Source organism: Pinus tabuliformis, chromosome Q (assembly GCF_031772625.1).
Source record: "Pinus tabuliformis cultivar Carrire ecotype Pingquan chromosome Q, CPIR1, whole genome shotgun sequence".
NCBI classification, from domain to species: Eukaryota; Viridiplantae; Streptophyta; class Pinopsida; order Pinales; family Pinaceae; genus Pinus; species Pinus tabuliformis.
Window position 1 is genome coordinate 25,792,070 of NC_142296.1, and position 141,058 is coordinate 25,933,127.

The 141,058-nt window shown below is 37.5% G+C and overlaps 2 protein-coding genes across 3 annotated transcripts; both read left to right on the plus strand.

Moving 5' to 3' along the window:
* Positions 1 to 28,959: 28,959 nt before the first annotated feature.
* LOC149218098 (ubinuclein-1-like) lies at positions 28,960 to 116,854 on the plus strand. Of its 2 annotated transcripts, none has more exons than XM_089383810.1 (14): positions 28,960 to 29,065; positions 29,343 to 29,567; positions 46,332 to 46,427; positions 46,768 to 46,860; positions 47,989 to 48,065; positions 65,646 to 66,261; positions 69,180 to 69,279; positions 69,379 to 69,488; positions 69,805 to 69,891; positions 97,545 to 97,670; positions 97,899 to 98,036; positions 98,184 to 98,231; positions 111,664 to 111,765; positions 115,908 to 116,854. In XM_089383810.1, the coding sequence occupies exons 2-14, from the start codon at positions 29,355 to 29,357 to the stop codon at positions 116,406 to 116,408; spliced, it is 2,307 nt and encodes a 768-aa protein (XP_089239936.1). In that variant the 5' UTR covers positions 28,960 to 29,065; positions 29,343 to 29,354; the 3' UTR covers positions 116,409 to 116,854. The 2 variants fall into 2 exon arrangements, with proteins under 2 accessions (XP_089239936.1, XP_089239937.1); XM_089383811.1 differs by having other exon boundaries at positions 69,808 to 69,891.
* Positions 73,772 to 75,717, plus strand: LOC149218099 (uncharacterized). The gene is made up of 3 exons (XM_089383809.1): positions 73,772 to 74,642; positions 74,757 to 74,898; positions 75,023 to 75,717. Exons 1-3 carry the CDS (start codon positions 73,835 to 73,837, stop codon positions 75,525 to 75,527), a joined length of 1,455 nt encoding a protein of 484 aa, XP_089239935.1. The 5' UTR covers positions 73,772 to 73,834; the 3' UTR covers positions 75,528 to 75,717.
* Positions 116,855 to 141,058: the final 24,204 nt, after the last annotated feature.

The following is a 141,058-nucleotide window of genomic DNA, read 5'->3' on the forward strand; positions in this document are numbered from 1 at the left end:
TTCAATCCCATCCTCTCCTCACAACAAGAAAGACACTTTGACATCATTACAACACTTGCAATCAACTCAAAACTCATACCAACAACATCTCTCTACAATTTTCAGCCCCCCAGATCACTTAGATGAGTGGCCTTTTTATAGGTGAATGAAGGAGGTTATGCCATCAATGGTGATAATGAATGCCTTTCTAAATTTAGAAATCAGTTCCATGGAAGAAGGGATAGGGGATTGATGTTCCTTAACTCCCTTCCTCATCCAAATGCGAACTCAAAGGAGTAGGTGGCATTGAGAAACTTCTAGAGGCTTCCAATGGATAAGGAATCTTCAAACCCTCACGGAAGTTCGCTCAAATTCACCCTAGCGCAGGCCAAAGAGGGACCAAGTGCACTGCATAGCACCCTATCAGTGTATGGTTTGCATTGTAGCGCACCCTAATGAAGGCCTACCTGCGTTGATCTTCTTAGAGGTAGTTTTTGGATGTTTTCAGTGATGGAACTTCTTGGGAAGTGAGGCATTCTGATGACTAACTTATTTAGGGCATGTAACAACTACACTAGGGGTTGATGGGCCCCAATAGTATCGATCTGTAAGTTGGGGTTGATGTGCCCAAATGGATCTATAACAGTTGCCCCCTAAAGCATGAAGTCATAAATATATATGTCGAGTGAAATGCTTTATCACGAGGAGAGGAGGTTTCGAAATGGAAGGTGACCTGCATCAATTACAATACATATATCATGATAATTTGATTTTTCTCATGAACTAGCTGAGGGAAGGCATAACCATGCTCAACTTATAAACTTTCATTACATGTACAAATATAGTCGTCTACAAATATAGACCCATGAATGGTTGACCATGAATGTAAGGCCATTGTACATTTGATTTAGTACTCCTGAAAATATCGCATCCCAGATGGATGGAACTAGTTCCGAGGTCTTCAATCTCGTTCAATCTTTTTCTCAAGTACAAGTCTAACCATGTGAATAGATGTTTTGAAGTCGAACATGGAAATACATCATCTGATTACCAGCTAATGGTGTAAGTCGTTAACAGACGCGAGAGGAATCGCCGATAATGATAATGACCCTAAAGGTACTATAGTACATTTCGCATGGTGTGAATAAATGATTTGATGTCGAACACCATACAACGTCTTTTGGTCAAAGGCCATTGATGTCAACATATCGCCGGAAGCGAGAAACCTGCCATTGATGTATGCAAGCTTCAAGGTACTAAAGGGGTGTTTCTGAGTCAACTTCTTGTATGATGTGCTGATGTCGACAAAAAGTGACTCGTAACAGGAGGGCCTTGATGTATCCCACATCTACGACACGAAAGGAGGTAAATGATTTTGGAGATGCAAAATCAACTGACGACAAAAAAGGTTCAGGAATGGCGGTCATGAAAATGAAGGTTTACGGTATTGCAAAGGATGAAGTTTGAACTGAATGACTTCTCTTGAACATGTCGGCGACACTAAGATGAATTGGTAGCATTGACCCAAAACAAAGCAATGGATGGTATGATAGACCAACGGTGTGATAACCATCAAGTTGAATGACCCAACTCACATAGTCACGGTGATGAGATGAAAGTGTCATGTTCAAGAGCGACTTGCTACCATAGAGTTTTCTCGGCTTTTTCCATTTTCCCCGGTCATTTCTGACCAATATCTCTTTATTTTTTATCAAGCTTGAGGAGGATAACATATGCTTGTTGTATAATTTCACCCTTCGGGCGAATCCATCGCTAGTTGATGCTTTAACGAGTCTACGAAGGTGAAACTCGGCCTTGTCTTGATGGACAAGTTTGTCACTATTTGATGTTTTTAACGAGTTTAACGACAAAGACAACTCGGTCCTTTTCATGTTTAGAGAGTTTGAAAAGGGACGAAAAGGAAACTCCATAAGTTCTTTTTCGTAAAATAATCTCTCAAGTCCGAAAAAGCGTAAAATAATACAAGAGAGATATCGTTTCCAATCCTTTAACGAGATGGAATAGACAAGCGCTCGACAATCTTTTCATATTGAGAGAGTCTAAAAAGAGCTTAAAGAGGACTCCACTTAGAGGAACGAGTGGTATCTAGGGTGGCAACTGGTTCCGGTGATGTTGGAACTTCTCAAAACATGTTGATTTATGTGAAGAGGCTGGCTAAAAGACCACTCATTGCAACTGTTCCTCAAAAAGGGTAAAACAACCAAGTGAAAGTGTATGAGCGGCCAAAGAGATGGTGATGAGGGAATGAAACAACTAAGGCTCAAAACGCTGATAGAATGGCAATCACAAGGGTTAAAATGGAAATGGGTTCATTTTTACACAAGCTTGAACCATAGGGAACTATGCTTTGATTCAGTTTCATGTTTACACAAGCTCGAAACGAACAAAAACTATGCTTGGATTCAGTTTCATTTTTACACAAGCTTGAAACAAAAACTATGCTTGAATTGGTTTACATGCCCCCAACATGATGAAAAGGAGAGTCTCCTGTAACCAGATGGAAGTCACTGCGGTGAAGTAGGACGGTTATCCAACACCTTTTCGGCTTCGTCCAGATACGGACAAAGGTGAATGGGGTGATTCCCTTCACATAACCTACAGGGAAACTTAACTTTACCACTAGGTGCATGCCCCCCAAGCTTCATTAAATTCATCTAAGTAGACTACTCATGGCTTAGATCAGTTGGATGGAATGAAGGTTCTTTTACGAGATCAAGCGAAAGACTCGACTGGGATTTTACGAGATCTAATCAAAGACTCGACTTGGAACTTGGGACCTCGTTTCAATTTTTAATGAGCTTGACACAAGACAAGGAACTCTGCTCATATTCCTTGTTTCATTTTTAAAAAAGCTTGACACAAGACAAGGAACTCTGCTCTGGGAGCTGTTTCATTTTTTAATGAGGTTGACACAGTAAAAGAACTATCCTCATTTCCTTAGTTTCATTTTTTAACGAGGTATCACGCACGGGATGTGTTGCAGACAAGTTAGTGACAGCTGCTTTGTTTTACGACATCGGAACACATCTCTAGCCTAGACCTCTAAATGTTTTTCGTTAGGTGACAATGCTCCATTAGGTAAATTCAGATAAATTTTAAGTTGATCTTCTTTAGAATTTGCCTTTCAAGGTTCACCACGTGATGTATGTTTGCAATTCCTAAAATGCAACTAATATGATAAGCATTCTTTCCATTCAATTTAACAATGAAAATCCTAGCTACTAGGGATAGAGCAAACAAGTAATTTTTTATCAATCAACAAAGAGCACAAACTAGATGCAATTCCCTAAACCATTCCTTTCAAGCATTCACAAACTTTAATATGCACAATGCAAGTTTTTCTTTTCAAATCCCTTAATGTTATGATGAACAAAAAAGAAATATGCACAATCGATCAAAAATCTCTTTTCATAAAAATGACGATTTTGCGACAATTTCTTTTCAAGGAAAGGAAGAATTTACGACACTTTCGATTTCAAAGAAATGAGGAATTACGACACTTTCGACGAAAAGACAAACCATATGCACATATAAATCAATTGATATTTTGTGAATGAAGACTTTACGATAATTCAGTTTCCGAAGGAAAAGACGACTTTACAACACTTACTTTCAAATAAAGATTAATCATATGCACACATCAGTCAATCAATCTTTTATGAATGAAGAATTTATAACAATTCAATTATCTAAGGAAAAAACGACTTTACGACACTTTCTTTCGACAAAATGAAAAGACTGTTTTCAGAGATAAGACATCATTGATATTCAGCAAGCAAGCAATCATAAGAATTTTGGCAAAAACTCAATCCAAAGGTGATCTGATAATGAGATCCAAGACATTTATTAAGGTATTATAGACTCATGTGCATGGATTTGCCTATGTTATTTTATGCAATGGATCGATCAGATTGCAAAATACACAGACAATGAAGCAGTAAAGAAGCATAATAGACAACACACATAAACACAGGAAATTTAATAAGGAGTTCACTCAATACTCTTGGGCTACATCTCCTGGTCCAGCCTTCAGTGGTGACCTCTCTATTATGTCTTTAAAACAAAGTTTTACAACAGTGAGCTCAACTTGAACCTCACACAACAGATATAAAACAATAAGGCTTTACTTGGATCCCCCAAGTCTCTTATGAGTACACAAACTCCCCTCACTGGCTCTCTGCCTCTGTTGCTCTGTCTCAGCACTGCCTTCAATACTGCTATGCCCAAGTTTTCTCTTTGTCCGTGGCTTTAAAGCCAATCTAAGCTGCCTGTTCATTTCTCCTTCTCGGCTTTCTGTCTCTCGGCCTCTGTCCGCTCGAATCCCTCTTCTAGCGTTACACAATCATTGCATAACGCATTAAGGGGAGGTGGCCACCTATTCTGCAACGTAAGAGTGCCTCGGGCCTTTTGAACCCTTGAAACAACCGCTTTTTGTTAACACAGAGAAACACAGGAAAAGTCCGCCAAACATTGGCTATCAGATTTCAAATATCCATCAATCTGCCTTATAATCCTATCGAATCCACCTGTAAGTCAATATAGCATCTCCACCGTTGATATGGGAGATCCAGATCCAACAGTCGTGGTTCATTTCAGGTGGCTCTTTCATATGAGGGTTAACCGCCCGATGAGGATAGTTTTCTCTCTCCTCAGCCTGGACACATGGTAGTCGTTGTATGGGATCGAGCAAAGCCCGGCCCAAACCACTTACCCTTAACCCACCCGAAATCCCACTCATATCATGATTTCTCTTATATTGGAAATACATTAAAAAACATTGAAATTTCCCGCTTTATCGGACTTGAAATAATGTTCAACAACATTAATAAACCCTTTCGGGTTCGTGACATCGTATCGGTGCTTTCCTTTGTATTTCGTTTAATAAACGAAATACACTAAATACACAGAAATTCGTCGTTTGACGGATCTCAAATCATTTCACATAGCGTTTATATTTTTTATCGGGTCCCTCTGATCGCATCGCATATATATATATATATATATATATATATATATATATATATATATATATATATATATATATATATATATATATATATATATATATTTGTGTGTGTGTGTGTGTGTGTGTGTGTGTGAGTGAATATAGCCCGCTCCTTTGTGTAGCCTTGATTGCTATATCGCGATGCAACGTGGGCCGTCGATCTACGCACTTAATCAACGGTCCTTGTTGACCCCGCTCATCGCAGTCACATATGTCATGGGTTCTCCGTCGATAGCCTCCCTTCGCCACTGCCGATTGAGATTCGTCGATCAGATCTGGACCACTGATCAGCCAGATCCAATGACTTCTGTGCATTCACTGTTGCCACTGCCGATAGCTTTGTTTTTCACTGTTTTCTTGTGTTTTTGCCTCCCGATAGTGTAATCTGACTCTTCCATAGGTTTTCCTTATGTGATAGTTTTGATCTTTTAAGTGATTTTGAAGACTTAGAGAGTATTCTAGGATCCATTTGGATCACACCTTCCCACTGAAAAGGATTTTAGACCACCAAAAGTTGGTTTTTAAGCATCAATCAAGTGAGGATACAACTCCCTCACTTGCCCAATTTCCATCCATTTTGCACTGCTGGGTTTTGAACCTTTGAGTCTAATTCTTAGGTACTCAACATCCCCTCTGCGCGTAGTCCTCACCTTCCTGTCCAGAACTGTATCTTCCTGCAACTCATTAAGATATTCAGGCAACAGATCATCAATGGAAGGCAACTGAATTTGTTCTTTGGGATCCTCAATTAATGAAGGTTCAAATAGTCTTAAATTTTCTGCATTTACCACTGAATAGATGTGCATGTAAGCTGGAAAATCAAGGCAGAAAGCATTCTCACCAATTTTCTCAAGTATCTTGAAAGGCCCATACCTTATTGGCTTCAACTTCTTTCCTTCACCTTGCATTCTGTCTTTGCTGGTATACAACAGACTTGATCACCAACTTGAAAGCTATGCTCCATCTGATTCTTATCATGCTTTGCCTTGTACTTGGCTTGGCTCTTTTCCAACTGTTCCTACACTGCCTGATGAATTTCTTGGATTTGTTCAATGAACCTGGTTGCTTTGTCCACATCACTGTGTCCATCAACTGCTATGTCTTTTTCAGACAAAATCCAAGGAAGACCTTGGTATAAAACCAAAACAAATCTCAAAAGGAGATCTTTGTGTAGAAGAATGTTTGGCACGGTTGTAAGCATGTTGCACATAACATAAATGTTCATCCCAAAGCTTGGGACGCTTGCTACAATAGCCCCTGAGCAACTGGATCACTATCCTGTTGACCACCTCTGTTTGGCCATCTATTTGTGGATGAAAGGTTGTGCTCTTCTTCAATCTGGTGTCCATTAGTTCCCACAGACTTGACCAAAACTTCCCAACAAATCGGGAATCTCAATCAGATACAATGGAAGTGGGTAACCCAAAATGCACCCAGACATGCTGTAAAAACAATTTCGTTGTTTGTTCAGCTGTAATCTACTTGTTACAAGGTATTAAAATACACATTTTGTTGAACCTGTCCACAATAACATATAAATAGTTATGACCTTTTCTAGATTTTGGCAATCCCCCAACAAAGTCCATGGAAACACTTTCCCAAGGACGAGAAGGAACTGGAAGTGGAGTGTACAAGCATAGTTTTCTATCGCTGGGCTTGCTTTTAGCACACATGGTACACCCTTTTATATATCTTGAAACTTTTTCATGCATTTTTGGCCAATAGCAGTATCTTTGCAGTTGTGCAACTATTTTACTTACACCAAAATGACCTGATATAGAGAAGTATGTGCTTCCCTAATTATGTTAACTCTTTCAGTTTATGGAATACATAGCTTTCCCAAATGATACAAGAGTTGGTCCTTAACATGATAATCCAATTCTTCTACTTGTTTGCCATGACTTAAAGTTGCGTATACATCTTTAAAATCTACATCTTGAGCATATTGTTCAATGTAGCTTTCATGCAATATTGAGTTATGCTTAAGTATAGTAGATGCATTTATGATTGGTCTGTGTTGACACCTAATCCGAAACGGATGAGGTGAAGTTGGACAGTCATCTAGAAGATGAACTGATCCGTTTTTGTATATGTATAAATATTAATAGTCTAATGAATAAACTCACTCAGTTGTTTTGCGCTCATTAATTTCTGAGCTAACCTGGCCTGACATGGTATCAGAGCCCAGGTCCCAGGTTCCAGAAATAGCGTAACTCCTCTGCTGCCTCATGAAACCTCTGCTCCCTGGCGCACCAGCGCTGCATACGCTCTCTGCTCTTCTGACATCCCTTCTGACATCGCTGCATACGCCCTCCCTTTCGCTGCGTTGAGGTCCGTTGCTGTATGTGGAAGTCGTGGAAGAGAACAAAGGTCTCCGCCCGGTTACCATACTATCAAGGAAACGGTAACGTTTTATTGTAAGAAGAACTGCGTTAATGTATTGACTGTATTGAAGCTGCATTAATATATTAAGAGCTGGTTTAAACGTATTGAAGACTGCTTTGAGAAACTTTAATGGTTGAGTGCGTATATTGAAGACTGCTTTGAGATATTTTAATGGTTGAGTGCGTATATTGAAGACTGCTTTGAGATATTTTAATGGTTGAGTGCGTATATTGAAGACTGCTTTGAGATATTTTAATGGTTGAGTGCGTATATTGAAGACTGCTTTGAGATATTTTAATGGTTGAGTGCGTATATTGAAGACTGATACATGGTATCTGCTGTTGAAACGTTAATGGTATCGCTGCGTTTTTAATGTTGGCTGCTGCGTCCTTATTTTTAAATAACCAATGACCACTGCGTTAATAATGCCCTCCTCATGACTGCGTTTCTGGTGCGGTGAGCGTGGATCGAACACGCGAAGCTTTCTTAAACTCAAGCTGAGTCTTGTTATTACTGGCTTGACTGGCACCATGCTTGTTGATGCTGCTGCTGAAGCTTCCTACTACTGATGCGCTTGATGATTTGTTTTGAAGGTGTCCAAGGGAATGCCTTTTGATGGCAATGTGTTGTAAGACCGAAAACACATTTTATTGTGTAGATTAGCAAGCAAGATCATTACTTCTTCTAAGAGACTGAATGAACGTGTTCAAACATGTGCCTTGACTACATCTATTCCGGATTGTGTACCTGTAAATATGCAGTTTTAACTGATTTATATTGATAGACTGTGCATTTTAGGGTCTTGAATGAACATGTGATAGAAGTTTCTCAATAAATTCAGCAGTGATATATGTAAGCAGTCATATATAAGTGAGCGCCCTCATTTTTGTTAAACTGTGATATATATTGATATATGGAAAAGCAGTGAGCGCCCTCATTTTTGTTAAACAGTGATATATATTGATATATGGAAAAGCAGTGAGCGCCCTCATTTTTTAAACAATGATATTGTGATATATGTGAGCAGTATTTGAGCGCGCCCTTTGATTTTTGAACAATGATATATATATGTGAGCAGTGATATATATAATGCATAAGGCAATCATATAAGGATATTTTTACAGAAGTTTTTGGCAGAGATATTTTTTTCAGAAGGATTTTGTTTACAGAAGTTTTTGGCAGAGATATTTTGTTACAGTATGCATTCAAGAGAAAGAAGAAGATACTTCAGAGGCAGGGGGGGCAGACACCCTCAAGAAGAAAAGGCAGACTTACATTGCATTCGCTGCAAACAAAAAGGATATCATGATGCTTCTACATGCAAACTACCATGGGAAAAGATTGAGCAGAGAAGAAATCAGCAGAAAGGTAAAACTGATGACTCAGACAAAGGTAAAGCACCTGAATCCGCTCACTATATTGAGGCACAATGTAACATTGGAGTAAATGAAGATCTGTTTAATGCTTCACTTACTTCTTCGAAAAATGACTGGTTGCTTGATTCAGGAGCAACCTGTCATATGACTTATAGGAGAGATTTCTTTGAAGATTTCACTGACAATGTTGATGGAGCAGTATACTTTGCAGATCAGTCAAAAATCAAGCCATCAGGGCTTGGCACAATCAGGCTTAAACTGCCTGGTCTTCCAGACTTTCTTCTGGATCATGTTCTATATCTCCCACAGCTGAAGAGAAACTTGCTGTCCCTGGTCCACATCCGCCAGCAAGGTCACTCCATTCACATGTTTGATGGCAAGCTTGAGGTAAGAAAGGCATCTGACCACTCACTTGTCATGAGGGGTATAGAAGAAGAAAGACTCCTTAAACTGCAAGGAACCTCTGCTCATGCACAGCATTTTTCATATATTTCTCATCATGATGAAGGTACACTTCCATCAAGTTTATTATGGCATGCTAGATTTGGACATTTAAACTATGATAGTCTCCGCTTGTTGAAGAAAAATGGTGTTGTTGGTTTGCCTACAATTCCTAGAAAACATAAACAATGTGATGCTTGCATTCTAGGAAAGCATAGCAAACAGTCTTTTCATGATTCACATTCAAGAGCACATAGGAAGCTTGAACTTATTCATTCAGATTTATGTGGTCCAATGCCTGTTCCTTCTGCAAATGGAAATAAGTATATCATGACATTTATTGATGATTACACCAGAATGTGTTGGGTTTACTTATTGAAGAACAAATCTGATGCTTTTCAAACATTCAAGAATTTTCATAAATGGATTGAAAATGATGCACAATCTCATATTGGGTCTATTCGCACTGATAATGGAAAAGAATATACATCAAATGAATTTGAACACTATCTTCGCCAACATGGGATTAAACATCAAACAACTGTGCCTTATAATCCTCAACAAAATGGTGTAGCCGAAAGAATGAACAGAACAATTTTGAATATGGTACGATCCATGCTTTTCTTCAAAAATGTAAAGACAATGTTTTGGGCTGATGCTGTTCTATGTGCTGCATATATAAAGAATAGATGTCCATCTAGTGCTATAAGAAACAAGACTCCTTATGAATTGTGGTATGGACATGTTCCTTCGGTAAAACATCTCAGAATTTTTGGTTCCACCTGTTATGCTTTAATACCAAAGGTACATAGAAACAAACTTGGTGCTAGAAGTCGTAAGTGCATCTTCCTGGGGTATTCAAACACATCTAAAGCATACCGCCTTTATGATGAAGTAAATAAAAAGTTTGTTTTATCTAGAGATGTCATTTTTCTTGAATCATCCAAATCTGACAGTGTTGTTGAGCGGCAACTTGATCGCTTGGATAGATTCACAAAACCGAAATCATTCCAAGAGTTTGATAATCAGATTCCACATCTTGAAGGGGGGATTCCTATACTAGATCAACATGTGGAATCTCCTTCTGAAGAACAATCTCCCCTGCATGACACTCCAACAACGGATGATACTTTAAGTGATGTAATTGATAGAATTGGGAGACTCAATCTTGATTCAGACCCAACTCAATCAACAGAACAGCCTGGACCATCTCAGAAAGGTCCCCCAAAGTGGCTGACAAAGACACTTGAAAGTGTTCATCCTGATGAAATTGGAAAAACAGGAACCAGAAATTCAAACCGACAAGATGGAGGTGATGTAGATAACTCTAATTCACCTATTGATATGGATGTTACTTATGATTGTGAATTGAACTTGTCTACAGATTTTGAACCAACTTCCTTCAAAGAAGCTGCTTCTCATGATGAATGGAAAGAAGCGATGCAGAAGGAGTATGATGCCCTCATAAAGAATGGCACTTGGAAGCTGGTTGATCCTCCATTTGGAACCAAACCAATTGGCTGCAAGTGGGTCTACAAGAACAAGTACAAAGCTGATGGCTCACTTGACAAGCACAAAGCTAGGCTTGTGGCAAAAGGTTTTGCACAGAAAGAAGGGGTCGATTATGAGGAAACTTTTGCTCCCACAGCAAAATGGGCCACCATCCGGACACTCTTTGCACTAGCTGCTCAGAACGGTTGGAAAGTCCATCAAATGGATGTAAAAACTGCATTCTTGAATGGAGATCTAAAAGAGAATGTTTTTATGTCCCAGCCTGAAGGATTTGCTGTGAAAGGACATGAACACAAAGTATGCAAACTTGTGAAGTCCTTGTATGGCCTCAAACAAGCACCACGAGCCTGGTATGAAAAACTAACTGAGCATCTTCTGAAACTCAACTTCAATCATTTTGATCTTGATGATGCAACTTTATTTGTCAAGAAAGTTGGCAAAACAGTTGTATATCTTGTGGTATATGTAGACGATCTTTTAATGACAGGGAATAATGAAAGCTATATTGCATCCATAAAGAAAGAATTAGGAAAAATTTTTGAAATCACTGATTTGGGCTATGTTCATTACTATCTTGGCATTGAAGTAACCCAACACCCAAAGTCCATATTTCTTTCTCAAAAGAAATACATTGGAGATTTGTTATACAGATTTGGCATGACAGAGTGCAATCCCCTTTCTACTCCAATGGAACAAAACTTGAAGCTCACATCTACTGAAGGAAAGGAATTTGAGGATGCAACTAAGTATAGACAGCTTGTAGGAAGTCTCATCTACCTCACTACTACCAGACCAGACATTTCATTTGCTGTCGGAATCCTCTCCAGGTTTATGGAAAGGCCTTGTGAGGGACATTGGTCTGCTGCAAAAAGAGTCCTAAGGTACTTGAAGGGAACTCAAGACCTTGGAATCAAGTATACACAGGTGGACGACTTCAACTTGATTGGATACTCTGATTCATACTTTGATGGAGACAAAGAAACTGGGGTATCTACTTCAGGATATGCTATGAGTCTTGGATCAGGAGCTGTCTCCTGGAGATCACGCAAACAATCAGTACCAGCAGATTCCACAACAGAAGCAGAATACGTGGCAGCAGCTGAAGCAACGAAAGAAATTGTGTGGCTCAGGAAAATTCTTGAAGATTTGCAGGTAAAACAAATACAATCAACTCCACTCATGATTGATAACACATCTGCAATAAAGTTGGCCAAGAACCCAAAGTTCCATGATCGTACTAAGCACATCAATACTAAATATCATCTGATCCGACATCATGTTGAGGCCAAAACAATCCATCTCCGTCATTGTTCCACAAACGAGCAAATTGCAGACATCTTCACCAAAGCGCTTGGAAGAGAAAAGCTTGAAAGATTCAGAACGATGCTTGGACTCACCAACATCCCTTCAGATTAAGGGGGGGAATGTTGACACCTAATCCGAAACGGATGAGGTGAAGTTGGACAGTCATCTAGAAGATGAACTGATCCGTTTTTGTATATGTATAAATATTAATAGTCTAATGAATAAACTCACTCAGTTGTTTTGCGCTCATTAATTTCTGAGCTAACCTGGCCTGACAGTCTGGACAACATATCTGCAACTTTATTGTGTATGTCTTTCTTATATCTGATGATTAGATGAAACTGTTGTAGAAAACCCATCCACCTATAGTGTCTTGATTGCTGCAATTTAGTTTGTGAGTGCAAATATTGAAGTGGTTGATGATCAATATGTATAACTGTTTCTTTTCCCATTAAGTAATGTTTCCACTTCTTTACACTCTGTACTAATGCATGCAATTCTTTATCATATGTGGGATATATAACTACTGCAGAATTAAATGTCTCAGAATAGTAGCATATGGGTTTACCATGTTGCATCAACACTGCTCCCATGGCATAGTCATTGGTATCTGTTTTGATTTCAAATGGTCTTTGAAGATCTGGAAATGCTAGTACTGGTGCTGTACTAATTTTTTCTTTCAAGGTGTCAAAGGCTTTCTGCTGTTTGCCTCCCCACTGAAACACATTGTTCAATCCTGTCAAAGCATGTAAGGGAGCTGCAATTAAGGAAAAGTTGGCAATAAACTTTCTCCAATACTGTGCTGCTCCTAGGAAGCTTCTAACTTCTATAGCAGATTTGGGTTTAGGCCAGTTTACAATGACTTCAACCTTAGAGGGATCTATCTTCAATTCACCACCCCCTACAATATGACCCAAATAATTTAAAGATGTTTTTCCAAATTCACACTTCGATAGCTTAACATAGAGATTTTCTTTTTTCAAAACATCTAGAGTCTGCTTTTCATGCTTCAAATCTTCTTCCCATGTTTTACTGAAAACAAGAATGTCATCTAGATATACAATTACAAAATCATCAATAAAAGGCCCGAGTACATCATTCATAACTCTCATGAAAGTGGTAGGAGCATTAGTTAAGCCAAAAGGCATAACTAGCCATTCATACAACCCTTGCTTTGTTTTGAAAGCAATCTTCCATGCATCTTGCTCTGCTACTCTGACCTGATGGTAGCCACTACACAAGTCCAACTTGGAAAAGTAAACAGCTTCTTTCAGCTGATCCAATAGATCATCAATGCAAGGAAGGGGATAACGATTCTTGATCATTATTTTATTCAGTGCTCTGTAATTAATGCACATCCTCCACAAACCATCTTTCTTTCTCACCAACACGATTGGAGATCCACATGGTGATGTGCTTGGTCTTATGAACCCTTTGTCGAGCAGTTCCTGTACCTGCTTCTTGATTCCTGCATTCTCTAAAGCGAATAACCTGTACATTCCGATGTTAAGCAATGGAGCATCTTGCTGCAAATGAATATCATGTACAATTTCCCTTTTGGGTGGCAGACCTTTAGGTTCTTGAAATAGGATATCATATTCTGAAACAATTTTTTCTAAATCAACTTTATGTTTAGCATCACAGCCCTCAAATGCATTGGTTTTATCAGGTTTCTTTTCCTTTACAACCATCAGTAAAAATTGCTTGCATGAATTTACAATTCTTTTCATCTGCCCTAAGTTTATGAGAGTATAATTATTCTCGAGTTTATGAGCTCTTATAATATATTCTATTCCATATTTAACGAGTTGATACTTATTTTCATCTCTATAGAAAATGGCTTTTCTATCATACAAGTAAGGACTTCCGAAAACAATTCCACATATATCCAAGGGAACGATATCTAACTCAACCTCATCTACAAATGCTGACCCAAAAGAAAACCTAAGTTTACATTGTAGAGTCACTTGTAGCTTTGCTTTATTACATACCCAACCTAATGGATATGGCTTCTTGTGAGGTGTGGTTAGTAATCCCACCTTCTTTACAATTGCTTCAAAAATCAAGTTTACTTGTGAGCCACTATCAAATAAGGTATCAATCTTTTGATGCTTGGAAATAACTCTAATATGAAAAAGCTCATGCCTTTTCCTCTCATTTTCTTCACTATCAACAGTCTGTGCAGAATTACTAGTAGATGCTTCATAATTTTTACCTTTTATACGTGTGGCTATGATGGTTATTTCATCACCTGAGTTTGATCCCAAATCCTTCTGTATAGCAGCAACAACCTTCTTCTTCTTGCCATCGAACTTTTTGGGTTTCAGCTCCGGATGCAAAGACCAGCAATGTTCATCATCATGCCCATCCTTCTTGCAATGAGTGCATGAAGGTTTGGCTTTCTGCACAACATTTGTCTTCCTCTCTTTCTATTTCTGCTTCCTCTTTTCCTTGTTCTTGCTTGTTGTGGGTTTTGATGATCACCCAATCTCTGGGCTCACATTCTTGCCTCTAGCCTCTAGATGTGTAGCTTGAACAGATACCTCATCTATGCTAGTAGGGTTAAACATGAGAATGGTGTGCCTCAAATAGCTGTGTAGACCACCTATATACTTTAGCAAAGTTTCAGGTGAGTCTAAAGAAATGCCTAGAATTAAAGCTCTTTTTCTAAATTCTTGGGTGTAGCTTTGTACACTTTGCCCCTTTAATTGGCGAAGAGTTTGCCAGCTCATCATAGCTTGCTGCATATAAGCTAGTGGATAGAACTGTTTTTTAATGGCAGAAACAAATTCACTCTAGACAGAAAGAATTTTACCATGCTTCTTCAAATCAGCTTGGGTCCTGCCTTCCCACCATACTAAGGCAGTTCCTCCAAGGCGTAGGCTGGCCAGCTAAATTTTACTCCTGTCTGAATCAATGTTCTGCACCCTACAATACACATCAATCTGTCTAATCCAGTTATCTAGCTTTTCTGCATTTAATTCTCCATCATACATTGGCAAATCAAATTTTACATCTAACTTAATCAAATATGTTTTCTTCTTTTTATTTTCAGGGCTAGAAGGAAGTGTGGATAAAGGAGGCTCTTTTCCTTTCCCTTTGCCTTCAAAATGGCCATCTAGAAGAGGTTCCTCTATTCCTTTGTCTTGTTTGGAGGTTGAAGTATCTTCACCTTGACCTTTCTTAAATTATCGATACATCTCTTCTACCATGGCTCTCACGGTCATGAAACTGTCCATGAACTGAGGGTCTCATTCCAAGGGAATTTCTTTTGTCATTTTCCTCCTATGATAGACTCTTCCTATTTCTGGGTCAGCCTCAACTAGTTCTCCTTTTCCTAATTTGAGCTTTGACCTAGTTAGCATTCAACAGTCCAGCACAAGCTTATCTAACCTTAGCAACCTAAAGCTCTGATACCACTTGATCTGATAATGAGATCTAAGACATTTATTAAGGTATTACAGACTCATGTGCATGGATTTGCCTATGTTATTTTATGCAATGGATCGATAAGATTGCGAAATACATAGACAATGAAGCAGTAAAGAAGCATAATAGACAACACACATAAACACAACAAATTTAATAAGGAGTTCACCCAATACTCCTGGGCTACATCTCCTGGTCCAGCCTTCAGTGGTGACCTCTCTATTATGTCTTTAAAACAGAGTTTTACAACAGTGAGCTGAACTTGAGCCTCACACAACAGATACAAAACAATAAGGCTTTATCTGGATCCCCCAAGTCTCTTTTGAGTACACAGACTCCCCTCATTGGCTCTCTGTCTCTGTTGCTCCGTCTCAGCATTGCCTTCAATACTGCTTGCCCTTGTTTGCTCTTTGTCTATGGCTTTAAAGCCAATCTGGGCTGCCTGTTCGTTTCTCCTTCTCGGCTTTTTGTCTCCCAGCCTCTGTCCACTCAAATCCCTCTTCTAGCGTTACACAATCATTGCATAACACATTAAGGGGAGGTGGCCACCTATTCTGCAATGTAAGAGTGCCTCAGGCCTTTGGAACCCCTGAAACAACAGCTTTCTGTTAACATAGAGAAACACAGTCAAACACAGGAAAAGTCTGCCAAACATTACCTATCGGACTTCAAATATCCATCAATCTACCTTATACTCCTATCGAATCCACCTGTAAGTCAATATAGCATCTCCACCAATGATTTGGTAGATCCAGATCCAACAGTCGTGGTTCATTTTGGGCGGCTCTTTCATACAAGGGTTAACCGGTCGATGAGGGTGGTTTTCTCTCTCCTCAGCTTGGACATGTGGCAACTGTTGTATGGGATCATGCGGAGCTCGGCCCAAACCACTTACCGCCCTTGGCTCGCCCGAAATCCTACTCATATCATGATTTCTCTTGTATTGGAAATACATTAAAAAAACATTGAAATTTCCCACTTTATCAGACTTGAAATGATGTTCAACAGCGTTAATAAACCCTTTCGGGTTTGTGACATCGCATCGGCGCTTTCCTTTGTATTTCATTTAATAAACGAAATACACTAAATACATAGAAATCTGTCATTTGACAGATCTCAAATCATATCACATAGCATTTATATTTGTTATTGGGTCCGACCGATCACATCACATATATATGTGAATATAGCATGCTCCTTTGTGTAGCCCCGATTGCGATATCGCGATGCAACGTGGGCCGTCGATCTGTGCACTTGATCAATGGTCCTCGTTGACCCCGCTCATCGCAGTCGCATATGTCATGTGGTCTTCGCCGATAGCCTCCCTTCGCCACTGCCGATTGCGATTCGCCGATCGGATCTGGACCGTTGATCGGCCAGATCCGATGGCTTCTCTGTATTCACTGTCGCCACTGCCAATAGCTCTGTTTTTCACTGTTTTCTTATGTTTTTGCCTCCCGATAGTGTAATCCAACTCTTCCACAGGTTTTCCTTATGCGATATTTTTGATCTTTTAAGTGATTTTGAAGACTTAGAGAGTATTCTAGGATCCATTTGGATCAAAAGGTGGGAATTTAACCTAAGGTTGATCAGTGCAGGTCAAAGAGGGGCTAACTGCACTGCAGAGCACTGTCTCTCACTAAAGCCTGCGCTGATTTCAATGATTTCAAGATTGATCAGCACAGGTCAAAGAGGGCCTATCTGCACTGATCAACGCAGGCCAAAGAGGGCCAAACTGCGCTGATTAAAATATTCCAAGGTTAATCAACGTAGGTCAAAGAAGGCCTAACTACGCTGCAGAGCACTGTCTCTAAGGCTAGCCTGTGCTGATTCCTGTGAGGCCACTCAAGAGTCATCTAACCTCAAATTTTGACCAAAATTCAATGCAAAAGGCTGAATTACAACAAGTAAAGTATGTCAAGGTGTTGAGAATCGTCATTAGGAAAGAAAGGTTGCCCTTCGTGCTCCACAGTCTCATATAAAATAGGTCTAAAGAGGCTAATAAGCTACTAAGATGGATGATTGAATCCCCAACGGAGTTGCCAATTTGTTTTTGGGAAAATTTAGTGTTTTTGGATAAATGCCTAACCCTCTAGACTAGTAGCTCAATCTAGAAACAATAATACAAAGCATTCTCTACCTTTTCTATAAACAATAAATAACATAAGAGAACATAGAATCTACTTGTAGCTTCCGCTTGTTCCTTATCTCCCTTGACCGATTCTGTTGCTCCTTCCCGTACTTAAGCCACTTGAGAAGTACCTACACACAGATAGAAACATGAACCCATCAAAGCATATGATAATGATCTATTGATTAAAAATAGCATGGAATTAGATACATGATAAGCATATGAAAGCATCAAAAGACAATACAAGCATGTGGAAAAAGCTTTGAATACTTTATTAGTAAAAGGAAGAATTACAACCCAATTTGCCTAATTCAGCATCATTCTTCCAGTTCAATCCCATCCTCTCCGCACAACAAGCAAGACACTTTGACATCATTACAATACTTGCAATCAACTCAAAACTCATACCAACAACATCTCTCTACAATTTTCAACCCCCCAAATCATTTAGATGAGTGGTCTTTTTATAGGTGAATGAATGAGGTTATGCCATAAATGGTGATAATGAATGCCTTTCTAAATTTAGAAATCAGTTCCATGGAAGAAGGGATAGGGGATTGATGTTCCTTAACTCCCTTCCTCATCCAAATGCGAACTCAAAGGAGTAGGTGGAATTGAGAAACTTCTAGAGGCTTCTAATGGATAAGGAATCTTCAAACCCTCACGGAAGTTCGCTCAAATTCGCCCAACACAGGCCAAAGAGGGACCAAGTGCGTTGCATAACACCCTGTTAGTGTATGGTTTGCATTGTAGTGCACCCTAATGAAGGCCTACCTGCGTTGATCTTCTTAGAGGTAGTTTTTGGATGTTTTCAGTGATGGAACTTCTTGGGAAGTGAGGCATTCTGATGACTAACTTCTTTAGGGCATGTAACAACTGCACTAAGGGTTGATGGGCCCTAATAGTATCGATCTGTAAGTTGGGATTGATGTGCCCAAATGGATCTGTAACACCCGCCCTTCCCCTGGTCCTAGCTTGACTAGTAATAAAAGACGATGCAGAGGTCGGAAGACTAGTAATCGTGGTAATAGGGGTTCTTCATCAGTTCGGCCACCGAAGTGAAGTGGGCGTAGGTCGGATGCTCAGATTATATAGGAAGCGGTTCAGGCTTATAATATTGGAACTCCAGCTCAGGTGAAACAATTGATATCGTCATGGGAAGCTGATCTCAATCAACGAGCAGAAGTTGAAGTGCAGGTGGAGGATTGGCGAGTTCTTGCTCCAGATCCTAGTCATACTCGTGGGTGCACCACACAGTACAAACAAACAATGCACCTCTATTGGCTTATGAAGAGTCTCGTGGCTAAAGCCATCATGTCATCATTAGTTGACTCTAGCAAAACTGACCTAGGCCTTCAGGAAATCCAGAAGGAATTGCAGCTTATTCAATTCCAAATCCAACAGCAGAATGTTCGCCTTGGCCATATCGAAAAGCACATTCCATGCCTCCCCCATTTAGAATTACCCAGATCCAGTGCTAAGGACCCTGCCCCTATGGAGTCCTCTGATGATGATTAGTTTTTAGTTCTGTTATAGTTGTTTTTTTGTTGAACTTTTTGATGTATATGTCAGATAATATCATATATTACAACTATGTAGATGAACAATGGTTTTTAGACATTCATGCCTACAAGGCCTTGTTTGACAGACTAAAATTACTGAGATTTTGGATGGCTTATAATGAATTTCAGTGGTCAACAAACCTAGTTTCCCAATGGGCAAGTTAAGACCATTGAACATCTTTAAAAAATATAACCTACTTTTGAAAATAAATAAATAAAAAAGATCTACCAAACTTACCAAAAAAATCTTCAACAACAATTAATAAAACTACAATTTAATAATTTTTAAAACCATTTTTTATTTAAATTATTTTATTAATTTTAATAAAAAAATATCATATAATAAATAATCTTAACCCTAAAAAAAAATCCTTCAACCATATCAAAACAATCCCACTCCTCCTCCACCGCACCTATTTCTATCAACCTATGACTAACCATATCCCTACCTCCATGCAAATTATTGGTTGACATGTTAGGAAATATTGTGTAGATGAACGAAATGCACAATGTAAAGTTGATTAGCACTATTTTACACAAATAGCTGTGCTAATCAAAAGTGATTTTTGACTCATCTTCCATAATTTACACGGTTTGAATATATAAACAATAATTATGAAACGGGTTCCCTTTCTTAATTACATAATAATAATAAGCAGCCCCCACAGAACTTAAAAATTGGCACGCGATGATTCGTTATCTCTCGCCATTTTATAATCAGAAAACTTGGGTTGGCCCATTGGCCCATTTAGTTGGACATTATCTATAACTTTTCTCGAATACCCGAACTTCTAGAATGCTACGTTTTTGGAGTTTCAGGCCCATTTTAATAATGGCACATTATTTAATTTATACTTTTATCAATATTAATGGCGATATACATATAAAAAGGGTGAGTGAAGTTAGTGAATATGGTTGGTTGTTTTTCAAATCTAGGTTTATCTTTTAAAAATAGGGCAATATTTTAAATAGATTAAAATAATTTATTTATTTTTTTTTAAATAATTTTAATTGGAAAATGATTATAAATTTAATTCATTTTTGAAGATTTATTATTTATAAATTGATTTTTTTAATTAATATTTAATTTTTTATTTGTGTAATATAGGTAGATTTTAATGTCTAGATTAAACTTTGGTCTATTGGACCTAAAGAAACGAATTATTTAGTTTTATTTAAGATTTTATTCTTATCTTCAAAAAGCTTGGAGAGAAGCCTCCAGAGCTCACTGTAATTTTGACAACGTAAAAGACTAGGAAGGTTAGTATTGCAACAAAGATTTTGAAACTGAGATCTAATGTGGTTGTACGCGGGGCACTCTAAGAGGAAGTGATTTTCATCCTCGACGTTCGTATTCTCACAAAGATGGCAGAACTTTTCCATCCATGGTGTTTTAGGAACTGCCCAACTACCGGTTTCACTATGGAGCTCATGAGAGTTTGTTCCAATCTTGGCTATGTTAATTTTCTTCTTTGAGCTAGTTAAAACACCGAGATACTTTTGATCTTCTAGGGTGGGGTTGATGACCTCCCTATAATATCTTAATTTTCTTTTAGCTGCTAAATCTTTCTCACACCACATTTTTTCTTTGAACTTAGAAGTAACAATATTTTTAATGTTATTAATGTTTTGCAATGCAACATTCTGGTCGATCTCCCAATTGTTTAACCAGGCCCTGATGTCTTTATACCAACCTCGTTTGAGCCTTAGGTGATTTTGGTTGGAATTTAAAGCTAGCTTATGAAGTCTATGGTCTCCTATGTTATAATTATTTTATTTATTTATTTTTATGAATTTTTTTATTTGTTTGTTAGATAGTCTTGAAATAAATGGCACATTCAATCTGTAGTTTAGATTAAGACATTTAAGTGGTTAAAATCACTAAAGTATTATACTAATGTCCACACAAACTATTAACATGACTATTTTATCCCAAAAAAATTCGAATCAATAATCTTTTCATCATAAAATACCTTAACAAAACACTTTATCACTATATATTCTAAACCTTGTAAACTATAATTTTCTTTTTATACTTTCTTTATTATTTTACTTATCACTTTTAATCTTCTTTTACTATATTTCACCTAACTGTATTATTTTATAATTAATAACCTTTATTTTCACACTATTTTTTTATATTTTAATATTTTATTTATTTATACAACTGCTTCTCATTATTTTTTATTTTTTAAGTTTTATTAATTTTAAACAACAACTTCAGTATTTTTCGTATTGGTTATTAAATTTTATTTTATAAATTTAAATTCTTATTTTCAAAAAAATATTATTTAAATTTTAATTAAGTGGAAATTAAATTTTAGATGTCCTTCATAATAAGTGGAAAAATACTTTCATCTTTGTTAAGTTTAAATCTTATTTATAACACTTTTTTTTTTTATATGAATTTGTAAAGGTTATAATAAATCTAAATTATTTGAAATCAAAATTATTTATATATATATATATATTTTGAGAGTTATTTTCAGTCCAATATAAAAAAGTTTTCGTAATATTATATTTGGTTATATTATGTAGGTGTTTGGTAGATCCAGAGTTAAGATGGATCTAGTCTGGTTTAATTTTCTCATTTAAATAAAGTATATTTTACATGAATACCATGGGTTGTCATAAATCCGAGCTCAAAAACCACTAGTAACTTGACCAAGTCAAGTTTACCTTCACTACCCAACAAAAATCAATAAAAAATAATAATGTAAAATTTTTATTTTTATTTTAAATTTACCTTAAATACCCAATAAAAATTGTTTAAAAAATACAATAACTTAGAAAATTTATTTTAACATAGAGTTTATTTTATTTTATTTTATTTGATGAAGTCAAAATGTATACGTGACAACATCTATTGGGTACTGGTTGGAAAGCTTACTATGAGCTTGACAAACAATTGTAAGTCGAATGATCTTTGGGTTTGGAGTAAAAAACAGTTCCTCTTAAAGACTCTCGTCAACCCTGTTCTTTTATATGGCTGTGAGGTGCGGGGCTGCAGTGTATCTAGAGAGTCATGGAGAAATATTAAAATGATCCAAAAGCAATTTATAACCTACAACCCCAAGATTAAAGGTAATACACTCTACCCCATTCTCTTGATTGAAACTAGCATTTCTTCCATTGAAAACATGGCTATGTTTAGGTATATGATGTATAAGAAGAATTTGTCTAACATAAATCCAAGAGGCTCGTCAAAAGTCTAACATGGAAGCCAAGAGGCTCCCCAAAATGGCTTCTAACTCTAGTCAAAACCCCCACTTCGGCTCAAGCGAGGTTGGCATAAGGATGCCAAGTCTTGGCTCGACCATTTGGGAGATAAAGGAGAAGATCGTCTTGGAGAATAAGGATAGTATTAAAAACACCATTACTTCCAAATATAAGGATAAGTTGTGGAGTGATAAGGAGTTAGAGGGGAAAAGGAAGCTAAGGTATTACAAGGAGGTGATCAACCCCCCTCTTGCTAACCACAATGACTTTTTGGTCTTAACAAGTGCTAAGAAGAAAATGAACATTGCAAAGATAAGAACTAATTCACATGAACTTCAAAGTGAAACTAAGTGTTGGTCTATTCCCAAAACACCTTGGGACGAAAGAATCTGCCTCCTCTATGATACTAAGAGAGTTGAAGATGAAAACACTTTGTCTGATTGTCCGACCTTTACTCAGATTCATTCCCCTTTTCAAAACATTTGCCACACTACCAACCTTCTTGTCGTTAAGTCAACAAAACTACATTGACCTCGAAAAGTTTCTCTCCATTTTTTTTTATCACAGAAATAAAATATTAAATAATCTCAATTAATTGCCCATTTCTTAAGGTTCGGTAGACTATGTTGGTCTTAATGGATGTTAATCTTCTTCTTCTTCATCATCATATATATATATATATATATATATATATATATATATATATATATATATATACACACACATACACGCTTTCCAATCTAATATAAAAATTGTCTAATATAAAAAATGATGTTTTAATGTCATGTCATGTCATGTTATTCTATATAAATATTTTGGCTCCATCAAATTACAATAAAATAAAATAAAATAATTATTAATTAAAATATTTTAATTTGGTCAAATAACATAAATATAAAAATTTAATAATTAGACTAGTCTTATTTTAAATTTGAATTTATCAAATTTTAATAGTATAAATTTTTTGAAGTGTAAATCTTTTTATAAATTAAAAAAAAAAATTGATTTCTCTAAACATCAAATAAATTTATATCAAAATAAATCTAAATTAATAAAAATAAATAATTATTTTTTTAATAAAATATTTTAAAAATAAATAAATAATTTTTGAAAATTTAAAAGAATAATTTTTGAAAATTTATTTTCTTTTAAAATTTTATTAGTTTAATAATTTTTCCATATATAAATAATTTGAAAAGAATCTTTATAATAATTAAAAATATAATAAAATTATTGATTTGGTCCTTCGATCACACGATTTTATGATGGAAAAAAAAAAAAAAATACTAAGATTATATATATATGTATGTTAGCATTATATTTAGAGTTAATTAAAGTTAAAAAAGTAGTGTAAAGATATACATGGAAGCGGTTACATGTTTAATTGATAATTTTTTTCGGGGATTTGCAAGGTGGAATGATCTATTATTCTCTTTTTTGAGATACGGAGAAGTTAAGTATATTATATTTATTTCTCTTTAAAAAAGAAAAATTAAGTATATTGTATAATATGTAAATACGTTTTAATAATGATAAATGAGTGGGTGAATAACACAAAAAAATTAAAATGAAAATGATTAAAAATAAATATTTAACAGGAAAATAATAAAAAACAAAATTTTACAAGTTTAACCATTTTAATAAGATTTGATCATATTTAAATTTTTTAACATTTTATTAAATAAAAATTTAATAGAAATATTTTTTTACAAGTTTAATAATAATAATGAAGATGATTAACATTTACTGAAATTAATATAATTTATTGAATTTTAAGAGATAAAAATTAACAATCTTAATAAAATTTAACATTTTTAATAATTTAACATTTTATCAAATGAAAATTAATAGAATAAATAGTTTTTTTTTTTAAGATTATTATCATTTATTTTAAAAATATATGTTAAATTATTTAATAATTTATTTAAAAATAATTTTTATAATTACTAATGAAAAGATATATGACATTTTTTAAAGTATTTTTTTTGGTTAATTTTAATCAAAATCTAATAGAGATTTTTTAAAACCTAAGTTTAAGTTGTTTAATCTATAGAATTCAAGTGCCCCGTGGGTTTTGGAGGGTGTTGAATCCATTTATGCATTCAAAAATATGTTTTAAACAATAAAAAATCACAATATTGCTTCAAATTGTATTGCCCTAGTGAAAAAAGTCATTTCATATATAATCCTATAATTAAAAAATTAATTTAATTATATGTACTTAACCAACTAATATATATATATATATATATTTCAATGGAACAAATATTTGAATTTATGGAGACACTATCCAGATTGAAGGCGGAAACCTTTTACAAGAAAATTCAATTGTTGCTTCTCTTATTCCTAGACAAATTACAACACATTTTTCCTTCTTGCCTTTCTACTAAGCTGCAAAATTATGCTTTTTATAATTGTAAATCCTCCAAAAGACACTACCCAAAACTGCATATTTGCAATGCATTTAGTTGCTTAAAATTAGAATTAGGTTGTCACCTGCTTCCTTTTGCTTTGTTGAACTCTTCTCCACACTCTTTGTTGGGTTGCCCTCTATATCCATTATTGAATTTCTTTCACCTTGATAGAATCCCACCCGAGGAATCCTAGGAAGATCCCATGCTTTTAACTTTGCTAAGATCTCATCTATAGCCATGAGAGTTTCCAATTTCACTTTAAGTATATCCACTTGAAGGAAAACAATTTCTTCCATAATCATGGTATGGGAAGATTATGGGAAGACTGCCCCTGAGTTTGCCATTGGTCAAAAGGTTTCCTTAGGCCAGCGCTGCACCCAAATTAGCCATTTCATCTGCATTTTTATTATGTGCCCTTAAAATGTGAAATAACTCCACTTCTTCAAATGCCTCAAGTTGATGGTTGATTCAGCTTTGTAATGAGTCTATAGGAGAATCCTTGCCATTCTTTGCCTTATTCATTTGTTGAATAGCCAAGAGAAAGTCGTCAATGACTATCAATCTTTTGATTTCTCTTTCCCTGGCCAATCTTAGTCCTTGATAAAGGGCAAGGAACTCAACTTGATTATTTGTGGATAGCCCTAGCCACCATGCATACTTTATTTCTTCATCTTCATCAGGATCTAAAAGCACCCCTCCTCCTCCTGCCTATCTTGAATTTCCTTTCAATGCCCCATTGAAGTACAGGAAGAACCTGTGCTTTCCCCTTCTCCATTCTTTTAATTCATTTCCCTCCATTCGAAGCTTCTAATTGGGACTGAAAATAGGCTTCATACAACAGCCAACATGAGAGTTAGGATGATCTATAATGCACCACTTCCTTTTTGCTTCCAAGATTATAATAAGATCAGTTGGATCGAATCCTCTAGCTGTTATTGCCTCTGCTGAAATATGTTTGACTTTGGTAGCTGTAATGATACTTTAGACTTCTTTGTTCTGGAAGATTGCATGGTTACGCACTATCTAGATTAGCCAGCAAATGTATTTGGGGAGGGCTCTCCAATACCAAGAGACTATAGTTGTTGTTGGACACTTACATGGGATTTTTTGGATCCAAATTACAAACATCGCTTCGAAAGAGTCAGGGATAGCATCTAGCTCCATTACTTCTCTGAAAGTTGCCTACCAAACAGATTTAGCATAGTTGCAATTCTTGAACATATGTTCAATAGTTTCTTCCTCCTCTTTGCACAGGATGCATCTGGACGATCCTTGAATTTTTCTTTTTCTTAGATTTTCCGCTGTGAGGATTTTCCCCAGTACAAGCTCCCAACAAAAAATATTTACCTTGGGCAATTCATCAGCATTCCAAACACACTTCCACATTCCTCCAGTTGACAAAGTCCCACACTTGTGAAGTAGCACTTTGTACCCCATTTTGACTGAGTGTGATAGATTTTTATTGATAGTCTAGACTCTTTCATCTACGAGGTTTGTACTAATGGGAGCACACCCTTTTAAAGACTGAATCATCAAGCTCCATTAAGATAATAGGTGTCCTGGAACTTTTGGGTAGATCCAACCTCTCCAATGTCCACTGTCATCCCAAGATGAAAGATCAACAATAAAAACTAACTGTTGGGCTTTCATCCAATATGCCAGTTCTAGCATTTTGGGATTCTCATTTAGAAGCTCCTTCATAGGAGGATGATCCTTCCATAGCTGTATTCTTTTCCCATTTCCAGCTTTCCAACCTAGATGGTCGATTATTAGGGGAGCGACCACCTTGCAAAGCTTCCATATCTTAGATCCCTTCTCTATCCATTCTTCACTTTTTGGTCTCAAAAGTTAGCTTTGTGAAAATACTTTCGAAGGAGGGAAGTCTTCCACCATTTGGAGTAGGAGAGATCATCCTCCAGACTATCTTGGCACCCATAGCTATGTTCATTAATTCAAGATCCTTTACACCTAGGCCCCCGCAACAATTGGGAAGCCTAACTGTTTGCCAATTCATGAGATGGAATATGCTTTCATTTGACTTACCACCTTGCCACAAAAACTTTATGATAAGCCCCCTAATCTTGGACATAATTCCCTTTGGAGCTAATAGCGCCATCCATGAATAGAGAGGAAGGGCGGACATCAGAAATTTAATTTGAACAGATTTCCTAGCAACATTAAGCCATTGTTTTCCCCAACTCAATATTCTTTTCTTGATTTTCCGAATCACCCCTTCCTGATCATCATTATTTGTTGCACTTGTGGATATTGGCAGTGCAAGATATTTAAAAGATTTCCAATCTTTGCAGATTGAGAAGGAAAGATCCCTTACAATTTCGTTCAAGATTTCTTCGCTGCTATTCTAGCCATATATGTGACACTTCTCATTGTTTAGCTTTCCCACAGATAACTCATGGCAACTACACATTATCTTGTGAAAGCAACCTACAACTATTTTATAGGCTCCTCCCAATAATAAGGTGTAATCTGCAAAGAGTGAGTGATTAATATTTTTTACATTTTGAGCAATGTGTAGCCCCACTAATTTTCCTTCCAACCTGACCCTTTCTAGATTCTTGCTAAAAGGCTCTGCCATTATAATATATATCAAGGGAGACATGGGACATCATTGCCTCAACCCTCTCGTTGCTTTAAAAAAACCCACAAGTCTTCCATTCACCAATGGTGCTATCTAGGGGGAACTAATACAAGTTGCAATCCATTAAATTATATTCTTATTAAAGCCCATTTTCTTCATAGTTTTGAATAGAAAGATGTGCCTCACCCTATCAAAAGTGTTCACCATGTCCAACTTTATAACCATACTTGCTTCTCCTGATTCTTTGCTAGTGTGAATAACCTCTTGCACTAATATTATGTTGTCTACTATCCGTCTCTTCTCCACAAACCCCCCTTGGTTTTCAGAGATCAAAGAGGGAAGAAATTTTTTGAGCCTTGTCGCTATTATTTTCGAGATTATCTTATATGAAGAATTGCATAAAGAAATAGGACGATATCTAGCAAAGCTTACCAGATTGGATTCTTTTGGGATGAGGGCTAGGAAGGAGGAATATGTTCCACCTCCGAATCTTTCCTTTGATCCAGAGTTGTTTACCAAGCGGAGGAGATCCTTTTTAATCAGACTCCACAAAGCGAGGCTCCACAAAGCCTCGAAGAAGTAGATTAAGAAGCCATATGGACCAAACGCTTTATTTGGTGCCAAATCCCAAACCGCCTTAGCCAACTCTTATTCACTTACCTCTCTTACCAGCCAATGATTGTCCTCCATCGTAAAAAATGCTTCAGTTGAGTTCAAGAATTCAACAACCTTATCCTCATCAAAACCAACTTCTTCATGAAACAAGTTGTAAAATATAATTTTGAAATAATAATATATATAAAATTATTAATTATAATAAAAATAAAATATATTTTAATTTTAATTAAAAATAAAATATCTTTTAATTTTAATTAAAAATAAAATATAATCTCCTTAAATATTAAAGAATATTAATAAGATTAATTATAAAGTTTTGAATTTTAAAAAAAATTACTTTTAACAATTTGGTCAAATATGATCAATGAGTAAAATTAAAATTTATTCATAATTCTAATTAAATAAAAAATTAATTTACCGTTGAACTGTTTGGTCAAATATGATCAATAAGTAAAATTAAAATTTATTCATAACGCTAATTAAATAAAATTTTAGTTTACAATTGAATTTAACTTTAAGGAATAATTTTTATTTTAGCGAAAGTTTATTTTATGTAATGAATCAGGTGGGGGTAATGGATGGAGTTTAATTGAAACTTAATTCCGATGGTTACGGTTAGTGGTTCACATTAAAATCCCTTAAATGTTTTGCGGGAGTTTCGGTCACAGTCGAGCTGAGTCAAAATTGGGGATTTTTGCGATACGAAAATATAAAAAATTAATATTTTTCCACAGTTTTGAAGGGTGGCTTAATTAGTATGTACCTTTACAAAAGGGAAAAAGGCCATGTAGATTGTTGACGTGTTCAGTTGCGCACCCTTTAACGCACCTGCGGGGCTCCGCATAACGATAATGATAGACCACATTAGATGCTGACGTCAGCGGGGGTGGTGGGGACAGAGTACGCCCAGCAGTCCGACGGGGAACGGTCGGCCCAAATACAACGAAATTAAGCGAAATTCAACCACACGATGGCGGAGACGATGCCCGAAATGATGGCCGTGAATTTTCCCGGCGGCAATTAATGGCGTTTAACCCCGGCCGAGGGCGAGGGCGAGATCCAATTTCAGGTCTCCGATTCTTTGATTGTTAAATTCATCAATGTTCAATTCTTACGACCGGATCTTGCGTGTATTTTATTCGATCCGGTGACCATTGGATTGCCCCGATTTTTTAAGTAATCTTCCAATTGAGAAAGGATATAATATAATGAGTATAGGACAGTCGTAATAATTCTGTGAGTGAGGAAAGTTTTGATCTTCTTCTTCGGTGGACAGAAATCCGGAAGCTGGTGGAGCTTGGTTATATGGTGAGATCATAACAGGGATTGATTTATTGTTCTGGCAGTACAAAGAAACAATGGTGGAAGAAACCTCGTCGTCATCTCCTGGGGTAGTCGGCTTTTCGGTTCCACCGGGAAGACAGCGATTCCATATAGAACTGAAGACGGACGAGACCACATTTGTTTCATGGAAGAAATTGATTAAAGATTCTCAGAAGGCCGTTCAGTCTCGTCCTGTTGAACCACCCGTCGGAGCTCACCCTGCTTTGGAGGCTCGGATTGCTCCAGAGGTAGGCTTGAACCCTCTGTAGCTCCCCAATTTTGCTAGGGTTATTTTTCGGTTCCTCAATTTCCTTTGAATTTTGTAGGAAAAAGTAATGTACATACTCAGTTTTTTTCCCCTAATTCTGATTGGAAAAAATGTCTTAAAGACTTTTAACCTTAGAGATTGAAAGAAAGTGCATGCATGTTTTTGTTCCGTGCAATGAATGCAACTTCTCTACCAATTTTTGGGACTCAAGTATCTCTCCGGCCTGGATTGCCCTTTATTCTTTGCAAGCTACTTATTGATTTTTTTTTTTATTCACAATGCTTAGGGGCGAGGGTTTGTAGATGGGCCTTGCATTATGGAGGCCCATTGAATGCTTTAATCTTCCTTAATCACAGTGCTAGAAATCGTGACATTTTTTCTTCATTCCAGAAGCGTTTCCTGTTGGCAATGCCCGTCAATTAGGAATTGTGCAGCTGTAATATTTCTTTGAATTCTATATTATGTCAATCTAAACAATCATATTTCCTTGACGACGTGCTTTGTTATATATTATTTTTACAAAATGTTTGGGCAGTAGCCCTCTAATAGATACCTCATTTTAACTTGCCATGCCCATGGGTTGCAAAGGTCAGCAGGACTTTGACCTGGTCTCAAATGCAGCCTTTCTATATGGCTGGTATTTGAACCTCGTCCATCGGAACAACAGGCACTCAAACTTGCGGCTACATTGCGGCCAACACACAGGCAATGCTGGTTTTGTGTTTTATTATTAGACCACGGAATCATACGCCGTTTAATTTCTGAACAATAGCTAGCAATGTCCTCATTATTCTTCATGTCAGTGACATAATATTCATGATAGGTAAGCCTCTTTTTTAGATGTCTTTGTCAGGCTTTTTCGAACACTATTGAATGAGAAATTTTATGTTTTTAGATCTTGGTAAGTTGACTCCACCAGCGGTATGTTTTTACCTCAAGTTCATTGCTACACGAGTCTAGAGAGTTCACAGATTGTGTCCGTTGCGGAGCACTGTCAAAGAGTAACCTGTTAAGAAATAAGTTTCTCTCTTGGTCTGTATCCTAAGGGTTGCCTCTAGATATAGCAACTGTATTACTGGAAACAGCAGTCCCAGGTGCTGGAAATGTTTTTTCATGCTTTAGAAAGAAGTATTTGTAAGAAATGCCTCTGAAATGCAGCTGGAACGTTTCAGTGGCGTTTCAGATTTTTGAAACGCATATCGGCCATTTCAGCTGGTGTTTTGGTCACAAAAAAACCCATAAAAAATAAAAAAATGAATACTAAACCAATTCTTACAAATCAAGTTATGAATAGAGGGGTTGGGGCTCCTTTAATGATAACTCACTTTTTGGCTTTATTTCAAAATTTGAAATTCATGAATGGTATTCTGAATTTTTTACATCTCATGCATTTGGCCCTGTATCCATTTCCCTGCAACTTAGGTTAGCAAGGTTTTCTTTATGCTTGTGTTCATAACTCAAGTATTCTTGGAGCATTTTATGTACGATTACCTCAACTTGTACCTTGTTAGGATACAAGGGCACATTCTCAGCCTTTCAATAGTTTACGATTAAAAGTTCTTGAAACATACGATGACAGCACAAAATTTACCAAACTCTAGGGAGTAACAAAGGGTAAAGCTCACAGTTAGTGCCTATTCTAAAATTTCCTTCTTTGAACTGAGTTTATGACTTTGGATTTCTTCCTTGATATATTTTCACTTCCAAGAACAATACTAAAATGTATCAATGGTTGTCATGGTATAGTTATATGGTCCTGTTATGAGTTTTAACTTAGAACAACATTTAAAGTATACTTTGTAGATTTCCATATAGTTAGTGATTCTTGTTGGTTGTCATTATTCATTGTTTCATAACAATGGAAGATCATGTCGAATCCATGGGTCAAAAGAATGTCACATATTTAAACTAAACTATATTGCAACTTTACTGTGATCTACCTTGAGGTTATCTAGACTCCTATTTATGCGGTTCTAAAACATCCTTAATGTAATGGTCTAGTTGTTTGGAAGCCAAGCTCAATTGTTTTTGTATAATTGTCGACACCTATTGGTTAATTGAGTGTTTCAATATTGCTTGCTTATACATAGGATAGTATAATAGTACAACATGACATGATTCTCATCCTCAATTTCACCTTGAATATGTAACGCATAGGGGCATTATTCACTATATATGCTTGTCTACCTCTTGTTGTGATTGCTATGTGATGTCAACTTGCCTTGATCAATTTTTGTTTTTTCTTGGTAAAAAAATCATCATCCTATTAGATAATAAAAATGCACATAGATTTTAATGTTGCTTGAATGGATAGAGCAAAGAGATATATTAGCCTTGTATCAGACTAGGCCATAAGCAAAAATACCATTATAGTGTAACAAGGAGTGATCCAACCAAATATGTCCTTAAATGTTTTTGCTTAGAGTCCTTAAGTTGGAAGATGTAGTGTGAATCACAATAGATGATGTCATCCAAATCGAAGAAACAATCTTACATGTGAAATCTGAGGTTAGTTCATGGGTGTTGGTACCCTTATCATCTATTCTTTAGCAATAGCGGACTTCATGAATGGAGATTGATCATCCTTGTTAGGTCCTTGCATCAACTTACAAAATATTTGGAGATCGACAACAAAGTCATCTTCGAATAGCCAAACACGCCATAGATCGAGTCTCTATACTTCTTCTAAGCGTCAATTCTTGAAGTTGCAAAGGAATGAGTGTGCCGCATCATCTCCAAAATGTTCTAAATTTTATGTCAGACCTTTGAGGTGTATGGGATCCTTAATAGGTATGCTAGAAAGGGAGCCCTTTGCAAGATCCTTCTCCTTTCTCATTGATCAAGCTTCCCGCTCCAATATTGCTACCTCAAGTTATGGCTTATCAAAGTAATGGTTGTAGAAGTAAGCATGCATCCTCTTGTTCTTTACATTGAAGGAGGGGTGAATCCCCATTTCAAAGATTGAATCAAAGCTTTTATTGTCTCTTTGAAACACAAGGTATATTTACATAGGTCAAACACTTTAAGACAAACTTTTGCACATAGATCAAAGGTTAGTACACCATTGTTTAAATTGTTAAAACTCTCAAAGAGGGAAACAATCTACAACCTCAGTGAAATGGCTAGAGGCAATTGGTTAGTGCAAAATATTTTACATCAACATCTCTCAATTTGATCATCAACAAATGACCCTCCATGTTTATATGGTGATCATGGACCAATTAGGTGCTAAGCCACTAATCTAGAGGAGATGTTTGAAATGTTAGCTCATACGTGTATGATATGATGTGATCGTTAGATTGGTATTAAAAACACAATAAAAAAACATGCATTGTGTTGACCTTAAGTAACTCGTAGTGTTGAAACTTGAAATATCCTAACATTGTTAAGGGAAGGAGTGGTAGACCTACTTTTCTTTGGTAGTTGCTCCACTGGCCTTTTTCCTACTTGATGCTTTTTAATAGGGCTAGTTTCTAGAGGAGGCATGGGAGGGTGATTTTCTTTATCTTTGTTACCAAGGTTCTGCTAGGCTAGAGTTGGGCTTCCCTCCATTCTACTAGCAAGGGGAGCTCTCGTAGCGGGAGGGGGGAAAATAAATTGTAGAGCAGGGCCTATTTTGATATCAATAATTGCATAAATGGGGTAGGAAATCTTTTTTCTTTATAAGGATTTGTTGCTAGATGGTTCAATAGATGTGATTTCCTTGATGTCTTCCATCCATGATCAACCTACTTTTTTGTCTCTCCCAATGCATGTGAAGAAGGGTTAATCTATTACGTGGTAGAAGGAGGTTTGAGCCTTTGCTCCTCTTCTAATAATACTTCCTTTGGCATGATGCATTTATGAAACATGTCTCTTGTTACCCCTCAATCCATCATCATGGCTACTATCACCTTATTTGGGGCTTACCTTGTTGATCAATTAATGCCTCTTTTGTGGAGATTTTCTCTTCGAGGATCATTGGATTGTTTTAATGCTGATATACTTTTATTTTTTTCTCCATGTTCCTTTTGAGACTTTTAACTATCGTCCTTTTCATCAAGTCTCGGATGGCTAGCAATTCTCATGTAAATGAACTTCTTTAATTCCCTATATCTTGGCGCACTTAACTTGTAATATGATATCACCCCATCTTGTGGGTCAGAATTAGTGCTTCTTGTGCTAATTCACTCATTTTCATGTGCCTTGTTTCGACTAAATATATTAAAAGTTGGCATAGTGCTCCTACTTCAGAGGATGCATACTCATTCCAATTAACATTAATGCACACAATTTGTTACCTTTGTTGTGAGTTGTTCCAACAAGAACATTTTTGCACTCTTTCAGCTTTCTTCCAAGAATCTTTTAATTGGGCAATCATATAAAATTGTTGTTTGGAATTTTCATTTTATGTGTGTGTTTCTTTATATAAAAGGATTTGGGAGATGGCCTTGGGATTAGAAGTGAGACCATAGGTTTTTATATTAGTAATACCATTTCACAAGCTATGTTGACCAGCCAAACTTTGATTTGACTTTGTTGCTTAAGCGATTTCAATACTAGATTAAGAAGGAAGAATTATGACTGAGCAATTGGGTGCTCTATTAGTAGATTATATACCATCCTTTTGTTAGAGATTTTATTATCATTTTGCATGGTGTTCTTTGTATGAAGAATTGAGCACGAGATTATGTCTGATCACTTTGTCATTGTAATAGGATTTGAAATTAAATGCTGAATTGATTATTCATTCATAAAAGGTGGGAGTGATGGCTTATAGTGTAGGGAAGTGATTTGTGAACTTGTATGAATAATTTTGGTGGATTTTGGAACATCAGGGAAAGAAGGTCAAATGGAATGTATCCTAGATGGTAGCTATATTTAGAACAACCTTTCTTGATGGGTGAAGTAATGCACCTAAAAAAAATAGATTAATAACAATGCCCACCTGCCTTGATCCTTACTAAGGTTAGACTTTAGTGTTATACAATAATGGGAGTTTCTCATGGCCAATGATTATTTTAATTAATGGTTTTAAAAATGCATTTCCCATTATTACATTCCATTAATGTTGATATCATATTGAAATTCATTTGGCTTTATTGGAATGACTGTTTTACAATGAAGCAAGTTTTGAATACATGGAATTTTTTTCCAATACTAGATGGAAGTGGATTTTATTCCTCTTGACATGCTTTTTTATTGCAGAGTTATCCATGTTTTGATTCCATGAATAATTCTTTGTGAAATATTTATAGAGTTTACTCTAGGCACTCCCTTATTGCTGTTGTTAATTGTTGTGCTGTGAGTTCCATTAACCTACTTTTGTCACATGTGGATATTAAGATAATTTCATTTGCTTAGTACACAATTTTTTTATCACATACATGTTAACCTAAAATATGTATTATAAATGAGCAATGTTCATGCCCTATTTGATTGTTTAAAATATTAGGCGGTTTAACCAACATAGATGACACTGCAATATGTTTTGTGAATAACTAGCATTGGTGAAGATATTTGATGCTTAATCTTGTGTACCACAATAAATCAACTCTTTTTTTTTTTAACTCACTGCTTGATGAGGTGACAATGAACTTGAATGTGCTTTTTTCTTGTGTGTAAGACATGTTTATTTTTTTGCTAGGCTAATCATATTATGATTGTTACAAATTAAGGGGGTCGTATCTTCTTACTTTATATTGAAATCTTCAAGCATTCTTCTTAGCCAAGCTATTTTGCAAGCTTCATTGACTCTTGTTTTGCATTTAATCGTATACACCAATCACATATTTCCCACTTGCCTGCATGTACTAGAACCCATTTTTTTATTGATTGAGTTTCATCTCACCTTTCATTGCTCTTTTTAATTTAGACATTCCATTAGATTCTTCAAATGTGTAAGGTTATTTTGAATTAATAATTTAGGCATTAGAGAAGTGCATCCCTAATTTATCTTTGAAGTCAATCCTTATTGGAATTTGCTTGAACTCCCTAGAGCTTTCTCATCTTTATCTTTTTGAGGCATCTTGTTTAGATTAACATTCATATTTGTTGTTATCACTTTGGCTTCTTTTATGGTGCTTTGCTTGATCCTTCTTCTTCTTCTCAATTCTTATCTATAGACTAGGGAATTTGATATCTTCATTTGTATGTAGATATTCATCAAATACTACACCATGACTTGTTAAATGCATTTCATTTCAAAGTCAAGAAGCTTTTATTCCTTGTATTGGTCATTGTAGCCTATGATAATAAGATTTTTGCCTCCTTTTGTTAGATACATGCATTGAAGAGTTATGACCAAAAGTTCTCTAGCAACTAGCTAGAGGATTTGAACAATATCAAGTTGGAGAGAGCAAGGATTGTCAAGTGCATTTATATTCTAGTGTTAAGCTATGAAGAGGCAATGTTTTAAAATTTTCTATCAAAATCGAAGGAAGGAATAAGAAGTGAGGGTAAAGCATAATTAAGGAATTTTGGTTAATAAATGATCAAAAAGAAAGAGCATAATTACAATGATCAAGGAATAGAGTTGATGATACTAAAAGAAGAGCTGTTTGATTGGCAACATATGATATGATTTCAAATAATGGTAGAACAACATTGGAATGATGTGCTCAAGTGACTCATTTGATATGTAAGATGAAATATTCAATGAGGAGACTGACAATTAAGCTCACTATTTTTAACCCAAAACAATGAATTTCATTGATGCTTTGAAACATGGTAAAGTGGGTTTAATCCAACATCTACTTTGGGAGGGTATGGCAAAAAGAGTGAATTAAGAAACACATTTTTAGATAATCTATTACAAAATATTAAACACTTACTAGCAAAAGGGAGATTCATAATTGCTCTACCTTGAGATCATGAAACTCTGTTGGCATTGATGGAACTCCTTCTAGCCAATAAATACATGAGAGGTTTCCCCTTTTTTATGCTCAAGCTGGTACAAGTCTTGGACCTATATTTTTTCCACTTAAAAGAAGTGCCTCCCATCTACAAGAAAGCAAGCTTCTTTCACCTTGCCATCCAATTCTTTGAGGTGAAGAAACATAGGGATGGGTGAAAGGCCTTTAAAGGAAGATATGGGATCATAGCATTCTCTTACCTTCTAGAGAGAAAGGGAGTGAAAGGGGTTGTTACATGTGGAATCGATCAATGAATAAGACGTGGAGTTTCCCATAAATGAGTATGGGCATGAGTGGGAAAGATTGCTCATTGTTGCGTACTATCCTTTTTGTCTCAAATATTATGGATATGGAGTTTAATGATCTATAATGCACCATAAAATATTGCCACCAAGTACTTCCTTATTTTTTGCCCAGAGTCGTCTACCAAGCAAGCCTTTATAGCTCCTTTACATAACTACAAAACATAAGGTCTTATTGTCAAATAATGGCAAGCTATGCGAGTTGTGGCACAAATACCTTGGTCACTCTCTTTGGAGCTTCTCCTCTCTTGATACATGGTGTTGGGTTTGCAGAAAAGGTGGAATGCAAGAGAAGCATATGAAATTTTCATTAAGTGGTGATCAACATTTTTCCATGAAGATTATGAGAAAAGTGTAATATTCAACTTTAGTGATGACTTCGGATTATTTCCAAAATTTTCTTCCTAAAATATTGATTAAAATGCACAACTAGAAGGACAATAAAGTGACAATTGTAAATATATAGTGTGATTTGGGCAAATGAAAAATCTTTGGTTGTTTTAAGATAAGTCCATCTATCATTGTTGATGTCATATTATATTTTTTATAGACTCATTGAACTAAGGTGACACCTTAGGATTAAAGCAACGATATTACTTATACAAAATGTGACAATTACTTGGCACTCACCTAAGAGATCATAGAGATTCACAACTATTAGAAAGAAAATCTAATGTAATTGAAAGGAACCCAAATTGTGTAATGAAGAAAGAGATAGAAAAACATTAGGACAACTGTGAGGGGTACAACCCTACAGAGAGGAATAAACCTAGCACAAGTGCTAGAGAGAAATAACTTAAGCACAAGATAGAGCAAAAGAGCACAATCTGTATGATCTACGCCAGAGATGCATATGGTTGTGGCCGAAGGAAGAGACTAAGGGATGCCACTTCCATGATCTATATTTCTCTATTCAATCCAGAATGGGAGGATGGTTGTTAGAAATTATTAAATTTACAAGAAGATGCAATTTGTAGTGATGGGGAAGCTCATACAAAGAGATCCAAGTGCATAGAGGATCGATGTAGTGGTGAAGTCACATGCAAAGAATAGTTGTGGGAGGACCTGCAAAAGTGACATTTAGTCTTTCTAGACTTTTAATTACAATTTTGGCAAACGAAGGTCAACTTTAATGAGAGAACATTGACTAATTTGCATGCTTCATATACAATGGCAATTCTAGATTTGGTGACAATTGCTTGGAAATTGATGAAACCAATCATGAGATTTAGATTAATTTGCATATATATGGAAAGTAGGGCTTAAAAATGAGATCCAAGGTGCTAGACTAGTCTAAAGAATACAATAGATCTGCATATATTTGATCCCAAATAAAAATTCAATACAAAGATTTCTATTCAAGGAATTAGATCTAGGTAACATGCTCTGATACCAGGAAAGACCAAGAATATATGCAAAAACATATAACCAAAAATCTAACCTATATAAACTCCCATTGAACACATCAAAAAAACAAATCAAATCAAACACAAGACAAAGGAGACAAGATATTTATGTGGTAAAACCCCAAGGTGGGGAAACATCCACAGAAGTAAGGCCTTCTATTCTTTAGAACTCCTAATTACAATAGCTAGAGTGCATTCAAGTATGGAATTCACGTGGAATCCATACATATCCCAAGCACCATCACATTAAAATCGAGTCTCCTTCATCTCTATTATATAGGTTGGAGGGATAGGAGATCATATCCCATGATGAACGTGGGATAAATGAAGAGTAATATGCCCAATAGTCTAATAATAGCTTATTATGTATACAAAATACATTATCATAATGATAGGATGTACAGCAATTAATGTGTCTACTAGACCAACATTAAACACATTATTATGATGGGCATGGCATTGATCATGGAAGTAAAGACCCATGTTGGATGAGGCTCTTGATGGTGCTCCAAGGGGCCTTCAAGAAATTGACAACATCTAAAAGTGTGTATATGGCCCACATAGGCCTTGATCTAGTTGAAGGAACAGCCGATGGAGCAAATGGTGCACTTAAGAAGTCTTCATCATCATCTTGCAAAGGAGTGCTATTATTGAACAACTCATTTAGTGGAGTAGTACTAGAAGGAACACCCTATATAAGACATGGTAAGATAATAATGTTAATATCCAACTCGATGATCACAAACAAGAGAAGAGACTTTCATGGGGTTGGGGCCAGACAAGTTATCACTAAGGTTTACATTTGCCCCAATTGTTTGTCTAGTTGCTATAGTCAAAATGCTAGAGGAAGCACTCATAGAGATAGAGAGAGAACAAATATCTTAATGTAAAGGAGATAGATTGACTAAAACGTAGAAGAGACTCATTTAAAGAATCATATGTATCAAGTAGAGGAAAAGATCTTGACAAACCATGAATTGGAACGTCATCAAAGACAACATCTCTACGTTCAACCATTAGGTGAGTGGAGGGATCATAGAGGTGATATCCTTGGAAAGTTTCATTGTATCATACTTGATTGTCGCATGGTTTTGCCAGTTTTTATATGTTTCACCCTTCATTAGGATTATGGGGACATGCGCTTGATCTGAAAATTTTGAAATTTGAAATTAAAGGTTTGTTTCCTATGGGGAGTCGTATTGTGAACAACAATAATAGGTGTTTGATTGATGATGTGGGATGCACATATAGTTGCTTCCTCCTAGAATGTAAGCTTCATTTTCTTGGAATGAAGCATACATTGAGCCATTTCCATAATTGTCCCTATTTTTTTGTTTAGCCACTCCATTTTGCAATGATGGGTAGTGAACAATCTAATGCTAAGAAATAACATAATAAAGAGTAATTGATTGGAAAGATTTGCTAGTATGCTCTTCTCCACCATTAGTTTTGATACACTAACTTTCTCTTGCTTTTGATTTTACACTAAAGATCAAATTCTTTGAATTTCCTAAATGCTTCATCTTTGGATTTAAAGGAAGCATGAAAAGTCACCGTTAAAGGCGTGGAAGCATGAAAAGTCATTGTTAAAGGCGTGGAAGCACTTAGTTCACTCCAAGAGAACAAGTCCTCATAGGTCGAAAAATATCACTCCGAATCAATGGAAGACCCAAAGAAGCTTGCCTCATTTTGTACTTGGATGATGTTTCCCCAACACACACCTTACATTACAACATTAGGTTATTTAATTCGTGGAAGGTCATCAAGAATATCGAGATAACTCATATGCTGAAAGTATTTGAAATATGATATTAAAGCTAATGGCATTGACATTCGCTACCCCCTTTCTATTACAGGGAAGTACTTGTCACTAGTTTATACATATGATAGGATTCATCACAATGTCTTGTGGCAACCACTGTAATCATCACCCATATCCTTTGTTTTAGCAATAAGACTTTCTTGTACTTGCACCTTCTTTTATATTTGCTTTTATTAGATTTTTAACTTTTAGCTAGACACTTAATTCTTTACTTTTTCCACTTTCAATATCGGTCTAGGGGTAGCTTTCACACTTTGACATTGTATTTGCATTGGATGTGTTATTTTAGTCCCATTGACCTAATTGTTGTAATTTGTTGGGCATTATTAAAGTGATCCTATCTTATCTTTTCAAATGTAGCCCTTTTGTTGCATGATTTTCTCTTTATTAGCTGTGGCCTTTTTGGCCTTGTCTATCCTACTTGGCTCTTATATGTGGCTAGTGCATTACCATGTGGGTTCATCCCGTGATTATGCCCTATGTTATGTTGCTTGTGTGATCTTGATGCACCAACGCTTTGTCTGTGCCTATGAGTGCTTGTACATGAGTGCAATTGCTGTGATGCCTTGGAACATTGTTGATAATTGAGACACTTATATGGATGTGCATGTGACTTGTTTGGACTTTGTGACTATAGCTCCCTCGGTACAAATCACGTTGGCCTTTCATTTGTACATGTTGTGGATCAGAGTGCACTATTGTGCTCTATTGTTGTGCCAAACTTTGGGTTAGTTTTACCTTTTAAGTTGCTGATTTGGGTTTGTACCCATACTTTAGGCATGTATGATTTGTGCATGGGTTACGTTAGCTTGTAATGCTTCTGTATGCCTACTATACACAGTGAATAAGTTTACATTGTCTATGTGCCAATGTGTGCCTAATACTTGCCAAAGTAGAAAATTGCTTTTGATGATGATGCATTCAAATGCTATTAATTAAATAATGTTTCCAACCTTAGTAGATTAGTAGTACTAGGCCTATTTGAAGCATGAGTTGGCCGAGCTGCACGACTATTGCTTGCATATGCCATGCTTGGTGCTTTGCTTTCTTAAGCTCCTAGATTGACTATTGGATCTGCATTGGGATAAACCTCCCTCAACTCTTTGGCATCAATATCAAAATCAACATCAAATTTTGTTGGTTGAGACTTCTCTACCCCTTCTCTAAAGTTGGATCAATCTCATCCACAATGGCATTTACATCAGGACTTTTGTTATGAAATTGGTGGCATCTTAGTTGGAGGTTGTATTGCACAAAGACGAGATTATTTAACAATTATTATTCCAAATGTTTTATTTTCTTCATGTGAATTTGCTAAAAAACGAATCAATTGCACTTACACCTAGAAGAACTACAAGTTTGGTTGAGGACTCCAATTGCAAACTTTTGCAATTGAGGACATCGACTGCCAAATGAATCCCACCAATGTGCTACAGTGACAAAGGCTAAAGTTAGTTCAACATTTAGATGGTGAGTTTGGCTAAAAGATTATGTATTTATAATCTGCATTTAAAGCAATTGAACTTCAAAGAAACTTTGGAATTGCTTACTTGGCTGGTCCACATATCTTGTAATATTTTCTAGATTTTTCACCAAAGGTACCTGTGGCCCTAGTGAAAGCGTTGATTTGCTGATATATTTCAAATTGCTTAGACTATCAGGAACCACGTGCTCCAAGCACTTGCACAACCCATCTTTTACCTCCCTAGTTTGATCTTCTTAGGATCGAGCTTTGTAATGATACCTTGAGTTAAGGAAATGTCTAGTTGCATGTATATGTCGATGGAGTTGACCGTACCATATACTATCAACGTTCTCCCTAATAGCCCCATACTTACCTCCTTTATCTTTGCAGGATCCCCATATCTGCTCCTTTGTTTGATCCATTAGCCTTGTATCTAGGCCTAGTCTGTGCCTAGTCTGTCTGTACCAAGTTGAGCCCCCAAATCTCAGAGCTATAGAGGACCGTGGGTTTAATAATCATGACCATGAGGTAGAGTTTAGACGAGATGTCCTGAAACTGACTATGGAAGCACTATCTCTTGATAAGGGCCAGGGAACCATACCCTTTGCTAAGTGGAGGCTGGAGGGTGTGCCTCATACCAAAATGAGGTCCTATGAATGTATGATGTGGTGACCTTGATCTCCTCCCCCTTGAAAGTAGAATTACATGTTTGTAAGTGTGTTCTTTGAAGCATTGAAAACCTTGGTTTTACCTAGGTTGGCTGTCAACTGTCAAAGGTCACAAATGTTGGCCAGGGCATCTATCTGTCTTTATAGACCCTTGGGAGTAGAGGCCAACAGGATCAAGTCATCTATAAAAAGGAGCAGGGAGATTAGCACTGGCTGTAGAAGGCAACCACCCCCCTTCTAGGTTTGCTCATGGTCGAAGGATTCTAGCTCATTGATGTAAATCCCAAAGAGGGTCAGCAAGAGGGGGCAACATTGTTTTACCACAATGGTACTCTGGATAAAGTCAGAAAGGCCATGTGCCATCGTGAGGTGACCCAAAACTAACTCATATAGTCTTATGATAGCGGCTAGAAGGATCTTAGATATCCCAATATCTCGAAGTCTTTGGAATACTGCCTCCCCAGGCACAGTATCAAATGCTTTCTGAAAGTCTACAAAACAACAATAGACATTCAAAGAGTGGTGACAAGCCTCCTCAATAATGGCTCGAATGTTGAAGATGTGGTCAGTTATGGTAACCGAGGTGGAAGCCTGCTCATCCTTAAAATTTGAGATGCCGTCTCTCTAGCTCCTTGGAAAGCCACTTATGTAAGACCGTGGCATAGAGCTTAGAGAAGGTGTTGCCCACCATGATAGACTTGTAGTTGTTTGAATCAAAATTGCTCCATGATTTGTGGATTAGATGGATAATGTGTTTTTCCCAAGTCGGGGGGAAGCTGAAACAAACCACATGGTTGAAGCGATAAAAAATTTAGGGCCCAAGGGTTTGGATGCCATGCTTCAAGAATTCTACCTGAAAGCCTTCCTTATCTGCTGCTTTGTTGGTGCTCGTAGCTTTGATTGCTCTCTTGATATCCCACTTAGCGAAAAGATGACATGAGGAGTGGGGAGAGGGAATATGTGTTGGGGGTTGTCGTAAAGGGAGGTGGTATGGGAGAACTTAGCCTAGGGGTCAAGGTCGGATAGGGTCTCATGGTGTCTAGGAAATAGGGCATGTCAAAATGCTTTTGGAGAGTGGCGGAGGGTTGCACAAAGTTAAGTCTTCGTTGGGAAAGGAATGCACATTTTTTATGCGAAGAAGATGATAATAGGTAGCGCGGAGATGAGGAAAGGATGGGGGGTCATGTGTGAAAGTAAAGCATAGCCTATGGTGGAAGGATTTGCATTCATCATCAAACCAGCGGGTCATGGGGTAGGATCTCGGGGTAGGTTTATGGACATATTGATGTGTCGAATGGGGGTAGGAATCGAGGGCAACCTCTTTAAGGATTGTGGAGAGGGCCTCATAATTGGCTATGGGCATGTCCATTGAGTTGAATTGGGAGATGGGTGGAAGCAATTCCTTAAGGCGGGTGGTGTAGGAGACCGCATAATCGGTCAAAAAGGAAGGTATATGGGGGGGGGGTGGAGGGAGGAGGTGGGGGATGTACAAAGGGAGATGGTGAGGAGGGCATGTTCTGCCAAGGGAAGGCAGGATATGGAGAAGTGGTTGGATGGAGGAAATCTTGGCTGGTCAACACATAATGCACCACACTGCCCCCCCCACTGTGGGGGAAACAAGAGAAGTCACCTGAACTTGGGAAGCAAGGGAGCCCGTTTAGAATCAATAAATTGTGGGATTCCCCTAGCTGTATAAGATGCCTCCCATAAATTTTAAGGTGCCCATTCTTGTCCTGCAAGCACTTATGAAGACCCATGGACTTCGACTCTTTCTCTTAGAGATAGATTTTATCCTCATCAGGATAATGGAGGGATCCTTGAGGGATTCTGGTGCGCGGGTGTTGAAGTTGCCTAGAAGGATGATCTCCCAAGAGTGGAATAATGGGAGATGTTTACATAAAGATCAAGAAAAGGCCCCCCCTCGGACTCCCTATGAAGAGCAAAGTGTGACGAGTCAAAGGGGGAAGTAGCAAACTACAATGTAGATGTCTCGAAGCAGGGAAGTCTTTTGGTGGAATCGGACCCACAGATATCTAGTGTGCCCATTTGATGACATCATAGTAACTCGACTCTTGAGGGAGTCTTGTACAAGACAAGCAACCCCCCCAAACCTCTCACACTGTTGGACTATGTCTCTTGTCTACACGACCATATCCAGTGGTACCCTTGTATTAGGGTGGTGTTTGCATCGGACTGGCATGTGTCTTGGTGAGGAAAAGAAGGTCATGGGACTTGATAGCATCATAAATTACACTTGTTGAAGAACAAAACATGCCATTACAGTTCTAGCCGCCCATGGAGATGGTGGGGTAGTTCCCCCTAAAGTGCCCCCCATTTGAATGACACTGTCATTTGGCCCACAGTTGAGAGTATCTCGGGGGCACTGAATAATGGCTGAAAGCTTTGAAATCTCAAATCATTGCCTACTTCCCCTCTTTCACTACCAACACGATCTCTATTTTTTTTTGAGTTCCACCTATTGGTTTTTGGTGTGTTCGACATCTGGGAAGATCCTTTGTGCGGATGGGAATGAAGTCAACCTTCTCTTATCTCAAAGTGCTCTGAGCCAGTTCTCTAGTTTTCAAAAACGGAGGAAGAGTGTGGAGTTGGGCCCCATCCAAGCACACTCAATTGTAAGGCCCTTCAGATCCAAGGTGTCGTGGATGACTATTTGAAGGGGGTCCAAAGGGGTAACCGGAGTTGGGAGTCCACATACTCGTAGATTGAGTTTGCGAGATCTATGGAGGCATTCTTCATTCAACTTTGCTTGTACCACTCCTTCGACTACAGTGAGCATGGGTGGTTGTTCCTTTTTCCTGAGCACCTTAACTTAGGAATTAAATGTTTATTGTTGTGTTTCTGTTTCTTGTTTAGTGAAGGCATGTTGCAGTCTCATTTCTTATTGCAGAGTTTTAAGGTTCAAGAGTTCTGTTTGGACTTTGGAGAGCAAGGGAATCAATCACTGGTTGCGGTAAATGTATGCTTTCATGTTGTTTCATTTCAGAGACCAACTGTTTGAAGTTAGTTACTTTTATGTGGAGCTATTTGTTTTTTTTGTCTCAAGGGTTTCCACCGTCTGAACAAGCAGTTGACCTAGGCTGCCCAAAATGAGGAGTTTCATTCTAAAACAATATCATTGGGGATGTATATTTCTTGTCTGTTGTTGCAGTTATGGGGGGAATTGGTTCTTCTTCGTTTTTGTTGCCATTCCCTTAGGCATAGTTGAAGGTGGGGATTGCTCCATTTACAAAAAACCTCGTGGATTTCCTTAGCAATTTCCAAATTCCACCCGCGAACCTTACCATATTCTTGTGCTAAATTATTGCATAGCATCCACCTGCGAACCCCACCAAATTCTTGCAAAATTCCTCGGCCAAATTTCATTCGCAATTTTCCTCGACCAAATACAACCTGTGATTTACCTCGGCCAAATTCTGCTCTTGGATTTTCCTCGGCCAAGTTCTGCCTCTACACTCCCGGAAAGGCATAGGGGGTTTTTCAGGCGTTGCTGAGTGTAAAGGGAAGTTTTCCCTCATCTTCGTATTTTTATGAATAGAGCAAATCACTGAAGAAGAAATAAGAACACACATTGCAGGTTTTCCCCGTCGGGGATTCCTGGGTATTTCTGGTGTCATTGTGATTTTTTATGGTGTTATTGTCTTCAAAGTTTATTTTCTGCTGTGCCTACTAGGTTAGAATACTCAGTATGTTTGGTGAATGTATTTGAAAGTTTCAGTTTCAGTTTCTTTCATTACTGCAAATTCACTAAATTAGTTGCTGGGTATTTAAAAACTATATCAGGGATCATAGGGTGTATGGTTATTGAAAACAATGTTGCGAACATCGGCATTGGGATAAAGTTGGCAAGGGCCTGGAAAACCAAAAAATCGTAAAAATCGGGAAAATGTCAGTAAAAATTGACAAACATTGGTAAAATCAAGATACCATCAAAATATCAGTAAAAATCGGCAAACATCGGCTAGGCCAAAAAATCGTGATTTCGAGATAAAATCAGGATGTTATCGAGATGTTCGCAACACTGATTGAAAATAGATGAAATGGAAAGATTATTCGAAACCATATTTGTTACAATTTATATATGTGCTGGTAATAGTAGTACAGTGGCTGAAGGCAATCTGGATTATCATTTTTTCAGACTTCTCATTGGATGTGGTTGGAATGTTTTAGGCCACAACTGGGGATTCTGTTGTGCAGACGGATCCGGTTTCAGCTCCTTCACATCGATTTAGTGCAGTTATTGAGAGGATCGAACGTTTGTACAAGGTAAGTTATTTTTCTATTTTACATATGTTTTAATTGATTCTCATTTAACACTTGTCTTTATCTCTTCTTCTGTTTGGCTTAAAGAGGAAAAATTACATTTCAAGCGTGAAAACACAACATGATTAGCAGTGTATTCTTATTGGGTAGTGTTTATGCATTGGGAAAGTGACATGAATTTCTTTTGTGGTTCCTGTGATTGGGAAACCTTTTTCCTGGACCCTTTATGAGAGCCGTCTGCATTCTCCTTCGGAACAGATATATGATAATTTTTAATGAGTGTTGTTTGAATTTTAGTCAGGTTCTTCTGAAAGATAAGTACTGCTTTCTGTCATTTTTGCAGGGAACTGGAAGTAGTGATGAAGAAGAGCTAGATAAAATTCCAGACGACGACCAGTATGATACTGAAGACTCATTTATAGATGATACAGAACTGGTACATCTTAATTTTACCCATATGAAAGTTAGAAAATTTGTTGTTTCTTGTCTGCAGTAATAGCAAGAGAGTTATCTCGCCTTTTATTGTTTTACTACTTTCTGATTATATTACAGATAAAATTGTTCTTCTAAGCAGCTGTGATATTAGCTCCCTCTCTCAACCTACTCAAGAAATTATAACATATTTGATTTATCCCCGAACTTGAGAAAATCTTTATCTTTTCGACGACTATGCTTATTCTGTGTATTATTTATGTAGCTAAATGACTTTTCAATGTGGTCAACTCTCCAGGGAAAAGGCTATCTAAGTCATCTCTAAAAGTTGTCTTACATCTTCATCTCCATAGAGTGGCAGTCCCTCTTAGTTTGTATTGAAAGTCATTTTCTTGTTATGTTGTCTGACTGTCCATTAGTCTCCTAGAGTATCTTCCTTCAAGCTGAGAGGGCCAACCAAGCGAATTACTATTTTCAATGAGACCTATCCTTGCACAACTCAAGCAAATCTACAGTGCTTTAAAATACATTCAATTGGTTTCTTCTTTTGGCATTTATATGCCTCATTAGATAACCATGATTGACCAAGTCTAGCTTTGATCGCAAAGCTTTTGTTGGTTATCATCCAACCTAGAATTCAAGCTATTCCTGGTTTTAGATACGTATTACGGATTGACACCTTTTCATCCATCTTTGATTTGTATAAAAAAGCCCCCAACCATTCATCAAGTCTGGACTCCTTTTGTTATCTCATACAACTTTGTCTTGTAACAGTAGAGCAGCTTACATAATTCTATTTCCCATTGTTTGCAAAGTTCCAGAAAAGTAGATTTGTCTTTAGCTGCAAGTGGTTAAGAGTGGTTACAATTTTACAATCCAACAATGCATATTTTTCTTTTTTCGACAGATTACTGAACTCCAGAATCCTCTTCAGGAGAACCCTTTCTTTGTAGAGCTAATAAAGAGCCCGAAAATTGCGACTTTTATATTTTTTTTCTCATCTTTTATCATTACTTGTCTTCTTGTACCTTATTTGCAGATATACATGCTATGTCATGCATTACTTTTTTTTATTTCTTCACTTATTGCAATTTTGAAGCTATTTTGTAATACAGATTTGCACTTTTTGTAGGATGAGTACTTCTCAGTTGATGGGGGAAAGACAAAGCACACAGGATTTTTCATCAACAGAGGGAAATTAGAACACTCGTAAGTAAATCACAATGCAAATAACCATTTTTAAATGTTCATTCATTATTGCCAAATGTTTGACTATCAGGGAGCAATCGAGTGTTCATTTTTACCATATATATCCAATTAGGAAGTACTGCATGTTTGGCTGTTCTCCGGGGCATATATTTGTAAACAGTGTCACGAGGCATGTTGAGAAGATATATATTTTACTTTTAGGGAACACTTGGTGTTAGTATAAGTAATATTTATGGTCATTCAGTAAGTAATTTCTAGATTAGAATTTGTTTTACACAAATATGGTACATTACATGCTTTAGAATTAATAATAAATTAACGGTAAAAGTTACATAACATCTTTCCTTCTTCACTTGTATAAATGTAAGAAGACATGCTCCAATTTTGATGAAATAAAAAAACTTGTCGGTTCTCTTGTAAAGTCTACGGTTCCCTCTGTTCATTTTTTGATATGGTATTAGAATTTAGAACCAAGGTGTGTAGAAACCTATCCTAAAAATGGGTGAGGCCTAGGGGCTGGCCTGTCCAGTGATCATACTAGGAGCTGCATTTCAAAGCAGAGAGATTCGAAACTGTCATACAAATTGTACAAAGGAGAATAGAGCCGTTGTACAAGCTGTATGAGTTTGGAGGATAGAGCCACTGTACAAGCTGTATGAATTTGGAGATTAGAGCCATTGTACAATGTGTACGAAATTAAAGAATAATAGTTGTCATTCGATTTTAATCAGCATTAGCAACCTTACCATGTGGATTTGAGTGAACTAGAAATGCTGAATGTGTTAGCTTTCTAATACCCAGCTGGTAATTTTAAAAGTATTCTGAGATGCAAGAACTGAGAACTGAACTGCAAATTTCACTTAATAAATATGCTGAGTATTCTAACAAATAATAGCAGTGGAAAACAAAATTACAAAGACACAAGCACTCAATAAACATTACACCATAAATACCCAGGAAACACACCAATCTGTGCACCTTTGATCTACTCGGCCTCTCTCATGAGCAGCTGTACGGACTGTACAGGCTAAGACTGCCTCCTGCGCAAGCCAACTCGGGCCTGAAGTGATACGCTCTGGCTCTAGAAATCTCTTGAGGCTATTTGGCCTCTCTCTGCCTTCACACGCTGATCTGGAAACTCCTTGCTGAGCTCACACACACAAATCTCTCTAGTGCATAATCACGTGATTTACCAAGTCTGCACCCTTCTTTTTTATAGATTCGAAATAACTCAACTCAAGCGAACTGGCTTCTTGAACTCAAGTGAAATTGGCTGCTTGAACTCAAGTCGAACTGGCTTCTTGATCTCAATTTAAACTGTCTCCTTGAACTCAAGTCGAACTGCCTTATTGAACTCAAGTCGAACTGAGAATAAATCTCCATGCATGGCTGAGTTTGGTTTACTATTTTTGACTATAGGAAAATTAGAGAATTTTCGTAGTTAAAACTAATAGAAAGTATAACTATGCCTTAGCTTCACTCGTGGGCTAAGTCACCGTGTTCGTGTTCGTGTTCGAGTTTGGCAACTTTGAAATTCTAATCAAGTTCGGCACTTAAAATTTTGGTGATAAAGTTCGGCTTAAAATTCAGCATATAGGAATTTTGCCGATAAAGTTTGGCTGAAAATTCATTTAAAGTTTTAGCAAGCTGAAAAAGACATACATAAACCACTGTTACAGCCTTTGCTTATATAAAATAATAAAAATGAATAAGCTCTAATTAACTGTAATTTTAATTATTCATATGCCAACCTTAATATTTGGAATGCTTTTAAAAAACTCCGGTTGATGTTTTGAGTTGAATTCTTGGATGGTTTGATAAATTTTGGAAGTTCACTATGAAATGGTTCGCTCACTGGATAGTTATCTGGAACTTATGGCAGAACTTCAGTTTCTGCATCCAGGAGCGAAAATAATATTCTGGTATGTACCAAGGTAGCAACGAGTGAATGAAGAACAGCTTTATGCCTTCATTTCAAAAGGAAAATGCAGCATACATGTTCATTCCTCGCATGTTGTTTATATAGTTTGCAATTTTTATTATATACTACCCAAATGCAAACCCTGCACAAAGTGTATACCTCCATGAACTGAACCTGGCTATTTGCTAAACTGGGAAATTTCACTCATGAAATTCAGAAGTGCACATTTTTAACAGATAACAATCATACTTGGATTATTCGTACCATCTTTTAGAATCATTATCTCAAATATTGGAAATTTAATTGCATTAAGGCCCCAAGGACTCGAACACTGCCAATAATAACTAACCTTTTATTAAAAACACATTAAATTTGCAAAAAAATCAAATGAAAAGTCATGCTAAGAACCTGGAGCATAGAAATATATTAACAAAAGATGCCACACTAAAAACAACTAAACAATAGATTTTATTGGTTGTATATACCATGAATGTAAATTGCCAAAATCTCATAAGCATGTACAACAAGAGAGGGGCTGTAGACTTGCAACATTCAGATGTCAGACACGACAGTTCCAAATCCAATATTCTAGTGTCCATATGACATGCAGGAGTTTTAGCCTCGTTGGGATTACAATTTTTTTTTGGGTTAAATTATAAACATTGAAAAAATGCTGAACAACAAAAACACTAACACGAATTCCATCGATTTTTAACGATTTTATTTTATTTTGTTTGGGTTCGTATACGGGTTCGGGTTCATCTACGGCATAGGTTTGATTTCGGCTTGAAATTCGGCAAACACAAACGAATTTGTTCAGATTGCCTTGGGGTTTGGTGATTTTCGAATCCGAAGGATTTTATTTGCCGAACTTGGTGACTTTGCTCATGAGTTCCATTGCCAAATTTAACGCACTTCTAAATTTAGCAGAACCCTTCCATCTCTAACTTCAATTAACACTCCCTCTTAGAGAGGAAGGTGTTCTTTACTCTCCCAATTTATCTTTGAAGTAGATGAATCTGCCTCTTACCAATGCCTTAGTCAAGATATCTTCTCTCTGCTCCTCTGCAAGTATGTACTGAAGTCTGACTTTACTCCTTTGAACACAATCTTTGATATGGTGGTACCTAATCTCGTTGTGCTTGGAGCGGTAATGAAACATTGGATTTTCAGAGAGCTTGATGCAACTTTGATTATCACAATTTATGACGTTGGGCGCCAACCTCTGACTGAACAACCCAACAACTAGCTTCCTCAACTAAATAGCTTCACAAGTTGCCAAGTTGGTAGCCATGTACTCGGCCTTAGCTGAGCTCAGTGCCATTGATCTCTGCTTCCTGCTAAACTAGGAAACAACTGCTGACCCAATATTGAAAGCACAACCTAAAGTGCTCTTCTTGTCTGTTGAACCCCTTGCCCAATATGCATCTGTGAATCCTTGAAGACATTCCATCAACCTGTTTGTACAACAACCCATAAGCTGTTGTGCCCCTGAGATACCTCAACACGTGCTTGGCAGTGACCTAATGCACTCTGGTAGAATCAATCATAAATTGGCTCAATTGGTTACTTGCAAAGCAAATGTCTGGATGTGTGTTCACAAGATACATCAATGACTCTATAAGTTACCTGTATAGTGTGGTATCCACTCGCTCACCTCTAGTAGAGTCCACCTTCCTCTAGTTTGTGACTAGAGGGGTGGTCATAGGCTTGCAATCCTACATGTGGAATCTTTTGAGAATCTCCTGTGTGTATCTCTCCTCTCCCAAGAATATCTTTCTATCACCTTGCCAAACCTCTAGCCATAGTTTTAAAACCAGGCCGGTTTGACTTGGATTCGACTTGGTTGACTGAGCCAAACCCTTGCCTGGGTTGGCTCGGCCAATTAACCAATCTGGTGGCCGGTCCGTTACTGGACTGGTTGAGTTGGTCACCGATTTGGCCGATTCGATAAAGGACTGGCCGACTCGGTCGAGCCCGACTTAAACTGACCAACACATTCTGAGGTTGATCTTTGAGTCATTTTGGGTTGCATACTGAGGACAAGTAAAGCCCATATTGAATGCAATCAAGGGCTCCTCCAGTGATTAGTGCTAAGCAAAGTTTGAAGGGAAAAAATTGATTAAGAATGATGAGAGTGTGCATATGCCTACATTAATAGTCATTGATCACCTGTCAAGGGTATTCTTGTAGTATGTTGCATAAAGCAGTTTATTTGATTGATTGTTTGATAGTCAAATTGGTGCCTGAAATCAAAACATGACTGCTGAGAAGGGTTGAAGATTTAATGAACTGTTGATCTCTGAGGGTTGAAAACCAAATTTATTGAGAGTAAACCTAACTCTAAGGCAAAACTTTGAGGTTGTTTCAAGGACCGTCTCTAGTGTTGTTCTAAGGGCGAATTCAGTGGAAATTCTGTGAAATAAAGAGACTCGGGTATGTTTGTTTTCAATTGCCTGAGTTTGAAGATTCCATAGCTCATTAGGAGCTAAATATAGACCAAGTTGTCTTCTCTCTATTATTCTAATGCTTTGAGTTTGGAAACATGAATGAAAATCTTTAAAAATATGTTTTTTCATAAAAAATTAAATATTTAATGTACTGTGGTAGAATCAATCGTAAATTGGCTCAACTGGTTACCTGCAAAGCAAATGTATGGATGTGTGTTCACAAGATACGTCAATAACCTTATGAGCTACTTGTATAGTGTGGTATCCACTCGTTCACCTCTAGTAGAGTCCACCTTCCTCTAGTTTGTGACTAGAGGGGTGGTCATAGGCTTGCAATCCTACATGTGGAATCTCTTGAGAATCTCTTGCATGTATCTCCCCTCTCCGAAGAATATCTGTCCATCACCTTGCCAAACCTCTAGCCATAGTCTTAAAACCACGTTGGTTCGACTTGGATTCGACTTAGTTGACTGAGCCAAACCCTTGCCTGGGTTGGCTCAGCCAATTAACCGGTTCGGCGACCGGTCTGTTATCGGATTGGTCGAGTTGGTCACCGATTTGGCTCGTTCGATAACGGATCGACCGACTCGGTCGAGCATGACTTAAACTGATCGACACATTCTGAGGTTGATCTTTGAGTCATTTTGGGTTGCATATTGAGGACAAGTAAAGCCTATATTGAATGCAATCAAGGGCTCCTCCAGTGATTAGTGCAAGCAAAGTTTGAAGGGAAATTTTTTGATTAAGAATGATGAGAGTGTGCATATGGCTACATTAATAGTCATTGATTACTTGTCAAGGGTTTTCTTGTAATATGTTGCTTAAAGCAGTTTATTTGACTGACTGTTTATTAGTCAAATTGGTGCCTTAAATCAGAACATGCCTGCTGAGAAGGGTTGAATATTTAATGAACTGTTGATCTTTGAGGGTTGAAAACCAAATTTCTTGAGAGTAAGCCTAACTCTAAGGCAAAACTTTGAGGTTGTTTCAAGGACCGTCTCTAGTGTTGTTCTAAGGGCGAATTTAGTGGAAATTTTGTGAAATAAAGAGACTCGGGTATGTCTGTTTTCAAGTGGCTAAGTTTGAAGATTCCATAGCTCATCAGGAGCCAAATATAGACCAAGTTGTCTTCTCTCTATTATTCTACTGCTTTGAGTTTGGAAACATGAATGAAAATCTTTAAAAATATATTTTTTCATAAAAAAAATATTTAATGTATTTTTTACAAAGATAGAGTCATTGAAATCAACTAGGCCAAGTTGATACTGAGTCGGAGTTGGAGTCGACTCTCGACTAGTTTCGAGTCTGAGTCTGAGTTTTAAATCTATGCCTCCAGCCCAAGGACATAGTGCATAAGCCCTATATCCTTATCTCAAACTCCTCCACAAGATCTCTCATGCTGTCATTGATGAGCTCCTCATCCCCTATCAATATAGTACAGGTTGGGGTCAACTTCACTCTTGGTGAAGTCTAGTCCAATCCGAGAAGGTAGTTGTTTATTTGAGCATTCGATGCCTTTGTTGCCTGCTTGAGCCCATAAAGAGCTCTCCTTAGCTTGCAATCATGCATGTTTCTGCTGAAAGTCCGAAATCCCTCAGGTTGCTCAACATAAATCTCTTCCTCAACAACTCTGTTAAGGAAGGCGATCTTCATGTCCATTTGGTGAATCCTCCACCCCAATTGTGTTGCAATTGCCAGAATAGTCTTAATGGATGAATATCGGGCCACCGGTGTGAACATCTTATCATTGTCTATTCCTTTGACCTGAGAGAATCCTTTGGTCACGAATCTAGCCTTGCACTTCTGCACACTCCCATCAGAGGCATGCTTAATCTTGTACACCCAACGTGATCCCACAACTGATTTTCCAACTTGTCTTGGCACAATCTCTTAGACATCATTCTACATGATGGAAGAGTACTCTTCCACCATAGCATCTCGCCAAATCTACTGAGAAGCTGCCTCCTTGTAACATGAAGGCTCCGAGTCTATCACCTCGGTCATAAGTGCCATGTGTCCTATATATCTCTGTGGTTGTTTACTTTGTTTGAATGTGGAACTGGGGGCTCCAACTCTCTCTTGAGCCTGCCTAATCAATTGATTTTCCCACCTAGCTTGTCATCTCCCTGCATTGGGAGTCATTGGCTGAGTGGGCTCCACTCGCTTTGCTTTCTCCTCTTGTTCATACACTTTCTCCTCAACTACATGCTGGCTAGCCTGCCAACAACTGGGTGTGATGAAGCATGAGAAACTAGCTGAGCCTCTTGTTTGGGAGCCCGCTCGTCCTCCTCCTGTGCTGCACCATGCTCATGCTCCAAGGACTTCCTGAGAGCCCTTACTTCCTCAAACTTCAAATCACGTCTGATCGCTATCTTTCTATGTGCTGGAATATACACCTTGTACGCCTTAGATGTCTCATTGTAGCCCATGAAAATGCCCTTCTCTGCTGTGGGCTTTAACTTCTTTTGGCTATCTGAAGACACATGGCTGTAAACAAGACTACCAAAGATCTGGCAGTGAGACACGTCAGGCTTCTTGGCTGTGAAAGCCTCCTCTGGTGTAACTCTGCCTAGCACCGCATGTGGACTCCTTTTTTGCAGAAAGACTGCAATGTTGCATGCCTTTGCCCAAAGAAACATAGGTAGCCCTTGGTCATGCAACATAGCAGCTTTGGCTGCTCCAACAATGCTCTAGTTCTTGCACTCAACCACCCCATTCTCTTGAGGGTTATGAGGTGCAATGAGCTTTCTTCTGATGCACTCCTTGGCACACAAATCCCTGAAAGCATTGGAGATGTACTAACCACCATTGTTTGACCTTAGCCCCTTGAACCTCCCACGAACTTCGAGAAGACCTGATCTTTCTTTTGCATGAAGAAGATCCATGTCTTTCTCGAGTGGTCATCAATAAAGGTGACATAATATTTGTAAGACTATATCCCATCAGGGATGGAGAGGAAAATGGTCTGCATATATTCGAATGTACCAGCTTCAAGATGCTCTTGGCCTTGCTATCTCAGTTGGAAAAGGATGTCTTGGCATACTTTTCTAAGTGTGTATCCCTTGCACAAGTCATGCTGTTCTACACTGTACTATGGTAACCCTGTAGCAATAGTTGAGAATAATTAATATTATTTTGTTATTAATGGAGAAAATAGTTACGTTGTTGTAACTTTCTCCCTAGTTTAGGATTAGTTCCTATAATTATGGGGTTTGGGTGCAACTTCCTATTTCCTAGTATTGTATTTAATGATGTAATCTTTGATTGATTGATGAATAGAGTGGACGAGAGTGATCTCTCAAGTTTTGTGAGTGTAGTCTCCAGGTGCAGGCCACACCTGAGAGCTACAACTCTTTCTTTTCAATTCTGTTCACATTTTATCTTGGTATCAGAGCTCAGATTGAGTGAGCCTGATCTTTTGTCACCTGTGAGGCTGAAGTGCCTGTAGTAGCTAGCTTGCCTGTGTGGCTGGAATAGCCTATGTGGCTTGAAGCGCCTTTGTGGCTGTGTGTACACGAGAGCTCTGTGCTCGAAAATTGAGCAGGTGGACTGCAGAACACCTGGCTCGGACTCAAAAGTTTTGGCGCGGATTTTTCACGGATTGGCGCGGATTTTGCGCTAACAGTCGCGCCAATAGAGGAATTAGCGCGGTTATTGAGGAATAAACTGCGCCAGAGCGCCAAAAAGCCCGATTGGCGCGGGATTTTACCAGGAAAGTCGCGCCAATTAAAATACTCTAAGCGATTTTGAATTAGCGCGGATTTTTCGCTCGGGGTAGCGCCAAGGGGATCTGTGAATAGCGTGAACTTTGTTTGGCGGTCTGCAAACGGTGCAGATCGGCGGAGTTGTAGATCCGTCCGGGAGAGACGGATCGGGAAAGCGCCAGAGGAGATTTGCGGGAAACCTCGACTTCGTTTGGCGATCTGCAGGGAGAGCAGGATCGACGAAGTGGCAGATCAATCCGGGAGAGGTGGATCAGATCAATTGTGATCAGATCATTGTTTCGGCTGTGTTGGAGTGCCAAATTTGCTCATTGGAGCGGGAGTGCCAGACACTGCAGATCGGTGGCAGAGGTGACAGATCGGTCTGACAGGTATTGTTTTTTGTTGTTGTTAAGTAGATTCACAATGAGTAATACGATGGAATCGTACCTTAACGAGTTTGGTAAACTCAACGGGTCTAACTTCACGAATTGGAAGTTTAAGATCCAGACCCTGCTCGAAGGTGCGAACGCTTGGACTATAGTGACAGGCGATGAGCAGAAGCCAACTGTGAGCACGCAGAAGGAAGACTGGGAAAAACGAGAAAACAAGGCCAAGGTCCTGTTAAAGATGTCTGTGAAAGACAATGTCATTGCACACATCAGAGACTGTAAAACGTCCGCAGAGATTTGGACGAAAATCAAGAATCTGTATGAAACCCAGAATACAAACAGAGTTTTGGCTCTGAAAAGCAAGCTATTTTCAATGAGGATGGACGAAAGGGAGTCTGCTACTGCATTTGTCGCGCGAATTAAGGATGTTAAAGACGGATTGGTGGCCATTGGAGTGGCGGTGGCTGATGAAGATCTTGTTGCAATAACAATGAATGGGATGCGTGATGATTTCCAAACCTTCATCACTGGAGTCTCGGCAAGGGAGAAAACACCCACTTTTGATGATCTCACTGCGATCTTGCAGCAAGAGGAAGAGCGACGGCAGAATCTGAATCTGAACCCCCAAAGTGACGATCTTGCGCTGGTGGCAAAACGACGACTATCCAAAGGGAAGCAGTCACAGCAGCAATCAGTCCAGAAAGGAGGAACATCACAGAAGAATCTGCATTCTCATAAAGGTATGCTTGCAAATCATTCTGAAAAGAAATGCTTTTATTGTGGAAAGAAGGGTCATATACAGAGAGATTGTTATTATAAGCAGGCTGATGAGGCAAGGAGGAGACAGGTAAATCCAAAACACAGAGGATATTTTGTTGAAGAAGAAGACTTCAGTCATGAATTTCCACTGTTCACAGTCGACTGTGCCCTTTCTGCATCAAATGAAGATGACATCTAGTATGTCGATTCCGGAGCATCCTCTCACATGACAGGTAATAAAGAATTTTTCGACAGTCTTGAAGAAATTATAAATGGATCAAAAATATATCTAGGGGATGATAATGGATATCAGATTAAAGGTCATGGGGTGATTTCAGTTAAGTTACCAAATGGAAAAATTAGTCACCTTTCAAATGTTTTATATGTACCTGGAATAAAGAAAAACCTGATATCTGTATCCATGATGGCTGACCAAGATATGAATGTCGAATTCTTCAAGACTCACTGTGTGATAAAGGATTGCAGGAATGAAATTGTTGCAACAGGCATGCGAGTTGGAAGCCTATACAGATTGGATGCAAAAAGTATATCAAAGCAAGCCATGGTTGCAGGAGAGTCGACAGCTGAACAACTCTGGCATCAGAGGTTTGGTCATCTGAATCTGCAGGATCTCATGTTGTTACAGAAGAAAGGTATGGTCGAAGGTCTCCCCATCTTTCGTAACATTCAGTTAAACTGTGAAGGTTGTGCCTTAGGAAAGATGCACAGAGAACAGTTCCCTGTGCATGATAGGAGGAGGCAAACAGAAATCTTAGAACTAGTGCACACTGATGTATGTGGTCCCATGCAGACAAGGTCGCTAGGGGGAGCATACTATTTTTTGTTGTTTACTGATGACTGCACTAGGTATTCATGGGTTTATTTTTTAAACAAGAAAAGTCAGACTTTCCAATGTTTTATAGATTTCAAAACCCTGGTGGAAAGACAGTTTGGAAAAAGTATTAAAATTCTCCGATCTGATCAAGGAGGAGAATACAAATCAAAGGAATTCATGAAATACTGCAAATCTCACGGGATTGTTCAGCAGTATACAGTGCCGCACACACCACAGCAAAACGGTGTTGCAGAGCGTAAAAACAGAACCCTGGTAGAGTGCGCAAGGAGCATGCTGCAAGGTAAGGGTCTATCTAATACTTTTTGGGCAGAAGCGATAAATACTGCTGTATATTTGAAAAATAGAAGTCCTACTAGGTTTCTTGGCTTCAAAACCCCTTTTGAAGCCTTGTATGGATTTAAACCAGCAGTAAATCACTTAAGAGTCTTTGGGTCAAAGGCATTTGCACATGTACCCAAAGCTGATAGAAAGAAACTAGACCCTAAGGCAGTCAAATGCATCTTTGTTGGTTATGGCACAGAGTTTAAAGCATACAAATTGTTCAATCCTGAGTCTCGTAAGACATTTGCAAGTAGAGATGTAGTCTTTCATGAACAGGTACAGGAAAGGAAAGCTGATGTTGGAGATGATTGGCACATTCCATTGCTGTTGGAGGAAAGCAGCGAGGATGAAAGGGAGCAGAAACAGGAGCAGAAAGAAGAGAATGAAGAAGAACAACAAGAAGGTGAAAGAGCAGGCCCAGTTATTGCAGAAGAAAACAAATTTGAGGTAAGTCCCCTACCAAGAAGGTCAGGTAGGAAGACTCAATTACCATTGAAGTTGAGAAACTATGCTTTGATGTCAAAGTTTTTGAACATTATAGAGCCCTCTAATTATAAAGAAGCTAGTCAATTTGAGGATTGGAGAGCTGCAATGAATGAGGAGATGGAATCAATTCTTAGAAATAATACTTGGGAATTAGTAGAGCTGCCTAAAAATAAAACACCTATAGGAAGCAAGTGGTTGTTTAAACCAAAAATGAATGCAGACGGAAGTATAGATAAGTTAAAAGCTAGGATGGTTGCAAAAGGATATTCACAGAAGGAAGGCATAGATTTTGATGATACTTTTGCACCTGTAGCAAAGCTAAATACAATTAGAATGCTTATTGCTTTAGCTACTAAATGTAATTGGGAATTACACCAGCTTGATGTTAAATCTGCATTTTTAAATGGTGATTTAAAAGAAGAAATTTACTTAGTACAGCCAGAAGGATATGTAAAGCAGGGGCAGGAACATCTTGTTTGCAGATTGAAAAAGGCTTTATATGGTTTAAAGCAAGCACCCAGGTCTTGGTACGAAAAGGTTGATTCTTTCTTTATAGAGTATGGTTTCCATAGAAGTTTAAATGACCCAAATTTGTATACCAAGTACAATGATCAGGGGCAGATTATTTTGATTTCTCTATATGTGGATGATATGATTCTAACAGGAAATGCAGATGACTTAATCAGAGGAATCAAAAGGCTCATGGCACAAGTTTTTGAGATGAAAAATCTCGGAAGCCTTAACTATTGTCTGGGATTAGAAGTATTCAGAGATACTGGGCAAACTTTTCTTACCCAAGGGAAGTATGCTAGAAATCTGTTGGAAAAGTTTGGGATGGATCGGTGTAGATCAACAGCAACACCTTTGCAACAAAATCTGAAATTGAGCAGTGACGATGGCACTAAGGAGGTAGATGCCACAATGTACAGACAGCTGGTTGGCAGCCTGATATATCTTACAACAACCAGACCTGACTTGGCATACTCAGTTAGTGTATTAAGCCAATTCATGTCAAAACCGCGTGAAAGTCACTGGACAGCAGCAAAAAGCGTGTTGAGGTATCTTTGTGGTACTGTTCATTTTGGTATTTTATACACTGATGTATCTGATGTTACTCTAGCAGGTTTTTCAGACTCAGACTGGGCAGGTAACCTGGATGATCGGAGGTCCATCACAGGTTATGCATTTAACATAGGTTCCGGGGTAATTGCATGGAGCAGCAAGAAACAAAGTATTGTAGCTTTGTCGTCATGTGAAGCTGAATATCAAGCATTGTGTGCAGCAACATGTGAAGCAATCTGGTTGAGGAGACTTCTTAACGATGCAGGAAAAGAACAGAAGCAACCCACTTCTATCAAAAGCGACAACCAGAGCACTATCAAATTAGCATACAATCCAGTGTTTCATAAAAACACCAAACACATAGACACCCAGTTTCACTTTGTTAGAGAAAAAATACAGTCAAAAGAAATTGCTGTCGAATATTGTAAAACTTGTGACAATGTGGCTGATATTTTTACAAAGCCTCTTGCACGAGTGAAATTTGAATTGTTTAGAAAGATGCTAGGAGTTCAGGAGAACCCTTTCTCCATTAAGGGGGGGAGTTGAGAATAATTAATATTATTTTGTTATTAATGGAGAAAATAGTTACGTTGTTGTAACTTTCTCCTTAGTTTAGGATTAGTTCCTATAATTATGGGGTTTGGGTGCAACTTCCTATTTCCTAGTATTGTATTTAATGATGTAATCTTTGATTGATTGATGAATAGAGTGGACGAGAGTGATCTCTCAAGTTTTGTGAGTGTAGTCTCCAGGTGCAGGCCACACCTGAGAGCTACAACTCTTTCTTCTCAATTCTGTTCAATGAGCCATGGTTTAAGTGACCCATACACCTATGCCAAAGCTCCGCAAGGTCACCTCTATGCACATAGATCTCTCTGCTACTCAAGGCCGCTTTTGTCTCAAATTGTAATTTGTAGAGGTTCTTCACTTAACTCTAATCTGCTTCATGGCTCCAGAATTTAAGGGCTTGAGGAAGGCGTTTCCTCTATTGAAGATAACCTCATAACCTTTGTTTTACAAGGTTGAGACTGAAAGAAGTTTTTTCTTCAACCCTGGGTCATAGATGACATTTCTAAGGTAGAGAGTATTCGCAGACTCACTTTCAAACTTGACAGTACCCACGCCTTGTGCTAGGTACTTGCCATCATCTCCCATCTCTATGTGAAACTTCATATCCTTCACTGTCAACTGGCTGAAATAACCCTTGTTCCCGGTCATATGACATGATGCTCCACTGAGCTTGCCATGCAAGCTATGAGAGAAAACTCCTCCTCAAACTGAGAAGTGAACTCCTCCACCTTTGTTGATGCTGCCATGTGATCCTTTTAGGATCCCTTCTTCTTGTTTGGACACTTGGTGGAATAGTGCCCAAACTGATGACAAGAGAAGCACTTCACTTTGCTGAGATCCTTCTTCTTCTTGCCCCTTGAACTGGACTCGGCCTCTCCTGGATTTTTCTTTCCCTTTGCCTTACCCCCTTTGCCAGCTAGCACAAATTTTTCGTCTTCCTTAGTCTTCGCATGAGACCCAAATTTAGCTTGCTTCCGGATCTCCTCTTGCTCACAATCACTTCATAACCGCTCATTGTGGCAACTTTTCTCTTCCACTCAATACATCAATGAAGTTTTCCCATGACTTGGGAAAGCCCATTGGTGCAAAACTGACAAGTTCTCTATTCAAGACTGTCTCTACAACCTCGGCTAACTCGTCCTTCACTTGGGTGATCTGGTTATGCAAGAGATCATGGACTCAGACTTAGTCATCTTGATATTTCTGAGCTTATCTTGGAGCACCAACTTCCTTGCCTCACTCTTACCTTGGTACGATCCTAAGATAGCTGTCCACATGGCCTGAGCTGTTTTCTTTCTGGAAAGGTGAGGTATGATATGATCCTTGACTCCTTCAAGGGTTATTCTTTTGGCCTTTGTGTCCTTGTTATGATGGTCCAGTTGCTGAGGATTTGCTGGTGCAGTTGGTGGACTCTCCACAAATTCCCAATCTCCTTGCTCCTTCAATACTATACCAATCCTCTCCTTCCAAGAACAGAAATTCAAGGCCCCATCAAGGCGGTCCTCAAATCTCAACCCCAAATATGCCATGCTGCTAGTTTGAACTGCTTATAAAACCTTGCACAATCCTGAAGTGAACTGCGTCACCTTTCTTGCGAATTTCACTTGCTCCTGAGGAAAATAACACGTTTTCTGGTCTTCAACAGAGACACGCTTTGATACCATGTATCTCTCTAGTATTTAACTGCTAATTTGACAGGTATTCTGAGATGAAAGAACTGGAAACTGAACTGCAAAATTCATTTACTAAATATGTTGAGTGTTCTGAAATATAATAGCAGCGGGAAACAAACATATGAAGAAACAAACACATAATAAACAATACACCATAAATACCTAAGAAACCCCAACTGGGGGAAACCTGCCAACTTGTGTGTGTTATTAATCTGCTCAGCAAAATCTCAGGAATTAATTACAAAATACCAGGAGGAATTCCCTTCCAATTCTCTGTTCCCCAACACACCAATTTGCGCACCCTTGAGCTACTTGTCCTCTCTCATGCGCAGTTGTACGGGACTGTACAGGCTAAGACTGCCTCCTGTGCAGGCCAATTCGGGCCTGAAGTGATATGCTCTGGCTCTAGAAATCTCAATGCTATTCGACCTCTCTCTCTGACTTTACGTGCTGATCTGGAAACTCTTTGCTGAGTTTGCACGCACAAATCTCTCTAGTGCATAATCACGTGATTTACCAAGTGTGTGCCCTTCTTTATAGACTCGAACTGTCTCCTTGAACTCAAGTCGAACTGGCTACTTGAACTCAAGTCAAACTGTCTTCTTGATCTCAAGTCGAGCTGGTTCCTTGATCTCAAGTCGAACTGCCTCCTTGAACTCAAGTTAAACTGAGAATAAATCTCCATGCATGGCTGAGTTAGATTTACTATTTTTTACTATAGGAAAATTAGAGAAATTTCCTAAGTCAAAACTAAGAGAATGTATAACTGCGCCTTAACTCGTGGGTTCCACTGCCTAATTTAGCGCACTTCTAAATTTAGCAGAATCCTTCCATCTCTAACTTCAGTTAACAAAATGATTGCCTGTCTGGTTTAGATCTTCTACATTATTGCTCAGGTATAGAAGTTTGTTAGATTAATGAATGTGTTTCTGCTTCTCACACTAAATAAGCCAAAGGATCGTTAAGCAAATCTTGGTTCACTAATTGTAGAAATTCAACTACACCTATGTAGAAAGGGTTTAAAGTTGAGCAAAAGTCGATTCAAAATCAGAAACGAGTCAGTGATAGGAGCTGCTTTTGCAGTCATACTATGTACTTGCATTGGATTGTAATTCTGAATTCCATTGACCTACTACTGTGATCATTCTTTGGACATCAACAAAATTATGTAATCTCCTCTGGACTATAAAATCCCCTCTTCCCGTCTTCTCTACCCCTCATCCCCTTTGTTTTACATTTGTAATTTGAAGGATCTTTTTAATAAAAGGTTGTTTCCAAATGGTCCCACATTCCATAGAGATATGACATCATAGAGGCAATTGTCATATCATCTCCTATTCAACATTAAGATTGAAGATGTGAGAAATACATTATCCGTTGCTTCATTTTTTCTGTCTCATATCTATGAAGGTTGTACTTTTGAATCTCAAGTTCTTAGGCATATGCTTTTACATGCATACATGAATAAAATGTTTGATGTTTTCTGGTCAAGTCATAATCCACTTTTGGTCATTACATGACATGATGCTGATTTCTTGTTTCTTCCTTTCCTTCAATGTTTCAAAATTATGGATTTGACTGACGTGTATGATTATGATATAAAGTATTTTTGACTTTGGGGCCTAATGGGAAAATAGACATACAGTTTCATAAAGATATAATTTCATCAATGGAGTTCTTAGGTCAAATGACGTCCATTTTTTAGGGTGGATATCTCATAAAGACCGCCTTGTCCATAACCTTTCTTCTTTGTCTGATGTCCATTGACGTTTGATTCTCCCACTGTGAAGGTTTCAGGTATTTTCTATTACATGTGTAAGTGAACTAAATGCCTTGTTGTCTTTTGACCCAGCCATTGTCCTTAGTTAAGGTGATAGCTTGCCTTTGAGATCTTAGGCAAGGATCAATTCTTGTTCCAGGGATAATCTTTCATTTTGATATTTGTCATTGGTAGGTTGATGTGAACCCATTTATGTTGAGGATGGTAATTTTGATTTTAATTGGTTGGCTTAAAACTAACATGAATCTATTTATGAAGAACACAATAAATTGTCCTCGATGGCTCACTGCAAACGAACTTGTTAGGGGATTTGGAAAATAATTTTATAAATGCAGGAGAAGATAAGGTAGGCTTGGGAATTGCATTGACATTCTGTACTGAATGCTCTTAGACATTGAAATAGAGTAACCATGCATAAGATGAATGAAAAATCAGTATGATATGTGTCCATCCATATTCTAAATTTCAAATAGGATTCATTGTCAATCCACAGACCTTTTAGGTTTTTCTGATCTGGGGTTGAATTACAGTATCAGGAGTTTTACACACAAGATAATGATTCAATAAAATGGACCTAAACAAGTAGGCACTAATGATAAGTAAGGGAAGTAATATTGACATCTAGTCTAGACATGTCAACTTGTGCAAGGCTTTTGGTACTTTTTTTGTTGATTGGTTGGGTACAGTGGCTCTCACTCTCTATTATAAGAAAATGCAAATTAGACATTGGAGTGGTTCATGATTACCATTTTATTCAAATGATTACTCCAGAAGGGCAGTTTGGAGATGCAAGTAGTAAGTAGTGAAGGTCTATTCCTGTCAACATTAATGGCATGTAAGTGTCTCTCAAGGTGAATGGATATCAATCCTGTGAGATTGAATGCGTTAGTCCAAATGTTCTATTGAATTTGTCCTTTTCCTGCAGCTCAAAATAAGGGGAAGTGAAACTGGCACAGTTTGTTGGAAATCCAGCAAAAATAATTTTTAATTAGTGAAATTATAGACATTAATTATTATCATTTTAAAATCATGTTGTGGTGGGCGTATTAGAGGGTGCTGAATCTATTTCTGCATTAAAAAAAACTTCACCAGTTTGAAATTGCAATTTCAACAAGGATTTTTTAACTGGATTCTGGTGAATGCAAACTGGAAAAGCTCAAAATTGTAGAACATTTAGTCTTATTTAAATTGAATACCCAACTCCGCTTCACATACCCTCATTTTCAAGCATCAATCCCATTTGGCTTAAAATTCCTTATATATATATTATCTTATCGGTCACTAATAGTATTAAATTTTAATGGTGTGACATATTACTTGTCTAGATTTAGTCCTCTTTTCTTGTACGGTTCAGGTAAGGTCTTGGTTGCAGACTAGTGTTGATCCACAAGGTGATGGTAACTTACTATTTATGTTTGTTCCATTGTATTACCTGATGTTTTTGTGGAATTGTTTTATGTCTAGCAAAACTGCTTTGATGATGTAAACATTGTTTTAGCCATCCCAATTTTCTACCTTAGCCAGAAAATAGAGTATTGTTAAAAAAGGGAAGAAAGGACTTAAAGTGTACATTCTCATTAAAGTTTGAGCTGAATGTTTTGGCTTTTAGGAATGAGCCTGCTGTCTCTCCCGTGCTTGCTCCAAAGAAAAGGAGAAGGAAAGATACCAAGAAGATGCCAAATGATGAAGAGATTCCAAGCAAATTGTCAAAGACGGGTGCTCTTCGAATAAAGGCAGCTGCAAGAAGTGGACCTTTGGTGGGTATGAATGCCACAAGCTCTGGTCAGGATATCACTTGTCTTGCTGTTGGTGAATATTCAGATGAAAAACCATTGAAAAAGCAAGAATCAAAACCAGGAAATGTTCAAGTTGGGCCCAGTTCATTAAAAGCTGAGAGATGCAAAGAAGTTCATTGTAAAACAGAGCCAACTGTCGTAGGCATTGAGGTGTTTAATAAGGATGGGGCAATTCCAAATATTTCGATTGCAGGCTCTAAAGAAACCACTGTCAAGAAGGCAATCATGGCTGAACCTTCAGATGGTGATATGCAATATCACTCAGATAAACATGCAACTCTTGGAACTGAATGCCATACAAGACAATTGATGAAGTGTGCAAATGACATGTCAACCTCCAATAAAAGTAGAGCCTTTGAGAAAGTTGAAGAAGGTGACGATTCAGTGGATGTGAATCCTGTTGTATACCAGATATCGACCTCCAAAATTGTAAGTTTTGTTTCTTGTTGTTTGGGTGTATAGATTGATTTCATGTGTGCTGATTGTGGAATTTTACTGAAGAAGCTGATGGTTCTGTTGTATATTTTCAACCCATATATCTTCTTTATCTTATATAAGGTACCATGTTTTCTTTTTAATATTTGAAACAGTATTTGCACCATATTTTCTTGTTTACATAGATGTTTATTGTTTACCACATTGGTGTTTCACCCTGTTTCAGCCCTCATCTTGAAGTATCCGTTGAAATGGTTCTATGAACCTTTTAAGCTGTCCTTTGCCTCATGAATGTCTGATTAGCCACAGTCCTTCAATCCTCTTGGTATTTCAACACAAGCAGGTTTCTGTTTTTGGTTACGATAGTTTCTTTACTTCGAACGTTAACAGAAAAATTCTCTTTTATATATTCAATATAGCTAAATTATTTGTGTGAAAAGAGCTCGGCTTTTTATTGAGTAATTTTTATGAAAGATTAAAATAGTTATATTGTAATTTCCTAATCACGTCTGCTTTTTGATTGAAATGGTGGAACACCTTCTTGATTACCATCTAAAAGTATATGCGCTATCTTGTCTTGGAGTGTTTTACATATTTTACATTTTTGCTGGCGTTCAATTCCGTTGTCAGGTTTTATTGGTGGTTGCTTTTCAAGTAGCACTAGAAATCTTTCCAATAAGCCACTACCTCATGAAAGGCATTGTCAGATTCCTGAATTTTTACAGTGTTTGCTTTGTTCACCCTGTTTTAGCATCATAGTTTTTAGCCACGTTTTCAGTTCCTATTTCATTTCTATTTGCAGGATGTAATTTTGGATCCTATTCACCTTGGTCACTCATAGAAATTGAGAGACTTCCTTTCTTTCTTTCTGTTATATTTTTCCAAACATTTAGGTCACAATTGGTTATGTTGGGGATAGGGCATAGGGGACCCTGCCCAATATTAATGTTTAAAGTTTTTAACTCTAAAAAATAATCATCGCGCCGAGAGGCACTCTACAGCCCAGTAAGAGAGAGATGTTGTCACGTAACGTTATATTTAAAAATAGTAAAATAATACTTTAAATTAACAAAAGAAATTGATGTCGGCCATAATCAATTTGTAAGTTAATTTTACATAACCTTAATATAGAGATATAATGTAACCAAGAGTAAAAAAAATAATTCACCTTTTAGTATGAGGAAGAAATGTAATTTCTTCACTACTACATATGGAGATGAGTAAAAAAAATAATTTACTTTTTAGTACGAGTAAGAAATGTAATTTCTTCACTACTTAATATGGAGATGACAGGAAATAGTAATATTGATATTACATGATGTGTAATTCATTCTAGTTCAGTTTACATGTGATATTTAAAACAAAAATATATTAATAACAAAAAGTATTTTAGTGTGAGTAAAATATTTCAATGTCCATATTAAATAACATAATTTTATATTTACTTTATATAGATAAAAATAAAGTGATTTAAATTAAAATTTTCTTATATTTTCACTTTCCATAACTTAGGGATATGTGTATGTGTAATTTATTTGATTTTTAATATGAAGTTGAGATATAAGATTTTAAAAATATCAATATCAAAGAAAAATTTAAAGTGGGTTATAAATAAAATATTTCAATTCGCAGGTTGAGTAAAAGATTTTAACATGAAACATATATGTAGAGAGAAAGTGAGAGGATTCTTGTTCCATTAATAGCTGCTTTCTAATTCAATGCATGCAAGAGATTTGTATGCATACAGGGAAAAACTACTAGAGGGCATGTTTTAACATTTTAATGCGGAGAACATGAATCATAAATAAAATGTTTCAATGTCAACTACATATATCTTATACCAGCCTAGATCCATATTAACTGTGGATCTACCAAGTGCCCAAAGGGATCAAATCTCTCAAGGAATTTGATCCCTATTGGCGCTTGGTAGATCTGTAGTCAAGATGGATCTAGGTTGGTTTAAGTATATATACTTGTTACATACATGAATGTTGATACATACCAATGGCCATTCAATGTGGAATCCAAAGAAAACACAGTGCATTACCATTGTTGTTATGAGTTTTCGGCTATCAAACCACCATCCAATATCAAACGACTGCCCAATTATAGCCTAAAATCCCACAATACAAAGGAGCATACTCATGTCACCAAACCAGCAAATGTCTAATAAATGGCTGTGCCTGATTGATTTATATCCTTGAAATCATTTCTCACAACTCATTTTATAATACCAAAAATATCAATTATAACCATAGGATTGCAACATATGTATCTCCAATTTTCTGGTACATCGGGTAGGACATAGGGAACCCTGACCAAAATATCTAAATATTAAATATATATTAATGTTTAAAAGTTTTGAACTTCAAAAAAATCATTAATAAAACATACTTGATAAATAGATGAAAGATGATAGATGCCAATGACCGTTATGTGAAACTAAGCTGCAAATCCATATCCTTAAAAAGGGCACTCCTGGTGGTTTTCGTTGCTTTATGTGATCTATGAACACAGATTTGAAAGGTGACTGGATGTGCATTAGAATATATTCAGTCACATGAGATCAGAGTTATTAATGTATTTGATGAAAATGTATTAAAAGTGACTAACTTGTTGACTATGACTTGAAAACTTGGTTGTTAAGAATATTATGTTTTTCATCTTGAATTTAGCTGCCTTCGAGTATCTAGGCTGTCCTATGTGTTCTTGTTGTGATATACAATTTAATCTTTTTTGGAACTGCATTTTTTTTGATCATTTTCATGTTCTTTTATGGCATAATCACCCTCATGTAAATTAGAATTCTACTTTTTCAATTGTTTGTCAGAAAGTGTGCTGATTGAAAGTTTACACAAAAATCCAGTTATATTTTATTGGCAATGGGTTTCTTATATTCTATGTTTTTGCAGAAACCTTCACTACCGCTTCATAAGGAAGCTAGTCCTGCAAGGCCTAAATGCACTATTCTGGATAAAGCCTTCCAAGATTTGGAAAAGGGAGTTGCTGAATGTACTACTGGAATAAGATTTTTTCGTGCCTTATTTAACTTTTGTAAACCATGATCCTTATTTATTTTATTGCTAAATGTTTCCCTTCTGTCAAAAACAGTGTGTCCACCTTCTACTGACATTCGAGAATCAGATCAGTCATGCCAAGTGGTGAAAAAGCGTATACCTCGTGATGTCAAGCAAAAGCTTGGCAAAGTAGCTAGGTTGGCGGTATGTGTTTTAAATGATGTTGACTAGACAAACTTGTAGCCAGGTTATTATTGTTGGGGTTTTAGATTTATGTTTAAAATCAACATCAAATATCCATTCATAGTGTCCACTTCACTATGAATGGACACTATTGTGAGACCAACTGTTATGTGCCTTTTTAATTGCATACAAACTGACTTCACTATATTGAGTGTGTGTATTTGTGTGCTCAAGAAGTTTATTCTAGATTAGCAGTGTAAATAATATGTTTACTTATTATGACTCATCATATGTCGGTTGCTGGAATGAGTGGTGATATATGGTTATGTGATTGTAGCAGGCAAAACAAGGAAAAATCTCGAATGATGTAATTAATCGTCTTATGGGCATTTTAGGCCATGTAATGCGGCTTAAAACATTGAAGGTGAGCATGCATTTTCTTTTTGAAAAAGCGTATTAAGTCATTATCATTATACTGGAGTTACTATGATGTAAATATGTATCCTTAGTCTTATGCAGGATATTTTATTTTCTTTTTTCCGTCATCGCCATGGAAGAAAATTACCAACTTATGTTGTTTGTGGATGCTGATTACAATGTTTACTTATCCTGTGGTTAACTCTATGACCAAGACAGTGTTTGCTAAGAAAATCTTATTACTCTGAAGCACTACCCAAATTGATTCATTTTATGAGCAACTAAAATATATGCGCACAAAGTTGAAATTGTATTTCTTGCATCTTGAGAGTAAAGACAACCCTATGCTGTTCTGGTCATGATTTCTATAGTTTGTGGGAAACTTCCAGGGATGAAAATAAAGTCGTGTGTGGAAGCTGATTACAATGCATACTTATCATTTGTTCAATTATAGAACTCAGACTGTTTTCTAATAAAAGCTCACTACTCTAGAGCACCAACCAAATTGGTTCAATCTGAGCAACTAGATTTCTTGCATTTTGACCCTATGCTGTGCTGGTCATGATTGCTACCTTTTACCAGAAACTTCTGCTGTCTGCATCTGAACTAGTCTTCCTTGCTCATTAGAAAAGTCTGTTTTGATCATATTAGAGTCTATGCTATTTGAGCTTAACATCAAGAAATATTCAAATGCTGTGCTGGTCATGATTACTACCTTTTACCCAATGTTTTAAAACTCTGACTCCGACTCCGACTCGGCCGAGGGTCGACTCCGACTCCGACTCCGACTCGGTATCGACTTGGCCGGCTCGATTTCAATGACTTGGTCATTGTAAAAAATACATTAAATATTTTTTTTTTTATAAAAACACATAATTTTAAAGATTTTCATTCATGTTTCCAAACACACAGCATTAGAATATAGATAGAAGACAACATATGATCAAAGTAGGCTCATGAATATATCCACTATATCAAAATGGCACCCAATGCATTGTCCAATACATACACGATGATGATATAGAGATCAAAACAAAAACACATAACCAAGGAGGCTATAAATGGCCTCTACAACAAAAGTCTGTGACCAGTACTACTGGCTACTCTGCTAGAGTTGCCAACATCATCTGGCTCAGTGTTCCTTGGAAGTTGGGAGCAGGAGCGAAAGTGGGGAGCGAGAGCGAAAACGGGAGCGGGAGCGACATTTTTAGAAGCTCCTGGTTTGGGAGCGAATCCCAGAGGATTTCGACAACCAATGTCACTAACATCAAGGTACATAGAGGGATTGGTGCTCTTGATTAAATACGAGTTCCATACCCTAATACATGACAAAATTCAATGGAAACATTGCAATCCTCCAATCCTGAAATTCTGAAAAACTGATAAGTCTGCTAGATTTTGAATGAAATCTAAAATTCTACTTTCTCCATATGAAATCCAATGAGGCCGAAACCACTCTCAAACATCCTGAGTCATTTCATGGTAATGTTAAAAATTTAAGTAAAAGGATGAAAATGAAGATTAAGGAGAATGTCACTTTTACTTTAAGAATTTAACATTACCATGAAATTTGAATAGCATATCAATAGTAGAGAGCATTTAAGTGTGTTAAATAGGGTTTGGGAGGGGGAATGGACCCCAAATAACATTTAACTAATTCATAAAACACATTGGAGTTCAAACCAATCAGCAAACACTTCAAAATTTCATTAAAAAAATGTCAAATCGTTGTTTTGATGGGGTTACAGGCCACTGGTTATGACTCGGCCGAGTCAATACAGAAACGGCCGAGTTGGCTGACTCGGCCGAGTCATGGCTAACTCGGCCTACTGAAACATTTCCTCCACCGAGTCATATTTCTGGGCAATGAAACGGATCAACTCGGCCGTTTCCGTTTCAAAGCGGCCGAATTTTAAAACTATGCTTTTACCAGAAACTTCTGCTGTCTGCATCTGAACTAGTCTTCTTTGCTCATTAGAAAAGTCTGTTTTATCATATTAGAGTCTATGCTATTTGAGCTTAACATCAAGAAATATTATTCATGGAAGGTTTCAATTAATTAGTATTAGGCTAACAGTTGTTGATGCCTCAATTGTTATGACCCACCTCGAGCTATAGGGAATGCATATGATAGCTACATATGCATGTATCACACGTACTGCACTAATCAATTATGAAAAGTCCAAGTATAGGGTAATGAGTTAATTATTGAAGTATTGAGTAAATACCTAACTTACCAGAATATAATGAATTATTGTGAGGTAAAAGTTATACATACCACTATCATAATATAACTTATTAACTAGTATACTGTTCAAAGGAAAGTAAAAGCATTGGCTTATGCAAATAAAAGAAAATTATATTATATATATTATTTACTATATTAACTGGGATAAATTATGTATATTAACCAGTGTTGCACACATCGCGATTTAATCGCGATAAAATCGGAAAATCGCGATTTTTATCCAAAAAATCGGCGGAAATTTTTTTTAACGATTTTTATCGAAAAAATCGCGATTTTTAAGGAAAAAATCGCGGGAGGCGCGGGCAGCGGGGGTTTTATATGTAAAATCGATTTTTTGTTTATTCATTCAGCAGTCCGCCGCGGAGGAGAAGGAGGAGAAGGAGAAGAAGGGAGGGAGAGGGTTGCCGTCGCTTGTGGGAGCCGATTTTAGGAGGAATCCAAGCCAAGATCGCGAATTTGTCCATAAACCAGGTATGTAGATTAATTTTTTTTTGTTTTGGTTCTCTAAAAACTTTGTTTTTCATTGTTTTTAAAGAATTTTTAGAAATTTTTCATTGATTTGGGATGGGTTATTTGTTATGACTATGAGAACCAATTTTTGATTTTTATTTTCTCATTTTCTTTAAACATTGTTTATTTTTTTTGATTTTTCATTGTTTTTTGGGTTTAGAAATTCAAATTGGGATTTTGGAAATAATTAGCTTGTAATTTTGCAAATGCTAAATTGTAATTTGTATTTACTATTTACTATTATCATTTATGTAATCCTAAATTCCTATTTCCTAATCCTTATTTTTCCATAGGTTTGCAAATTCAAAATTCAAAAACAAACATGCCAAGGAAATTGGATCCTTTCTGGGAATATGGTGACCCTAAAACTCCGAATGATAGACAAAACTTGATTTGCAAGTTGTGTGGAAAGGAAATATTCGGGGGGGTGTACAGGTTGAAGTTCCACCTTGCACAAATCCCTGGACGTGATGTGGGGCCCTGTCTAAAGACAAATGCTGAAATTATCCAAAAAGCCATGAGAGCATTGGGAGAATTAGAGCACACTAGAGACGCCAAAGAAGAACTCAAAAGGCAACTAAGAAGGTCAGTTGAAGGAAGTGGGCCAAGTGGCACAGGTTCTACTGCAGCGTCAGTCAATCCGTTTGCTGCATCATCATATTTTGTTCCTCGAACCACACCTGGTTCACAACCAACTATCGGTTCAATGATGAAAAGAACTGAAAAAGAAAAAGCTGACAAGTTGATGACAAAATTTCTCCTCTGGAGTGATATTCCTTTCAGCATTATAAGGAATAATCCATTTTTCCAACCTACTCTTGATGCTGTTGCCAGTGTTGGCCCGGGGTACAAACTCCCTTCTCTTCATGATTTCAGAGGCCGGCTTCTTCAAGATGAAAAGCGTGACTGCACCCAAAGATTGGAGGATTTTAGGGCATCATGGGCACAAACAGGATGCACTGTTATGTCAGATGGTTGGACTGACCAAAAGGGGAGAACCCTTATAAACTTCTTGGTTAGTTGTCCCTTGGGGACTATGTTTATCAAATCTGTTGATGCAACTCATCAAATCAAAGATGCAAAAAATTTATGTGATTTGCTGGATGTGTTTATTTTGGAGGTGGGTGCAGAAAATGTTGTCCAAGTCATAACGGACAACGCTGCAAATTATGTTGCTGCTGGTAGATTGCTTATGGACAGGCATCCTACTTTATTTTGGACACCTTGTGCTGCCCATTGTATTGATTTGATGTTAGAGGACATAGGGAAAATTCCCTTTGTCAAAGAGGCTGTTGACTCATCAAAAACCATCACAAAATTTATTTACAATCACACATCTGTGCTTAGCTTGATGAGAAAATGCACCAACAACAAAGAGTTGGTGCGCCCCGCCATTACACGGTTTGCGACGAGTTTCATATCTCTTCAATCCCTCTTGAATTCTATGTGGGATTTGAAGAGAATGTTTGTTTCAGAGGAGTGGCGTTCTTCGCCAATGAGCCGCAAACCAGAAGGAGAGGCCGTCTGCAGACTTGTTTCATACCAAGAAGACTTCTGGGCGGGAGTGCAGGAGGTGTGCGCTGTCACAGAACCTTTGGTAAAGGTTCTTCGGTTGGTAGATGGTGAGAAGCCCGCAATGGGCTATTTGTATGAAGCCATGGATAGGGCCAAAGAAGCCATTCGGTCCTACTATGATGACAAGGGAGATGATGGGTTCCAGAGACAACTCCTTCTATGGAAGGTCATTGATGAGCGATGGAACAACACACTCCATCGTCCCATTCATGCTGCTGGCCTTTTCCTGAACCCTGCATTTTCTTATGCATGTGGGTTTAATTTTGATGTTGAGGTCGTGGAAGGATTATTAACCTGTGTCCAGAAGATGGTGAAAACTCCAGAAGAACGTATGGAGGTCTCTAGACAAATTGAGCAATATAAGTTGTCAGGTGGCACATTTGGCTTTGAGATGGCTATCAATGATAGGACGGTTAAAATCCCAGGTATTTTTTAGTTTGTAGTATGTACTTTGTAACTTTGTTTCAAATTTCATTGTTTCTTCAAATTCCATTTTTTTCTTATGTTTATTTAAAATTTTCTTTGTAATTTTGTTGTAGACGCATGGTGGAAGATGTATGGTGGCAGAGTACCCCTTTTGCAAAATCTTGCCGTGCGCATCCTCAGCCAAACATGCAGCTCCTCGGGATGTGAGCGCAATTGGAGTGTATTTGAAAAAATACACAACAAGAAGCGCAATAGGTTAACACTTAAACATTTAAAATATTGCAAATTTCCAAATAAATTTTTGAATTCATTAAAGTTTTAAACAATATTTTTTTTATAATATTAATTATTAATTTATTATTTCATGAACTTTGTACAGGTTGGAGTCCCATAGACTTAATGACATGGTCTATGTCTACTACAATCTTCGATTGTGGGTGAAACAACTAGAGAAGACACCTGATACGGAAGCCATCTCATTGGATGGGATTGACACCACTGCTGAATGGAGGGTTGAGACCGAGAGGCCTCTCATGGATCCCACTGAGGATTGGTTAGTGCAGGATGAGGGGGAGGAGGAGGGGGAGGAGGAGGAGGAGGAGCAGGAGCAGGAGCAGGAGCAGGAGCAGGAGGAGGAGGAGTTGGAGGAGCAGGAGGAGGAGGTGACACCGCCTACCCGGGCTACCCGGGCTACCACTACCACCAGTAGAGGACGTGGTCTCCGTCCACCTCAGCCTCTTGTAGCTGCTACTACTAGTTCTTCAGCTTCTAGAGCACGTCAGACTCCACTGCCATTTCCACCACCACAGGCACCAGCTTCTACATCTAGAGGGAAAGAGAAAGCTGTGCCATATTCTCGCAAGAGGGGCAGAGGAAATCAATAGGATTAGACTTTCATTTTATTGTATATGACATTATGACATGATGAGATACATTATCATATTTTTTGTTGATATTTTGAGGCTGAGTTGGACTTGGGACTCAGGACTTACTATTCAGGACATGATTCAATGTTATGTGTGATTTTAGCGCTAGAAATGATATTGAACATCTTATATATTAGTTTTTTTATCATATTTATGTGTCAATGTATTTATTTTATGTTGTAGATGGTTTAGATATTAAAAAAATTGAAAAAAAATGAAAAAAAATGAATATTTTTGTGCCAAACGATTTTTTCCGATTTTTTCCCGATTTTTTCCCGATTTTAACGATTTTTCCGATTTTTTCCCGGCGCCGATTAAATCTCGATCGCGATGTGTGCAACATTGATATTAACTAAAAGAAGAAGATTAATTAATTAATTATTAATTGTTATAGAAAGAATATATATGAAATAAATTTAGAATATATAAAGTAACAAACTTCAATCAAAATATAAGTCAATAAAGGGGAATTGAAGTAGAACTGTGAAATTCAAATATATATATGAAACTCCTAAGACTCTATTGCCTCATAAAACTGATGAGTGTTCCATATGACATCCATTGTTCCATATGACATCATGACCGCCTCTAGAAAAATTTTCAAGATGCTAGATAACCGACTAAAGGAAGGAAACCTTATTATAATTGGAGGGCAATGAAATTTTGGGGTTATAAGAAGGGAAAGGGGGTCTGGATAGGGGGTATCAATCTAGAGGGAAGCAAAGACGAAGGAAGGAATTTTGAGAGAACCACAATTAGGAGATTTGAGTTATTGTTCTTGGAATTTTGGGCACGGGGGCTAGAAAACCTCCATTTTGAAGGTTTCTGGGTCTGGGAATCGTATAGGTTGATCCCAGATAGGTTGGGAGGACAAAAGGGTCGGTTTGGTAATGGGCGCAGGAGCAACAACAAACAAAAATACCATCAAGCGAAAGTTCCAAGGCCCTGCGAACGGATAACTAGGTATTCTTCTGTATCCCACCTGTCAAATTCTGGATTTAATTGCATGTATGAGTAATTTAGAATTTTGGATATATTTTTATAATGGTTTAATTTAATTTCTAAATTTAGGGCTTTAGATTCAATCCAGTGTAAATTGATAAAAATGAAGTTCTTGGGTTAAATCGTACAAATTGGGTTTTACATCAATGATGATATTGTTCAGTTTATCATTGTGATAGTTGTACCATGTTCATCATATTCATAAGTGCCTTTAAGCATAATGCATTGAGGGATTTGTATCTATCTCTCACGTGAATGCATCTGGAACACACGAATTTAGCCATACAAACAGTTGTCCTTGAAACAAAAAGGAAAAAATAAATTGGCATCGAAGTTCTATGGACCATATCAGATCACTAAAAAGATAAGCCAAGTTGCATATAGTTTAAGCCTTCTAGAGAAAAGTCATGTTCACAACGTCTTCCATGTCTCCAGCCTTAAAAGGTTACTGAGTGACCATCAATCAGCGCAAACAATGCTTCCATCCCTAGATGATGAAGGAAGGGTCATTTTAGAACCAAGGTATTTTATCTACCAAAGAAAGGAAGCTTCGATCTTGTGTAATCAAGGAATACTTGATCAAGTGGAAGGACTTACCAGAAGAAGAAGCTTCTTGGGAGACTGAAACATTTCGTCAGCAACATCCGTTGTTACGTATGCTTTGAGGACAAAGCATTCTTTTGAGAGGAAGGCAATGTTATATAAAAAATTAGTTAGTTTATAGTTTATTAGGCAAAGGGCATGATAAATATTTTACTAATAAATGAATAGATGATGTTTACATTTTGTGAGAGGCCCTGGCTATACACTGCCTTTGGTGCCTCTTGGTGAATGGGCATGATCTTTGATCACGCCCTTTGCCTAATAAACTATAAACTAACTAATTTTTTTATATAACAACATTGTATTTTGTTGTATTAGTTCATTCCTCATTTCATTCTTTCTTGATTTTTGTAGTTGCAGAAGGTCTTCTAGCCTTGTGTCTTAACTAGAAGGCCCTGTTTTGCGTCCTTAGGAGCTTACATGCAACATGCAAGGCATGCATGCCAGTATCATGTGACATGCAGAGGGTGCAAGTGGGTTGCATGCAAGATGCGGAGTTGCATGCATGCAGATATGCATGAGATATGCATGTAATGCAAACTAAATTTATGACTGGTACTTGAGTTAAATCAAAGAAAGCTAAAGATATGAAAGTTAACTAAAGATAAGTAATTTATCTTCAGTTAACTTGACAAGTTAATTTTAGCCATCGATCTTAGCTTAGAAAAGTTATAAATTGAGCCTAAGGGTTTAGGCGAAGACACAATTGATTAGCACAAGTTGGAGATTCAGTGAGAGCGAGTATTTGGGCAGAGAAAGTGAGTTGTGAGGTTGAGCTAGCTATAGCAAGACCGAGAGCAAATTGATGGGCAAAGAGGCCAAGTTAGGTCGAGTTCCTTGAGCAACAGTGATTGTTTTTCCTCAAGGGCTAAGAGGCCGAGTTCTCTTGTACGCTGAAGTAAATCAAGTGGGCCGCATGTGTGGGCCGAGAGGATAAGTGTGGGGTGTACGAGAGGTCTGAGTGAGTGTTTTGAGGCTGAAATTATTGCTTTGTAATCGTTGTAGCAAATTGGTGTAACTATTGTAAGAAATCTCGCTCCTGAAGCTGAATAAAAGAGCACTATTGCTGGTTTTCCTCATACTGGGGTTTTGTTAAATTTAGTTAACAATGGTATGTTCTATGCTTAGCACAATTACTTCAATGTACTTTAAGTTTCCCTTTCCAAAATAGTTTCCAATAGCAATCACATCAACCATAAAATCACATTGACTGTAATTGTAGATAGAACATAAAATAAAATGCAGAAGACAAGAGGACACCAGATTTGGCGGATGCCAGGGAAAAACCCCAATGTGTGGAAAACCCTTTGATCAATTCTTCTTATTATTATATCAAATGTTTAGCAGAGAGAGAAAGAGTACAAAAGTCAAAATTGACTTGCCAAATCAAAGTCAAAACAACCCTGTCAAATTTGTAGCCAACTGCAGTCAAACTCAACCTTAACTAGAAAGTCAAAGATGGTCATTGCAACTGTCAAACTTGCCTCTTTTGAGCTCGGTCAACCTTAGTCAAACTCGACCTTCCTTGTTGGTCAAAGTTAACCCTGAAGTCAATGCTGGTCGAAATGCCCATAATTTCTCGATTTTTGTGCCCAACAATGCGACCTAGAGAAACATAAATAATCTTCCAAAAATCGCAGTCAAAACTTTAAAGAGTCCCTGGTCAATGCTGGTCAAACTTGGTCAACTGAAATTTTGGGCCTTGCAATTCTGTCCAAAAATTCGACCTCCTTGTGCCACATGAGTGAGAGAGAGAGAGAATGCCCAATAGTTGTATGAACCATTGAGAGGAGAGGGAATAATGTGTGAGTGATGATGATGCCAAATGAGGTGAGAAGTCACTTGTATTTATACAAATCGTTGAGGGTGAAGTGACACATCCATTGGGCTTCATGAGCCTACACGATGATGTGGTCGACTTGAACAATTTGCACATGTGTGGGCATAAATTCAAAAACACATTTCTGCTTATCCAAATTAGATGATCTTTATATCAATTTTTGTCCTCTCGAAAAGAGGAATTTAATGCAATCATCATCTCCATCAAATGAGTTGTCCCAAGGTAGAATTTGGCCCTAGTTTCCAATTTTAACACTCCCTCTTAACTAGGGAGAGTTCCACCTGCCAATCCGTCGATCATCATGCCATCCTGTCATTATGAACCATCTTTGTATCTCATCTCATTTATACTCTGCTAAACACTGATATGAATAATGAAGAAGAATCGATTGAGAGTGAGTCATAAGACCTTACCACTCTCCACTAACAAAAGTAAGTCTAGAAGTAGAACCTCAATCAGACTTGATCCCAAATCAAGTTGTTGAACACCATGCATCCTAGACGTAGGGAGTACGACAGTACACGACATGTCCATTGATAGTGCTATGGTCCCTAACCACTTTTCCAAACTCATTGGCTAGATGAGAGGTACATCCCATGAGTTCCAGACTGCATGGGTAGGATGTATACTGGGGCATCAACAGGAGAAGTTGAACCACTCATCCTGCTCATGTGCTATAGGAGAAGGTGAACCACTCATCCTATGCATATGTTAATCGTAGGGGAAGGTGAACCACACACCCTACACATGTGCCATCAATCGTAGGGGAAAGTGAACCACTCACCCTACACACATGTCAACTATCACGGGGTATCACAGGGGAAGGTGAACTACTCACCTTGTACACAACGCATCAATAGGAGAAGGTGAACCGCTCACCCTATAGTCCCTCATAGTTCCAAGAAGTACCCTAAGCCCCTAGGAGCTCCCAGAGCTCAATGTCCAACTCAAGTAGGACCATCATGGGAGGGTCTTTTCACGACTCCAATTCTCTCTTGGAAGGCAAAGAATTTAACCTTCCCTAAGGGCTTCGTGAGGATGTCTATGATGTGTTGGAGCCTTATTGCTCCCCGTTGTACCTTATCTCGGATAACGTGGTACATGATATCAATGTGCTTGGAGTGGTCATGGAACACGGGGTTCTTTGAAAGGCAAATCCCACTTTGGTTATCGCAGAAGATCACAGTGGTATGCAACATGTGCTCAAATAGCTTCCTCAACTAAACAACTTCATAACAAGCCATGCTAGTTGCAATGTATTCGACCTTTGCAGTGCTTAGAGCAACTGATTTCTGCTTCCTGCTCATCCAAGAAATTGAAGCAAACCCTAATGAGAAGCAACATCCTGATGTGCTCTTTCGATACGCCACATTGCCAACCCAGTCAACATCAGTATATCCATGTAGGCTCAAATTCACGACAGTGTACCTCAAACCATAGTTGATTGTGCCATGAAGATATCTCAAGAGATTCGTAACAATAATCCAATGTATGTGATGAGGCTTGACCATAAATTGACTCAGTGTATTCACTGCGAAGCATATGTCTGGACGAGAGTTTACCAAGAACATCAGGGCCCCCACAAGTTGTCTATATTCAGAAGAGTTTGCCAAAGCGGACCCAACAGCACTACCACATAGCTTCTTGAAATTGAGTTCCATCGGAGTAGACAGATACTTGTAATCCACGATCCCACAACTCTCAAGCAACTTCACAATGTATTTTCCTTGAGAAAGGAAAATCTCACTTGGCTTTTGCTAGACCTCCAAGCCTAGGAAATAGTGCATCAATCCTAGGTCCTTCACCTAAAACTCGGAAGCCAAACCCCTCTTGCATTGATGAATGAGAGGGTCTGAACCTGTTAGAAAGAGATCGTCTACATAAAAGACAAAGATGAGAGGCATGTCCTTTTGAACCTTGAAGTATAGGTGAGTATCAAAATCGCTCCTCGTAAATCCCAACTTCATAAGATAGTTGTCAATCCTCTCAATCCAAGGCCTAGGGGCTTGCTTCAACCTGCATACATGTGTCCTTCGATCTTGAACTTCAAATCCCCGAGGTTGTTCCAAGTAGACTTCCTCCTTAAGAAAGTAGTCTTAACATTCATTTGATATAGGCTCCATCCTTGAGAGGTAGTGAGAGAAATAATAGATCAGATAGTGGCATATCGGGCAACCGGTGCGAATATCTCTTCATAGTCCACTCCTTCCTTTTGAGAGAAGCCTTGAGCAACGAACTTGGTCTTGTATTTCTTCGCACTCCCATCTGCTCCATGTTTTATTTTGTATAGCCATTTTGAGGTGACTACGGACTTGTCCTTCGGTCTAGGCACCACATCCTAGACATCATTTTTCATGATAGATTCATGCTCCTCATTCATTGCATGCTTCCAGACTTGGTGCTTTATGGCTTCTTTGAATGTGCATGGCTCAGTTAGAACAATAGTACTCATAACAACTAAGCACCCTTGATACTTGTTCGGCTTCTTACTTTCACGGAATGTCCCTCTTGGAGCAATATGTCTTTCAACATCTTCAAGAGTATCTTTGAGCCACAAAGGTATTTTCTTTGAGGTAGTAGTATCACCAGGAGGTGGATCAATGGGATCCATTGGGCCTTCAACAGAGGGCATAGGCTCATTTGTTGGAGTTTCATCCTGTTTTTCTGCAACATCATCATTATCCTTCCTTGGAATGGGGAGATCTTTGGCTTTCCTGAGGGTGTCTTGAAATCCAGTGCTTGATGCGGGCTCCTATTCTGAACATACACGACACTGTTGGCAGCTTCTCCCCATAAAAAAATTGGTAGGCCTTAATCATGGAGCATGGCGTGGGTGGCTTCCATAATTGTTCTATTCTTTCTTTCAGCAACTCCATTTTTCTCAGGAGTGTATGGAATGGTTGTCTCCCTCTTAATGCCAACCTCACTGCAAAAGTCATGGAATTCATTTGATTCATATTTTGTTCTATTGTCGACCCTCAATATTTTGATCTTCTTCCCTGTTTGAGTCTCCACCAAGGCTTTGAAAGAACAGAACCATTTGAACACTTCATCCTTCTTCTTCAAGAAATAGATCCATGTTTTGCGAGAGAAGTCATCCACAAAAATTGCATAGTATAAGTATCCTCCCAATGATGTTACGAACAACATACCAGATAGGTTAGAATGGGCCAATTGAAGAATATTTGTAGTTTGACTTTCACTTGAAGCGAATGGTCCCCTTTTGAGTTTCTTAGCTGCACAACCTTGACAAACTCCTTCATGATTCATGTTGAAATCAGGCATACCTGTGACCATCTTCCTTACCCCCAAGTAAGACTTTGTAATGAAGTGAGCAAATCTCTGGTGCCATAATTCAGATTGAAGTGAAGCATCACAAGTCAAGGCTCCCAAAGGACTTCCTCCAACTTGATAGAGACCATCAACCCTAAATCCAAGTGTGAATGCATCTTTAGGGTTTCTTTGCCAAATACATACCTTTCCATCAATGAATGCTACCTTGAAGCCTTTATCTTCCATCACAAAAATAGACACCAGGTTCTTCTTCAAATCAGACACATACAATACTTCTTGTACATGAATGGTTTGACCTTGATTCAAGTGAAGAGTGACAATACTTATCCTTTTCACGGGGTAGGTGGCATTGTCTCCAAGTATGATCTCCAAATTAGTCTTCTTTTCAATCAAATTTGAGAGGGCCTCTTTGTATTCAGTGAAGTGCCTTGAGTCTCCAATATCAATTAACCAATGATCCAAAGTATTTGGAGGAGAGGCAATAGATAGAGTGGAGATAAGATCAAGCAGCGGGAGCATTCCTTTTTCCTTTATTGTTGAACTTGTTGTTCCTTTGATTGCCATTGCCTTTGAAGTTGTTGTTGTTGTCGTCATCCCTTAGAGAATTCTTCTTGTGAGGACACTCTCTAGCATAGTGGCTGAACTTGTTACAATTGAAGCACCTTCCTTTTCTTCCTTCTTTGAATCCTTGCTTGAACCCTTGACCCTATCTCCTTGGACCAACATTATTTTTCTTCTTTGCGTGAGCGGAGAAAGCAGTAGGTTCATTTCCATTTGAAGGCTTGTATCTCTCCATCATTCTCATCTCCTGAGTGCATCTAGCCAATAATTCATCAAAACTAGGAATCCTGTCATTGTTGAGAATGGTGGTGTTAAACACATCCCATGCTCTTGAAAGACCCCCAAGTGCAATGAGAGTGAGCTCCCTGTCAGCAATAACTTCTCCAATAGATAGAAGGTCATTCTTGATTTGTGTGATCCTCATGAAGTAGGATTGGATGGACTCTCATTTATCCATCTTGATGTCCTTCAACTTGTTCTCGAGAAAGAGGATTTGATTTGCTTTGTTGACTTTGAACATCCCAACCAAGTTATCATATATCTCCTTAGAAGTTCCCAAATTAGAAATATAGGCAACCAAATGCTTTTGAATAGAGTCTACCAAAATTTTCTTTGCTTTGACCTTGCCTTTTCTATACTTCGTCTTAGCAGCAGCTGCTGCATTTGAAGAAGGCTCCACCACTTTTCCCTTCATATAGTCCAATACTTGATGCTCCTCCAAAGTCAGGTCCAAAGGCATCTTCCATGCATGATAGTTAGATTTGTCATTGAGTTTGTCCTCAGTCTTGAAGTAAGATGAAGAAGGCATTGAAACTTGTCTAATAAATCTTTCTTGGTGATTGCTTTTCTCTCTATTGCTTGGGCTTTGTCTTCACCTGGGCTCTGATACCATGTTAAATTTACTTAACAATGGTATGTTTTATGCTTAGCACAATTACTTCAATGTACATTAAGAAACCCAATGAGAATTTTTAAAGAGTTTACAATAGCAATCACATTAACCATAAATCACATTGACAGTAACTGTAGATAGAACATAAAGTAAAATGCAGAAGACAAGCCAAGACAAGTGGAATCCATTTTTAGCAGATGCCAGGGAAAAACCCCAATGTGGGGAAAACCCTTTGATCAATTCTTCTTATTATTATGTCAAATGTTCAACATAGAGAGAGAGAGTACAAAAATCAAAATTGACTTGCCAAATCAAAGTCAAAACAACCCTGTCAAATATGTAGCCAAATGCAGTCAATGCAACTGTCAAACTTGCCTCCTTGAGCTTGGTCAACCTTAGTCAAACCCGATCTTGCTTGTTGGTCAAAGAAAAATAAATTGTGAAGCATGTTTTGAGATATCTCCGAGGCATAGTTTGTTGAAATTTTGATGCTATATGCTGTTACAATCACTTAAATTCAGAACTTCTTTATGCTGCAAAATAAGTTAAGCAATTGTAGGTAGAACATAAACCATATAAACCATATGCACAATTGAAGATAGCCAAGATCTCAATAAGACACAGAGAAGTTAGATTAATGATCACGGAAAAACCCACAAGAGGAAAACCCCGCCATATTCTTCTTCTATTAGAAATCAATTGTTTAGTAGAGATACAAAGTACAATGTGAGATGAAGAAGTTCACCCAAATTTGAAGAAGATCTCTAACAATAGTAGCTGATGCAAATACTGAATCGCCTTGGCTCTCGAAGATCTACTCTTGCTCTTGAAGAGTTTTTCTCTCTCTCTCAATCTTCCTCTAGACTCTCCAACTCTCTCTTTATCAAGTTTGAATTCTCCTCTCACAAGCACAAGTAAGTGTGTCAAGTGAGGATGACAGGCACAAATATATATGAAGAGCAAGGACGTTGAATTCATGAGGGAGTAACCCCTGTGCCTTGAGGACTTACATATGCCAAAAGAGGAGTGTAACTTATGTCATAAAGGAGAGGAGTGTAACTTATGCATTTAGGAGAGAAGTGTAACTTATGCATTAAATAGGTGTAAGATGAATCTTTTTATGACGAGTCATTAAATTGTGTAAGAGGTGCGTAAGAGAATTAAAGAGAGAGATGAATGAATCCATAGGGAGAGAGAGAGAGAGTAACATATGCATTAATTGAGGGGAGTTACACATGACATGATTGAGTTTCATGATTGAGAGACTTGAATTTCTTTTTAATAATAATATAATAATATCCTAAAGAGGATAATAGCAATAATAATAATAAGGATGATGATTAAGTTAAAAATTAAACAATTGAGATTGATTAAGGACAAGTTAAGTGATTTTCCGTCGTATATATATGAATATGAATTGATGGAAAATGATTTGCTATTTTTGGAAAGTGATGGTTGCAAAGATAGACATGACTTTCTATTTTTAGAAAGTCACTTTAGAAAGGTTGGAAATGAAATTTTGTTCAAGGAAATTCATCCCATAGCTATCAATTTTCAACACTCCCTCTCAGCTAGGGAGGAATTTCTTTATGATACAAGGATCTTTGTTATCTCTGCTTTGGAACAATGATGTTACAATCTAATGAAGAAGAATCATCATAAGGGAGATACATCCATCACCCTATACATACTGGGGGCGATCCACTTGTCAACACATGACAAGGATCTCACATATCCAAGGCTCATCATTGCTTGGGGGGATCCACTTGTCAACACATCACAAGGATCTCGCACATCCAAGGCTTGTCATCCATGACCACCCTCTCTAGGAAGGGTCACATCTGTCAGTCCAAACCACTCTCTGAAAACCAACAACTTTCCTTTCGGCAAAGGCTTGAAAAATCATCCACAAAGATAATATAATACAACCACCAAGAGAAGTTATAGGCATTGGTCCACATAAATCAAAATGTACAATATGCAATACTTGATTGGTTCTACTTTTGCTTGAAGGGAATGGTCCCTTCACTTGCTTTCCGCTTGCGCATCCTTGGCAAACACCATCATGATCAGATCTGATTTCGGCATTCTGGAAACCATCTTTCTCACACGAGGTAATGCTTTGTAGTGCAAGTGAGTGAACCTTTGGTGCCAAATTTCACTTTGATGATTGATGTCATGGATTAGTGCATGAATAGGTCTTCCATTGATTTTGTATAAACCTTCAAATCTAGATCCTAGAGTGAGGGCATCTCTCATGTTGGATCTCGATGGCCAAATTTGAAATTTACCACTTATGAAAACAACTTTCATTCCTTTATCTTCTAAAGCTGATATGGACATAAGATTTTTCTTTAAACTGGGTACATATAAAACTTCTTGAAGAGTCAAAGTTTTACCTTGATCCAGATGGAAAGAAACGGAACCTGATCCCTTAATGGGATATGTAGAGTTATCTCCAAGAACGATCTTCAAATCTGTCTCCCTCTCAACCAGATTAGAGAGTATTTCTTTGTAACTAGTAAAGTGCCTTGACACACCACTATCAACCAACCAATTACCACAAGAATCTACAGAAGATGAACTAGAAAGAGCAAAAACTAGAAAGTACTCTGATTGAGTCTCAGTTGCATTATTATCATACCTTTGGTTCCTTGAGGAACGATGGTTTCCTCTGTGGGTAGAAGGAGATTCTTTTCTTCTTCTGTAATCAGAATTGTTGGAGCGATTGTTGAATTTCGATTTTGACGCTCTTTTGTTTTCTGAACAGTCACGAGCATAGTGGCCATGCTTGCGACAATTGTAGCATTGGACTTTTGATAAGTCTCTGGTCCATTGAGAGGAGCTATTGGGAGCAGACTTTCTCGAATAGTGCATTCCTCTTGTTCCTTTCTTCTTTTTTCCTTGAACAACGAAGGCAGTAGGTTCTCCCTCCTTAGGCTTGGGAACTCTCCCTCTGTAAATCATTCTGGCTTCTTCTTGACTGCACTTTCCTAGGAGCTTATCAAATGTAGGAAACTTGTCATTATTACTGATAGTAGTAATAAAACTTTCCCAAGAAGAAGGACGACCTCCAAGTGAAATCAGTACCAGTTCTTTATGGGAAGCAACTTCACCAAAAGTTGACAGTTGATCTTTGATTTTTGATATCCTCATGAAGTATGCTTGATGGTTTCTCTTTTGTTCATCTTAACATCCTCGAGTTGATTCTTCAGAGCAAAAATTTGACTCAAGTTGTTCACTTGATACATTCTAATCAGAGTGTCACAATTCTTTGGCTTTCTTCAAATTTGAAACATAAGTGATGAGGTGGTCTCCAAGAGAGTCAAGGATAATCTCTTTAGCCTTGAATTCTCCTTTCTTGTATCTGGCCTTGTAGTAGCATTGGAGTTTTCAGCTGGTTCTGCTACCTCTCCTTCAACATACTTTAGAACATCATGTCCTCAAGAGTAATATCCAGTCTGGCCTTCGAAGGGAAGAAGTTTGAAGAATCAACCAACTTCTCTTCATTCTTAAAGTAGAAGGAAGACATCTTGATCTGCTCAAAATTTCAGTAGCAAATAGCAAGGGACAACAAGAGATATTTCAGCGATAAAGGAGATATTTTAGCAGCAAATTGGAAGAGAAATTTCAGCAGAAAATGAGCAGTAAGTAGAAGGAACAAGAATAGATATTTCAGCCAAAAAAGAGTTGCAAATGGAGCAAACAACAAGCTATATTTGAGCAGAAAGAGAGCTTCAAATGGAATGGACAACAAGCTATATTTTAGCAGAAAAGGAGCTGCAAATGATGCAGACAACAAGCTATATTACAGTAGAAAGAGAGTTGCAAATGGAGCGGACAACAAACTATATTTTAGCAGAAAAGAGCTGCAAATGGAGCGGACGACAAGAGATATTCCAAAGAAAGAGCGCTGGAAATGAAGCTTGTCTTCACCAAAGCTCTGATACCATGTTGAAATTTTGATGCTCTATGCTGTTGCATTCACTTAAATCCAAAACTTCTTTATGCTGCAAAATAAGTTAAGTAATTGTAGATAGAACATAAACCATATAAACCATATGCACAATTGAAGACAACCAAGAACTCAATGAGACACAGAGAAGTTAGGTCAATGATCAGGGAAAAACCCACAAGGGGAAACCCCGGCTAGATTCTTCTTCTATTAGAAATCAATTATTCAGTAGAGATACAAAGTACAAAGAGAGAATGAAGAAGGTCACCAATTTTGAAGATCTCTAACAACAGTAGCTGATGCAAATACTGAATCGCTTTGGCTCTCCAAGATCTGCTCTTGCTCTTGAAGACTCTTTCTCTCTCTCAATCTTCTTCTAGACTCTCCAACTCTCTCTTTCTCAAGTTCGAATTCTCCTCTCACGAGCACAAGTAAGTGTGTCAAGTGAGGGTGCGAGGCACAAATATATAGGAAGAGCAAGGAGGTCGAATTCATGAGGGAGTAACTCGTATGCCTTGAGGAGTGTAACTTACGTCATAAAGGAGAGGAATGTAACTTATGCATTTAGGAGAGAAGTGTAACTTATGCATTAAAGAGGTGTAAGAGGAATCTTTTTATGACGAGTCGTTAAATTGTGTAAGAGAGTGTAAGAGGTGCGTAAGAGCATTAAAGAGAGAGATGAATGAATCCATTAAGACAGAGAGAGGGTAACATATGCATTAATTGAGAGGAGTTACATATGACATGATTGAGTCTCATGATTGAGACACTTGAATTTCTTTTTAATAATAATATAATAATATCATAAAGAGGATAATAGCAATAAGAATAATAATATTAATGATTAAGTTAAAAATTAAACAATTGAGATTGATTAAAAACAAGTTAAGTGATTTTCCATCGTATATATATGAATTTGAATTGATGGAAAGTGATTTACTATTTTTGGAAAGTCATGGTTACAAAGATAGACATGACTTTCTATTTTTAGAAAGTCACTTTAGAAAGGTCGGAAATGAAATTTTATTCAAGGAAATTTATCCCGTAACTTCCAATTTTCAACACAGTTGAGTATGTGTTGAGTTATATTCAACAAGATGGGGTGAAGCTCGAGGGGTACACCAATGCAGATTGGGTAGGCAGTAGAACTGACAGGAAAAGTACTCCAAGGTGTAGTTTTAGTTTGGGATTAGGAGTGGTCTCTTGGTATAGCAGGAAAGAGAGGGTAATTGCACTGATTTCTGCAAACGCTGAGTATATGGCAGCCAATATCGCTATGTGCAAGGCGATTTGGCTTCATAAACTTCTTGTTGGGCTTTTTGATCAAGAGATAGATCTGACTGTCAATTACTATGATCATCATAGTTGCATCAAACACTCTAAGAATCCAGTGTGTTATGACAAGTCGAAGCACATTCAGTTCAAGTACCACTTCATTAGAGACTGTGTGCAGAAGGGGATAGTGAAGCTACAATACATTCCTACAGATGAGCAAGTACTAGACATCTTGACCAAGGACTTGATGAAGGGCAAGTTTGTATTCTTTAGTGATAAGTTGGGTGTTGTGTAGAACAGTTTCCTCGCTAAGAGGGAGTGTTGATTTTTGTAGTTGTGGAAGGTCTTCTAGCCTTGTTTCTTAACTAGAAGGACCTTGTTTGGCGTCTTTAGGAGCTCGTATGTGACATGCAAGGCATGCATGTGAGTTGCATGCGACATGTGGAGTTTGCATGTTGATTGCATGCAACATGTAGAGTGTGCAAGTGGGTTGCATGCTAGATGCAGAGTTGCGTGCATGTTGATGAGTTACATATGGCATGCATGAGATATACATGTAATGCAAGCTAAATTTATGACTTGTACTTAAGTTTAAGTAAAGAAAGATAAAGATAAGAGATTCAGTGAGAGCGAGTATCTAGGCAGAGAAAGTGAGTTTTGAGGTTGAGTTAGCTATAGCGATACCAAGAATGAATTGATCAACAAAGAGGGCGAGATAGGACAAGTTCCTTGAGCAGCAGGGTGTGTTTTGTGCCAAGGGCCAAGAGGCCGAGTTTTCTCTTGTACGCTGAAGTAAATCAGTTTGGCCACACGTTTGGGCCAAGAGGACCAAGTGTGGGTTGTATGAGAGGGCACAGTGAGGGTTTTGAGGCCAAAATTATTGCTGTGAAATTGCTGTAGCAAATTTGTGTAACTACTGTAACAAATCTTGCTTCTGAAGTTGAATAAAAGAGCCCAACATTTGTAGGTTTTCCCCACACTATGGCTTCCTAGGTATACTTGTGTTATTTTGTTGATGTGATTGGTTTCATGTGAATTTGCTTCTGCTGTTTAGTTAATTAACCCAGAGTATTGACTGTTACAAGTTAGATAGATAAAATTTATTTTGGTTCTATATTGTGAGAATTTGTTGTGCCAGTTAGTTTGTAACTGGGTTATAAAAAATTAATATTTTTAAGCGTCCTTTGCACAGAAAATAAAGCTGGAAGTTTGGTGTTTAGATGATGGAAGAGTGTCTGCCATAATTTGTCAAAAAATGTGTGTGAGTGGAGAGCCTTTAATTTGCTATGTTTTACAGATATGGATTTGGATATGTTATTTGATTGGATACAAAGTATTTTTAGAAAAGCTTGGATACAAGAAGAGAATAGTCTGTGTATGTGTCAAAGTAATCTCTGTGACTCGACACAGACTTGCTGAGCCCTTCGAGTCAAGAAAAATAAAATAAATAAATACGCAAAATTGTTCTAAAAATATATATGTACATGAACATGACTAGAAATAGGAACAGTTAGACACCAAAAATACAAGCTTGCTTATTTGTATTGCGTGTTAGGGTGCAAATAGGCAAAATCACATTAAGACACAAGATTTATAAGTTCCGAGGAATAGACAGGCCAAGTTTTGAGAAACTCTTTGATAGAGTGAAACATAATCCAAAAATCCATTCTAAATCCATACAACCATGAATGAATTCCCTTCTCAAATAAGCTCCAAATCAGCACCAACAATGGGTATGGCTAGTCACTAGGTCAGCCTAAACTTTTCGCTTGCAATCCTTGATTGATAAATGAGGTGATGGACTCTTGATCTGCCTTGATCGATAGAAGAGTATAATCAACAAAGTGATTGTAACCCATCTCTGATCCATCAGGGAGAGAGGTATATTGGATTCATCCTTGCATTGTGCTTGCTTCCAGTGAGCAACTTAAAAACATTAGTAGCCAGAATGTATAAATATGGAGCAAGTGAGAAGTCCCGTCTGATCTAACATTGAAGTGATGCAGACTATGGCTGTAGTGTTCAAGGAAATGAAACTAAGGTGTTTGAGAAAAGTTTGTTCAATTATCACACTTGGAGTGAAAACCAAGGCATTGTATCATGGCCGTGATGAAAGACCAATCAACTCTATCATAGACTTTATTAATGTAATGACCCATCTTGAATTAAAGGGAACATGGGGTATTAGCATGCGCACGAGACATGCATATGATAGCTACATATGCATGTATCGCCTGCACTGCACTAGTATATATATTAGTTATTATTGAAAAACATCCATATTTAGGGTAATGAATTAACTATTGAAGTGAATACCTAACTCACAAGAATATAGTAGGGTACCTGATATATGCACCACCACCATAATATATATATATATATATATATATATATATATATATATATATATATATATATAATTCTACTATATAAAACTAAATATAAATGCAATATAATGAACTCATCACAAAGGAACTATACACACAGGAAATATGTACAAAAGAAATTATAATATATATATTATTCTAACAAAAGAAATTACGTATTCTATAAAAATCAAAGGAAATTAATATATATAATAAAGAGAAGTATATATGTGTTAAATTATGAATATAATAAAAAGAAGTATATATAAAACCACAATACTATTTGATTTAAACAAAAATGGAAACATGATATTTTGATAAAGAGGCATTGCCAGCAAATCGGGAGAGGACAAGGCGATGACCGCCTCTGCAATTTTGAGCTTATCAAATTAAAAACGGTGGACAAATTTGGAGCGGTTAGAGGGTAATCTCTGGAGCATAAAAGGAGGAAAGGACTACAAAAATGGGGAGAGAATTTTTTATGTAGAAAGAGGCAGAGGAGGAACTTACAAGAGAAAGACACAGAAGAATTGAGTAGTTGTTCTTGAAGCTTTTTGGTACGAGGGCCAAATTACATCGAATTTGAAGTATTTTGGAGCTGGGTACCGAGATTATACCCAGTTTGGCTGGGAGGTTTTTGGTCTTTTGGTAATGGGAGCAGGAACTGGAGCAAATCAAAAGCATCTTTAACCACAGAAACCCCAAGTAGGTACTCAACATCAAATTAATAAATTCTGTTATTCTGAATGGTCTTGTTAAAAATTTCAAATTTAAGGCTTTAAAATTAAAGTCAATTTTAAGGAATGAATCGTTCATGTTTTTGCCTAACAATTCTTGAGGTCACTTCGCAAATCTAGAGAGCAGGTTTCTAGTCAAAATCGTAGAAGAGACATTGGGTAGATTAATGGGATGCCAACCCTAGTTGTCTCTTTCGCTGCATTCGTTGGAGTAATTTAAATGTCCCTTGATTGAGAAAGGTTGTGAAGTGCTCGAAGAGAAAGCTTCATTGGCCACAAAATGAAGATCCTCATCTATGTTTTCCCATATTATCTTGAAGAATTCACTAGGTAGCTCATTAATATTGGGGAGCTTACCATTCTTCATGAAAGTAAGGGAAGTGAATAACTCATCCTTAGAGAGTTCACCCTTCATTCTATCTATGATAAGAACATTGTAGGACTTACACCACACCACACCTCTAGCCTCAATTAATTTGTCAGAAAGTAGATACAACTTGGATTCTTCCTCTATAGAATTATACTTGGCGTAGTTGTGTGCTTTTGGCATGGTGCTTTTGGATATGGTGATGAAAGATTGGTGACTACAAAAGCTTTAGACAAAGTTCTTAATGTGGTTCAAAAATCCTCCTTTTTAGGTAAGTTGACATGACATTCGTTGCACGAGTTTCGCAAGCATCTCAGTTTTACTATTTTCAAGAAATTAGATTAGGTTCTTCAGCTTTTTTGTGGTCCCTAATACTATGGGATACATGGATGGTATTGTTCTTTGTTCAACGAGTCTCATAACTCCCACTTCACAATCTTTCTATGTCTGTAGAAATGATATTTATATGATGTTGATTAACATCTACTAAGACCATTATGGTTTATTGGACCTTAAGAAGGTAAGAAATTGATAGAATTTTTTTAACATATTATTTCTATGCTTGAAGAGAAGTGAGAGAAGCATTCCTCGTTCACCATAGTTTTGTTGCCTTAATAGGTCAAGAAGGTTGGTAGCGTGATAGATATTTTGAAAATTAGAATGAATTTGACTATAACCTTCATACATCCTCCGGTGTCCCCTTTGGCTACACATCACTTAAAAAATCACATCCGTGTTTCTAGGATCCCAATGGAAGTGAGGACCAAGAGGTAAGGTGTGAATAATGCTGTTGCAGTCCCTAGATTTGTTAGATAGGGGGGAGTCATCTGATCGACTAGTGAGACCTTGCACTTGTTTACTTAGATCTTGTTAGAGATTATGCTAAACCAATAGACAATCAATGCCTTCTAGATCTTATTGGTGGGTCTCCTCTCTAGAGTAGAGACATTTCACGTCCCAACTCTTCCAAGCATCTAGCAAGTCTTTTATTCAGAGCTTCTTCTCTTCGGACTTAGAGGTTAGATTTGAAAGTTGTTTTAAAGGAATATGAATCATAAGAGTTTCTGTGAGATCAACGTGTGAATGAGTAACCTGAGGGATGTGCGGTTGAAAAAGTTCTTGGATGTTTTTTCATAGTAGGAACCTTATATGGACTGTAACATTTCCTTGATCTAAATTAGTTATAGATTTAGCCCAAAACTGTTAGAAAGTCCATAAGGACTGTAGGGCTTCCTTGAATTTGTAATTTACTTGTATATTTGAAGGATGAATGAATAACTAGCTAATAAGAGTTTTATGAGGATACTACCTCCTTATGAAAACCATAGTGATTGATGGTTTACCATGTTTGGAGGATGGTCCAACCTCATGAAAATGGATGCTAAACAAGGTTAAGCATGAGTTAGTCTCCTTAGAGAAATTTGAGCAAGTGTACACCCTTAGGACTAAAATAGTCAGGTGAAGAAGAGCTTGAAATCCTTGTTGAACTTGTACAATTTAGAAAGTTCAGGAGTAGGAGCTTCAACTCCAGCCCTTGGTCACATGCGTTGGTAAGCGTTTCGAGACACGGGCCTTGCATGGGGGCAAAATGGGGTAGAGATCCTATATGGGTGGATGCCATGCTATTCAAATTAGCGGTCATCTAGGAAATCTTAATAAAAGGACTCATGAAAATTCTTGTAAGCCAGATGCATGAATGGGTAGAACTTGCCAGGCGAAACTTGAAGTTGGAGCTATGAGGAATCTAGAAATCCAAAACTTTCATTAGTGACACGGATTTTGCTGGATTCTGATATATTCGTTAGTAACCTTTCTGCTAAGGTTTTGCCATCCTAACATAATTCGAATAACAAAAAAATCACAATCTTGTTAGTTGTCGGAGTTCCTTCCTATCGTTGGATAGAACTCAGCTAATAGAATACTCATCCTCTTGTTAGTTACCAAGGACTTTCCTATCATTTGATATAATTCAAAGTTCAAATATCTAGCAAATCTGGAATTTGGTAGATGTTGTATCCATTAGAGTTTTCATGTTGCTTAACAAAATCTAGATTTGGAAGTCTGGAAATTGGAAACTTCTTGAGAATGCATTTTATGGAAACAACTATGCTTGGATGTCGGTGTCGAAGACAGCGTGGTGGTCGACGTGGCATTTGAACTTTGAAGTGGTAGTTGATGTGGCACATGATGAGGCATGCTGATGTGGCACTGTTGTACAAAAAAGCTGAGATGGTGACCGAGATGGCACCTACATGGTAGAGAGGATGTGGAGTTGGAAGTCCAAAAATCCAAAAATTTAGAAAAATGGTCTCTTTAAAGTCTAGGTTTTTCGGATCTGGATGGATTCAAAAACTAGATTTCTGGAAGATTGGAAAATTCAGATATTTGGATAAATTTTTAATATGCTAGTGGGATCTGGTAAGTGTTGAAGAAGGGGATTCAGGATTCGTCGAGTATCGATGTTTGGGCACCTCGGATTTTAAGTGTTGGAACATGTAATCAAACTTTGTCAAGGGAAAAAGATCGAAAATTCAGTTCTTGAAATGCATACTAATGCAAAATCTAGCATCCAAATACCAGTAGGATGGCCCATGTGGAGGTTCAATGAAGTCCACTTGGAAGGGTGATTGACGTGGCTATGGTGAAGTGGCGATTGATGTGTCATTGTAGATGTGGTATTTATGGTGTTTGTTGATGATGTGGCATGCTAATGTGGCATGAATTGGGGGGTGGATATCTTGGTGCATTTATGTTTTTTCCAGATCTGGATGTTTCGGTCGGGAGTTCTTTTGTTGCGCTGGTTATTTAGGGTTCTTTTTGCCTGGTTAGTTGTTGTCCATTAATTGGATCAACCAATTCTTATGAAGTCCATTTTGAGTCCTCTCGGTGGCATATTGGCGCGGTGGTTGGTTGACGGGAGTTGTGGAATTATGCTAGTTAACAAATTTCCCACCAAACTAGGTTCAAACAAAGGAGGCTAGAAGTTTGACGCGATGGCTTACATCCCCTAGTGGTTGGTTAGTAAAAGCTAATGTTGTTTGAATTGCAAATGTGGTATAAGTTGGTGGTGACATGTGGCATAGGTTTGTGACATGTCATTGACTCATTTGTGATGTGGCAGAAATTGGAAAATCTTGCGAGGACCATAACTTTGTGTCCAAAACTCAAAATGAAGTAGAATTTAGTATTTACATCATTGGAAAACTCTCGTTGAGTAGAGGACAATGGTGACTTCGGAAGAGAAGTTTGAGATAGTCAGAGGAAGAGAAAAATTTGGGTGTCCCACCTCCATGAAGTCACCTTGGGGGTCAGTTATGTTACAAACTAACAACATCTACTTTGACAAGTGAGTATTTAATGATGTTATGGCACTGGGCCCCTGTGAAGCACTATAGAAGATGAATATTGATATGTGAGGCTGGAAATGGTGGGTTTGGGAATGGAAGTTTAGGAAAAAAGGTAATCTTTATGACTAAAACGTTTACTCTGTTTGCATCAAAGCATGTCCTATACCCTATCTTGAATGCTCAATGGATTGCCTCTACTCTTGAATACAAGTGGAATTGTATGGTGGGTAGTGTTTGGCCTCTTCCACTTAGCTACAAAGTATTAGTCTTTTCTTGTCTCATTATTTAATAGGGTAACCATCTAAAGCACATTTGGCTAAGAGCAAGTTTATTGATGGGCTTTGCATAGTTCGTGGTCATTCGGAGGCAATGAAAAAGATTCCTTGATACTGCATGTTTTCTAAGAAAAAATATCAATATCCTCCCTATACTTAGAAGGGGATGCTTATGATTGGTTCAGCTGGTGGTCAAGGAAAACTAGTAGTTTATCTAGTGGGGCACATTATATAGGACATTTGGGGATTGTGATATTTTTGGAGTATGAGTGGAAGGCCATAAGGTTTATAAATGGCTCAAAAAATTACTAAGATTTGAAGGAAAATATTGTGATTTTTTAGGCTTAAAACAGTTAGAAACAACACATAATAGGGAATATGGCAAAATGTGCTAAAATCTTGGAGCCCAAGGTCACTGTAGGATATGTAGGAATTGAGGTTGACAGAAGGCAGATTTTAATAAATATTTTACTAGATTTAAATCAAACTGAACATGTGTATATCAATTTGTTTTCCCAAAGAACATTGGAAAGCAATGTTGTGCCTTCTAAACACTTTAATCCTAAAAAATCACAATCCTTTCCTTCAAATCTTAGTAATTTTTTGAGTCATTTATAAACATTATGACCTTAATTTGTTTTCCCAAAGAACATTGGAAAGCAATGTTGTGGCTTCTAAGCAATTTAATCTTTGCCATTGCATATACCAATGCGCTATAGATTCATTTCCAGCTCAAACAAAAATGAACTCAACCTTGAATCAACTTGACTAGATTCTCATTGTTGTTACACTTTGCATATGATGCCTCTCCACCAATACTTAATTCTCAGGATGTCTTATGGACATTATCCTTTCTGTTTCCATGTACAAAATACATTGCTAAAGGTGCCTTTTAAGTTTGTTAGAATGAAATTTTAATAAGATTTGATGCAATCAGTGGCTTTTTGTTGCATCCACAGTTTCTTTGGGCAGGAGTTCAATTTGAATGGAACCAATGTAGACTAAAGGAGCCTGGTTGGAACTGTAGTTAAATGACCCCAAAATAATATTTTATATACAAAAATATCATATGCGATCTGATATAAACAATAAATGGAGGGTAAACTGACTATTCATTCTAATGTCTTCATTGCGGTAATGAAAACCATTTGTTGTCATTCTTAAAACATATTGAGAATTAGTTCTAAGAATGTTTTTGATCACAGTTGTTAGCTATCGATGGATATGGGGAGGATCTATCATACATGGTTTCCTTTCACTGCAAACACTTATTTTGATAGTAAAAATACCCTATATTGGATTTATTACTCAATTGCTTGTTTTTACCTTTAGGTTAACCTAGAATAAGGTTAGTATACTTTTCCATGTAAAGTTTTTAGTTAGACAAATATGAATATGTCAACTTTGTGCTGAAGGATTTTAATGACTAATTGATGCCTATTGGATTTTGTTTATATGCAGAGAAACTTGAAGGAAATGATTGCATCAGGAATCTCGGCCAAGCAGGAAAAAGAAGGTAGGCTTGAACACATAAAAAAGGAGGTGACTGAAATGGTCCAAATGCAAGTATCTTCTTTGCAAGCTCAGGTATGTAACTGTTTCAACTTTTCTTGTATGTAGAATGTGTTTGCACCGTGGATAGTATTTAATTTTCTAAAATTCTGAGTTTAGAATTAAAGTAATATTCTCTGATGGCTTTTCATTTGACTGCTTTGTCAAGAGCCATTGGGTATTTGAATTTACATTGCATCAATGGACATGATACCAATTGCCAGTGCTTGATTACGAAGGTTCAACTGTCTTATGTTTTATTAGGAAAGCAGGCAAGAAGGTTCATTGGATGATTTACAAGCAGTGTCAACCTCTGTAGAAAAAGGAAAATTGAATGGATGCTACAAGTGGGATTATGCAACCGAAGACCGACTTTGTGATCTCTATGATCAGTATGTTGAGGTGTGCCATTTTATTTCTTGCATATTTATGCATCTTAAAGTAGTTATTAATTTGAAAATTAATTTTATGGCACTTGTTATTTTTTTCCAATATTATTTTGGTTGGCTGATTTTAATTTATTTTTATGTTCACTCTATTGTGTGACAGGGAATGGATGAACACAAAGGCCCACAAATAAAGAAACTATATATAGAGGTCTCTTTTTTGTCTTCTTATATTTTTGTATTTTGTAAACTTTGTTTGTGTGAAGTCCAAGGAATTTGCAATAGATGCTTTATATATTTTGGGAGTGATCAACACATGGAAATATTAATTTTTGATTTCTGAGATATGAATTATTTACAATGATTGCTGTTAAGGCCTTACTCAATTATCTCAGTGGCGCATGGTGATCTGTAGACGCATGTATAATCTTTAGTTTTTTCTTGTACTTCTGTTCAAAAGGTAAGTTATAACAAAAAATGATATTGTATGATGAATTTATTTTTATGGGTTATAATTATTAGATCAGTACTATGCTTTATAAATATTAGAACACTATAATGGTCCACAATTATGACAATAATGGGCAATAACTTAATAAGTTAACTTGAAGGTGCCATATACTTTGAATTATGTACTTCGATGAAATTTTGTAACCGTAGGTTTGCAATGGGGAAGTTAGTACTAGTTGTATGTTAATCTTTTACTGTGGTCATAAACAGCCAAGCACCGTCATTACTTGTGTTGCTATGGTTTAAGAGCTGACCATTATTTTAAATTAGTTTAGGTGACTAAGGTTGCTGTAAGCACTGATGTGGGGTCCCATAACCACCTCATGGATGGAGACTGGAATAAATAGTCCTTGTTTATTACCAAGATTGATAGAGTATATCTGCAATTGTAATTTATTAGGAATGATATCGACATTGGGCCTCTTGACTGTGTATAGATATACAGTGATTGGTCCCGAGGTGTGTGGCCTTTGACCTTTCATTGGCATAATTAGTACTGTTCCTACTACATTGCCACCCTCTTAAGAATGTTTTGTCCTCAAAGCATAGTAAATGAGATTTTCTCTTGCTGAGCATGCTTTCTTGGTAGCATCATCTTTATTTGGTTGTGGGAGTTTGACTCAGTTCTTGATTTGAGTGATGGTGAGGTTCCTTTGCAGTTTGCACATCATATTCTAGAGTCTTTTGGCCTAGTTATTCAATGTGAAACCTTGATAATCCATGGTAACATACTTTCTTTGCGGTTATATGTTTGTCTGTGTTTCTTGCCCCCTTTCTATTAGTTGTAGATCATTTGTGATGGGAACTTTCAACCCATAGTTGATTACATCCACGATGTTAGTGTGGATGTAGAGTGTGATGGCATGTAGCCGAGTGTGCAGATGCAGAAGTTTGTGTTTGAGGTGGTGTAATTGCTTTTGTTGTGACGAGAGAATGTCTATTAATGTGCAGTTTGAGGTCGTGTAGCTGCTTTTGTTGTGATGAGTGAATGTCTGTTAATGTGCCTATTTGGACCATGAGCTTGTCCACCTTCCTATTTGTCTGAGAAATCTATGCTCTGCGTGTTTCTTCAAGTCTTTGAATCTTTGAAATTCCACACTGTTTCTTCCCTTTGTTGCCAATTGCCCTTGTTAAACCTGTGTTTATTGCCCACCTAATTCCTCTGTTTGTTCCAATGGTCTCGCTGAAGAGTCCATTTGAATTCTTGCTTTCCCAAAATTACATTGTGTTGGCTACAATATTGAGCACATTCCAATATCCTTGTGTTTCCTTGGGTTCTGGTTGCTTATGCTGTAAACCACCTGCAGCGAAACCTATTTAATGAACTGCCTTCTCGCTATCGACCTCACCTGTGTTTTGTTTCAATTCTTAATTTTCCCACAGTGAACTTGCACGATAAGGGTGGCTTGATTAGTTCTCAAATCATATTCCATACTCATTTTGTGGCGAAATGATTTTATGGATTCCTTTGTATCTATTATGGGCCTATTGTATTCGTGCAATGTAGATGTCACTAGGGAAGGGACAATCTTTGGCTGATTGTGATGATTTGAGCCCCTATTTAATCCAAGAGACTCCACGTTCATTGCATGTAGCATCCATAAGACCCATGCCACTTTTTAATTTGCATTAAACTATTTATGGAATTGGGGCACCCCTTTGAGTTTCGTTTATTGACAAGGTTCCAGGAGCTAGTTATATAGCTTGGTTGGCTAATTGTTTGGGACATGATTAAGATCTTTGAATACATGTTTGACTTGAAGATTTGAGAATGAAGCTAAGTGGTTTGTGATACTTTTATACAAATGTGAAAGTTTCCTTCGGAAAACTTAAAATAGGTTGACGCAATTGTATTAAAAAAAGAATGAGCACAAAATAAATTTCAAAATTTAAAAGAAAAATGAAAGGGATATTAATGAGTTAAATGGAAAAGAAGCTTGGACTCTACCCCCTCGCTCTAAGGCCATCACCCCAAGTCCTCATGCAATGGATGCATAACTAAAGAAAGGACTTAATTGAATTATGCCAACCCCTATGTAATGAATTGCATATACATCTAAAGGGGACTTGCAAAGAAAAAGAAAGATGTTATGAATAAAAATATTCATAAACATCAATTAAATAATAAATATTAAAATAACAAATATCAATAATAATAAATTAATTAAATTAGTTAATGTCCCATTAATTGTGAAGAGACATGGGTCAAAAGTTGTGACCTTCTATCTTCGTGGCCAGTCAATGCCTATATAGGCACATCGCCACGAAGAATTGTAAGCACCATTCATATTTTTATAAATAATACAACTACTACTTACTACAATACAAGTCTACACATACGAATTCATGCTTGCATACAGGTTCAATTGCTCCAGTGGTATCAAAGCCATCCGTTGCTTGCTCTGTTGTTTGATGTTTCATATATCATCCACCCATCTTTGCTATAATCCACTGTATAACTCTTCGTTGCTCTTGCTGGGTTATCTCTGTCCTATCCAACACCTTGACCGCCGCTGCAAAACACCAAATCCTCTTCCACTGTCGTGACCTTGCGTGTTTCGTTGTCATTGCTTTTCGATACCCATTGTCACTACATCACACTAACATCGTCTGTGATAGTCAACTCACCACTTGGCATAATCCCTGCCGGCCTGGTTCCCATACGTCCACACTGACAAACACTCTTCGTTGTTTGTCAGTTGCCGTGGTACGACCCACCTCCGGTTGCTCGCAATTCACCGCTCTCTGCCATCATGGTTTCTCCACCATCGAACTCGGTATAACACGTCACACGGAGGGTCAATGCTAGATCAACAGTTACATCACTCCACCATGACGGTTCAACTATTCACCCATGTAACATCACACATAACATATAATACTATGGTTGGGTTAACATATTGTTAATAATAATATAATTAAATTAATTTTATAAATTAAATTAATTAAATTATATATATATATATATATATATATATATATTTGTAAACTTGGTGGTGCTTCCTCTATTTATATTAGCTTTTCAAAATCAAAACTTCCATTTGCTCCAGGTGGCTTACCTGCCCGAAGGAAACCAGATAGCCACCTGTCTGCATTAAAACCTGTCCAAAATTTGAAAAGGTCTTTCTCTACCCATCTAGCGACATTGTCTTTACTGTCTATACTACTGTTCAAATTAAACAAGTAAAAGCTTTTCATCAAAATTTTATCAGAAATGTACTGGACCTCTGCTTCAATCCTCATCCGAGGATATTACTGGGGCTGGCGCTTTGGCACTGGAGCCAAGCATCTCGCTCCTCTTCATGTCTTGTAGTGTCTGCTCAATTCTTCCCAAGGCCAAGTTGTTTCTGTAAGTCTGTATCTGGACTGTTGCAATTTCCCTGAGGAGTTCTGCCCTGACAAGATCCTTTTCCTTGGTGTTCTCCTTTGCCTCTGTTCCACCGCTAGCTGCTTGTTCTCGATTAAGGGTCATGGCCCGTGCCACCATGTTCTTCATGACCCAATATTGTTGTATTGTTTGTCTGAAGAGGGAGTGACGACCTCGAGAATTCCCTGGATCGGGAACCATACTTTCCCACTCCTCCATGGGGATGTCTTGGTTCTTTATACTGTCGTTAAGTTCTCGCTCCCATCCAACAATTTGGGCTCTGATGTCCGGCGGGTTCCCTGCCATGTAGGCGTCAATGAGGGTTTTCATGTGTTCACAGCCTGACTTTCTCCCTCTTTTCCTTTGTTCTTTGTTCGAGTTGCTCGTTCCTTCTGCCATCTTTTTGTCTCTCTTGCCCCTCCTGGTCGCCATGTTACAACCTGCCTGCCTGTTGCTGTCTGCTTCTTGTTGTTCTCTGTCTTCCTCACTGTGCTGGGCGTGGTGTGAGGTGAGACCTATCACATAGCCATTACGATTATCAGTTTGATAATAATAAAACAAAACAATTTCCCATTTACCTGTGTCCTTTTTGTTACCAGAATTAGTATTCTTCGAGATTTCTTTTGGAATTTCACTAGTCCTCTCAAAGTTATGGGTTCTTTCCTTTCTTATTTCTCTTGAAGTTTTTCCCTCACGGCAACAAACGTCACGCACACCGCTTTTCCAGGGCGTCCACATTTTTTTGTTGCCAGGGAAGGTTGGTTTGTTGTTCCTCACTTCACAGGGTCTCTCGGGTTTGGGTATGTTCTCCCTTAGAGTGCTGACCCTATATTTTTCCTCCCCTAGAGGTATTATGTTTCCCTGGTTCTCTTTTTTCTCGGTTCTACTTGCTCTCCGAGGTTTTTCCTTGTTACCTTCTGGTTTTCTCTCAGAGTTTCTGACAGGGATGATTATAGTCTCTCTCTTCCTTATTTTGTTTCGAGCATTTGCCGTGGTGGAAACCTTTCCCATCCTGGGTTCTATTCCCTCCCTCCTTAGCTTCCTACCCTAGATTTTCATTGCCCTTTCTACTATTTTTGGCCGACCAGGGTCACAGGAGTTTCTGGGTACCTCCTTGCTGAACTCATACCTTTTCCTTATCAAATTTCCTATATTACTGCAGAGATTCATCCTATGCCTTACGAAGCTAGGGGCCAGAGGAGAAACGTACCAACTTTAAGGACTAGTTCTGCTTCCGTCCATAGGCTGGAGCATCGTTCTTCGGCCACCTTTCCTCTTTCCGTCTCTTGTCTCCTTCTTATGCATGCATTTGTCTATGACCTGATCTCCCTTATGGTTTATGCCCCTCCCCTTCCTGTCATTTTCATTTGCTGCCACCTATCTGTCATCATTCCCTGCACTAATCCCTATGCTGTCACCTTGGAATGATGACCCTCCGTCCTAGCTACCACCTCCTCGCATTAACCCTCACTTACTCTCGGTTGCTCTTGCCATATGCTCGCTGCCCTCGCCCTGCCACTTGCTGGCGTCCTTCTGCCCGCCCTCCTGCTGACCTCCCTGCCATCTTCGCTGTCATGCTTATCCGTCTCCACCCTCATTCTCTCGGGGGTTGTTCCTTCTCTGCTCTGCCCGTCCACTTGCCTTCGCCCCTGTCCTCTCACTTCATTTCCCTCGTCTGTCCTTTCGCACACTTGGCCTCTTCCTCCCCCTTCCCGATCCCATCTCCCCGGTCCCTCTTGTTTCCTTGTGTTGCCCCCCGATCGGGGGAAATTATATATTTTTTATTATAATAATAATAATATTATTATTTAAATTAAAAAAATTGGGTCTACAAGGAAAAAGAAGAACAAAATGGGAAGCAGTAAAAATGACAACAATTCGAAAAAATTTCAAGAAGAACTCGACAGAATGCGCATGTGCCTTGACGATATCGAGAGGAAGCATTGGGAAGAGTCAAGACCAAATGGCAGAGGATATTATAGCAATAAAGAACATGATGAGCCAATTTATGGTAGGAGCCAATCCTCCTTTTAACCCCTCGACTATGCAAAGTCCAAAGACTACCATCGATGCGGAATTTTTCGAAGTCATGAATTTCCATCGATGCATGAAAAGCCACGAGTACCGCAAATACAATTCGAAGGAAGTCAGTACCATACAAAGTTTCCCGACAGAGACTACCTTAAAATTAAAAGGGAATTACCTAAGTACGATGGTAAGAACCATAAAGGCGCCATTGTATGGGTAAATAAAATGGACGTCATTTTCAGAGCAAACCCGCCAATAGGTGAACAAGAGAAGGTCATGACCGCATCCAACAACCTAGAAGCAGAAGCATATGATTGGTTCCTATGGTGGTCCAACAAATGTGCAACTCGCTCATTCAATTGGGAAAATTTTAAAACGCCCTGCTAAAAAGGTTTCATGACGAAGAAGAAGACGATGTTTACGAGAAATTCGTTCACCTCAAACAGAAAGGATCGGTAAGCGAATACACCCATGAGTGGGAAGTATTAGCTATAAGGCAAAGGGGATTCTCAGACGAAGAGCTGCTAAAAATGTATCAATGTGGCCTTAAGGATTATATTCGGGAAGAATTAAAACTATATAAACCCGAAACCATTGAAGAAGCTAGACATGCAACAATAATTATTGAGAGAAAACATAAGCTCAGAATGTCATCATTCAGGGAAGATGAAGACCAACAACAACATTTAGGAAAAAAAGAAACTAACAAATGTAGGTATTGTGGAGACAAATGGACATCAAGACACAAATGCCTTAACAAGAAATTGTATACTTATGAAGTCGAGAAGGAATCAGACACTTCAAGTAATGAGCCAGAAAAAAGGATGAAAAAGAAAAATAATTTTCACAAATGTGGAGGAAACTGGACGCCAGGCCATAAATGTGAAGATGCTTCATAAAATAATAGATGGGAAGCAAATTGAAGTACAAGAACATGATGAAGGAATCGTTGTCACACACAGTGAAGATTCAGATTCTGAGGAACCGTCATTAATTGCAATCTCATGTGACTGGAAAACCTTGATGAAAATAGTAACTCATTCAGAGATCAAGAACAACAAGCAACTGCAAAATACGTTCCACCACATCTTTGAAAGAAGAGCCAATTTCCAAGAAGGAACATTAAACTTACTACACCGTCAACAAACATGAGGAAGAGACTATGTCCTAAAACCCTAAGGCTCAAAGGACTCATAAAAGATAGAAATGTCAATATACTTATAGATTCTGGTAGTACTCACAATTGTATAAACATTGATCTTGCTAAACAACTTAGTCTTTGTATATGCCCAATCAAGGACCTGACCATGTCTATCGCTACTGGAAAAAAAATCAAGGAAATAGGAGAATGTCAAAAAGTTTCAATCCAAATACAAGAACTGGAGCTACAAACAGATCTATTTTCCCTACCACTCAAAGAAATGGATGTAGTTCTAGGTGCAAAATGGTTAATACAACTAGGGAGCTATACTACAAACCTTGAAGAACAATTCATGGAGTTTAACTGGCAAGGATGACATTATAAATTAAATGGTGTTAACACTCCCAACTTCAAGGAATGTACAATTACTTGTGAAGAATGCACCAGTCAATGAAAGGATGCCATTCCATTGCAGCAATGTTCAAGTAGAGAAAACCCTTTTGGGTGTGCTTTGAGGACAAAGCATCTCTAAAGGGGGTGGCAATGTTATGAATAAAATATTCATAAACATCAATTAAATAATAAATATTAAAATAACAAATAGCAATAATAATAAATTAATTAAATTAGTTAATGTCCCATTAACTGCGAAGAGACATGGGTCAAAAGTTGTGACCTTCTATCTTCATGGCAAGTCAATGCCTATCTAGGCACATTGCCACTAAGAACTGTAAGCAACATTCATATTTTTATAAATAATACAATTGCTACTCACTATAATACAAGTCTACACATACGAATTCGTGCCTGCATACAGGTTAATTGCTCCAAAAGGTTACAGGAGAAAGGTAAGAAAGGGGTGGGAAGACATAGTGCCAAGGAAAGGATAACTCAATGCACAAAGTGCTTCATCTACAAAGGCGCCCATGGAGAAATATACACTTATACCTTGATTGGTTTCTTGGGAAATATTCCAATTCCATTGGCACGCCCAATAGGTTTTGTTGGTGGTCCTCTTTTAACTAAACTTGGTAAATTGCATAAAGTGATGAGCTAATGTGAACTTTGAAGAAGATAGCTAATGTGGCCTACTCTTGTGTCTTTCACTTTAAACCAACATTATGAGAAGTGGATCAGTCATCAAACCTAGGTCCTGCCCCATGAATCATTGGTATGAATCATTGTTATCTTTGACATGCCTTCTTTCATGGCCTTCCCTCATACTGTAGTCTCAAAGCCTCCTATCGTCACCTCCTTTGTCGCAGGAAACATCTCTCTTCATTTCCGATGGAGACGTGAACAATGCTTCCCTCAAACTTCTCCAAAACACTTCTGACACATTGTTTTCCCATGTCACTCCTGCATTCCATCTCATTTTAAAACTTACATCCTTGTTTGTTCATACTTCCATGCTTTATGTTGTCTGTGGGCATCCCATGATTCAGGTTACTTCTCTATCCTCTTCTTGTTTCTTATTCTCATTTTGTAATATTTGAGAGGCTAGTTACGCATTGAATACCATCACAACAAAAGATATGGAAGGTTTTCTGGAAGGTTTACGCAATGAATACCATGTGGTTCATTTTGGATTCCCATGGACATGGTTCGTTCTTTACAAGGCTCCCTTTTGCTAAGAGATAGATGGAGAGTGGACCACATGGTATTCATTGTGTAAGCCTTTTTGAAAACCAAGAGACAAATGGACAGTGGCTCGAGCCCCGACCTTAACAGCTTGGCCTCTCCAAGCCTTTAACCAACATTCAATGGAGATGGTTTTGACTTCAACGATTTGCCTCTGGCCAATAGCACAACACTTCATCCACCTCTTCTTCTAACACTTCTTTGTAGTCCTCTATGGCTAGGGGAGATAGATCCCGATGGAGCAAATTGTGAGACACATTGCTCACTGCCTATTTCCATTTTCCATACACTAGATTTTCCTATATTGTACATCTTTCTTTGAGAATGACATCTAGTTATGGAGATTGGATATTGTCTCCACCTGCTTTAGATTAGATTCAAATTCTTTCATTTTGCATCCTATTTTTATTGGAGCCCCTTCAAAGCTCCCACTTTCCAGTGATATCATTGTACCTAATAGTCCATTTGACCTACTTTAGTGGTCACTTGTTGGATATTAATAATATTATCTTATCTTCTATACTGATTTGTGTCATCATAAACCCACTCTCTTATTTTAGCTATATGATTGAGTCTTCCTTGAGTTGGGTATGCCCACTGAATCTTATATCCTATCTCTCTTGTAGTCATGCTTGCTTACAACATCCCTTTATCACAGATGGACAAATCAATATCATAATACCTCAAAGATAAGTAGTTCAACGACGACATTCCTTTAGGAGTTGAGAAGTTCTTCAATTTCTTCATTGACGATGGTTGGGTATTCATATTGAGTTGGCTCTTCACAAACCACTCTATTGTATTTTAGCTATAATTGTCCTTTCATTGATTTCGGTATGCCCTCAACTTCTGTACTTTATCATCCATGTTCATTGCCCCATTCTCAAAATATGAGAGGGTGTTGAAACATTTGCAATCTTTACTTATTTCTGTTTATGGTTAAAGAGTTGACCTAGTCAAAATTATTTTACATTCCTTTAGGTGACCAAGATGGTGCTAAGTGTTTGTGTGGGCCCATAACCTCCTCATGATGGGAATTTCCCAACCTCAAGAGTTGTGTAAAAATATACAACTTATTCTTCATATGTAACATCATATTGATTCACGTCGCCTATTGGCATCATATTTCCCTTGTTCATGGGCTTGCTCTCTCACTCTCTTGTGCGTTCCTATTGGTGTGACATACTCTTGATTAGTGTTATAAATCTAAAGTATTTTAGTTCAACAATGTAGTCACTATATTTGTAGCAAAGTAGATTCTTCCTTCTATGCTCTTGGAGGAGCTAGATAGACACTTCACTGGTGTCATCCACTTCCAAGTTAGATGGTTGATGAGATTATAACAACTCCTAAGAAAAGGTTAACTAACATAATAGTCAAGTGCAAGCTTTTAATGGTTTGTGCAAAGTTTAAAGTTTTAGCCTTGAACCGTTTAATTTTTTAAAGGATGTGTAGAGGATGTTGATGGTTCTACCATGGATAATTGCAATGAAAGGATTTTTTAGCTAGGATAATTTTTAGTTGAAATTTTTACAAAGCAGTTATTGTCATTGCATTGACCAACAATTTGGGCATTGAAACTAAAGAAACATATTCAACTCCTAATGAGAATTTGGCTAACAATTGTCATTTGTGCTATGCTAAAGAAGTTTTTGAGTTGCAAGATGATGTGTTGTTGAACAATGACTCATTTGACACAGAATGTGATATTGATGAACTCGAACAATAGTTGTAGTCTTTACAAGATGCATGCTGATACATTCTTCCATGTGATTTCTTTTCATTAATTATATCAAACAGTAAAAGATGGTCAGTTGAGCCTGAAAGAAAGTTGGTCAATTTAAGATGATTATATGTCCACTTTCTGTTAATTTTCAAACTGTGGTAAGTGGACTATCCACCGAGGTAGGTGAAAACTTGAAAGCTTCTATCACAATGGTAGATCTATGTATACTAACCTACAAACCAATATTGCTGAAAATTTGAATGACAAACACATAGATATGAGCTGTCAATCACATCTATTTTTTATTAACTATGGAAAGAAGCAAATACACTGATAACTCAAAACTAAAAACTCGATAACCAACATAGTGGTGTGCCCTGCGTATCCTTTATAGAATACACTCATTCTTACATCGATACATCGCATTTTCATGGTTACAGATTGTGACAATGTCAACGGACATGGACACCAGTCATGAAATATTTTGGGTTGTTGCATCCAGTTTATTCAATGGGAAGTAAAGAGGATTTGGTTTGCAAGTTAATAAAATTGAAGTGGGCACAAAGGGCATGGTACCTAAATATGACTGAACATTTGAGAGCTAGCAGTGTTCAAAGAAGTGCATTTGATCTAAATTTGTACATCAAATAGAGGATTATCTCATAATCACGGGAAGTGGTGCAGGTGCAATTGTTAAAGTGAAGGAAGACTTGGAAGTAGCTTTTGAGGTGATTCATTCGAGACACATGAACTATTGTATTGGTTTGAAGGTGTGCATAATGGAGATAACATCTTTATTTCTCAAGTGAAATATGCTAAAGAATATTGGTATTATCAATGATATGCGAAATATCATCGGCTACAACATTGAAGATTGGGTTGAAGTTATTAGTCGAAGAGAAAAAGAGGAAGGTCGATGGTACCTTGTACATGCAATTGGTGGGATGCCTAATTTGTTTGTCCAATTTCATGACTTCGTCAAGAGATATGGACCAGGAGAAATGTAAAGATGATATCGAGGTATGATTTTGTAGTAGAGTTGGTCAAGAATGAAAATTTCAGTTTGAGAGGCTTCATAGATTTAGTTTAGGAAGGAATGTTAGATGACAAAAAAATTACCCTAGATTTTGTTTTTAGGTTGTGTTTAAGTGCAATTCCATGGACAAACATGGAGCAAATGACAATTGCCACATCCAGAAAGGCAGAATACAAAGCTTTTTTTAGGTGTTGCATGCGAGGCAAGGTGTCTAAGTAAAATCTTGAAGGATAGAAGATTTCAATAGAGTGGAGCGATCCCCTTGTGTTGTGACGATCAATGTGTCTTGAAGTTGGTGAAATAACTAGTTGGCCACCTGAAGATGAAGCATGTGGGGATTCATTACCACAGCATCTTGGAGAGGTTATACATTAGAGAGATCAGACTTTGTAGTATCATCCTCAATACTAGCTTGCTGATATATTTACTAAGGCCTTGTCTAGTGATAAATTTGCAAAGTTTGAGGCAAGCTTGGTGCAAGGATAACAAAGTGGTCATTAAAGGGAAGGGATTGTTACAATATAATAACCATTGTTGATATAATAATAAATTCAATTTATAGTCTATGTAAAACATATTGTTACAATATAATAACCATTGTTGATATAATAATAAATTCAATTTGTAGGCTATGTAAAACGTAAAGGAAAAAATAAGTTTAATTAATATAGGTGAAAAGTTAATGATGTTATTAAGGGGTTAAGATGTACTCCTGTAAATTGTGGGGGTTATAGTTGTTATGTCCAGACTTCAAATGGGCTATATATTACCTTTATTACTGTTTTAAAAGTAGTCCAACTTGGATTCAAATTCAACTGAGTTGATTCAGTCGACTGTCAAAGGGCTTCATTTAGCCTATGAGTTGGACTAGGGACTGGTTTGGTGTATGAGCTGGCTGGTTTGATACCAAATTGGTTCGACATACTAAGACTTGGCCAAGTAGGACTGGTTTGGTACCCTATAAGTCGCTGTGCATAGAGGGAGAAAAGTGTGTGTATACACACACACACACACATAAATCCTAGGTTCTATCGCCTTAAACCCTAAAACCATGTTATATAGAGACCCCCACCTCTTCTATTTGTCTCACACCTCTGTCATGGCAGTCACAAGCCATGCTTCCAGTAGTACTATTACTTCGAGCTGGAGGATGGTCCTGTAGCTCATGCTGAGAATTACATTTCTATTAGTGGAAATGGGTTTGATGATTGATCATATTGATAAGTGTAGCAGGCCAGTAGGTCGTAGCATGATGTTTTTGGAACTCTATAAGCCATTTAGTTTCTTGTTCATTATGTATTTTTTTTTTTGATATATACTGCACAAGTGTCATTTTGATATATTCAGCCTTACATGGTATATACATGAGCAGACTTTGCATATTTTGTTACTAATGATTTATTAAACTATTAAAGGTGAGTCACAGATGAAGGTTCCTAGCATAATGAAGTCTTTGAGAAGACTAGGACCTCTATGTGCTAGGAGTGAGTGCAGTGAGTTCATATCTTTATTATATATTGTTTTCATGAAAATTTAAAACTTTTATGTATTTTTTGCTAAATGAGTCTTATAATTCAAACAGTTCTGAGTCCAAGCTGAGTCTGAATTCACCCTTTGCCGTTTCCAAGGCAAAGTCTGAGTTTTGAAAAGTTGATCTTTATGGTATAATGAAATTATCTTGCATCATTCTCTTGTCATTATTATTTTTTCATTTTCTTCTCTTACAGTTTCTAGTAATTTTAGATTGCTGTTTATTGTCAACATTTTGTCCAGGAACTAGTGTTAAAAATTGCTGAAGTTTTTCGTTATGTGTGGGTTTGATGGTCATTGTTTTCTACAAGTCTTCATTAGCTTACACATTAATTGAACTTAATATTTGTTGTTGAACTCTGTTTAAATATTGGTAATGATGCATCTCCTTCAACTATGCATGGTTTAGTGATCATCACTGTTGCAGTTTTCTTTATGTTTATGTCAAGATGAATTTTATGGAAGATTAATATGTGATTTATGTTTTCTGACTTGTCTATTTTTGGAGTCCTAACTGATTCTACTTCTTTGCCCATAATTGCAACCATTTTTTTGTGTTATACAATTGTAATTTTGTCTGCACTGGCATTGCATATCTGTAGCATACATAATTAGCTCTTCATTGTGGCCTTAGTGATCAAATGAGTATCTATTTGCTTTCCAGCTTGCTGAACTTTGGCCAGAAGGTTGGATGGACAACAATGGCATAAAACATGCAGTCTATAGAGCAAAGGAGCGAAAAAAGAAATTGAATAAGATTACTAATGTATGTATCTTTATCCCTTCATCTAGTGTGTTTGCAAGAATGTAATCTTTTTATTTTCCATGAAAAAGGTCTTTATACTTGATATTTCAGAATTGAAAGCAAAGTATAGATTGGCTAGGCTCTTAGCTCTGAGAAAAGACTTCGACTGTCGTCAACCTGTCACACAGCTAAATATTACAGTGTTCCAGTATCATAACATATAATCTGTAGGATTTGAGATCCTTAAAATTCTCCAAGTTATAGACTTGAGAACTATTCAAAACAAAGGCTGTTAAAACTACGCTGATATCTTCTTGGAGGGAACTAGATTAAGAATCAGAAAATAGACTTTCCTATGATACGAGGCTTTCTCTCTTGTACTCTTGTGCAGTCAATGCCCCTTCCTTCAAAGAGAGAGCATCTTTAGAAAGTTGGTCTGCTCTTCAAATGTATTGCCTGAAAATATGAGAGAAATTTGTTCAAAGTTCCCATTTACCTCCAGGACTATGTTCATGACAAAACCTTGAGCCAAATTTGAGATCTGACATTTGTTATTTGCACAGTCCATCAATAGTTTTGAGCCTCGCAGCACTTGCAACTTTTCAATGCATTTATCTACTGCTATTATTGTTAGGATCCACAGTCCATAGAACTCAGCTCTGTTGTTAGTTCCTTTGCCTGCTCCATATTTCAAAGAAAAATATTGTGAATTATTTACAAAGAGAATTACCCTAGCTCCACATGTACCTGGAGTTCCTGGACAGGCTCCATCAAAAAACCTTAGGCCGTAGAATAATCGATGACAGGTTCCTTCAAAATTCTGGTAGCTTTCTGCTTTGGTAATTCCCAGCATTCTCCATATGATAATATCATGTGATGGGATAGCTGTCCCAAAGAAATTTCATTTTTTTGAAAGATGAACTTATTTCTAGCTAACCACAATACCCCCAGAACAAAACAATAAATAGCTTTATAATTTATTCAGATTTATCTAATATCCAATCCTCAGAATATTCTATTCATGAATTTTTGTCCAATTTGTTTTTCCCATTTGTAATCTGCAAAACTTCCTTCCAACAGCTTTTGAGAAAGGGAAAGAAACAGAGATGATCAACAGTTTCACGATCAGCTTTGCATTGCACACACCAACCTCGGCTAATCCAATTTCCTTTTTGCCTCTTGCCTCAAGTTGGATACACGTGTGAAGTTGCTTCTGAGAATTCAATTATGAGATGGAATAACAAGTGTAAATGTGTGTGAAAGCTGTGTAATTTACTGCATTTTGAAATATTTTTAGATTGCAATTGTGATTGAACAATGCTGTGAGCCAAATTTATATAATTTGTTCAAGATATCATATGCACTATTTAAAGTTGAAAACATAATAGAGAAAGTAACTATGTTCTTCTATAATATTCGTAAATGTTACTTGCTCAAAATCATCGGTGTCTTTTCTCTCATTCTTTAAAGTTTGGATGTGGCATGGGTTAGCAATGTAGTGAGGGGTTTGTCCTCGTTACACTATTGTGTTTTGGTTTTATTATAACAAAATTTTGTTTGGGGTGCTATTTATGATATGGTTCTTGAGGAATTTCAGGAAACACACAGGCTAATTCGGTATGGTTTTGATAATTTTAAAGTATTATTCCATGTGGAAAAAGCAGTTTTATCTATAGTGTCAATGTTCCTTTTGGTCTGAATATAATGCGTTTGGTATTACATCAAATATTCAACATGCTTTCGTCAATTGTTACATCCATGGGCTGAAGTGCAGCTGATGTGGTACTCTCTCTCTCTCTCTCTCTACAGAAGCAAGAAGAGGCATAATGGCAGCCTTAGCCTGAAGTTTAAGAGAATCAACATTGTTCATAAAAAGTGCCTATCTTAGCTGTGATCTAAGCAACTAACTCAACTTTAATACCCAAATTGCAGCTTGGTGTAGTCCTCATTGAATGTAGGTTTATAGTATTATACTTTCTTCTCTGTAGGAAGAAAGAGGTATAAGACAAATGATGCATCAAAGTCCTTTGCGTTGCAGCCAATGATCTAAATGTCTCTTTGCACTGCCCCCTTCCATTGAAGCTAACCAACAAGAAGCAATGAACATTCTCTTGAAATCCATTCCTGTAAGTAGCAAGCCACGTTGCATCCATGTGCTTCATTGTCCTCTTTATTGGAACTAGACATGACGATAGATAAAGAATAATGAAGATAAGGTTTAACCGCTGAATATAAGACTTTAAGGCACTTATAATTTCCATTTGGACTATCATCTTTCTATCCAACTATTCCCAGTATCTTGCAATCTCGAATTTGAGGTTTTGGAATATTCTTATGATACGATTTTGTAGTATCATAGGAAGATAATGGTTTGGTATAACTTGAATGTTATTCTTTCCGGTGGATGTTGGAATATCTAGCTCCATCTTGGAAAAATTTGATCATGGAATTGTTTTGCATGTATCTAGGAAAGCAAATTTACCTTGGTCTTTATTCTAGTCATGACTCACAAGTGGATGTGAATTTTCCATAAATTGACTGAAGGCTGAAATTCTCCCATTTAAAGCCTACCACTTATACAATTTGGGAGCAGGCCAACTTGCCCTCCTGCTGTTCAAAGGGACTAGGCTGACTTGATTTAATGATGACGTCCATTTCTATCTCCCTCACACTTGTAGGAAACTTCTTTTCAGATCTTCCGAATACTTTGGAGGATAACTTATCCGGATAAGTTGGATGAAGAGGCTCCTATGCCAAAAAGACCTTTGATAGCTTCAATTTTGGAAGATGAATCTAGTTGCACTCTAACAAGGATTATCCATAGGGAAGCCCAATAATGCATCTTGTTTTTTTTTCTTTGATCCCTCAGTGCTTAATATATCCATAGTTAAGATGGATGTACATTGGTATAACTGCTGCCTTAAATTAGGACTAAGACATTGCAAAGATATATTTTTTGGTCCCTGATAAAGTTTTGGGCTTTAGAATGTATCGTCCAAATGGTGTAAATTGAGTAATTGTTTGCAACTCCGGATATATTGCCAAGTGAATTTGCCAATGCTAAATGGTGATGTGATCCCTTTGTTGGGGGACACGTTCCCCACGCTTGCCATGTCTTCTAGGGAACTCGGGGAGATGTAGGGGTTATTTCCATTTCATAGGAATCCCCTCCTTGAAAAGGAGGACTTGAAGGCATTCTTCCCATGATTGTGCCCCCTGCCCAAAAATGGGGACTCCATGGCATTCGCCCCATGATTTGTTTCCAATGTCCTAAAACTAGTCTATTTAAGAAAAAACAGAGAAATAAAAATCCCAAATTGGATATGAATAATGATTTAATCCTTTCATTATTCATGTTTGTGGCTTGTCAATGTTTCTCATATATTTAAATTTTTATATATTAAGGATTTCAGAAGGGGACACCTACAATTCCCATGACATTTCTTAAAATCTTGGGGTGTCTCTACACGCCCCTTGGATGCATTTGCCCATGCCCACACCTCCTCATTCTATAATTTTGGTTGAACATTGAAAATCCCATGACCATGGTTGCTAACTACCTCTAGGAGGTATCTAAGCTTATCTATATCAATAGCATACAAACTACCATGGGACAACATCGCCTAATAGGTTTACTAAGTGTACTTTTAAAACAATAAAGAGGCTATCCAAAATGATTCTTCCCTTGATGACCCTTGGGGTTTTCTGTTAGACAATTTTGGTATCTTAAATATTATACACAAAAGTTTTCCATAAGCTGTCTTCACTCTACTAGCATAGACAACTTAGCAAAGCATAATTAACCCAAGCAAATAAATAAAACTTACAAAATAGATTTAATAGTGGAGCTGTGCTCCAGGTTTTAACATTAAAACCCAAAATAGCACTTGCACATCGTGCTCTCTACCTTCCTGTATATCTCCACACGAGCCGTCTATTTTTACACAACAAACCTTCTAGAGGCTTAGACTAGAATATAATAAAATATTGTGGATCGACTTGACTAACTTCTTAAAATACTCCCGTGGGGCAACATGATTTTTCGTTTGTACTTTTGTTGTGATAGGGTTTATAATCGTTTTATTTTCTTAAGTAGCTGTGGTTATGAAGAGAACAATACTATAATAGTGCGTGTTATAATTTTGTGCTATTTAACTTAGCAGGGTGGTGGAGAGACGACTAAACGAAAGAAGGCTCCAGTAAAATTGAGTACCGACGGATGGAATGGAGATGTGAATACTGGAACTGTTTCTAACCCCAGCTGTGAAGATTCAACTCCTCGTGACAAGCAAACTATGGTGGAGCAAGTTCATAATGAATCTTTAAATAGAGGTAATATACTGCAATACAGGATTGCAGATCCAAAGTCTTCATCTATTATTGACCGAAAACAGAAGTATTTTGAAAAAGGTGAGAATAAGGGTTCAGATTGGGAAATTGAATGGAATAAATGTGTAGGAATCCCATCGAAAAAGAAAAAAAGTAAACCAAAAACAGATTTAGGTATAGAAAATACATATACAGGGCATATGAAAGCGTGTTCCTTTGAAGAGAAGGAAACGAACAAGCTGGACCAAGAAGGACTGCACGGGATGTCAGCTGACAGGAATGGAAGCATACAAATCAAAGGACTTCCTGCATCTGAAGTAGTTAGGATTGATTAGAAGTTACTACGTAGGCTATATTAAATTGTTCACTTTTTATGTGTAATTCATTTATATTATGTTCTGTATGCATCTCTTTGGCTCTCTGTACGTGCATTTTTATGGGTTCATTTAATGTATGATTAGTCTTTCCTGCTCCATTCTTTCTTTTAAGATATTGTAACGATATTAAGCTACACTTTCACCATGGGTCAAAGAACTCACATTAGTTAAGAAGACGGAAGCACTTCTTCGTCTAGTGATTGATTTGGTGGTCCAGTGTATATTCTTGCTTCTATAGCCCAAAACAAATTTCACTTTTTCGGCCATGATAAATGTTTGGAGATGAATGAAGACATTAACACTCTTGGTATGGTCGATATCTTCTTATTTCCCTGGATTATGGGAGCAAAATAATGATTGTAATTATATTTAAATCAGATTATATCACGAAAGCCAGTTTTTCAGATAGTTTATTGAAATGAGTTCAATATGTTGCAAATATAATAGCTATTTGCATTGAATGAGGTTTCCAATATCCTGTAAATCCGCGAAAGATTGCTGTTGCTATCTTTCTTTGTTTCATTTTTGTGGAAAGGTACAAGCACTGATTTGCTATAATTGTGCAAATTTAAAAATAGAAAAATATGAATTGTTCCTGGTCAAGACAGTAGAGGCTCTATTTTCTTATCATATATTAGAGCATTTTGGCATGAAGGCCTTGCAGGGATGATGTTTGTACTTCTGTTTTTTGGAGGTGTGAGTAGCATAATGTAAGTGCGTGGTTTTGTTGGTGGAGGAGAATGTAGATTCAATTTGTCAGCCATTCAGACCGAGATTAATTTCCATTTCATGGTGTTGATGAGCACAATGCATTTGATTAGATTGAGGCTGTTTTCATGCAGGCCTTTCAGGGACGATATTTGTCCTTTGGGTTTCTTAGAGTTATGAGTAGGATAATCAAGTGTTTCGATTTGTTGGTGGAGAAGAATGTAGGTTCAGTTCGTTGGCCATTCGGTCTTGTGATTAAATTCCAATTCATGGTGTTGATGAGCACAATCCATGGGATTAGATTGGAAGTACACGAAGTTGATTAAATTCAAATTACGATATTAGTGTATTTGAGTGAAGGTTAGCGAAAGGTGATAGGATTTTAATTCAGATCATAAATTTTGTTTTTAATAAATATAACTAGTATAACTAATATATAAATAGATAATAATAGAGTCGAAAGTGTTAGCTTAATTAGTTATTGCTAATTTTTGGCATTGGGCTAGTTCCGCTTTGGCAGGGGTCTGGGTCAAACCTCTACGGTCATGTAGGTGGGTGAACTAGTCGACACATTGATTAATTAGGGTAGCCATCTATTGTGGATAAGCAATTCATTTGGTTTCCTTGTGAGTTTTTTATCGGAAAAAATTAAAATAAATAAAATAAATCACACGAGTTCTCAAAATTCATGTACATTCAGTCCCAACCATTCAATATATTTATGTCGCATGACATTTTATTTGAGTTTTCATATTTTTTTTTTGGTAATAAACATAAATATATAAATACTAATAATTAACAATTAACGAAGAGGCATCCTAAAGAAAAGACGTCTCTAAGTGAGAAGGCCCGGTCCTCATTTGTAATCATTCAACTATCTCTCATATTTTATTCAATATATTTTAATCTAATTTAGATGGACATTTTTGATATTAATTCCAAATATTTTGGATATTTAGTTTGTAAATTATATTGATTCATTTAATTTGAGATCAATTTTTTTTTTTGATCTCAATTTGATATGAATTATCTTGATCCCAATTTTGGCCATGTTATATTTCAGGGTCTTTTTGATCTACAGGTCATTAACCACAACTAGTCTTTGGTAAGTTAAACTTCCAAAATTCTGCTAAAGAAAAATGGTTCCATTTCATTTTGAAGAAACAAAAATTAAAGGAGTCTCCATTTGTACAACTATTTCATCTATTCATGCTATAGTTGCTAATAAAAATTTGTATTTGTACCATAATTATAATTTATCACTCAAAAATTTGAAATCACTTACTGAGTTGTATGATTTGTATGAATTAATAAAGTTCGTACCTACAATTGACAGTGCATACTTGCAACTAATTCACTTTCCATGCTTGTAATGAATTGATTTTCTATATCAATTATAGTTAGTATTATTTACCGGTCCCCATCTTTTGTACAAACAATTGTTATACAACTCTGCCATTGCTAGTGGTATCACAACCATTCTCAACTGTACGACAACTGCCTCTTAGGAAATAATTGTTCTGCCATATTGGTCCATCCATACACTGGCCATTTAGGCCAAAGAAAAATGTTAGTGATGTATCTACCCATATTGCCATGTCTTCATAACCATCAATGAATTAATTTTATCACATTGGAAGTCTATTTATATATCTTAACAAGAAGGGTATCAAAATTACATATTGGATGAATAAAACTAAGTCACCACCTGCTTGATTTAAAGAAAGGTGAAGCATGTTACTGCTCAATTTGACATCTAGAATGTGTAAAAACACCAAGCATTGAGACGATAGATTTGGGTAACTAGGAGGTTGGGCACTGCCATTTCCCTGAGTCTCATCTATTCTTTAGACTGGCTCAGGGGAGGCTTGTCTAGTTTGGGTTGCTGGAAATTAAAGCTATGAAGTGCAAGGTGATGTGAAGGGTAATTTCCAACAAATAGGTTTCGAAAAATTGCAAAAAAAGTGGACGGAAGGATCAGAAATTAGCGCCTAATCCATAGGGTGAATGAAGTCACAACAGACACATTGATGCTGTTTTGAAGATGAGAAAGTATCGCTGAAAAGTACAAGCCAATATTATTCCTTTGTCGTTGTCTTGTATTGTAAAAATATGGCTGAGAGTATTACAAATGTAGACACCAACCAATACTTTTGGTAACTAAATTATCAAAAAGCTTGTATGAGAAGTTTCAATCCATGAATAGAGAAAGAAATGCAATCATAGAGATGTTCAATCATAACACATGAAAGATGGAAGAAATACACATACTCGCAAAATCATGAAGTATATTTCTATCTATTTCAACAACGAAGAAAACAAGAGATATACAAGCATCTTGACTCATTGTTGATTCTCTAAGCACGTCCAAGGGTTTTGCCATTAAGCTCCAATGGAGAAAAGTCTCCCAAATCCAACCATGCCCAAAAGAAGTAAGGGAGTTGCTCTTTCAGTCTCTAGCTGCACTTCTTACAATAAAAGAAAACGAGAGTTGCTCTTTCCGTCTCTAGCTGCACCTCTTACAGTAAAAAGAATAATATTTACAAAAATTGCTAGAAGTTTACTATTTCTAATGTGCCAAGCCCTCTGTTAGCACACAATAGCTCGATAACATATTGATAGGGCTATGTGAGCTGCCCTTTATCATGTGTAGTCTCGTCCAAATGAAATATGTTTCTAGCTCAATCCATACTTCTGGGTAAGCATAAGACACAACTGTTATGATATTGAAACCTCCCCATCTATGTATATTTGTCCTATGCTTCATGCGTAAGTGTTAGGAGTAAATATTAGCCGACACATCAAATGGGTTAGGGCTTATAAAAAGCTTTGGATATCTCTTAAGGTTGGTTGAACCCACCACAATTTGACTTCACGGATTATAGTTGCATCATCTACTCAACACTTTGTGCGCAAGGATCCCTCCCCCCATATAATACAATATAAAATGCCTCTCCATATAATAATACACTTTGCATGGACATGTGTGCTGTTTTTAAGAAATGAGAAAATAAAGTTTAAGGCTTAATGAAAAGGGGGGATGACTAGGCTTAGGATATTTTTATTTATTATTATTATTATTTTTATTAACATAATTTACTTTATCAACGCTGACCATGTACATAAAATTCACACCAACCTTTTTTTTGTGAGGGCTCATAGAAAAGGGGTTGACTTGATTTTTCTTACCATGGTCATATGAGTTGCTTCTCCAAGTAAGCCCTGCCATAGCCAAACCCATCGTAAGAAAGGGCACTAAAACCAACAATGAAGAATATAATCATCTTCTTGTAACATCAAGGAGTATTCACAACCATTACCAATGTATCAAGTAATACTACAAAATCTAACCTTGGAACTCCATCTACCAAGATACACCACCATGAAGAACAAGAGCCTAGCCATGATAGACCACTATGCAAGTAGCAAGCACAATGCCATCCAACCAAGTGGATTTGATCATTTGCGACCAAAGGATCTCTATGGTGTAGGACCAACGAAGCAATCAAATTTTCTTTTACTTCAATGCTAATATGCGTGCTGCTTAATCTTGTTTTGCAACATTTGAAGGTTTTCTTTAAGAATTGTCAAAGCTTTTATAGTCTTGTCCATATGTGTCTCAATTGCCGATATCTTAGACTTGTAGAAAATATGTGATTCTAGGAGTTGGATAGTCATAGGAGGACCATGAAGTCTATGAATTTCCTTTATAAACACTTCTACCACTTGGCTTGTTGTGCATGTACCTTGGATTCCACAGAAATGTGCATATTTTGTGAGTCTATTAACAACCACAAAAATGGATCGTTAGCTTCAACTTTTGGTAACCCTGTAATGAAGTGCATTGATATCTCTTGCCATCTTTGATTATGTGTAATGGCTGAAGTAACCCTAGAGATTTCCCTATCTCTCCTTTATTTCTTTGGGAAAATTGCCACTCATAAATATTTGGAAATCTTTTTCACTCCTTCCTAAATTTTATCTTTTGATAATTTTAGTTTTATTTTAAGGAACTTGGCATGTCTTGCCATTGGAGAGTCATGAGACCCCCTTACTATTTGTTGCTTCAACTTTGATTGAGGGAATAAGAATATTCTACTCTTGTACCAAAGTATATCCTTTCCTCTCCCAACGTTCCATGGAGTTACATTTGATTTTAATCTATTATATATTAAAGGTATGAACTCACTACACTCACTCTTAGCACATAGAGGTGCTAGTCTTCTCAAAGGCTTCATTATGCAAGGAACCTTCATCTGAGACTCTCCTTTAATAGTTTAATAAATCATTAGATGCAAAATATGCAAAGTTTGCTCATGTATAAAATGCTTTTTTGGAGTTGCATTTTATTTTGGGTTTGGTCTTGTGAATAATCTCACTATGCATACACACTGTAAGTAACCATAAATAATGAAATGAATTCAAATGCACTCACACAATTGGAATAAATAAATACATAACAAAAAAGAACAAGAAGCATTGCACTCACTTTGGGGCCCTCTTGGATTGATGATCGCCATTGAGAAAGTACTATAACACAGAAGTTATGAAACTAAAATAAGAAATGCATGGAACAAACACACACTGCAACTTTAATTCACGGACAACAAAGTTTTATATCACTGATAATATTGAAGTACAAAGTTCTTTTTCAAACGCAGAGATCGCCTCATCAGTTCATAGTACATTCATTTATACATTCAAACAAAGATCATTAGAGATTTATACGCTGATTCCTAGAACATATGATATTGGTTCTAAGATATTTATGGATGCACAAATTATAATAATAATTATTTTTTTTATGAGAAATTCATGATATTGATGCATGCATTTCTCATACACAATATTGTTTTCCGAACATGGTTTATCAACTGGGACTGATTTGCATATTATGCCATTGATTTGAATTCTTTGCCACTGATCCTATTACTATGTCACTGCATGGTTATCGTTTGACTATAGCTTTGAATTGGCTTCTACATTGACCTAGAGTGCTGGAATTAAGTTGACATGTAGATAACCCCGAGGTGCACATTTATGGTCGCCTCCGATTCCCAGTTTGCTTTAGGTATGCTTTTACCCATCTAAAACTATAGATCTGCTACAGAGTCAGTGAATCACTTAGAATTGCATGTAGCTACAAATTTTATGGTTATGTAGCTATATCATCAAAACAACTTTTTAATTATTTTTACAAAAAGAATAAATGAAAATATATGAAGAATGAACATTTTTCTTCATATCTGCCTTGGTATATGATCCTGTAGCTCAAAGAATGAGTTTATAACAAAAACAACAAAATAATGTGTAAGGTAACTAGTAGTTTGATTTTTTATGAACAAATTGCAGTAAAGTAATGACAAAAAGAGTTTATTTCAAGAGTCCAACATTCCTCCACACAGAAGGTTTTGCATATCGTCATGCAAAATCAAAATTTCAAAATTTGTGAGGTCATCCTTGTTGCAATGGAGTTTTTGTGGCTTAGATCATAAAATCCAAATCGCTGTTTGGCATCCTCTGCTTCTTCATTGACACTGACCATTTAGGCTGCTTAATCTAAATTCCAGTAATTAGGCTCTTAATTTTTAGGTGAAGTATTTTGTTGATCTTAGTGTTTTTGGTTTTGATACCAACTTTGCATTCTTTTCAACATCCTCTGATTTTGATTCTTCAATATTTGATTTTCACCCTTTATGTAACACTCTACGATCTCTAATACTTTGATTGCTTTGTTTAGTTTCTTTACTGTCTCAACTTCTTTGGAAGAAGTACATGGTTCATGATTGCAAGCAGAGGTAGACAATATTTGTTTGTAGGTTGATTCCATTTTATCATTCTTTTCCAAAGACTCAATGTAGTCATATATTTCTTGTTGTGAAATATCAATTTTTGGGTTGCTCAATTATGGTTATGGAATTGGTGATGGTGACAACATAGTGGCTTTAGTTGTCCTCTTCTTAATGACATCCTTAGAGATAGATTTAGTCCTTAACTCTTCTTGCTTACTTTTTTCACATATTTCTTTGTCTTCCAAGCTACCATGCTCCTCATCAGGTACCTTGATTTCAATTACCAATTGATTTTGAACCTCCTCATTGTCTTTTGGCTTTGTATTTAGGCCCTTGGCCATACTCCTTTCAGTTTCAACCTTCTTATTTTTTTGTATGACTTTAGTTTTCTGACTAGGCACTTGCGTTAGGGTTTCATCTTTTTTTGTTTCTTTAATATTTTTATCTTGTGGCTCCACCTTGTTTGTACTTTGAGGCCCTTTTAACCTCTATTCTTGTGGCCATCTTTTGGTTTTTCTTGGCTCCAAGTTTGAAACCCTAACCTCTTCTTCTGTTTCTTCATTGAGATATGTAGGCATGAGTTTCAAACTCTCTGCCTTAGAAGCCCTTGTTTTAATATTCTTGCGTTTTGAACCCTGAACCTTTTGCTCTGTTTCATCATCAAAATATGTAGGTTTAGGTTTTAAACTTTTTTCTTTAGTACCCCTGTGTTTTGAACCTTTAACCTCTTGTTTCAAATGTGCTTCATTAGAAATTCTTCCCAATTATCATTTTGCTGCTGCAATTGGGCTTCAATCAGGATGTTTATTAACCCATAGTGGTATGAAATCATTTTAGGGTTTTTGGAACTTCGTTGAATACTAAAAACCATCTTCTTAAAAGTACTACAAACTTATACGTTTCTTTGCACGTTGCATATTTTTGGAGCATGAATAGTACATCTTGCCACTTCTTCTTGAGTGCTGTCTTTAATATATTTTATTCCAATTTGGTGCCTGAGCAGGGTCCTTTCGAACATCCTCGACTTGTGCTACAGTTCCATTTAAGGACTTAGAAAATACCTTGGTGACTTCATTGTCATATCCTTGAAATTCCTGTAAGAATGACATCCGCTTTGTTTTTTCAAATCACTTCTTGCACTTTGGATAAGCCTCAAAGACTTAGTTGGTTCATGTTTCACAACTAGTGCCATTTCAGACTTTCGATGTTAGGGAAGTTGGATCTTGCAATCACTCTTGTCGTCGGGTGAAATTAAAGAAGTAATGAAGCAATGTAGACTGGAAAGGAGTGGAGAAAGGATTTAGAATGGAGAGGATGCAATCAAATATTTCAAAACACTCCAAGTAATAATTGAGCTTTCAAGTTGATAAGAACGGTCATGTCAATTCTCAAGGCCTAATTTTGAATTATTGTAATGCTAATTAATGAGTACATCGAATCTTTGGTGATATCATTCAATTAAAACATCATAAAATGCACGTTGAATTAAAGTTGCATGTTTAATCATGATTTTGTGTGCTATCAAATAATTCAGAGTATGGAAGGTTGTGAGCCATGAGTTATGCCAAAATATATTGTCCATACTTATTATATTTCATTACTCTTATTTAAATACAATCTAAATGGTTATATTACCTTGGATTTACCTGTAGCCAAAAATTGATTATTTGTTGTGAAGCTGAAGCAAAAGTTCTGATTTATATTTGCTAGTACCAATCTTGCATAATCCCGAAAACCTTTTGAAGCCATTGGATGAAGATCATTGACAAGTTTTCATATAATAAACTATTAAGGTCATGACTAGATGCATGAAATTCATTACCGATGACAAAATTTATGCTAGAAAACAAATTAGAGACTGCCAGTAGCTACTGAAAGTTACTGTAACTACATAAAGTATGAAAGCTACTAGTCCATCTGCATGGATTCCTTTGAATTTCTAGTTGAACTTTGTTTGGAACTTAATTTGAAAATAATCTCAATATTGTAATGCTAGATTTTTTTTTTTGATTGATTGATTGTTGCAAATGAGCTAATTTTCTTTTGAAAGAGGAAATAAAAAATTGAACTAAATATCTTGGATAGATGTTGAAGAAGGTTGAATCCCGTTTACTGGATACTGGTTATTAAACATAATTCATGCACAATTGCACAAGTAAACTGATCCATGTTGGAAATATTGAGAGAGGGGGGGGCAGGGGAATCAATATTTCATTATTTTTTAAATATTTTGATCTTTTAAAATATTTGATGCACATGGATCATGAAATACAGATCATACGCCACTGGTCCTATGGACTTGATAGTTCTACAGTGCCTTCAAAAATAACATAAGATATAATAGCTTGTAATAGGGACTATTTGCTTTTACTCAAAATTTGAAGAGGAGTTAGGCCTCTTATTTATACCTGTATTCTTTGTTAGTAAATATAATTTATCTGAATTTCGGTATCTTACATCCCGTTGATGTAAAGATAATTGCGTTTCCTTTACCAACTATATGGCCCACATTTAGAATGTTTTGATTTATCCCTTCAAACAACGATACATTAGCTGCTTCTCCTTTCTTAACATCAATATTGGCATTACCCATGTCTACTACCTTTGCAGATAAATCATTTCCAAGAATAATCTTACCATTCTTGTTTTTCTTAAGAAAGATAAATTTTTATTTATTTTGAAAATGTGATGAGAGCATTTGTTGTTAATGTACCATTGATATTCTTCTTCAAATGTACATAGAGCAAAGCCACACCTTGTTCTTCTTATTTATGCTTAGTCCGAGGAGTGCTCATGGATTGATCTAGGTGGATGTTGGTGGCCACCCATCTATCCCACTTGGACCCCCACAACTGTCTTTGTCAGTTTTTCAGTTTCCTTATTTGTAGCACAATTTACTATTTGTAGCAGTTTTTCGGGTCCTGAACTTCCGGAGCCGTTTTGAGGCGTTAAATGACGTTTTTTTGGGAAAATTGGGAGTTACATGGGTCCATGGATTGATGATTCTCTTCCCAAATTTGTAGTCCTCGGACACATCTTTCTAACGAGGTATTGTGTGCGTCAAACGAAGATTGTATGCCAAAGTTACGACCCTGGGAAGTTGATGTGCCAATTTACCCAAATGGGGCCCACAGTTGGCCTTTCATCTCCTAGGGTTAGGTTTTTGGATGTTTAGGGTTTTCCATTGTTTCTCAACAATAAATAGGCCTTCGAGCCTCATTGTAACACTGTTCAGAGGCATTATTCCAGAAACTTTAGGCAGAGATCCTGGGTGGGAACTGCCGAATTGAGGAACGTAAGCCAGAACTTATTATACACGGTTGAATAAATGGAATGATAGTCAATTAGAGAGAGAGCCTTGTTGGATGGACGGGCGTTCAACAACCACAACACTTGCTTTATATTAGTAGGGTGAGTAAGCACTTCGAACTTTTGTATTGACCTTTTTTATAGACCTACCTACTTCATATAAAAAGGAAAGCGCGAAGATTCAACCGACCATCCATCCGGTGTTGTTATAAGAGAAGATCTCAGCAGTATGTACCTACTTCCTAAGCGATTCATTAAGATTCATTAAGGTGGTCTAGGTCTAAAGGTCTAGGTATTCCGGTTGGTAAATAGAAAGAAAGTGAGTAGCGAATTGATGTGAAAGGCAAATAGGTCTATTCCTAGGCAGTGGATTCAAGTTTATGAATCATATAGTAAAGTAGTCAAGGCTCAGCGATAACAATATGTTCATACGCGGTATCTAGCATCTAAATGAAGTAAGTGTAATTCCAGTGAATGCTGTACGGTACAACAGCTCTAAGCCCCCCGTCCAACGCGCAGTAAGCTTGGGGATTCCTCCACGGCATAATCTAAAAGAGGTACTGCTTCCTAAAGAAGATAAATAAGGCGCGGAGCGGCCCGACCCGAGATGAAATATCTCAATCTAAAGGTGATATGTCTAAATGACGTATATAAAGGCCTGATCCCGGCTTCGTGATAAGATCAAAAAGAAAAGATCTAAAAGCGCATTCCAGTCGCATATTATTTCGATATGTGATTACGCTTTATTATATACGTAATTACGACATATATAATTTTTGCATCACATTTATAGGCGTACTTATATTGGTCATTCATTATATATGTAATTATTGAATTATTGGTTGGTTTCAAATCTAATCGACAAAATGAAAGATTCCTTCAAAGTACAGGCGGGATGTCTTCATTCTTATTAACGTAATTATTCATTTTGGTTGCTTCTTAACGTAATTACATATATAACGAAGAAACAGCAGTTGAGCGCCCCGCAAACATCTCCGCAAAAAGATCTATTTTCATCCATTTTTTCGGAGCAAATTCCCCCTATATTATCCCCGAAAACATCTCCGCAAAAAACATGCATTTTATAGTCCTTTTTCGGAGGTGCGTAAGCGAGCTCGACCAAAGGGAGAGGACCGGTAGGGGCTCGACTGATAAGGAGAGGACCGGTAGGGGCCCTTTTTTTGACTTATTTGAGAGGGCCACCCAATAAGTAAATTGAAATCTCTTCTATTTTGCTCCGAAACATCTCTAACACGATGATAATGAAAGAGCACAAGTGCATGAATGATGATTATTATTACACGGTAAGCTGGGAGGACATCATGGGGTGGGTGAAAGCCAGGTGACCCAGCGATCCATCCCACCCATCCTGTGCTTCTAAGATCAGGGCTATGGCAGTAGCTACTAATATTCATGAAGGGATATAGGTAGAACAGGTGTAGTTTTTGGGTAACTAGTTTGTGTGGAACCAAGGTATAGGGCAGGTCCAGGTCTTCAATCAAGTGGTTTCCACTATGCAGGTGGGTAGCAGGCATTAAGGCAGGTAGGTCTCTGCCGTGGGGTTATAATGACTGAATCGGCCGGACCAGAAGGTAATATTAAGTTCGGTCGGATGGGGTAAAGGGTGTATTTGGAAACAGTTCAGTAAAGGTTCTTCGTTAGTTTAATCCGATCTCGGTTATCTAGCAGTACCTCCTAAGCAGCATTCATTCAGTAAGTCGATCCGGGCTAAAAGGTCTTCTAGATCTGAAGGTAGGTAGGTTGTAAGAGTAAAGGTATTCAAAGTGCCTAGCAACTAAGTATTCCATCCAGAAGCAAGTGGTTGGTTTGGAAGCCAGCCTGTGGATAATATGAAAGTTCAGGTCTGTGAGCCGGCCGGTATTTATTTGTCGGAAGGTCCAAGTATGATTCCCATCGAGGTAGAAAACTCAGTTTTTAGCGTATCCCTCACCATATGATAGTGAGTGACCCCTAAGAAGTAAGGGCCCTTAACTGAAGGTTCCCTTTATAGGTGTGTCAACTTGCATTATATATGAGATTATCCAAAGTGGTACATATTTCCTTCCTCTGTCGGGTATGCGTGAAGGGGCACCTCTCTCGCTCGAAAGATGTGGGTTATGGATCAAAACTATCAAGAAGCATCAGCCGCCGCCTCCCAGTCCCTCTCTGACAAGCACAAAGTGTCTGTTGAGTATCCAATGAGGCTAAATTATCCCCTCCCTCCTTCTCGCAAAGTATCAAAGCCCGAGTCTCAAAGGCCCGGTATCCGATCCCAGCATGAGCTCAATTGAGTAGCAGCCGAACCTAGCCGGGTAGCCGGTTCAAGTAGCGTCCAAGTATCCAAGCATCCCTGCGCAGTAGCCTAGTCTAGTATCCCCCCCAGCAATGGATGCCATTTCCATCCTGCCATCCTGCCATCCTGCGAAATATAGATAAAGTTGCTTAAAAGCCAAAATTGAGTTATTTCCTCTCCTTATCAGTCGAGCCCCTGCCGGTCCTCTCGGCTAAGGCTCGGCTGAGTCCCTACAGTGGGTTTCAATCGTCGAACCCGGATAGCCAGCGGAACATGCGAAACACGATAGAACGAAGAGCATCAGTCATCTCCGCCGTTAGACTAGAGACTGTCCATCGGGGTGAGGGTTAGGGGGCTTCTGCTGTCCGACCGTGGGTGAGGGCAAGACTTGTAGTTATCCAGGGGCTACTCCATCCTGGGGGTGTAAACTATAGCCATCCTTCACCCTCGGTTGGCCTAACTAACTGGATACCTCTCCTCTCACCTTCTTTGTTTCCTGTCCTGCTTCTCTTCTAAGAACTGGATGGAAGGAAGTCAACAACTAGCATTATTTCACCCATCTCCTACCCTCAGATGCTAACCCATCTCACTAGCCATCCAACTCAACTCTATGTTGCTAAGGTCGGTTGGCCTTTCATCTCCTAGGGTTAGGTTTTTGGATGTTTAGGGTTTTCCATTGTTTCTCAACAATAAATAGGCCTTCGAGCCTCATTGTAACACTGTTCAGAGGCATGTAGCCACCACATCTCTCTCAGAGATAAGCCACCATCGCCCTAGCTGATTTATTTCCATTTCTGTTGTAAGCATATTTCAGTATTTTACATTAATGAAATGAAGTATTATTTCCGCTGCATCTTTGTATTTATGGTTATATCTGTAATTTGTTGCGTTCTTGTTTAAATTCGGATAAGTGGTATTAGAGCGGTCTGCTTTTTCTTTGTTTTTCTTTGCATGTCCTCAACGAGGTCGGGATATAAGGAGTTAGGGCTTGAACTGGTCGAGCCTTTGCAAGACCAACCTTGCAAATCCTGACGACCTCCCATGGCGGCAGACAAGAAAGACGAGGGTCAGGGGATCCTATCAAAATCTTGCTCGAAGAAGCCCTCGAGCGACAAAGGAACGCGATGATGAAAAACTTTGCTCAGATCCTTCAGCAAAGGGAAGTAGATCATTGATGTGGAGCCCAGTGCCATTGTTGCCACCGCCAAGGTCTATAAGAACGAGACCGAAGATCCAGAGGAGGGGGAACATATTTTCCACTCATAGATGTGGGTGAAGTGTTCGCCGCTGCAATTCATTGTTGACATTGGAGCCAAAAGAACCACATTTCAGCAGAGGTCGTGAAGTGGTTGGGCCTACCGACTACACCACACCCGCAGCTGTACTATACCAGGTGGCTTCACCAAGGACGAGATCTCCGAGTCCGCCAATAATGCCGCCTTCCGTACAACATCAAGCCCTTCACAAATGAGGTATTGTGTGATGTTGCACCTCTTGATGTTTGTGATGTACTATTAGGCCAACCATACTTATGGATGCGACATGATGTGTATGAGAAAAGGTCTCACTCTGTTATTATTTCTTTGGGTAATTCATTATACATGATACTGGAGGTAGCCCCACCTACTGCCACCACTTTGATCTTTGCTAAGAAATGCAACAAGATTGTCTCCTAGACTAGGAAATTCATTTTTTGTTTGGTTCGCTCCCAAAGTAAGGGGAAGGCCGTCGCCACATCCATGACCCCTGTGAAGGGTTCCTCAACGCAACAACAACATATGGATACGGTCATCTTCTCTTCACCCACAGGGGCGCTGGGGCACTGTTAGGACAAACATTCATTTGATCTGACTCCTAGAACACCTCTATCCAATGGGGACCATTTCTTCCTAAGGGGAGGAATGATCTAGGTGGATGTTGGTGGCCACCCACCTATCCCACTAGGACCCCCACAACTATCTCTGTTAGTTTTTTAGTTTCCTTATTTGTAGCACAATTTACTATTTTCAGCAGTTTTTCGGGTCCTAAACTTCTAGAGCCGTTTTGAGGCCCTAAACGATGTTTTTTTTGGAAAATTGGGAGCAACATGGATCCATCTTGCTCTTCCCAAAGTTTTAGTCGTCGGATAGATCTTTCTAATGAGGTATTGTGCACGTCAAACGAAGATCATATGCCAAAGTTACGACCCCGGGAAGTTGATGTACCAACTTACCCAAACGGGGCCCACAGTTTGGCGTTTCATCTCCTAGGGTTAGGTTTTTGGATGTTTAGTGTTTTCCATTGTTTTCAACAATAAATAGGCCTTCGAGCCTCATTGTAACACAGTTCAAAGGCATTTAGCTGCCACATCTCTTCTCAGAGATATGCTACCATTGCCCTAGCTGGTTTATTTCCATTTCTGTTTGTAAGCATACTTCAGTATTTTACATTAATGAAATGAAGTATTATTTCCGCTGCATCTTTGTATTTATGGTTATATCTGTAATTTGTTGCGTTCTTGTTTAAATCTGGATCATCGATCCAACAATGTTCTTGTCTTTCCATGTGTTTTGTTGTCTGTATGTGTTCATTGTCTTGTTCCTGCATTATTTTGCTATATGTCCAAACTTGTTACATGTATAACACCTTACATGACCAAAGAAGGGAGCAAAAGAATCATAATATTTATGCTTCATATTTTTCTTATTGCAATCAATAACTTTGTGACCAAACATATTGCAAGTAAAACAATATCCCTTAAAGAAACTTGAGTACCTGGGAGTTGATGACCTTCATGTGAATCTACTTCTGCAATTTGCTACAATGTGTCCATAGTTATGATAGATAAAACATTCAATATCATTATCCAAAGGAGAGAATTGATAATTTTAAATTTTTATATATATATATATATATATATATATATATATAATTTTATTTATTTATTTTTTTCACATAGGAAAATCTAGGCCGATCAACCCCTGAAGGGAATCAAATCCCCCCGGCTAGACTATCAGGGCCTACCCCAAGGGATTCAAGGAGAATTGACCTTGTGACCTCCCGATCGACGAGGCACTTAACAACAGGGACTCGACCAGTTGAGCTAACCCTTGGGGCTAGGAGAGAATTGATTATTATTTCTATTATTAAATGATTTCTTTTGAAAATTCACTTTTCTTGGTTGCTGGTTTGGTTGACCTTTTGATTCTTTACAAAATTTCCTTTGTTATCCTCAAGATGGCTTGCACAAGCTTGTGAGCTGGATTCTCCTTTTATAGTTTCATGAAAGGCAAGACTAAATTTAATGGAGGGATACCTTTGATTGTTAAGAATATTATCCAATATCTTTGAGATATCTTGAAATCTAAATTGCTTATCCTTTTATGCTAATTTACCTTCTAGTATACTTACCTCAACCTCTTTTTCTCCTTTTGTCTTTTCCAATTGAGTTCTCAACTCGATGATCTCCTTTTTAAGCTCATTTTCTTGTTCCTCAAATACTTGAAGTATCTCCTCATATCGTTTGTTTGAATTTTCAAGATCAGATTTGAGAGAGATGATCTTTGCTTCAAGTCCTTCATAGTAACTGATTCTTTCCTCAAGTGTCTTGATTACTGCATCTTTTTCAGTTTTGGTTTCCTCTTGTAGCTAGGATATTTTCTTTCTGAGTTCATTTCTCAATGACGCTACTTCATCCTTCAGCCTTTGACATTGATTTTCCTTTTCCTTATACTGCTTCCTCATTCCTTCTTCAATTTTGCTTCCTTCTTCTATTTGAGTCTTTAACATGATAATTACTTCTTTGTAGGAACTCTCCTTTTCATCAAAAAGTTTTAGTAACTTTTGATGATCTCTATTCTCAGCTATGAGCCTTTTAATCTCTGCTTCTAGGGCCTTTATTTTTGAATCTCGTTTCTATGTAGAATGATTATTTTCACTTCTACCCATGAGAGAAATTTTAGTTGATTCATTATCATCGCTACATGAGCAAGGGAATGGGAAATCATTCATACAATGGTCATCACGTCTACAATTAAAACAAAAACCAATACCTGATGATTCTTGGTCACTATCTTCACTATCTTCCTCATCCTTGATCAATAGAAAATAAGGTGCTCCTAAAGCTGAATATTTGTTGACATCTTTCAATACGGTTTGTCCTTGATCAATAATTTCTAAAATTGGAACTACATCTGATATATCGCTTTCACTAACACAATTATCCTGAATTGGCTTCTTCCTTTGAGCTTCCTTCCCATTGTCCCTGATCCACTCTCAAGTGGTTAAGCTTCTACTGGAGCGACCTGCTACTATTCTAATTGATAGGAAAAATATTTAGGGGGGAGGGGAGGAGTAGGGAAGGTGAATCAATATTTTTATTTCACTTAATCTTCAATTTCAAATTCATAAAATTATGTACACTACTGTTATTTAGACAACCTGCATGTGTACACACTTTTAGTTAATGAGATCCACATATATCCAGATTACCAATTTTTCATAATTTCCATCAATTGTTTAACTTTAATCATTGCATCATTATTTCATTACCCATTTATTAAGAAATAACCATGAGAAGTAAGGAGAAGATAAACCATAACACATAAGAAACACATCAACACATATGGATGCCAAGATTTTAGGTGGAAACCCAATGTGGGAGAAAACCACCATTGTTGTTGTCTTTGTCTTCTTTCTTAATATATAAATAATTTCTTCATTACATTTTGTACTAGCACAAATTCTTACCAGCACACAAACTCCTACCTATAGGAGGAAAAAACCTCCACTCATTGTCCAACTCCTACTAGAAGGGAGCTACAACCCCTTCCCTTGGTCTAGTTTACCAACTCCTACTGGAAGGAGGCTCCTACCCCCTCAACAAGTTTACCAACTACCACTAGAAGGAAGCTCTAACTCCCTCACTGAAGGCTCCAACCCTCAACACCACCTTGGACCATGTTTCATAGTGTTTCATATTGGATCCACCTATATTTGTCAACCATCAAAACATGAAGGCTACCTTTCATCAAATTTTCAAACCGGACCCACACCCAACATTATGCTCAATACCAATTAACCATTCTAAAAAAAGCAATTAATACTGAATACCAAATGAATCATTGGAGTAGATCAATCACTGAATTCCCCTTAAACCACTAATACCAGATCAAACTAGTTTACTAAGCCAACCAAATCAATCCTTTGAATGAAGTCAAAGTTAATAACCAATCATCAATCAAAATTGTCAAATACCAACCATCGTAATCAATACAACCTTGATAATCAACATCAAATAATACAAAACTAATCAATTTTCATCACCAATCAACACTTTAAACTCTATAACATATATGCAACTATCATTAAATAGATCCACAAATATATGCAATTTTTGTTGGGCATTGGAAAATGTATGTTTTATCCTCATAATAGCCTAATTAATCATTTGTCTTTCTGTGTTTATCTTCGTTTTAGGAATAAATATAGAAGAAACAATCACAGAAGCTAGATAAAATGGATTATTAACGAATTGGGTAAATATGGGCATGAAAAACTAACTTTAGCTATCTTTATATGCAGAGACGCGAATTGAACGATTGTTGTTCAAATAATAGAACAACAGTGACCAAGAAAGGAAGAGGACAACGTCTCGATTATGAAGGACATCGGAAGATCAGGAGGATCAATTCTATTCTGTGATGAAATTAGATTGATGGTTGTGAAATCCTCAAGATCTCTTGCTCCTGAGGATTCGCTTCTATCCATTTATCTTTCCAAAAGTTATATAAAGCCATCAAGCAAAATGAACTACTACTTAGGAATCTTAGGATTGTAACTATTCTTTTTGGACACAGAGTACTTTCATTACTGTGATGCTGCAACTCTATTATCAATTTTAATGAAGAATACTGTGTTTCACCTATAATCGCATTCTGAGTATCTTTCGATGGTGAATTCTGGATACTTTGGGCCCAGTCGATAGGAGATCTACTGCTTTAATTGTGTTATATTTATTTCTGCTTATTCTTATAGTCGTTTATTACCGTATGTTGGTGAAATTAGCATTATTCCGATTGCTGTGAATCTTGATGATTATGATTTGTTTTTGCTGTTCAAACTAGATTCTAGATCTTGCCGCGTGTTACATATGTGTGCTAATCTTTACCGAATTGATCAGGTTAATTTAAGTATTCGATTGCTGTTCATTCTAGAGTAGTGTTACCCAAGATCTCAAGCTTATAGTTGATTGCTTTCCATGAGATGTTTGCATAGTTATTTGCTGTTCAATTGCTATAGCTTTCCTTCATGATAAATGAATTAGTGTTAATACCAGTTAGATTGTTAAGAGTGATTCCTTGCATTTTGATTCAGTTTCTTGTAGAGTGGATTAAGTAGATTTGAAAATGCTTTAAAGATTTCTTTAAGAATTGTTTGGATTGAACTTCGAGAATTATATATTAGTCATTGCAACGATTCTAAATCATTTCATTATGAATTAGCCTATGAATTGACTTGCATATACAATGTTGAACACTCTTGAAATAAACAGACTTACCCTGGGTTGATGATTAATGTAGGTATTAAGATTGCTTTTAATAAGTCATCTTAGTGCACCAACATTTTGGCGCCGTTTCCAGGGAGAGTGTTTCAAAGTGATTTCTTTTTTATTTTTGCTGTAAAAGAATTGGGTTTTAAAAACCAGAGGTAAGAACCTGCGTAATCAACAAGTAAAGTGCTTACTCACCAGCCCGCTTTTCAGCAAATGCATAAAGGTTAAATAAGAGTAGTTTTTTTTTTAAAGAATGACTAGGAATAAAAAGATAGAAAAATATCAGAACCCCCCACCTAAATCCACAAAACCCAAGGGATCGGTGAACTTTGGGAGATCAACTTTTATAGATGAAATAGTAAGAAAAGCAGTCTTAGCCATCAATAGGACCCTAGACTATATCTAGAAAAAGCCCTACTATAATCCCTCAAGCAGCAGGCTCTCCATCTGCGGCTTATGCTGAGCTTCATAGCCAAACTGGAGGATCTGAATAGAGCTTTCAGGGTACAGAAAATTTACATTTTGATCCTTTGCAAGAGGGAAAATCGTGCAATTTAAGAGAAGGAGAGGGAGAAACCAATCGAATTGCTAAGACAGGGCCACAATTGTCTGAACTAGGATGTCATGTGATCCCAAATCTGGGCAGTGATGCAAAACCATCTCAGATTGAGAATCCTCTGCTTACTTGAATAACACCCCCTGAAGTCCCTGAAGGATATTGGCACATTTTCGACCAAATAGTGAATCAACCACCTCAAGGACAGACCACAACATTGGAATACCCCATAGTCGACCCAGCCATTGCCCCTATGAAACATATTCCCTTGCAAAACCTTCCAATCTTCCATGGGATGACCACAGAGGATACATATGTCTTCTTATTTGAGTTTGACGTCCTCTACAGAGGATACGATTATACCGCCGACCTTAAAAAATCAAAGATGTTCCCTTCTGCTCTAAAAGGAGCAACTTTGAGGTGGTTCATGGGTTTAGGTGGGCGCACTATTAACTCTTGGGATGACATGAAGACTTTTTTTGTCACAAAATATCGTGGCTATTGTTGGACCAGGGAATTAAAAGATGAAATATTTAAGATGTTTGCAAAGGATAATGAAACTCTAGAAGAGTATGTCGAATGCTTTCACTATAATTTGCAGAGATCCCCTCACTCCACATTACCAAAAGAAGTCTTGAGAGCTATCTTAATTAAAGGAATGAAAGAAGAATGGATAGAAAATCTAATTTTGATGGGGAAGGAGGAAATTTCTCAAGAATATTATGATGAAATCGTTCACTTGTGTATTAGGTGTTCGCGAGGTAGTACACACACCGGGTCAGGAAGCCGAGATCTTGTGACTAGAGGAAGCAAACTGCACAGTGGAGGCGTAACAAGAATGGAAATCGGTAACCTCCTGGAGGACTTCAAGACTGAATATCTGGGCACCCTTACAACGCAGTTGGACGTCCTGCAGGCCAAACAAAAACAAGCCTTAGCAGAACAGAACTTGGCTGTTTTTTGCCCACGCTACCGGAAGAAGCACAGCCAATGGGAGTGTCCATTGGACATGGTCCAAACCTGCGCTATCTGCACCAAGGACCATGCCACTGAGTAGTGTCCATCACTTCTAGGGCTGAAAGCAATTTTTAAAGAAGAAGAAGAGGAGACAGAACCAATATACTTAATGAACCAACGTTGACAGTGGCAAGGCCGACCCACAGGTATGTCACAAGACACATCTCAGTTCTTTCCTTCTTCGTCATTTAATCAACAACAAAATTTCGGAGCAACGTGGCAAGGTCAATCACCTTTCTTGAATTGGCAGTCCCAACCATTTCCTATGTCACCTTGGCCAACTCAATCCTTTCCGGGTAATGGTTGGCCGAATTCTCCTTTTACTCCTTTTTGGCAAAGTAATCCATATCCATCCCAGTGGCCTGCCTCTACTTCACAAAATTCGAACTGGTCTCCAAATTGGTAGCGACCTTTAGGGATAACTAATATGCCTATGGGGATAGGTCCTCAACCTCAACCTACATTATCAACCCCATATCCATTACAACAAAATCCTCAGCCCCTTTTGCATCCCCAACTGCTAGCCCAACCGAATCCAAACCCCAATAACAGATCGGTTCAACTGGTGCAAATTGTTGAAAACTTAGACTATGAGACCGAACAAAAAGAATGCAATGAACTTAGACTGAGGTCAGGACGCATTATCACTCTTGAGGAAGATAGAGACCAACCACCAATTGAGTTAGAAACCCCACCTATACATACACCATTGGCAGTGACTGACACAGAAATAAAACAAGGAGAAGATAAAGTTGAGCATAAGAAAAACTCGTAGTTACTTCTCTCCCGTTCCCTGAAAGATTATAAATACCTAAACTAGTTGTGTATCCAGACTTTGATCTCGTAGGGGAACTGAAAAATATTTGCATTAAAATTCCTCTCCTCCATGCCATCCAAGATATTCCTATTTATGCTAAAACAATTAAAGAGCTATGTGTGAAAAAGCTTTTGAGGAAAGAAAAAGCTTCACCCACTATTCATGTTGTAGGGACCTTGTATGATTTTCTCTTGGGCAGGGAAACACCGATAAAATATGAAGATCCTGGGAATCCCATAGTTATAGTCCAAATATATGGTCGCTCCTTTCCAAACATGCTAGTTGACTTGGGTGCAACCATTAACATCTTAACGGTAGAAACCTGTAAGAGACTTGGTATCACAGCCTTGGAACCAACCACCACCCTGCTAGAACTCGCTGATCGTTCGGTGGTAAGACCAGAGGGAACTTTACAGGATATTACGGTTTCTGTTGATTCATGGGAGTACCCAGTAGATTTTCTCATCATAAACCCAAAAGTCGATTAGATGGGCACCCTCTAATTTTGGGCCGACCATGGCTGGCAACAGCTGATGCTTACATAGGTTGTCGAGAGGGAAGCATGACCATTGCTAAGGGGGATGCTGTAAAAAATCTTGTTTTATATCCTCCTGCCAAACCAAGTCTGCCCATTGTGAAAATACATAAACAACCACCCTCCTACCTAGAGGAAAGTATTCGTTCACCGCTTACAGTAGCAGAGGCGATTGAGTTCAAGAATCAGATTGAAGATGATTAATCAATAACTTATGAATCAACAAGCCAATCTCTACAGGCGTCAGATGAAGTAATAGGCGCTGTCCTCGGCTAAGAGGAGGACAAAAAGCCTTATGCTATTTATTATATCAACAAAAATCTTACTGCTGCTAAACTTAATTATACAATAACAGAAAAGGAATTCTTAGCTGTCATTTATGCCATAAACAAATTTAGACATTATATAACTGGCTATCAAGTTTTTTGTATATTGATCATTTTTCCATTAGATACTTAGCTAACAAACCTATTACAAATGGTCGAGTGACTCGTTGGTTGTTACTTTTGCAGGAGTTTGATATCACCATTAAAGACCGTCCAGGGAAGGAAAACCCAGTCGTGGATTTTCTGTCTCGGGTTCCAAAGATAAATGATCCATTGGCAGTAGATGACCAGTTTCCAAACGAACATTTGTTTTCCGTAGCAGTCAAAATGCCATGGTATGCAGATGTAGCAAACTATCTGGCAGTAGGAAAGCTACCCAGACACTTGACAACAAGGAAAATAAAACAGATTGTCCAGTGTAACGTCCAATTTTCTTGGATTATCAGATACCTTTTTCATACAGGGTCTGATATGTGTATATGCAGATGCATTCGTGAAGATGAAATTTATGACATCCTGAAGGCTTTCCATGACGATCCCTGCGAAGGACACTTCATAGATCGCAGAACAAGGCATAAGGTACTACAAATGGGTTATTATTGGCCCACTATTTTTAAAGACGCTAAGAAATATGTCTAGGCTTGTGATAGCTACCAAAGGATGGGCCATCCTGGTCAATCTGATGAAATGCCGCTGCAGCCCCAATTGGTAATAGAACCTTTCGAACGATGGGCATTGGATTTTGTTGGCCCATTTCATCCGCCATCAAACCAAAATGCCTACATACTGGTTGCTACAGACTATGTAACGAAGTGGGTAGAAACAATAGATTTGCCAAGAGCTATAGAAGAAGCTGTAATTAATTTCATTTTTGGGTTATTTGTGCAGTATGGTTTACCTAGGGAAGTGATAACAGATGGAGGAGGGAAATTTGTAGGACATAAGATTACGACCACTATACAAAACCACCACATCACACATAGAGTCACTTCTCCATATCACCTGCAGGCGAACAACATGTTGAACGCACAATAAAGTCATTGAAGCAATTATGAGCAAGACAATTTCGACACATTTGCGGGATTGGGCTGCTAGATTGCCAGAGGCCTTGTGGGCCTATCACATAACTTGGTGAAATACTACTGGATATTCTCTGTACCAACTTGCATTTGGCAAAGAACCTATATTTCCTATTGAATTTGAAATAAATACTCTCAGAACAACCCAGGAAGTGGGATTGGATCTAACAGAGGCCCAAACCAAACGAATTCAACAAATAAATGAATTGGATGAGGCTGGACTACTTGCTTTACAATGCACCGCAATTATTCAGCAGCAAAGGGAAAAGTGTCACGACAGTCTTATTAAAAAGAAGACATTTCAGAAAGGACACTGGGCGTTCCTCTATGATTCCAGATTCCAAGACTCCCCGGGCAAGTTACAGACAAGGTGGCTTGACCCTTATGAATTCAAGAGGTACACAACAATGGCACTCTCACTTTGACTACCATTGATGAGTCTGGCCATTCTTTCAAGGTGAATGGACATCAGGTGCGTCTTTATCACAAACCACTCACCAAAGAGTCTTTTTTTCAACAGGTACATGATGATCCCACTATGCAAATTTTTGCTGTAGGGAGTGATGACCCGACAACTTTACTTTCATAAAAATGTATCTTTCTTCAGCTGTAAATAATGTATATATTCTCTTTATGGTTAGTTGCAATTTAGTTAGTCTTCACTATGTAAATACAATAATTTCTCTTGTTTTTGGGTGTGTTTAATAATTGTTGTTCAATTAATTGAACAACTCCAATTTTCCCTTTTTGTGTATTTTGATGTTCAATCCATTAAACAACTCCAATTTTTCTTTTTGTATGTTTTGCTGTTCAATCGATTGAATGATTGATATTCAATCGATTGAACAACTCCGATTTCTTTTTGTGTGTTTTGCTGTTCAATCGATTGAACGATTGCTGTTCAATCAATTGAACAACATCATTTTTTTGTGTTTTGTTGTTCAATCGATTGAACATCACCGATTTCTTTTTGTATATTTTTCTATTCAATCGATTGAACATTTTCTGTTCAATCAATTAAACAACACTAATTTCTTTTTGTGTGTTTTGCTGTTCAATTGATTGAACGATTGTTGTTCAATCAATTGAACAACCGATTTATTTTGTGTGTTTTGCTGTTCAATTGATTGAACGATTTCTGTTCAATCGATTGAATTATTGCTGTTCAATCAATTGAACATCATCAATTTCTTTTTGTGTGTTTGATGTTCAATCAATTGAACCACTGTTGTTCAATCGATTGAACAACTGCTGTTCTGTAGAACGAATAGCTATGATTTATTTTTGTTGTTCCATCGCCGATCATTCTTTTTACCATTTTCTTTCTCTTCCATGTTTTTAGTAAAACATTTGTTTGTATTTGGAATTTGTACCTGAGATAAAGAAAAGCAATAATATTAATACCATTATGATTTGTAAAACCTTTTGATGGTCATCTTTATTCTGAAACTGACATGGTTCATCTATATAATGATTGGTTGAATCTCTTCTCTTTGCATTACTATCTTAATACCACGCTCGTTTATCTTTCACACTTCCAATGGATATGTTGGAAATACTGAGAGGCGCGAGGGGGGGGGGGGGTGAATCAATATTTCTTACTATTTTATTTTTTTTAGTTGTTCTAGTGATTGCCAACAACCT

What these genes read in the sequence shown, in the direction of transcription:
- LOC149218098 (XM_089383810.1), top strand. Translation starts at nt 29,355, where the DNA reads ATGGTGGAAGAAACCTCGTCGTCATCTCCTGGGGTAGTCGGCTTTTCG. An exon ending in TTATAGATGATACAGAACTG is followed by an intron (nt 46,861 to 47,988) that starts GTACATCTTAAT and finishes CACTTTTTGTAG; the next exon opens with GATGAGTACTTCTCAGTTGA. An exon ending in TAAAGAAACTATATATAGAG is followed by an intron (nt 98,232 to 111,663) that starts GTCTCTTTTTTG and finishes TTTGCTTTCCAG; the next exon opens with CTTGCTGAACTTTGGCCAGA.
- LOC149218099 (XM_089383809.1), top strand. Translation starts at nt 73,835, where the DNA reads ATGGACAGGCATCCTACTTTATTTTGGACACCTTGTGCTGCCCATTGT. An exon ending in TAGGACGGTTAAAATCCCAG is followed by an intron (nt 74,643 to 74,756) that starts GTATTTTTTAGT and finishes ATTTTGTTGTAG; the next exon opens with ACGCATGGTGGAAGATGTAT. An exon ending in CACAACAAGAAGCGCAATAG is followed by an intron (nt 74,899 to 75,022) that starts GTTAACACTTAA and finishes AACTTTGTACAG; the next exon opens with GTTGGAGTCCCATAGACTTA.